Below are 144,179 nucleotides of genomic sequence, written 5' to 3'. Positions count from 1 at the left end.
AGAGACACATGGTCTCTGATGCGATGGAAGAAAGGGCGCTTTGTTTTCCCTATGTAATAGGCATTGCATTGGCAAACCCTTTGCATCGCACTCCCATGAACACAAAAGCCTCCGCGGCTAAATTTTCAGGTATTTCCAAGACATCTGTCCCCTCTTTATTCACTTCACAGTCCGGCACACCCGATGCGCAGGCGACTGCGGCCTCACCCCAATCTGAAGGGGGTCAGGCCGCGGTCGCCTCCGAGTCAGGTTTTCGCACAGCCCCCATCTTTTCCCAACCAGTTCACGACCCGAAAAAAATGTCGGATCCGAGTTCCAGCTTTCCAAAGCAATCCAAGACAACCTTGAAATAATCAATTTGTCATCTACTAAGCTTACCGAGATTCAAATCTCTGTTCTGAAACTAGGTCTTACTGTTTGTCCGACCCAACCGATCGATACTTTTGAGTTAATAAAAGATTTGAATCTCTTTGCCCGTAAGTTGTTGTTCAGGGTGATATTTGATGGTTCCCAACCATCAACAGAAATTTCACGACAGCCGGACTCCCACTCACAGGGGTTAAGTCTTAATGATGTAAAAGCCATGGAGGAGTTGATGGAGCTTTAAGAGGAGGGGCACATCGACGAGACTGACTTAGAAGAGGCGGAAGGTTTGTCAGGTGATAATTTTGACTCTCCTCGGTTGGCCCCTCCTCGCAGTTCATCCACTCCAAAAGAATATAAACCTAAGTCCACCAGATTCCCTGCCCTTCAGAGTAACCCCAACATTTGGGCCTTTATACAACAGGTAACTAAGGAAATTGTTGAAACAAAATTGGTGGGTTTAAAACACTCTAACCTAACTGCCCAACAAAGAGGCCTTTGCTTCTCTACAATCAAACACTAACATAATTATTAAACCCTCGGACAAGGGGGTAATCTGGTGGTGATGGACAATATTCAATACGAATTGATGGTTGCTAAACTATTACAAAACAAAGAGTGGTATCGTAAAGTTCCAGAAAGCCATGTTAAATATATCACTACTCAGTATGGCAAATTAATTACATCAGCTTATCAGCAGGGGCTTATTACAAAGAAAACTTGGGAATATTTGAATATTCAAAATCCAAAAACTCCCACTCTACACGCACTACCTAAGGTGCATAAACATCCATCTAATTCCCCTGGACGCCCCATAGTATCTGGGAAAGGCTGTTTGACTGAATATGCTAGTACCCTCATAGACGATTTTCTTCGTCCTTATGTAGAAATCTTGACATCATACTTACAAGATACCACCGACCTACTAAGAGCAATAGATGGCACCTCGGTTCCGGAGGGATCTTGGCTCATCGCCCTCGATGTTGAGGCCCTCTACAACTCGATCCCCCATGATTTGGGGGTTCGTGTTGTGGAGGGTTTCATTTCCGAGGGCGGCGGGGCCTCCCCTGATTATAACCAGTTTATCTTGAGACTTCTGCGTTTCGTCTTGACGAACAACATTTTTTTGTTCGGGCGCTCCCACTATCTCCAGGTGCAAGGTGTGGCAATGGGGACCAAATGTGCCCCCTCTTATGCCAACCTGTACCTGGGGGGGTGGGAGTGCCATATCTTTCACCAGGAGAACTTACAAAGATTTTTTGAATTAATCCCTACATGACGTAGGTATATTGATGATATTTTTTTCATCTGGACTGGAACTGAGGCGGATTTGGTGACTTTTGTTAACCTTTTGGGAGTCAACAGCTTTAATCTAAAATTCACCATGGAGAAGAACCTCTCTAGATGAACTTTTCTCGATATACAAATTTTTGTTAACTTTACTGGTGATATCCAATCCACTCTTTATCGTAAGCCTTCTGCAGCGAATACTTTGTTGCACGCCTCTAGCTCTCATCCTGCTCCTCTAATAGCTAGTATCCCCTATGGCCAGTATCTTCGTTTGAAAGGAAACTGTAGTAATGAAGCTGATTTCGAACTGGAAGCTAAAAAGCTCCGACTATGTCTACGTCAGAGGGGATAATAAATGTCTCAAACGATCGTACCTACAGGCTAAAAAACAAAATAGAACTATTTTGATTCATGGCCATAGACCACCTAAAACTTGTCCTGGTGTTAGACTAATAACAAGATTTAATGGTCAGCATTCTCAAATGCGAGCTATCCTTAAAAAATATTGGTATCTCCTGAACAGCGACCCAGGGATATCCAAACACCTCTCAGATTATCCCGAGGTCACCTACAGAAGATCCCGATCACTACGGGACACTCTCGTTCGCAGCCACTTTGTCCCTCAGTCAGTGGTAGGTAAAAAACATAAGGGATGTGAACCATGCCATAAATGTAGCTTCTGTAGGTATCTGTATGCCTCAGAATCTATTCTATTACCGAATGGGCGCTTGTTCAAACCAAGGTTCTCGGTCACTTGCCAATCCATCGGCATTGCCTATATTATAGTTTGCCAATGCAGTGACTATTACATAGGGAAAACAAAGCGCCCTTTCTTCCATCGCATCAGAGACCATGTGTCTCTGGTTGTGCGTGGAAAGAAAATGGAGACCCCCATCAGCCGCCATTTTGGCCTTCATCATAATTTTGATGATACGTTGATGCACTTTTTTGCATTAGAATTTGTACCCCCGGGAGACCGTGGAGGTGACTACAATCGTATCCTGTTGCAGCGCGAAGCATGCTGGATCTTTAACCTGGGGGCTACACGCTCTCCAGGCCTTAATGATACCTTTAGCTATAAACCATTTTTGTAGAAGGGTCCCCTCTCCTTTTTTTCTTTTTTTTCTTTTTTTTGTATATTAATGCTTTACCAAAAGTGTATATTTTTAGATTCGGGTGGTAAGGTTTTGTGGAATTTGTATCGCCATGTGGACTTCTGCGCTCAAAATTATTTCTCATTGAGTCAGTTGATTTTTACTGACTTTATGTTCAATTCTTGAAGATTTTATTTTGACATTTTTTCATCTTCTTACCTTCCTGTTATGTGTACGGCATATAACACAATTTACTTATTTATTTGATTGCCGCAGTTGACATACATATCCCCTTTATTCAATCTGCACTGGCGCCTGGGGGTAACGCTGGCAGCAGACCTCATTAATCAATCAGGGGCCCTGGTCCAGGTTGCCCTTTGTTTTGTGAGACTAGTCACCCTTTAGCACAGCTCTCACCATTAGCCTCTATTCCACCCTGAGCCACCTTGGACATTAAGGAGTTAGGGCGGCGTCCATTCTCATCCTTCTCTCCTTTTTGGTAGGGCAGGTGGCTTTTCTAAGATAGCCGCTGCGCGATGGTGATGCAAATTACGTCACCTGCGCATGTGCCGAGCTCTGGTTTGAGCTCTGCATTGGGCGGAGTCTCTTCTTTACATGCCCGCAGCTCGGCAGCGACGTCAGACGCTGCCGAGCTGGAGATGGCTTTTATAAGTTCAGCCTACATCATTGCCGTTTTGGCAATTGATGCAGAGGGTTCGTGCTCTGTCTGGCTGATATTCACTTGGATCGCGTTAGGCAGTCTCTATAACTGCTCAATGTAGCGGTTATTACAGGTAACCCCTCCTCGTTTATTTATTTACTTTACAGTATCTATTATCATTGCAAACAACACAATTAATACTAATTGGTCCTTTAGACCATTTTGGCATTCATATATGTCCCCCTTTTTGATTTATTTATTCATTTAGGTGGATAGCCATTAGTAACCTTTCCACATAGTCTGGCAACACCATTTTAATAATGGCATACCATACAAAATTTTGATTGATTCAACGCAGGTTACCCTAATTACCCTCAGGTATTTTCCTGGATTTGCTTCTTTTAGCACTGTTTTTCATAACTCAATATAGCTTACATTGTCCCATTTTAAAATTGTCCATCTCTGCAGATTGCTGGGATCTGTGGTCTGTGCGGCTCTCTTCATCTTCATTATTTGCAATAATGCTGGATTCGATTTTTGAACCACATAATCTAGGAGCCTTGATCCCCATGGTAAGATGCTACATCACTTACCTGCCCACCCTGATCACTATATTCCAATGATATATGTCCTATAATGTTATTGTTGTTAAGTCTTGTGTAAACCTTTATTTCTCATAATTACCATATTGTATAAGCATTTACTTATATTTATATAATTATATCTTTATCTAATATATTGGTAATCTACTTTCCTCTTTTTTCTTAGTTTTTAACAAAAGCTGCATTATCCTGAAGAAGCTCAAGGGAGCGAAACATGTTGAAATTAGCAGCATTTTGTTGTGTATAGGATTGGTAAAACTTTGTGGTCATATGATCTGTACCTCTTCTGTATACACTTAATGAATTTATGTTTTGATGTTTACATGTCAATTGTTTTAAGCCGTGCTTCGTGAATAATAAAATTACTGTCTATTTTTATATGGGTATTTTCTTTGTTTGCCTCTATTTGGGTACCGTTTAAAAGTCCCGGGGGTTGGTTACCCTCCAGCCCAGTTTCTTTTTCCCTTTCTTTCCATGTTTTGTATTTGATACCGGGATGTGGTACCCCTCTGTAATACGTTTTTTGATCACTTCATCTCTGTCCATTTCTTGCCATTGCCACCATCAGAATTGCCCCATCAAAACTGCCCCGTCATTTTGCCACCATCAAAACTGCCCCATCATATGGCCCCCAACAAAAGCCTGGCTGCCCTAAATTTAATGACATTTTCTGAAATTATCACTAAACTTAAACAGCTTTTTCCCAAAAACTGTAAAAGATATAAAACTGAACAGTATAAATAGTACAATAAATGTTGAAGGAGAGCACACATCAGCTGAAAGAGCTGAACGTTTTAAAAGTTGAATGGCTTTAATAGTTTAAAGTATGCAGAAGTTACACAGATCCAAAAAACTTATGGGATAATACAATTATCTAGAAAATGCATTTCCTGGAGAAAATGCATGGGAATGCTGAATAGCACCAAAACTGCCCATCATATTCCTCTATTATAAATTAGTACATGGTGTATCTGTGCTCTCCCCCACTGCCCATCACTGTGTATAAGAAGTGTTGGTAACCATGGAAACAAAACAGACAACAAAAGCCTGGATGCCCTAAATTTAATACATTTTTCTGAAATTATCACTAAACTTAAACAGCTTTTTCACAAAAACTGTAAAATATGTCAAGCTGAAAAGATATAGCCAGATAGCTGAATATTTTGTGAACATTTTAAAGTTTGTTTGACATCTGTAGGTGAAAGTATGAAGGAGCTGAAACTTTTGGCAGGGGAAGAAGATTTTACGGATTTTAAGCATGCTCTCATTGACTTCAATGTTAAAAAAAGTGTTAAAATGATAAATATTTTAAAAAGTATCAATAGTAGAAAAAAAGTTGTAGAAGTCTGATCATCATCTCAGAGCTGAACATTTTAAAAGTTGAATGGCCTTAATCGCTGAAAGTATGCAGAAGTTAAGCAGAGCCAAAAAACGTACGGAATAATATTAAGATTAAAAAGATGATGATTAACTAGAAAATGAATTTCCTGGAGAAAATGCATGGGAATGCTGAATAGCACCAAAACTGTGCCATCATATTGCCCCTATCAAACTGCCCCATCATATTACCACCATCAAAACTGCCCCATCATATTACCACCATCAAAACTGTCCCATCAAAATTGTCCCATCAAAATCAAAATCTGGCTGCTTGACCCTTTCGGTAAGGATGCCTTCTCTCCTATGTTTACAGTGGAGAGGCCCATCGAGTCCCACCCAGGCCGCCTAGGCCAGGGGAGCCTCCACGGCCGTTCTTGTTTAAAATGATGAACTACAAAGATCGTGATGCCGCCCTGACCCAAGCCAGAACTAAAGGAGACCTTATGAAAATTGATAATGCCCGCATATCATTTTATCCGGATTTCTCCGCAGAATTGCAGCGCAAGCGAGCCAAGTTTACAGAAGTTAAAAAGCGACTTCGAAAATATGACGTTGCATATGCCATGTTGTACCCGGCCAAGCTCAGAGTTGCAGCAAATGGGGAAACACAATTCTTTGACAACCCTGCTAATGTGTCTCACTGGCTGGATCGAGCAGAGCACACCCTTCAGAAAGCTGCGGCCTCCAGGGGTTGACTACACTCTACTTAATTTCCTTGTATTGATCTCTCCTGTGGCCCCTTCTTCCTATCCCTTCCATTTTTTGTGTGGGCTGTTCTGGCTGCTATGCACTTCCTGGTGGCAGGACAGAGGAAGTTTGATCACCTTTCCAGTTTTTCTTTTGTAAGGCGGAAAGTTATGTAACATTTGTGCTTTTTCTACACTCCACAGATGATCTATATCTGCGAGTCCCTTTGGATCACCTGAACTGAGACACTGGGGCCCCCCCTATACCAGTCCAGTGTGGACAAACAGTTGAGAAATGTGCTCCTGCATTTTTGTCAGGAAGCAATCCCTCTTTGTTTTCCCCCTCCTTTTTTCAGTTTTTCAGTATTTTTCTTGTTTTTTGCTGTTATGCTGGAACCTGTCTTTCGGGTTAATGAAAGATAGGGTTCCACTCTCTAGTCTACATCCTGCTGACAGCAGGCATAGTGTGATTTTTGCTCTCCTGCATGAAGCTGAACCCTATGTTGCTCTGTGGCCTATATGGCACTGCTCCAATATTCCCTTATACACTTAATGAATTTATGTTTTGATGTTTACATGTCAATTGTTTTAAGCCGTGCTTCATGAATAATAAAATTACTGTCTATTTTTATATGGGTATTTTCTTTGTTTGCCTCTATTTGGGTACAGTTTAAAAGTCCCGGGGGTTGGTTACCCTCTAGCCCCGTTTCTTTTTCCCTTTCTTTCCATGTTTTGTATTGATGGTGGCAATGTTGATGGGGGCAATATGACGGGGCAGTTTTGATGGTGGCAATATGATGGGGCAGTTTTGATGATGGCAATATGATGGAGCAATATTATGGGGCAGATTTGATGGGGCAATATGATGGGGTAGTTTTGATGGGGCAGTTTTGATGGGTGCAATAAGATGGGGCAGTTTTCATGGTGAATATGATGGGGTCAGTTTTGATGGGGCAAAATGATGGGGCAGTTTTCATGGTGGCAATATGATGGGGCAGTTTTGATGGAGAAAGTTTTCATGGTGGCAATATGATGGGGCAGTTTTGATGGGCGTTCCTATGGAATAAAGCCAGGGGGAGGGGGGGTCCTTTCCTTGTCTTTCTGCTGGGCGTCAGTAGCTTGAATCACTCAGGTAGATGCTCAGTGTGTTAGAGAAAAGATAAAGAGAGGCCTACCATGGTGCAGTATGTTGCAAAAAATGTTGGCGTTTATTTAAATAAAACAATAAAAAACTCACATTTTCTTTATACAAGTTGTACACTGTAAAAACGAGCGCCGAGCTCGTACCTATGCGTCTGTTCCGGTGTCTAGATTGCCTCTGGTATCCTACGCGTTAGGTCAAACCACACGTGACTTCGACAGTCCCCCTGGCTTTATTCTATAAGAACGCCTAGGAAAAGACCGATCTGAAGGGATCCATTCCTTTTAATCTTACTACATGCTGTTTACCTTACAGCAGTAAGGTAATCATTTATTTTAGCCACGGGTGTCAGTGACACGGAAGACCCATATCTTATCACTTAAAGGCACAGTATCACTGAATGTCAGGATAGCAGCACAAAGTGTTCTTGTGAAACACTTCCACATCTGCACTACTGTTGCACACTGGACCAAGAAACATACGTCCAATACTTGCACTAAGAGACTTGATACTCTCAGTTTACTTAAAGATTTCTATTTATTTATTTATATATTTTTTCTATTTTTTTCTGTGTATATATATATATATATATATATATATATATATATATATATATATATATTGCGTATTTTTCCTTGATGAAATAAGATACTGTATGAATTATTAACTTATTATATATTTTGCACTATTTTGAAATCACATACCACTTATTCACTTATATATTTTTATGTAATTTTGCACATGTTGGATATACATTTTATATTTATTTTTTAAGATTTTGCATATTAGGAATTTTAAGATGAACATCTATGTCCCTCTCTAACCTATTTATTTATTTATGATATTATTTTAGTATATGATATCTACACATTTGCACTTTATTTTGCTAAATCTATTGATGAATGCTTTCTAGTTATAATCACTAGCTGATAATTCCACATATAGGAGAATATATAATCTTGCACAAGGAGCGCAACACCACCCCTTACTTTTTGAATAGGATGGGGCGGTTTGGTGGGGGTCATTTTGATGGGGGCAGTTTTGATGGGGAAATTTCGGTGGGGGCAATTTTGATGGGGCAGTTTTGATGGTGGCAATATGATGGGGCAGTTTTGATGGTGGCAATATGATGGGGCAGTTTTGATGGTGGCAATATGATGGGGCAGTTTTGGTGCTATTCAGCATTCCCGTGCATTTTCTCCAGGAAATTCATTTTCTAGTTAATCATCATCTTTTTAATTTTATTATTATTCCATACGTATTTTGGCTCTGCTTAACTTCTGCATACTTTCAGCGATTAAAGCCATTCAACTTTTAAAATGTTCAGCTCTATGAGATGATGTTGAGACTTCTACAACTTTTTTTCTAATATTGATACTTTTTAAAATATTAAGCATTTTAACACTTTTTTTAACATTGAAGTCAATGAGAGCATGCTTAAAATCCATAAAATCTTCTTCTCCTGCCAAAAGTTTCAGCCCCTTCATACTTTCACACTTCATACTTTTCAAATTAACTTTAAAATGTTCACAATATATTCAGCTATCTGGCTATAGCTTTTCAGTTTGATATCTTTTACAGTTTTTGTGAAAAAGCGGTTTAAGTTTAGTGATAATTTCAGAATATGTCATTAAATTTAGGGCAGCCAGGCATTTGTTGTCTGTTTTGTTAACAAGTTTACCAACACTTCTCATACACAGTGATGGGCAGTGGGGGAGAGCACAGACACCCCATGTACTGATTTATAATAGAGGAATATGATGGGCAGTTTTGATGGGGTAGATTTGATGGTGGCAATATGATGGGGCAGTTTTGATGGGGCAATAGGATGGGGTAAGTTTGATGGGGCCGTTTGGTGGGGGCCGTTCTGATGGGGGCAGTTTTGATGGGGGAAATTTTGGTGGGGCAATTTTGATGGTGGCAATATAATGGGGCAGTTTTGATAGTGGCAATATGATGGGGCAGTTTTCTAGTTAATCATCATCATTATCTTTTTAGTTGGAATGCTTTAGCAGTCCCACTATTGTTATTCGTTTTTTTTTTTATTAATCATCATCATCATCTTTTTAATTTTATTATTCTGTATGTTTTTGGGCTCTGCGTAACTTCTGCATACTTTCAGCTATTAAAGCCATTCAACTTTTAAAATGTTCAGCTCTTTCAGCTGATGATGGGATTTCTTCAACCTTTTTCCTACTATTTATACTTTTAAAATATTAAGCTTTTTAACACCTTTTTTTAACATTGAAGTCAATGAGAGCATGCTTAAAATCCATAAAATCTTCTTCCTCTGCCAAAAGTTTCAGCTCCTTCATACTTTCACCTACAGACGCCAAACAAATATTCAGCTATCTGGTTATATCTTTTCAGTTTGATATCTTTTACAGTTTTTGTGAAAAAACTGTTTAAGTTTAGTAATCATTTCAGAAAATGTAATTAAATTTAGGGCAGCCAGGCTTTTGTTGTCTGTTTTGTTTCCATGGTTACCAATACTTCTTATACACAGTGATGGGCAGTGTGGGAGAGCACAAATACACCATGTACTGATTTAAAATAGAGGAATATGATGGGCAGTTTTAATGGGGGCAATATGATGCAAAAAAAGGAGACCCCTTAAATGGGACTTTAATAGACCACCAACACCACCCAGATTTGCAAGTAAAACTTATGTTTATTTATACAGTACAAAATGGTAAGAAAAGGAGAGAGAGAGAAAAAAAATGATATCTTAGATCTTAATGTCTATAATATTTGTACATTCATGGCCCCAGCATAGACCTTCACAGCGGCAAAGGCCTAGTACCCACCTTGTCACCAGCACTCCTCCATATATATATATATAAGGTAGGAACGCTTAGAGATGCCAAGATAGTTTGGCCACAATTTAAGGGTCTTTTGCTGACAATGAAGCTCACAGCACATTCCTCCAAAAATTGTTCCACAGTGTGGGGATGTTATGTATACATCCGCTTCCCTATAACACAGAAGAAACTATGTATGGAAAACAAAACTATCCTCCTATCCTTCCCCAAAGAAAAAATGAATAATAATATAGTGTAAAATGAAATTAAAAAAGCAAGAAAAGTATCAGGATATAGCCTGCATTTGATAAAAGATTTAGAAAATCTTGAATATACAAATGCACAGTTCCAGTGTGACCCGGGGTTCAAAGCAGCCCCACCAAAGAATATGTACCAAGAATGAAAGAAAGAGGGGGAGAAATAGAAACAAAGAGAGAACCATGGTGTAATGAAGTTGAAGTAATGTAAGTGAACAAACAAACATGCGCCGACACCACTCCCTACCAGCCGTTTAAGTGTAACAAACGGTAAAGGTAAAGCAGTAATATGTAGAGGATAACATGCTTATCGCAACTTACCCAAAGGCTGAGGGTGGGGTTTTTTTTTTTTTTTTTTAAATAAGTCGCCCCTTGACAAAATTTTTGTCGGCCCTCAATGAGGCTCCCCAAATCGCGGATGGGTAAAAGACCTGTTAAAAATACTACTTGTCATTAAACTGAGGGGGAGGGCCAGTAAGCGGAGACAAAATATCTTCAATAATATCAAGATCCAAGTACCTACATAAGAGGCGGGGGTGTGCGCTGCTGTATGGCCCATAAAAAATGGTGTGGCTAGCCTATGTCCGCTCAGTATGTTTAAATAGGAAGCTGGCGCGCATATAGCGGCGTCAATCATGACGCCTAACTAAATGCGGCCAAGCATCATACCATACAGAGAATGTTACCTTAACCGTGCATGTGCAAGAGCACGGCCATCTAGTGCACTCCGTGAACACTGCACGCCTGCGTGATATCGCAAACGTGCCTGCGTCGGGGTCAATGAATGACAAGGGCGGAAATGCCTCCAATCCCAGGGGCGCATGCGCCAAAAATATAACGAGACTCGATCAAAGTCAAACAACCGCCATTTCCCATAAGGGCAATATACAAAATCAATATGGAGCCTGTATTAATAATGCAAACTAAAGAAAGGGCAAAATAGACAAGAAACAAAACGGAGAAAGATTCCAAAAGAGATATAGGAGTGTGGAAGAATCTTTGGAGGAAAGGGAGAGAGTGGGGGAAAGGGTTTTATAATTGAAACCCCCTATATATTATAAATAAAATATATATTAGGGACATGAATGTCAAATGGGGACTTGGGAGAATTCACATGGGGACTTTCCCAAAAACCAGGTTCTTGGTATTGGATCGTGTACACCCTAATGCTAGGGGAGGGGATCTGGAAAAGACCCTCCTACAGCACAAGACAAGGTGGATAGTGGCCTTGTGTGCCACACGACCACCCGGTCTGAATGACTGTATCAGTTTTAGACCCTTCCTAGAAGGCTTTACATCTGGCTCCTGGGAGGAATCAGAGGGCTAATTATCATCTTAGGTACAGATGTGAACTAGTGGAATATATTGAATGATCTATATGGTCTTTGTTCGCATGGTGGCTTTGGGGATTTATTATTTATTTATTTATTTATTTTTACTTTATGTTTTTGACATTCATGTCCCTAATATATATTTATTTTATTTATAATATATAGGGGGGTTTCAATTATAAAACCCTTCCCCCCTCTCTCCCCTTCCTCCAAAGATGCTTCCACACTCCTATACCTCTTTTGGAATCTTTCTCCCTATTGTTTCTTGTCTATTTTGCCCTTTCTTTAGTTTGCATTATTAACACAGGCTCCATATTGATTTTGTGTATTGCCCTTATGGGAAATGGCAGTTGTTTGACTTTGATCGAGTTTCGTCATATTTTTGGAGCATGTGCCCCTGGGATTGGAGGCATTTCTGCCCTTTTCATTAATTGACCCCGACGCAAGTGCATTTGCAATATCGCGCAGGCGTGCAGTGTTCGCGGGGGCACTAGATGGCCGCACTCTTGCACATGCGTGGTTAAGGTAACATTCTCTGTATGGTATGACACTTGGCCGCATTTAGTTAGGCGTTGTGAGTATAGGGAAGCGGATGTATACATAACATCCCCTCACTGTGGAACAATTTCTGGAGGAATGTGCTGTGAGCTACATTGTCAGCAAAAGACCCTAAAATTGCGGCCCAACTATCTTGGCATCTCTAAGCGTTCCTACCTTATATATATATGGAGGAGTGCTGGTGACAAGGTGGGTACTAGGCCTTTGCCGCTGTGAAGGTCTATGCTGGGGGCATGAATGTACAAATATTATAGACATTAAGATCTAAGATATAATTTTTTTTTCTCTCTCTCTCCTTTTTGTCTTTTTATTGTAGAATTACCATGCTATCGCTACTTCCTGCTCTCCACCCCTGATGAAAGTTCTGTTTCAACAGAAACTGGAAACGCGTCGGGTTTGGGATACCAATGAGATTATTAGTGGTTCTTGTATAAGTGTTTTTTTGCGCATTTTTCTATGATTGTATATTTCATTGGAGACATTTTTTGTCTGGGTGTCTCCTTTTTTACCATTTTGTACTGTATAAATAAGCATAAGTTTTACTCACAAATCTGGGTGGTGTTGGTGGTCTATTAAAGTCCCATTCAGGGGGTCTCCTTTTTTTGAATCTAGATTTAGGGATGGGACTGCCACACCACATTTCTTGATACAGTGAAAGCCCCCTTTTTCTTTGTGGGGCAATATGATGGGGCAGTTTTGATGCTTTTCAGTCTTTCTCACGCATTTTCTCCAGGAAATGCATTTTCTAGTTATTAACCACTTCGCGCCCGCGCTATAGCCAAAAGACGGCTGCAGCGCGGATGCTAACTGCCGGGAGGCCGTCCCTGGACGTCCTCCTTTTAACTTAAGTTCTCTGCTGGCCATGTCCCCCGGACACAGTCAGTCACAGATCGCTGTAAACGGCCAATCACAGCAACCGTTTACATCGTGATCAACGTGCCCAATGAGAGATGATCTGTGGTGTCTCTCATCCCATCCCATATGAGACTCCAGGACTGGCGATTTTCACCACATACTGAACTCATCTAATTTAACCTGTGAGTTACTACTTGTTTTTATTAAATATATGATTTATATTGCACTCAGTCTGGTGCCCCTCTGTTCCCACAAAATATTCAGCTATCTGTCTATATCTTTTCAGTTTGATATCTTTTACAGTTTTTGTGAAAAAACTGTTTAAGTTTAGTAATCATTTCAGAAAATGTCAATACGTTTAGGGCAGCCAGGCTTTTGTTGTCTGTTTTGTTTCCATGGTTACCAACACTTCTTATACACAGTGATGGGCAGTGTGGGAGAGCACAGATACACCATGTACACCATGTACTGATTTATAATAATGGCCATCTAGTGCACTCTGCGAACACTGCACGCCTGCTTGATATCGCAAATGCGCCTGCGTCGGGGTGAATGAATGACAAGGGTGGAAATGCTTCCAATCCCAGGGGCGCATGCACCAAAAATATAACGAGACTCGATCAAAGTATATACAAAATCAATATGGAGCCTGTATTAATAATGCAAACTAAAGAAAGGGCAAAATAGACAAGAAACAAAACGGAGAAAGATTCCAAAAGAGATATAGGAGTGTGGAAGAATCTTTGGAGGAAAGGGAGAGAGTGGGGGAAAGGGTTTTATAATTGAAACCCCCTATATATTATAAATAAAATATATATTAGGGACATGAATGTCAAATGGGGACTTGGGGGAATTCACATGGGGACTTTTCCAAAAATCAGGTTCTTGGTATTGGATCGTGTACATCCTAATGCTAGGGGAGGGGATCTGGAAAAGACCCTCCTACAGCACAAGACAAGGTGGATAGTGGCCTTGTGTGCCACACGACCACCCGGTCTGAATGACTGTATCAGTTTTAGACCCTTCCTAGAAGGCTTTACATCTGGCTCCTGGGAGGAATCAGAGGGCTAATTATCATCTTAGGTACAGATGTGAATTAGTGGAATATATTGAATGATCTATATGGTCTTTGTTCGCATGGTGGCTTTGGGGATTAATTATTTATTTATTTATTTTTATTTTTATGTTTTTGACATTCATGTCCCTAATATATATCTATTTTATTTATAATATATAGGGGGGTTTCAATTATAAAACCCTTCCCCCCTCTCTCCCCTTCCTCCAAAGATGCTTCCACACTCCTATACCTCTTTTGGAATCTTTCTCCCTATTGTTTCTTGTCTATTTTGCCCTTTCTTTAGTTTGCATTATTAACACAGGCTTCATATTGATTTTGTGTATTGCCCTTATGGAAAATGGCAGTTGTTTGACTTTGATCGAGTCTCGTCATATTTTTGGCACATGTGCCCCTGGGATTGGAGGCATTTCTGCCCTTTTCATTCATTGACCCCGACGCAAGTGCATTTGCAATATCGCGCAGGCGTGCAGTGTTCGCGGGGGCACTAGATAGCCGCACTCTTGCACATGCGCGGTTAAGGTAACATTCTCTGTATGGCATGACACTTGGCCGCATTTAGTTAGGCGTCATGAGTGGCGGCGCTATATACGCGCCAGCTTCCTATTTAAACATACTGAGCGGGACATAGGCTAGCCACACCATTTTTTCTGGGCCATACAGCGGCGCACACCCCCGCCTCTTAGGTAGGTACTTTGATCTTGATATTATTGAAGATATTCTGTCTCCGCTTACTGGCCCTCCCCCTCGGTTTAATGACAAGTAGTATTTTTAACAGGTCTTTTACCCATTGGCGATTTGGGGAGCCTCATTGGGAGCTGACAATAATGTTGTCAAGGGCGACTTATTTTAAACAAATAAAAAAAAACACACCCTCAGCCTTTGGGTAAGTTGCGATAAGCATGTCCTCTATATATTACTGCTATACCTTTACCGCTTGTTACACTTAAATGGCTGGTAGGGAGTAGTGTCGGCGCATTTTTGTTTGTTCACTTACATTACTTCAACTTCATTACACCATGGTTCTCTCTTTGTTTCTATTTCTCCCCCTCTTTCTTTCATTCTTGGTACATATTCTTTAGTGGGGCTGTTTTGAACCCCGGGTCACACTGGAACTGTGCATTTGTATATTCAAGATTTTCTAAATCTTTTATCAAATGCAGGCTATATCCTGATACTTTTCTTGCTTTTTTAATTTCATTTTACACTATATTATTATTCATTTTTTCTTTGGGGAAGGATAGGAGGATAGTTTTGTTTTCCATACATAGTTTCTTCTGTGTTATAGGGAAGCAGATGTATACATAACATCCCCTCACTGTGGAACAATTTTTGGAGGAATGTGCTGTGAGCTACATTGTCAGCAAAAGACCCTTAAATTGCGGCCAAACTATCTTGGCATCTCTAAGCGTTCCTACCTTATATATATATATATATATATATATATATGGAGGAGTGCTGGTGACAAGGTGGGTACTAGGCCTTTGCCGCTGTGAAGGTCTATGCTGGGGGCATGAATGTACAAATATTATAGACATTAAGATATAATTTTTTTTTCTCTCTCTCTCCTTTTTGTCTTTTTATTGTAGAATTACCATGCTATCGCTACTTCCTGCATTCCACCCCTGATGAAAGTTCTGTAACAACAGAAACTGGAAACGCGTCGGGTTTGGGATACCGATGAGAGTATTAGTGGTTCTTGTATAAGTTTTTTTGCGCAATTTTCTATGATTGTATATTTCATTGGAGACATTTTTTGTCTGGGTGTCTCCTTTTTTTACCATTTTGTACTGTATAAATAAACATAAGTTTTACTCGCAAATCTGGGTGGTGTCGTGGTCTATTAAAGTCCCATTCAGGGGGGTCTCCTTTTTTTGAATCTAGATTTAGGGATGGGACTGCCACACCACATTTCTTGATACAGTGAAAGCCCCCTTTTTCTTTGTGGGGCAATATGATGGGGCAGTTTTGATGCTTTTCATTCTTTTTCACGCATTTTCTCCAGGAAATGCATTTTCTAGTTATTAACCGCTTCGCGTCTGCGCTATAGCCAAAAGACGGCTGCAGCGCGGATGCTAACTGCCGGGAGGCCGTCCCTGGATGTCCTCCCTTTAACTTACGTTCTGTGCTGGCCATGTCCCCCGGACACAGCCAGTCACAGATCGCTGTAAACGGCCAATCACAGTTTACATCGTGATCGGCATGCCCAATGAGAGATGATCTCATATGTAAACATATGAGATCATCTCTCATCGCCGGCTTTCCCTCCTCATACAGACAGCGTGTGAGGAGGGAGAGATGAACTGCCGCATCTCTACAGTGGTCAGTGTAAAAAAATAAATTAAAATAAAATAAAAATACAGTGCCCATCTGTCCCCACTGCCACCTGTCCCCACTGCCCACACTGCCATCTGCCCCCACTGCCACCTGGCTGTGCCACCTGTCCCCAGTGCCATCTGTCCCCAGTGCCATGTATAAGTGCCATCTGTCATCAGTGCCACCTGTCATCAGTGCCACATAGTGCCATCTGTCATTAGTGCCACATCAGTGCCACGTGTCAGTGCCACATCATGCCATCTGTCATCAGTGCCATATCAGTGTCACGTGTCATCAGTGCCACATATTAGTGCCATCAGGCATCAGTGCCATCTGTCGTCAGTGTCACGTGCCATCTGTTATCAGTGTCACGTGTCATCAATGCCAGGTATCAGTGCCATCTGTCATCAGTGTCCCGTGTCATCAGTGCCACATATTAGTTCCATCTGTCATTAGTGCCACGTATTAGTGCCATGTGTCATCAGTGCCACATAGTGTCATCTGTCATCAGTGCCACATGTCAGTGCCACATCGTGCCATCTGTCATCAGTGCCATATCAGTGTCACATGTCATCAGTGCCACATATTAGTGCCATCAGGCATCAGTGCCATCTGTCGTCAGTGTCACGTGCCATCTGTTATCAGTGTCACGTGTCATCAATGCCAGGTATTAGTGCCATCTGTCATCAGTGTCACGTGTCATCATTGCCACATATTAGTTCCATCTGTCATTAGTGCCACGTATTAGTGCCATGTGTCATCAGTGCCACATATTAGTTCCATCTGTCATTAGTGCCACATATTAGTGCCATCTGTCAGTGTGACGTGTCATCAGTGCCATGTATTAGTGGCATCTGTCATCAGTGCCATGTATCAGTGCCACATATCAGTGCCATCTGTCATCAGTGCCACGTCGGTGTCACGTGTCATTGTCCTGGTGCTCCAAGGCCTTCAAAAGTGTAATAGGTAGTCAGCAAGTTAGATGTGTAATTTATGCTCCTAGAACACATGATGGCACTCCCTGATTGTTGGGACTCTCTATGTGGCCAGGCTGTAAAAATGTCCCACACATGTGGTATCGTAATACTCAGGAGGAGTAGCAGAATTTATTTTGGGGCATTATTTGTGGTATACACTTGCCACATGAGAGAAATAACCTATTACAATGACAATTTTTGTAGAAAAAATATAAATAAAATAAAAAATCTTCATTTTGCAAAAAATTGTGGGAAAAAATTACAACATCAAAAAGCTCACCATTCCTCTTACTAAATACCTTGGAATGTCTACTTTCAAAAATTTGTACTTTCCTGGCTTGTTCGGGTCACAAGAAATGAGATAGGCCACCAGTACATCAGATGTGATCAATTTTGTATGATTCGCACCACAGCTTGTAGACTCTCTAACTTTCACAAAGACCAAATAATATCCACTAATTTGGGTTATTTTTACCAAAGATATGTAGCAGTATAAATTGTGGTCAAAATTTATGAAGACAAATTAATAATTTGCAAAATTTTATCACAGAAACAAAGAAAAATGTGTTTTTTTTCAAAATTTTCGTTATTTTTTCATTTATAGCGCAAAAAATAAAATACCCAGGGGTGATTTGTGGGAAAAAAAAGGACAAAAAAGCACATTTGGGTACAGTATTGCATGACTGAGTAATTGTCATTCAGAGTGTGAGAGCACTGAAAGCTGAAAATTGGTCTGGGCAGGAGGGGTGTTTAAGTGCCCAGTAGGCAAGTGGTTAATCATCCTTTTTACTATTTTTCCGTATGTTTTTTGGCTCTGCATAACTTCTGCATACTTTCAGCTATTAAAACCATTCAACTTTTAAAAATGTTCAGCTCTTTTAGCTGATGATGGGACTTCTTCAACTTTTTTTTTACTATTTATGCTTTTTAAAATATTAAGCTTTTTAACACTTTTTTAATATTGAAGTCAAGTTTAGGGCATCCAGGCTTTTGTTGTCTTTTTTTTTCCATGGTTACCAAAGCTTATACACAGTGATGGACAGTGGGGGAGGTGGCTGGAGCATCTCAGATTACAGAGCTTGGGGGAGAGCACAGACACACCATGTACTGATTTATAATAGAGGAATATGACGGGCAGTTTTGATGGGAGCAATATGATGAGGCAGTCTTAATGCTGAAAAAATGTATGACATTCATGAGTATTGCAGAGCATGGATGGATGGATGAGTATTGCAGAGTATGGATGAGTATTGCTGAGTATGGCAAAGTATGGCAGAGCATTGCAGGGTATTGCAGGGTATGGCAGGGTATAGTAGAGTATGGCAGGGTATTTCATGTATTTTTTTCATGTGAGTATTTCATGGATGAGTATGGCAGAGTATGGTAGAGTATGGGCAGAGTCAGAATGTGGCTGGAATGGGCACTGAGCAGCGCTTTGGGCACTACACATACAGCCCACAGCACTGCTGCAAATGATCTCTCCCCCCACACTGTACCAAGAGATGGGAGGGAGGAACCAGATACAATGCCGGTCTGTTGTGATCGCTCTGTCATTTTACAGATTGATCATATGGTAAATGGCCACTACCAGTGGCCATTTACCGTGATCTGTGATGCACAGGTTCTTCTGGACCCGACAGTCACGGATGTTTCTTTCTGCGTACTCCAGGGGGCACACGGGAACAAGATTCTATGAGTAAGTCCATGGACGCCCTCCCAGAATAAGCCAACCACGCCATAGCCGTCTTTCGGCTATGGCTCGGTCAACATGTGGTTAATCCTTCCAATGACACCAACAAGGGGTTACTACTTCTCCCACTGACACCAATGCTGGCTCACTATTCTCTCCACTGACAAAAATGATGGGTCAATATTACTCAAACTTACATTATGGGCCACTATTCCTCCCACTGACACCAATGATTCTATCCACTATAATGATCTATTATTCTATCCACTTACACCAACAATGGGGTACTATTCCTCCCACTGACACCAATGATGGGTTATTCCTCCCACTGACAGCAAGGTTGGCTTACTATTCTTTCCCCTCACACAAATAATAGTGACCAAATATTAGTCCCTATTATTTCCAGTGACACAAATGTTCGCTCAACATTCTTTCCACTGATACCAACAATAGGATATTGCACCTTCCTCTGACACCAATGATGGGTCACTTTTCCAATCTCCTGACTCCAATGATGGGTCACTATAACGTCCACTGATGAAGGGTGTATTCCTTCACTGACACCAATCATGGTTTACTATTCTTTCCACTGACACAAATAATAGGGACTTATCCTTCCACTGACACCAATAATGGGCTACTACTTCTCCCTCTGACAACAATACTGGCTCACTATTCTTTTCATTAACAATAGGATATCACTCCTCCCACTGACACCAATTATGGCTCACTATTCCTTCTGCTTACACCAATGATGGGTCACTATTCCATCCACTTACACCAATAATTGTGAATAGTCCTCAAACTTACATTATGGGTCACTACTCTTTCCAATGACACAAATGAAGGGTAACTATTCCTGCCACTGACACCAATGATAGGTTACTATTCTATCCACTGACACCAACAATGGGGTACTACTCCTGCCATTGACACAATGATGGGTCACTATTTCTTCCACTGACATCAATGATGGGTCACTATTTCATCTTCTGGCAACAATGATTGGACACTAGTCCTTCCAGTGACACCAATGATGGGTCACTATTCTTCCCACTGACATTCGCGCTACTATTTGTAGGTGAAAAATATGAATAAAAAACAGGGTAATAATATACCTCATATGTGAAATCAATATGTGATTATAGTAAAATACGTAAAACAAAAAATACAATGAATAAGTGCATGTGCAAATATCGCAATAAAGTGCTAAAAACTGCAGCTGGACCTGATAGTGTTACACAAAACTACCAAACAGAAAAAATAACAATAGAAAATGGTCCTGCGCAAATCCACTATAATCATACATAAAGTGCTACGTGCTAAACAAAATATAATATATATTGTTAAATATATAGAAAGCAGGCATAAAATAAAGTCCATATAATAGATATCAAAATGTTGTTGAATGGCGCCAGAAGTAGTATTTAAAACAGTTCTTTAGAAAAACAGCAGGTAAAAGGTACTTTTAAAACAAAGGAGACTAAGGGCTCCCAGAACTCTCACCTCCAATTGCAGAAAAGTAGGCACATCAAGCAAAACAAACAACCTCCATTCTTGTTAATAGCCTCCAGGGGGTCCTCAGTTATGGCAGACTAGGGAACAATATTCTCCACACTGGGCCACAAGGGGACCATGTATCCCTGTGCCGACTGTCTTGTAACTGCAGGTGGTGGTTTCCACAGGAGTATGTAGCTCAAAAAAATATTAACATGGAGAGAGGGAAACGGCTCTGATAGTGTAGCATTTAGTAAAAATATAAAGTTTAATCAATAAAAAAATATAAATCGGACTCTCACATCTTAAACAGTAAAACAGCACACAAAGTAAAATGGTGTCCTGTCGTTTTTTGCCAGTCCTACTTCACTTCCAATACGACGTCACGGCCACTCCCTACGCATTGCGTCAATCACGTGACTTCTTCAGGGGATTGTGATTGGCCACTATATAATTCCTTAAATACATCATAACAGGAAGTGCCATCTCGGCCATCTTAGTCATGGTTATTTAGGAGAACGAATACAAACCGGAAGTATAGGTTCCGGCATCTTAGTAATCTCGACGAAAAAACATTATAATAATAAACGACAGTTGATTCAAAGCTTATCGAATAAATAATTTTCGATATTAACAACTGTATTCGATAACGAAAAAGCACTATATCGCTATATCGCTATATAGACTAAAGTTAGTTCAAAGTATATCGAATAGCGTGATTTCGATATAGCGTGATTTTCGATGTCCACAGATAAATATATATATATACGGACCGCAACAGATTCGGATTATATCGAATAGAGTGATTTCGATGTTCACAAATGTATTAAGCAAAAACATTAAAACGAAACTACTGTTTTATAGAGGTGGTTTACATCTTAATTAAAAAAGATATTAGTACAAAAAATAGCGTGCCTTACCAATAAATTCTGAAAAATTATAAAAATGCCTAAAATTGCATAGAAAATTGTAAAAAAGGTTATACGAATTCTAAAAAATATATTCAAAGCTTCAAAGGATTCCCAATAATTACCGAAGACATAGCAACATCCACAAAAATTCAAAAGTCATTTTAATCTGATATTAAAAAAAAAAAACTTTTTTCAATCCTTAAAAGAGACGTAACAATATGAGAGAAAAAAAAAACGCATATTGCATATTGTATGCTAAAAAATAAAGTTGCATACCGGAAATGAAGTAGGACTTTAGCATACATAAATAAGGTACACAGATATCATATCTTATAAGACAATCGAGGAAAAGAGCATAAAAAGAGAAAATGTGTATATATCCAAAGGAAAAAATTATTATATATACAGAATTTATTAACAATTACTTAAAAAACAATTCAAGTCGAATTCGACATTAAGGCCCTCAGGGGTGAAAGTTCTCATAGTGTATATCCACCTAGATTCTTTTTGGCTAATAGTTCTAATTTTATGACTGCCTCTCCATGATGGATTATATCTCTCAATACCCCAAAATTGAGAAAGGTTCCTATTATGTACCATGTCAAAATGTCTGGAGACACTGTGTTTGGGAAAGCCATTAACAATATTTTGTATATGCTCTTTTATTCTCACTCTCAAAGCTCTCTTAGTTCTTCCTATATATTGTAGGTTACAACTACATTGCAGGCAGTATACAACTCCTTCGGTATGACACCCAATAAAATCGCGGATGGTGTATGTTTGTCCAGTGGTGGTAGCTACAAATTCTGATCTTTTACTCTGGAACTTTTTTGATTGTCGACCAGCAAAGCAATTCCTACACGGGAAGAAACCTTTCCCTGTAAAAAAAGTAAAACCCTTCTTAGGTGGTGGTTCTTGTGACCCAGTGTGGAGAATATTGTTCCCTAGTCTGCCATAACTGAGGACCCCCTGGAGGCTATTAACAAGAATGGAGGTTGTTTGGTTTGCTTGATGTGCCTACTTTTCTGCAATTGGAGGTGAGAGTTCTGGGAGCCCTTAGTCTCCTGTGTTTTAGAAGTACCTTTTACCTGCTGTTTTTCCAAAGAACTGTTTTAAATACTTCTGGCGCCATTCAACAACATTTTGATATCTATTATATGGACTTTAATTTATGCCTGCTTTCTATATATTTAACAATATATATTATATTTTTTTAGCACGTAGCACTTTATCTATGATTATAGTGGATTTGCGCAGGACCATTTTCTATTGTTATTGTTGGGTCACTATTCCTTCCACTGATAGCAATGATGTTTTTTTTTCCTACCACTGACACCAAGGTTGGCTTACTTTTTTTCCATTGACAGAAATAATAGGGATTCATCCTTCCACTGAAACCAACAAGAGGTTACTACTTCTCCCACTGACACCAATGCTGGCTCACTATTCTTTCCACTGATAACAATAGGATAATGCTCATCCCTCTGATGCAAATGATGGGTCAATATGCCTCAAACTCACATTCCTCCCACTGGCACCAATGATGGGTTCCTATTCCTTCCACTGACTCCATTGATGAATCACTATTTCATCCTCTGACACCAATGATGGGTCGCTATTCTTTCCTCTGACACCAATGTTGACTCACTATTCTTTCCACTGACACCAATAATAGACATAGGTGCCGTTAATAAATTTGTTTCATTCTGTTCCGTTATGGTTCGTACTAAAATTAATTCGTACTTCGTATTTCGTGTCCGAAATTCAATTTCAATTCGTACGAAATACGAATTGTCGTTAGGTTCGTTAACTTGTACGAACGTTCTTTACGATGAATTTAAAGGCAAAAATATACCTCAATATGACAGTCGATGCTGATGGAAGTTTGGTTTTTAACCAAAATACGAAATTCCATTGAAGAATTTCCTATCCAAAATACGACCATCCCTGTGCTCCCACCATCCCTGTGCTGTGCTGACTTCCTCCTGGGGATTCGTAAACAAAAGTTCGTATTTCGTACAAAATTCGGACGCATGGCAATTCGTATTTCGGATCCTCCCGAACGTATTTAGGGAAATTCGTACGAATTTGAGATTCGTACAACTAATCGCACATGTCTAACCAATAATGGGGTACTGTTCCTCCCACCGACTCCAATGATGGGTCACCATTCCTCCCACCGACACCAATGATTGGACACTATTCCTTCCACTGACACCAATGATGGGTCACTATTCATCCCACTGACACCAATACTGGCTCATTTTTCTTTCCACTGACACAAATAATAGGGACTAATCCTTCCACTGACACCAACAAGGGGTTACTATTTCTCCCACTGACACCAATGATGGCTGACTATTTCTTCTGCTTACACCAATGATGGATCACTATTCCTTCCACTGACACCAACAATGGTGTACTATTCCTCCAACTGACATTAATGATGGGTCAATAGTCCTCAAACTTACATTATGGGTACTGATGAGCTTCGAGTTTGAGTAAAACTCATGTTCCACTCGAACATTGCCTGTTCGCCTGTCCGGCGAACAGTGAACAATTTGGGGTGTGCGTGGCAAATTCGAAAAGCCGTGAAACACCCTGTACAAGTCTATAGGAGAAATCTAAAATGCTAATTTTAAATGCTAATATGCAAGTTACTGTCCTAAAAAGTGTTTGGGGACCTGGGTCCTGCCCCAGGGGACATGTATCAATGCAAATTTTTTTTTAAAAAACTGCAGTTTTTTCGGGAGCAGTTTTTTAATAATGCTTAAAGTGAAACAATAAAAGTGTAATATTCCTTTAACCACTAGAGATCCGCGCTATAGCTGAATGATGGCTACAGCACGGACCTGCTTTGCCGGGACTACGTCTATTGACGTCGTCCCGTGCGCGAGCGGCCTGCGCGCCCCCTGAGGGGCACACACGGTGCGCTCTGTGATCGGCGAGTCTATGAGACTGATCATGGATCCGAGCAAGGGGTCGATCCCAACCCCTTACCACGTGATCAGCTGTCAGCCAATGACAGCTGATCATGTGACAAAACAGAGCCGGTAATCGGCTATTTTTCCTCCTCGCGCTGACAGCATCAGTCCCGATCACGGCCAACTTATCAGTGCCCACCTGCCCCCTGCCAATACCAGCCAGTTATTAATAAAAGTACCACCCAGCAGTGCCTCCCATCAGTGCCCATAGTGCCATACATCAGTGCCATACATCAGTGCCCACAGTGCCATACATCAGTGCCCACAGTGCCACCTATCAGTACCCACAGTGCCACAGTGCCACCTATCAGTACCCACAGTGCCACCTATCAGTGCCCACAATCTGCCTCAACAGTGCTGCACCTCAGTGCCACATATCCGTGCCCATCAGTGTCATCTACCAGTGCTCATCAGTGCCCAGCAGTGCCACCTATCAGTGCCCATCAGTCCCATCTATCAGTGGTACCTATCAGTGCCCCTTAGTGCCACCCATCTGTGCCACCTATCAGTGCCATCTTATCTGTGCCCATCTTTGCCCATCAGTGCCGCCTTATCTGTGCCCATCAGTACTGCCTTATCTGTGCCTATCGGTGCCACCTTATCTGTGCATATTAGTGTCGCCTTAACTGTGCCTATCAGTGCCCACCAGTGCCGCCTCATCAGCGCATTTCAATGAAGGAGAAAAATGACCTGTTTGCAAAATTTTATAACAAACTATTAAACATGATTTTTTTTTTTTTTGCATCTTTTTTTGTTTGTTTAGCAAAAAATAAAACTCCCAGCTGTAATTAAATACCACCAAAAGAAAGCTCTATTTGTGGGAAAAAATGATAAAAATTTAATTTGGGTACAGTGTTGTATGGCCGCGCAATTGTCATTCAAAGTGCATCAGCGCTGAAAGCTGAAAATTGGTCTGGGCAGGAGGGGGGTTTAAGTGCCCAGTAAGCAAGTGGTTAAATTTCGTACCGGGGGGTGTCTATAGTATGCCTGTAAAGGGTGCATGTTTCCCGTGCTTAGAACTGCACAAAGTGTCATTTCTGCAGGAAAAAAGTCATTTAAAATCACTTGCGGCTATAATGAATTGTTGGCTCCCGTAATACCGAGAACACTCATTGAAAGTCATTGATAAAAAAAAGCGTGGGGTTCCCCCAAATTCAATTACCAGGCCCTTCGGGTCTGGTATGGATATTAAGGGGAACCCCCGTCAATTTAAAAAAAAAAAATTACGTGTGGTTCCCCCTAAATATCCATACCAGACCCTTTATCTGAGCACGCAACCTGGCAGGCCGCAGGAAAAGAGGGGGGAACGAGAGAGTGCCCTCCCTCCTGAACTGTACCAGGCCACATGCCCTCAACATTGGGAGGATGCTTTGGGGCCCTCCAAAGCACCATGTCCCCATGTTGATGAGGACAAGGACATCATCCCCACAACCCTGGCCGGTGGTTGTGGGGGTCTGCAGGTGGGGGGTTTATCAGAATCTGGAAGCCCCCTTTAACAAGGGCACCACCAGGTCCTGCCCCCCCTGTTTGAAATGGTAAGGGGTACAAAAGTACCCCTACCATTTCACAATGAAAGTGTAAAAGAATGTTAAAAAAGACAAACACACTTTTGAAAAAGTCCTTTATTAAAAAAAAAAATTATTCCAGTGGTGGTAATCCACTCTTGCTATCCAGCGACGGATGATCATCTCTCCGGGGTCCAGTGATGGCTGATCTCTCCCTCCAGTTCAGCGGAGCGCAGTCCATCCTTCCACTGGCGGAGACACTGTGGGATCTTATATGAAGAGGGCGGGGCCATCCGTCACCTGACCCCGCCCCCCTCTGATGCAGGTGGGGAAGCCTGCCTTCCCCAATGACGTATGGGTGACACCACTCCCCTCTGATGTAACGCAGGTTTCCGTTACATATAAGAAATGTCAGGCTGCCGGGATCCCGCAGTGTCTCCGCCAGTGGAAGGATGGACTGCGCTGGACTGGAGGGAAAGATCACCCGTCACTGGATCAGATCAGCCATCGCTGGACCCCGGAGAGATGATCATCCGTCGCTGGATAGTAAGAGTGGATTACCACCGCTGGAATATTTTTTTATTTTTAATAAAGGACTTTTTCAAAAGTGTGTTTGTCTTTTTTAACATTCTTTTACACTTTCTTTGTGAAATGGTAGGGGTACTTTTGTACCCCCTTACCATTTCAAACAGGGGGGCGGGACCTGGGGGTCCCCTTGTTAAAGGGGGCTTCCATATTCTGATAAGCCCCCCGCCCGCAGACCCCCACGACCACCGGCCAGGGTTGTGGGGATGAGGCCCTTGTCCTCATCAACATGGGGATATGGACCCCAAAGCATCCTCCCAATGTTGAGGGCATGTGGCCTGGTACGGTTCAAGAGGGAGGCTCTCTCTCGCCCCCCACCCCCTCCTTTCCTGCGGCCTGCCAGGTTGCGTGCTCGGATAAAGGGTCTGGTATGGATATTTAGGGGGAACCCCACGTAATTTTTTTTTATTTGAGGGTAGGGACCAATGTGAGTGTGCAATGTATGGAGATAGGGACCATTGTAGACACTCACTCAGGTTGAACTGGATGGACTGGTGTCTTTATTCAACCTTACTAACTATGAAACTATGAAACTAATGATGGGTCACTATTCATCCCACTGACACTAGTGCTGGCTCATTATTCTTTCAACTGACATCAATAGGATATTACTCCTCCCACTGACAACAATGTTGGGTCACTATTCCTTCCACTGATACCAATGATGGGTTTATTCCTCCCACTGACACCAAGTTTGGCTTACTTTTTTTCCATTGACAGAAATAATAGGGGTTAATCCTTCCACTGAAACCAACAAGGGGTTACTACTTCTCCCACTGACGGAAATGATGGGTGATTATTCTATCCACTTACACCAACAATGGGGTACTATTCTTCCCACTGACACCAATGATGGGGAAACTATTCCTTCCACTGACATCATTGATGGGTCACTATTTCATCCTCTGACACCAATTATGGGTCACTATTCTTTCCACTGACACCAATGTTGGCTCACTATTCTTTCCACTGACACCAATGTTGGCTCACTATTCTTTCCACTGACACCAATAATGGGGTACAATTCCTCCTACCGACTCCAATGATGGGTCACCATTCCTCCCACCAACACCAATGATTGGACACTATTCCTTCCACTGGCACCAATGATGTGTGTATTCCTACCACTGACACCAATGTTGGCTAACTTTTCTTTCCATTGACACAAATAATAGGGTTTAACAACAATAGGATATTACTCCTCCCACTGGCACAATTGATGGGTCAATATTCCTCAAACTTACATTAAGGGCCACTATTCCTTCCACTGACACCAATGATGGGTCATTATTCTATCCGCTTACACCAACAAAGGAGTACTATTATTCCCACTGACACCAATGATGGGAAACTATTGCTTCCACTGACATCATTGATGGGTCACTATTTCATCCTCTGACACCAATGATCGGTCACTATTCTTTCCACTGACACCAATTTTGGCTCACTATTCTTTCCACCAACACCAATAATGGGGTACTATTCCTCCCACCGACTCTAATGATGGGTCACCATTCCTCCCACCAACACCAATGATTGCACACTATTCCTTCCATTGACACCAATGATGGGTCACTATTCATCCCACTGACACCAATGCTGGCTCATTTTTCTTTCCACTGACATCAACAATAGGATATTACTCCTCCCAATGACACAAATGATGGATCACTATTCATCCCACTGACACTAATGTTGGCTCGTTATTTTTTCCATGGATACCATTGATGGGTGACCATTTCTCTCACTTACAAAAATGATGGGTCACTATCTATCTCACTGACACCAATGATGGGTCACTATTCCTGTCACGGACACCAATGATGGGGACTATTGCTTCCACTGACACCAATTTTGGCTCACTATTCTTTCCACTGACATAAATAATGACTATTCCTTCCACTGACACAAATAATAGGGACAATTCCTTCCACTGATACCAATGATGGGTCCCTTTCCTCCCACTGACCAAATGTTGGCTCACTATTCTTTCCACTGACCCCATTGATAGGTTGCCATTCCTTCCACTAACACCAATGATGAGTCACAATTCCATCCACTGATATTTAAGGTGAGGCATCTTCCTGTAAGACACGAACATTGGGGCACTATTCCTCCCACTTTCACTGCCACCAATGATGGGTCACTATTCTTTTCACTGACACCAATAATCGGGACTATACCTTCCAATGACACCCATGATGGGTCACTATTCCTCCCACTGACACCAGTGCTGGCTCACCATTCCTCCCACCGACACCAATATGTGGTCATTATTATTTCCAGTGGCTCACTATTTTTTCCACTGAATCCAATGATGGATCACTATTCCATCCTCTGACGCCAATTATGGGTAAATATTCCTTTCATCTACACCAATAATGATGGGTCACTAATCCTTACAGTGATTACCTATGATGGGTGACTATCGCTCCTACATACATAGTTAGTAAGGTTGAATAAAGACACCAGTCCATCCAGTTCAACCTGCGTGAGTGTCTACAATTGTCCCTATCCTTGTACATTGCACACTCACATTGGTCCCTACCCTCAAGGAGCCCACAATCCAAGGTCCACATTCATAAACTAGGGCCATTTTTTGACAGAAGCCAATTAACCTACCTGCAAATCTTTGGGGTGTGGGAGGAAACCAGAGGACCTGGAGGAAACCCACGCAGGCACAGGGAGAACATGCAAACTCCAGGCAGGTAGTGTGGTTGTTGGGATTCGAACCAGAGACCCCTTTTTACTGGATGATGATGACGACGACGACGACGATGATTCAATATTCCTCAGACTTACATTAAGGGCCAGTATTCTATCCGCTTACACCAACAATGGGGTACTATTCCTTTCACTGACACCAGCAATGATGGGTCACAATTTCACACACTTACATTAATGATGGGTCAATATTCCTTCCACTGAAACCAACGAAGGTTAACTATTCCCCCCAGTGGCACCAAAACTATGGGTCACTATTGTATCCACTTACACAAACAATGGGGTACTATTCCTCCCTCTGACACCAATGCTGGCTCATTATTCTTTCCACTGACATCAACATTAGGATATTACTCCTCCCACTGACATAAAGCTTGGCTTACTATTTTTTGCACTGAAACAAATAATATTGACTAATATCTGATCGCTATTATTTCCAGTGACACCAATGGTGGGTCACTATTACTTCCACTGACACCAATGATGGGTGTATTCCTCCCACTGACAATCCTTCAAATGGCACTAACACAGGGTTAGTACTTCTCCCACTGACACCAATACTGGCTCACCAATCTTTCCACTAACAACAGGAGGCCTCTTCCTTCCAATTTCTTCTCCCTAAGGCAATGTCTTCATCTTCTGGTTCTTCACGCTCCGCTAATGTCTTCTTCTGCTGCCGTTTCTCCTCTCTCCATTGTCTTCTTTCTCTGCTGGTTTTCTGGTCTCTGCTATCTTCTCCCTCTGTTCTTCCTTCGATGTTCTCTCAACGCTCTCTCCCACTGTAATTCTAGAGCTGCCGTGTGCCATTACTTATATAGCCATGGGGAGGGGCCACACAGTGATTTCACCTGGAGGCCCCACCCCCTTGTGACATCACATGGCGGTGTCACAAGGGGTGAGGCCTCCAGATGACATCACTGTGTGGCCCCGCCCTATGGCTATTTAAGCAATGGCACACGGCGGCCCTAGCATTACAGCGGGAGAGAGTGTTGAGAGAACATTGGAGGATGAATAGAGGGAGAAGGCATCAGAGAGAGGAGACCCGACAGAGGGAGAAGACAGCGGAGAGAGGAAAACCGGCAGTGGAAGAAGACAGCGGAGCAATGGAATAAGACATCAGTGGTGGGAGATGAACTAGAGGATGAAGACATCGCCGAAGGGAGAAGAAATCGGAAGGAGAAGAGACGCCAGAGCTGCTTCAATAAATTACATTGTCAAAAACTTGAGTACTGTTTTTTTTTTGCACCCTATTTTGGGGCAGGTTAGTTCCTTGAACAATTGTCAGTATTTGCCATTGGTTGGGGTGGTGCTTTGCATCGGCGGGACGTGCGATCTCCTTGTTTGTTTTGATTGTTTCTAGGATAGACCCTACATACGCGCAATGACACGCCTACATATCAGGTCCATTACTTCTGTGATCATTCTCTCCGAGGCCGTGTGGACGTACGTTGCAGTATTTGCAGCGTCGTCATTGGCCATCTGTTATCCCACAGTACCACCCCCACCGGCTTTCCTGATTGATCTCTAAATGAGAGTGGGAACAGACATGCGCACCTCCGCAGATAGGCGCCCATTCACTGTGGAGCTGGTGTCTTTTGGATGCCATCTTTGCACACCTCTCCCATTCAGCCCTTCTCCTCAATGAATGTCCGCAGCCCGGCGGGGATGTCAGACGCCGCGGGGCTGGGCGAGCTTGTTCTAATGCGGTTGTCAGTCTGCCAATTGCTCTGCTGTCTGCTAATTAGCCGGAGGGAATTCTGTGCTTCAGCAGACCTCATTGTGCCTCAGCAGATGCCGGTATGTCCCTTATATGGTGACTACTGTACACCAATGATTGGAACATATTTCAATATCTGTTCCTATTTATTTATATTTGCAAATTGTTGCAGGGATTCCTTTCTATCTGTCCCCTGATCAAAATCCGCTAAGAACAAAGGAACTTTGAATCTGAATATTGCACAACAGAGCATTGGCTGATTTGACTGTTCTATTAAATTCAGGTAGTGATATACATGTCTATATTTTATTATCTTATTTCATCTATATACATGTATATATCAAGACCTTTTATGTTTATTTAGGTCCTAGTTTTGGCAGCTCTCCTGTGACCTCCTAAATTGGACTGACTAGAATTCATTTTGGGACCTAACTCTGGTCTCAATTCAATGGATGAGTTCAATAGTATGGGATGCGAATTGCACAACAGAGATGGTGTTTAGGTGAGATCACATTTGGACCTATTTTTGATTTTATAATAAATGATTGTTCCAGCATTATATAGGTTTGATCTATACCTTGTTGTATATACAATTTGAGGCACCATAGATTATTTCCAGATGTATGTAATATTAGATATATCCATATCTGTATTCATTATCTTTGATTTATATGTATATTCATATCTATTTACAGTTTATTTATTAGATATACAGACTACTCCTGAAGAAGCTCGTTTCGGAGTGAAACATGTTGAGTGGTATATTCTATAAGCCTCTTAAGCTGTATTCAATTCGCTAATCAATGATGTGAATAACTGGTTTTAATGAAATGTTTTGTAATTATATCTCGTATGTATTGTGAAATAAAATATCTTTGTGCTTTTTATGATATTTCCCCTTGGCTACTATTTCTATCATAATATACCAGCACCTTTAAAGTCCATAAGGGCTAGATCCCTTGTCCCTGTTTTTGTTTTACTGTTTTTTAATGTTGACTCTTTTTTGGGGTGAATGGGTAGGGGTACAATGTACCCCAAACTCATTCATATAGAGTGGAGGCCGGGATCTGTGGGCCCCTTCTAAAAGGGGCTTCCAGATTTCAATAATTCCCCCACCCGGAGACCCTGAGAACCACCGGCCAGGGTTGTCGGGAAGAGGCCCTTGTCCCCATCAACATGGGAACAAGGTGCTTTGGGGTGGAGGGGTGCAGGCACATGTTGAGGGCAAGTGGCCTGGTATGGTCTGGGGGGGTGCTCGCCATTACCCCTCTCCTTTCATGACCTGCCGGGCTGCGTGCTCAGATAGGATCATCATGATCTGATTTCTGGTGTGACTTCTATTCAAATTAATGGGCTCTCATAGGGAACCATTGATTATGACATCTCAAAAAAAAGCTTAACGAAGCTTAACACAGCTGTATCCAGCATTAAGCTGCATTTAGCAGCTTTTACCAGTGCCAGACATGTTTACAGCTCGAAACGCCGGTCCTCAGAATGCGCTGGCCCAGGGTTTTTTTTTGCAGCTTGAAAACGCCTATGACACTTAGAGCTCCTAAAAGCCTGTATGTACATGAGGCCATACAATAACATTTAAGCTGCAAAAAAAGTCTAATGCTGCTAAAAGCAGCTGTAAAAATGCCCTCTAAAGCAGCTGTAAAAATGCGTGAAGGGGTGTAAATGTAAATATGTTGCTCCAATGGGAGATTTTATTCTCAGGAATTTAGAACATTTGAAAAGTGTTAAATGGTACATTTGGTTCAACTAGAGAAAAGTGCACCCATAAAGATAGGCACCACATCCCAAAAATAAAAATTGTAATAAGTAGGAAAATTGGTAGGGATTTTGACGGTGCTTACTATCAGAAATATAGACAATATATAGTACAAAATTGTATACATTTTATTAGAATTAAGGTATCGAGAAATTAAAAAATCAAAACTGTTGCACATATTGCAACAATGGGGATAAAAATGCTCCAATGCTCAGTAGAGTATTATTGATAATTTTATCTACCCATAATTAATTATAGTAATTTACTTACATAAAACTAAGTTCATGGAGCCCAAAGGGAGAATGACTAAAGATGTAATATCCAATGAGCAATGCAGAGTTGTAGTATTAAAGAAAAAAATATTGCAATCAAAATCAGAAAAAATAGGCGTAAGGAGAGTCAGATGAAATATATATAAGAAAAGACAAGCTGCATAATTGGGGGCATGACAGCAGAGAAAATGATAACTCTAAATATGCATAGCAATTAAAGTAAAATGTAGAGATTACACATAAGCACTTGGCGGGGTTGAACAGCTATGTCATTTCATATAAAGCAACTGCACAACAATAGTAGGAACCTATGTGGTCAGACAAACTTACCGAAAACTCTAGCTCATTAGGTTTTAGTCATGTCCTCTGGCTCGTGTCACGAAGACTGACTGTATAAGGCTGGCTTTTATTATGCCCTATCATCAAGCCAGCGTCTGATGTCACCGGCCTGATGTGGACAGGAGAGCGCTTATGCGCATGCTCCAAGGGCTCAAAAAGCCCTGAGCCTACAGTCCCCACAGTGCAACGGGGGAGGAGGGGGAGAACAGAGATGGAACGTCATCGCCACTGTAAACAAGCGCAGATGCGGCGTCATCGCCGCACAGACCAAAAGCCAATCCCCCAACGCCGTGCTCCAACGGGAAAGGAGGCCCAGGTGGAGAAACATAGCCAATCATAGGCTAAGAGGGAAACGATGCACGTAACCAGGCTGATTGGCTCAAGGAGAGAGCAGCGCTATAGCAGGCAACAACATGACAAATCATGCAGTGCCCTGGGTGTCCGTATGGCTAAATGGTACACAGGCATGGGAAGACAAATGGAAGAGGCAGTGAATGATAACAGGGAACATAGGAAAGGAGAAAAGAAGGAAAGTGCGCACATCAAAGCACAATGAGTAGGACCACAATACCACACGTGTGCAGGGGTGCAAATCAAAAATATACCTAAATAATTGGGGCGACACAGTGGTGTAGTGGTTAGCACTCTCACCTAGCAGTAAATAGGGTCGCTGGTTCAAATCCCAACCACGACACTACCTGCCTGGAGTTTGCATGTTCTCCCTGTGCCTGCGTGGGTTTCCTCCGGGTACTCTGGTTTCCTCCCACACTCCAAAGACATGCAGGTAGGTTAATTGGCTTCTGTCCAAAATTGGCCCTAGTATATGAATGGGGACCTTGGATTGTGGGCTCCTTGAGGGTAGGGACTGATGTGCGTGTGCAATGTACAGGGATAGGGACAATTGTAGACACTCACTCAGGTTGAACGGGATGGACTGGTGTCTTTATTCAACCTTACTAACTATGTAAAGCAAAAAACAGCAATAACAATCATGAAATCAGAAATATAATTATAAATGATAACATAATACAAAAATCGAATATATAATAATTATAATAATAAAGAGCAATATAAATAATGAATCTAGATTAGATAGGTACCCAAAACAAAAAGACAAGAAAGCAGGTGAAAAAAAAAAGAGTAAGAGCATGGTAAATTCATAAAAAAGGCTTGAAAGGAAGGCTTTCATTAAAGCCTGGAAAAACAGTAGCTTTCAAATCATAAATCCATCGGGCCTCAAGTTGAATGTTCTATCCACACTGCCCCCTCTTAGGTCCAAGGGGACATGTACCAAGGCCAAAAATGTAATTATGTTAGAATTAAAAGCATGATGAGAACCAACATGCCGGCTAATGGCAGTGTCCATTTTTTTCTTTTTTATGGGCTTTATGTGGTCTCTAATTCTCATAAAGAACTGTCTCTTAGTTTTTCCCACATAGAAACCACCGCACAGACACTGTGCTAAATAGATAACACCCGGTGTCTGGCAGGTGATTCTATGTCTAATGGAATGCCACTTGCCATTTGGTAATTTAAATTTAGATATGTGGTCAACATATTGACAAACGTCACAATGACCACATGGGAAGGTGCCAGTGTTGCTCTCTCTATTTATGGGATTAATGTTATCAAAGTGACTATGTACAAGTCTATCTTTGAGCGATGGAACTCTTTTGGATATCATTTCAGGAAATTCTTTGATGTATATTCTTGCAATCGGATCAGCCAAAAGGAGTGGTCAAAATCTATTTAAAAATGTTTTGAATTCCATATGTTGATTTGAATAGCGAATTATAACTCTTAGCCCTTGTACACACGATCGGACATTCCGATGGACAATGTCCGATAGGACCATGTTGTCGGACAATCTGACTGTGTGGGCTCATTCGGACTGTTTCCGTCGGAATATCCAACAGACCAAGTTTGAGAGCTGGGCTATAAAATTTTCCCACAACATGATCCGATCACGTCAATTCCGATTGTGTGTAGCCTAGTCCAACGGACAAGGTGCCACGCATGCTCACAATAAAATTCTGAGAAGGAAGCGCTCGCTCAGGGAAAAATACTGCTCGTAATCGATATAGCACATTCGTCACGCTGCAATGTTAAAAATTCTTTCATGCAGCGCATTCTCTTTTTCTTTACAATGCTACAAGAATGAAGTTGTTTTGCTGCTCATATTCACACACACACACTTCTCCCAAACTTATTTCTTTATTCTTTTTACTCATTTCAGCAATACAATATTTTAATTCGTCGCATCTCCCCAATCTTTTTTTTTTTGGTTGGTTTTTTTAACCAGCATCTCCTTTTTTGACAGTTTGCTCATCTTTGTATTTTTTTTTTGCTGTGTTTTGTATGTCAACTTACCACAACACCATTATTATCTTTTTAATTTATTGTTTTCTTTTTTAATCTACAGGAGGTTGTTTGGTGTTGGTGCCCCTTGTTATTCATTTGACTTTGTATTTTTGAAATGTACCTGCCTACTGTGTATAAACTGTCCTTTTTGAAGTAAAACACATACGCAAGTATTTCTTCAACCAAAAAAAAACCTTTATTTAGGTGTCAAACAAATAAACAGGAAGGCAACGCTGGAGAAAATGGTCAATTTGGCGAAGCCTTTGGCCCCCAGGGCAGACATGAACTAATTTGAAAATGCTAAATTGGTGGCCTGAGGAGTACATATCTCAGGGAGAACAGTCTGGTCCAGAAGTCCAAGAGATCAGAAAGAGCAGATGCCATCTATGTCCTCAGGCTGTGGTTCTACAAGAGGCTGCATCTTCTATCAGACCAGACTGAACCCAGGCCATCACTCTCTAGTCTTCCTTAGGCACTTCCCGCCAGGCTTCCTTCCAGGCTGTGGCTCGGCTCCTGTAGTTGTGGCAGGAGGAGGAGGGCGATGGTCGACCTCCCCGGCTGCCACTTGCCACAGCTTCCTCCCAGCTGAGGTCTTCCTGTGTGTGAAGATGGAACATAGTTTTAGTTTTTTGGTCATCAATCACACAGTTTTGTGCTCATGACTGTTGCAAATTGAATGTTAACAAATAGAACAGACTATCATTCTGAGCCCAGCATTTTTCATTCTTGTCCCAATCATTTTTGGTCACTACTGTCTATTGAGATGTAAACGACTTTGTTAACTCACAACTTACTGATCAATAATAACATCTAGTTAACATCATTAAATGTACGGCAAGAAATATGTTCAACAATGCTATACCTGGTTTAAGCTGGGCCCCTCCACATGTTGCTGCCTGGAAGGCCCAGCTTGGACGTTGGAAGCCTCAGCTGGGGGTGAAGGAAGCCTTGAAGGAAGACTGTAGAGTGGTGGCCTGGGTTCTCCTTGGTCTGCCAGAAAATGTAGCCTCTCGTAGTACAACATCCTGGGGATATAAATGGCATCTGGATCTCCTGATCTCAGGGAATCCTGGAACTTCTTGTGCTCCCTGAGAGAAGTACTCCTCAGGGCACCAATTTTGGCCATCACATAGGTCATGTTTGCCGTGGGGAGCATGATCTTCACCAAACCAAGCACTTTCTCCAGCGCTGCCTTCCTCTTTCTTATGTCCTTAGAAAGGGGTTTTTTCATCTGCCACAGGCATGGCAGCACCCTGAGCATATCAATGATTAGCTCAAGAAAACGGGGTTCCTTGAAGGGATCCACCTTGTCTGCAAGACACAACACAAGACAAAATCTAATAATGTCAGGCTAAACTCTCTCTAATCTTGTGCCAATATAGGCCTCAATCTAGAAGCAGTATAGGCTAGTGATGTACCAAGTTAAAATTGTACCTTCATTTGAACGATCGGTGCTTCAGTTCCTCCTTTCTCTACTCACAGATTGTACGTATGACATATGCGTGCTGCATTTTATCTACAGTGCGCATGCGTGAAACTCTGCCCGCCCCTGATGTTCTTTCTAGACTATTCCCCGCCCCTTCTCTTTCGGCGCAGTGGGGAGAGCACATGGCGGACACACAGCAGGTGCGCACTAATAATAGTTCCACTAACGAGGAGGAGGAGGGCGAGGAAAGCCTGGAGCCTGAAACATCCCGATCCTGGAGGAGAAGATTTAAGGCCTCAAATATGTCTTTTGGAGAGATGTTGGAGATGGTGGACATATTGAAGAGGAACGACTATGATGGGAAGTATGGACCGTACCCAAACCCAAATATAAGAAAGGCCAAGATCCTGATTAAAGTTGTGAAGAGTCTTCAGTAGAATTTTGGGGTAGGACGATCCAAGGATCAACTGAGAAAACGCTGGTTAGACCTGAAACTCAGGGAGCATGATCAGTACAGAAGGATCAAGCGAGTTCTTCAAAAAAGTAAGTAGTTGTCATGTGTTCATATTATTATTATTGCTTGTATACTGCTCCATGTGCTTTGATTTAATGTTGCACAGTTTAAAATGGTCACTTTTATGGTCATGTGTTCAATCATTCGTAATAAACATCGTTTGTTAGCCCACTCCAAAAACAATGTTTTGCCAACTTACACTTCACTACATTTGTTCACACTACAGGTAAGTATTCCAGCTTTAGAAAGTGTCAAAAATAATGTTCTCACCTTTGAACTCGGCCAAAAAACACAATTGTACGACACTTCCAAGCAATGTTTCATATTCCTATTTCTGCCCTCTGTGTGCTAAGTATTCCTTTTTTACATTCTCATAGGGGAGAGAAGACTCGGGACGTCTGAGGACACCAAGGAACCCACACCTCCCAAAGGGGAAATACCAACACCAGAAGCAGAGGAGGAGGAGGAAGAAGGAGAGATTGTTGAAGTTGGACAAATTGTCACCACAACAGGTGAGCGTCGGAGACCACAGCTTCCGGTAAGCTAATCAATGTATGTCTGCATATTTATAATACATGGTGTGTTTATTTTTATTTTTTTAGGTGATGTGGAAGAAGAATCACATTTTACCAGTGAAAGTGCCCAGATCCTCATTGGGGAGATAATGGGGTCCAATCGCGATTTAGAGAATATACAGAAAAACATCAATGATGTTCAACAGAAAATGAAGAACATCATTGGGGTGTTTCTGACTCTCCCCAAAACATCAAACTAGCTAGCATAGTTTTTTTATTTTTCCCAAAAACTTTTATATTTTTCAAAAAGCCAAATTTGGAAGATGCACACAGTGTGTCAACATGTCTCCCATCATGGGGGATCAATGTACTTGTTTTGTGGGTGCAACCCCTTCCTTGCTACTAAAGTGGCTGAGATAAAGGGGTTGCACCCCCAAAACATGTACATTGATACCCCATGATGGGAGATAGCACATGTTGACATTAGGCATGGGATCAGGAGGAAACTGGCCACTTTTTGATTCTCAATGTGTGTGCATCTTCCAAATTTGGCTTTTCCAGGGGTGGTGTCCCATGTGATGAAGGCAATATCAGCAGTTTGTACATACAAAGTTCAACTTTGAAAAGTGAAGACAATATCAGAAATGAGTAAGTTCTTGTGTTCTGTATGTTATGCTTTGATACATGCCTGTTTACACAAAAACGGCAAGTTATAAAAATGTTACCCAAAATAATGGTTTCTATACACCAAATATGTTGGTTTGTTGTAAAACCCTTTTCTAAATGCACATGTGAATGTGCTTTGAGTAAAAAATGAATTATCAACAATGTGTGGCTTCCTTTTTCAATGCGAAAAAGCAGTATTTGTAGTAAAGTTGTTGGTTTCTGTGGCAATGGGTGTTATTTACTAAAGGCAAATCCACTTTGCACTCCAAGGGCGGTTTCAGGTGCACTTTTGCAGTGACACCACCACCAACATCACGATACTATTAAACCCCTTGTAATTATAATAGTATGATCCCGAGTTGGGGGGTGGGACGATGCGGACATGTTTCCCATCAATTGCACGTCCACAATTGGGAAAGTCCCAACGGCTGGCAAAGTGGGAGGCCACAGTCTGCCATTCCTGTGGCGTTGAAGGAAACTGTGGAGTGAAACAAGAAAAAAAAATAGTAATTTTGCACATCAACATTGCAAGCAGATTAGACACAAACATTTTTGGACAATATCAGTATAACATTTTGGGAAATTTGTATTTAAAGCCTAAAGTACAAGGTCTCCTTATCAGATTCATCACCCCCCATCCCCCCCATCTGATGGGCCATTGCAAAAAATGAGGTGGGGGGGTGTTTTGGACAGCTAACCCTCTCCACTTCATTGAGAGCTGAATGCATAAATAATGTGTGATACTTTGGCCTGTCCCTCCTTACTTACACTATTGGCAGCCCACTGGACAGGTAAGAAGTGTCATAATACCAAAAAAATGGAACAAATGAAAACACATTTGGACATTCAGCTATTACCTATCAAGATAATAATAGGAGAAAAAATACTTAAAACTGTAGCATTTGAAAGTATTGAGGCAGGCCCTTGCACTACATGCTTTGGTGAATTCGTCCATAAATATGACCAGAAAAAAAAGTAGGTATAGTGTGTATTGGGTTTGGAAAAGTCAGCAGATGGAGGATTGCTATCAGCTGACCTAGCAGTTGGGGGGAGGGGGGTTCCTAATGAGTTTGGCCCAACCAAAAAAAAAAATCTGGCACTCTGCATGAATTTAAGCACACACATAACATTTGTACACATTTTAGGGGGTGTATAGGGGAAAACAATACTATGGAGCTGACAAAATACATTGCTAAGTGACTAGACTATAGGTTTATGGGCCCAGAAGAGCATGCTGGGGAAGTTAGTGAAGGCAAATATGCATGAAGGACAAAAAAAGAACTTGAAAAGCTTCCAGCATGCATGAGGACAAAGGGGCATAGCATATCAATTAGAGCATATTGCAATCATGGTAATTAGGGAATGAGGAAAGAAATCCAATACATTAGCAATCATTAAATACATAGAATGTTATGTTAAAGGAGAAAAATTACCTTCATATAGTCCTTCTGCAGGACCTGAATGATGGCAGAACAGGTCTCTGGAATAATGATCCCCAGAGCCTGGGGGGAGATGCCTATGGAGAACTTCAGGTCCTGAAGGCTTCTCCCTGTCGCCAAGTAGCGCAACGTGGCAATGAGCCACTGCTCCGAAGTGATGGCGTGCCGCATGCAAGTATCCTGCCTGCTGATATAAGGGGGCAGCAAAGCCAGCAGCCGGTGAAAAATGAGGTCCGTCATCCAGAGATAATTCCTGAAATCATCAGGATTATTCTCCCAGATCTCACAAAGCAAAGGCATGTGTGAGAACTGGTCACACTGGCGCAACCAATTCTTGGTCCACAAACTCCTCCTCGCCCTGTTCATGGACTGGGCTTGTGTCAAAGCTAAAAACCCAACACCAAGCCCCTGCACAGCACAAACTCTATGATGAGTACGTACACGAAACATGGCTTAAAACGGTCGAGAAAGAGCAATGCCTGAAAGAACGACCTGAAAACCAGAAACAAGCAGACAATAAGCAATGAAAATAGAGCATGCTATACCAAGATATAGTCCACAAGGAGCAACAAATATTTACTGACTACATGCACTGGTAAGCAGATACGCACCCACAAGCACAAACTGAAGAGCAGTAACGAACTGAAGCACAAATCTGAAAAGTGCAAATCGTCTCTCACCAAACTTCTACTAACACACGATAAAAACAAGATCAACAGAAGGAGCCCAAAGGGTGCCCGACGTGGTGCTGAACTTCCCTTTTCTAGTGCCGTTGTACGAGGCTTACGTCACCGCATTCTTGGCAACCGGAAATTCCAGACGGATTTGGTTGCCGGAATGTCCGACCGTGTGTACGGGGGGCTTACTGTTTCACAATTTATCGGAATGTCTTGTGGAAAAAATGAGAAAACTCCTGTCTCTAACTTTGACCAGATTGTAGGCCTTTTTAAGACACCTGTGGCTATAGCCTCTTGTTTTCAATCTCCAATACAGATCCTTTGCTGCTAATTGAAAATCTACATCCTTACTGCAATGACGTTGGATGAGGGCTATTAGCGTGAAGAATTGTGTTCCTGACAGAGGGCTTTCTGTATAGGGATGAATCAAATTTTTCATCTGTGTCAATGGAAATAGTCAAATCCAAGAAGTTCATATATGTTTGACTGTAGTGCATAGTAAATTTTTAATTTAAATCATTATCGGAAATCAAACCCAAAAATTGATTCAGTTCCAATTTGGTACCTGACCAGAAAATAAGGACATCATCAATATAGCGGAACCAAGAGACGATCTTATCCAACTCCGAGCAGTCCACTCGTGCGTGCTACGTCACTTCCGGTATCCTACGCGTTACGTCATGTGCCTCGTGACTTCAACTCGAGGCACGTGACGTAACGCGTAGGATACCTGAAGTGACGTAGCACGCACGAGTGGACTGCTCGGCGTTCTGTTTATGTGCAATTGTCTCCTTCATGTTTGTGAGTAGTTTGTATTTTTTAAATAAATTTGCTTATTTTATAAAAAAATACTACACTATGGATCTACGCGGGGGGCTTATCAGAATCTGGAAGCCCCCTTTAACAAGGGGACCCCCAGATCCCGGCCCCCCCCCTGTTTGAAATGGTAAGGGGGTACAAAAGTACCCCTACCATTTCACAAAGAAAGTGTAAAAAATAGTTAAATAAGACAAACACACTTTTGAAAAATATCTTTATTAAAAATAAAAAAAATAAAAAAAAAGATTCCAGCGGTGGTAATCCACTCTTGCTATCCAGCGACGGACGGTCATCTCTCCAGCGATGGCTCATCTCATCCAGCGCAGCAAATACATCCTTCTTCTGTCTCCGCGGAGGAGACACTGCAAGGATTCCGGCGGCCTGACGTTTCTTATATACGGAGGGCGGGGCCACCCGTCACCTGACCCCGCCCCCCTCTGACGCAAGGGGAAACCCGGGGTTCCCCGTGACGTATGGGTGACCCCGCACCCCTCTGATGTAACACAGGCAGGTTTCCGTTACATCAGAGGGGGCGGGGTCTCCCATACGTCACGGGGAACCCCGGGTTTCCCCTTGCGTCAGAGGGGGACGGGATATATATAAGATGTATATAAGAAACATCAGGCCGCCGGAATCGTTACAGTGTCTCCTCCGCTGAGACAGAAGAAGGATGTATTCGCTGCGCTGGATGAGATGAGCCATCGCTGGAGAGATGACCGTCCGTCGCTGGATAGCAAGAGTGTATTACCACCGCTGGAATCTTTTTATTTTATTTTTTATTTTTAATAAAGATATTTTTCAAAAGTGTGTTTGTCTTATTTAACTATTTTTTACACTTTCTTTGTGAAATGGTAGGTGTACTTTTGTACCCCCTTACCATTTCAAACAGGGGGGGGCGGGATCTGGGGGTCCCCTTGTTAAAGGGGGCTTCCAGATTCTGATAAGCCCCCCGCCCGCAGACCTCCACAACCACCGGCCACGGTTGTGGGGATGAAGCCCTTGTCCTCATCAACATGGGGACAAGGTGCTTTGAGGGGTCACAGACCCCCAAAGCATCCTCCCAATGTTGAGGGCATGTGGCCTGGTATGGTTCAGGAGGGAGGGGGGGCTGCTCTCTCGTCCCCCCCTCTTTTCCTGCGGCCTGCCAGGTTGCGTGCTCGGATAAAGGGTCTGGTATGGATTTTTAGGGGGACCCCCACTTCAATTTTTTTAAAAATTTGACACGGGGTTCCCCTTAATATCCATACCAGACCTGAAGGGTCTGGTTATGGATATTTAGGGGGAACCCCACATCAAATTTTTTCTTATATTTGAGGCAGGGTTCCCCTTAATATCCATACCAGACCTGAAGGGCCTGGTAATTAAATTTGGGGGACCCCAACGCTTTTTTTTTATTTTTTTTTTTATTTTTTTTATCAATGACTTTCAATGAGTGTTCTCTGTATTACGGAGCCGACAATTCATAATAACTGCGAGTGATTTTAAAGGACTTTTTTTCCTGCATAAATGACACTTTGTGCAGGGACAATTCTAAGCACCAGAAACATGCGCCCCTTCACAGGCATACTATAGACACCCCCCCCCCCCTACGAAATTTAAAGGAATATTACACTTTTATTGTTTCACTTTAATCATTATTAAAATCACTGCTCCTGAAAAAATGGCCGTTTTTAAAACTTTTTTTTGCATTGATACATGTTCCCTGGGGCAGGACCCGGGTCCCCAAACACTTTTTTAGGACAGTAACTTGCAAATTAGTCTTTAAAATTAGCACTTTAGATTTTGAATGTTGGAGTCCCATAGACTTTAACAGGGGTTCTAAAGTATGCTATAGACTAGCTCCGTCGAATCTTCTTTATACATTCGACAGACACCATAAGCCTTAAAGACAGATTCGACCGTAATTCATGTGGATTTTCGGACGAATGCAATTTTTGAACGAAAAACGAAATAAATAAAAATGAATTTCGGGAGTAACTAAATAAATTAAGTTTTCGGACGAAAACGAAATTCCGAAACGAAATATTTTACTCTGCACATGTCTAGTGTCTCCTCCCTTTCATCCATCCTAGGAGTTACCATTTATGCTGTTTGCCTTACAGCTGTAAGGTAATTGTGTAATCTACACATTAGTTGGTGAATATTTGGATCTTCTTTGTGGCACTGGGTTTGGCACGGATGAATCACATTCAGCAATTTATCAAGAACTGTTCATTGCTTGTCATTTTCTTGCACTGAATATGACACTGTTGTTTCCTTTATAATCATTGGGATTTACGCCACGATATATATTTCACATTATATTTATAGTAGCAATTTATTTATCCACGTTGTGCACTTTATATTTATTCTTCTCTGAATGCTTGCACTTTATAAATATATATTGTGCATTTTATATTTATCCTTTTTTTGCACGCTTGGCTTGCACTTTATAAATATATATTGTCCACATGTATTTATATGTTTACATATATTATTAGAGGTATTATGTAATTTTTGCACTAATTTTTTGATAAGAGGTTAGATGCGATTATTTAACCCCTATAAAATTCTTCTATACTTCTTGGGTAAATGCACAGCACCATGTATATTTACTATTTATGCACTTTATATGAGGTTTGTTTTGGCTCATACTGTGTGTGCAGCATTTGCTTTATTTAATCACTTTAGTTATTAGCGCAGGAGCCACAATTCACCGATCGATTAAAGCACTAGCGTTTTCAGATAAAATGGAACAGCCTGAAATTATCGGACGCCCTGGAAGATTGGTTAAAGATTTGTGGATTTTAGGCAACGAGTAAAAGGTAGGGATCTTTGGATCTTTTATATTCAAGAAGTTCCAAGTATTGAGATCAATAGTTCCCTGTTGACAAGCTTTAAGAATGATGCTACGATAAAGAATGTAATAATTATCAATTACTGTTTTGGAGATTGGACGGTACCATTCTTTTTTTAAAAGAATATTCTTGCACATAATCACGTATTGTTGTATTTCCATAATCACTGGATTCCCGCTTTTATCGGCAGGTTTGATTATTAAGTTGGTATAGGATTGAAGGGATTGAATGGCTTCCTTTCGTTGTAAAGTTAAATTTGCAGGCATTCTTGAAGAAAAGGCAGAGTTTTTAATAGCTTTTGATATCTGTTGAATAAATGCCGAAATATTAGGTCTCTGTATCTTTAAAATTTCTACAGTAAAATCACACTGTATTGTAAGATATCATAGAGGGGTGTGTGTATGACACAACTGCATTATAAATGTTTTGGTCCAATGGGAGATTTTGTTTTTGACTCATTTTGAAGTATTGCGAAAATGTCACTTTGTAGTCAATGGGTTGATATTTGGGGCTCTGTATCTTTACACTTCCACAGTAAATTCATACCGTATTATAAAATATCTTAGAGGGGCATGTGTATGACACATATGCATTGTAAACTGTATTGTATTGTACAATATCATAGAGGGGTGTGTGTATGACACAACTGCATTGTAAATGTTTTGGTCTAATGGGAGATTTTGTTTTTGACTCATTTTGAAGTGTTGCGAAAATGTCTGTTTGTAGCCAATGGGTTGATATTCGGGGCCCTGTATCTTTAAATTTCCACAGTAAAATACTACTGTATTATATGATATCATAGAGGGGCGTGTTTATGACACATATGCATTGTAAACATATTGTTCTAATGGGAAATTTTGTTTTTGACTCATTTTGAAGTATTACGAAAATGTCAGTTTGTAGCCAATGGGTTCATATTTGGGGCTCTGTATCTTTAATTTTCCAAAGTAAAATCATACTGTATTCTAACATATCATAGAGGGGGGTGTGTATGACACATCTGCATTTTAAATGTCTTAGTGCAATGGGAGATTTTGTTTTTGACCCACTTTGAAGTATTAAAAAAAGTCAGTTTGTAACCAACAGGTTCATAATTGGGACTCTGTATTTTTAAATTTCCATAGTAAAATCATACTATAATGTAAGATATCATAGAGGGGGGTGTGTATGACACATCTGCACTGTAAACGTATTGGTCCAATGGGAGATTTTGTTTTTGACCCATTTAGAAGTGAGAAAATGTCAGTTTGTAGCCAATGGGTTGATATTTGGGGCTATGTATCTTTAAATGTCCACAGTAAAATCCTACTGTATTATCAGATATCATAACAGGGGGTGTTTATGACATATATGCATTGTAAACATATTGGTCCAATGGAAGATTTTGTTATTGACTCATTTTGAAGTATTGTGAAAATGTAATTTTGTAGCCAATGGGTTGATATTTGGGGCCCTGTATCTTTAAATTTCCACAGTAAAATCCTACCGTATTAGAAGATATCATAGAGGGGGATGTTTATGACACATATGCATTGTAAACGTATTGGTCCAATGGGGGATTTTGTTTCTGACCCACTTTGAATTATTGGAAAAATGTCACTACTTAACCAATGCTTTCATATTTGGGGCTCTGTATGTTTAAAATTTCCACAGTAAAATCATACTGTATTGTACAATATCATAGAGGGGTGTGTGTATGACACAACTGCATTGTAAATGTTTTGGTCCAATGTGAGATTTTGTTTTTGACTAATTTTGAAGTATTGCGAAAATTTGAATTTTTAGCCAATGGGTTCATATTTGGGGCTCTGCATCTTTCAATTTCCACAGTAAATTCATACCGTATTATAAGATATCATATAGGGGCATGTGTATGACACATATGCATTGTAAACATATTGGCCCAATGGGAGATTTTGTTTTTTTTTTGTAAAATCTTTATTTTGAGATTTTTCATTTTGACAGTAAAACACACTTAAGTACATTTTAGACAGGTGTGTCAGGACCAAACAAAGAACAAATAAACTGTAGGAAACAATGACACCCATAAGAACTGACCCAGTGGCCAAGGATAGGTGGCTCAAACCAGACACAGAAGTTAGGCAAACGGTCGGTGATGGACGTCTGGAGTGTCATCCAGCACACACACTTCAAGTCCGGCCTCCATGGGCTAGGGCCCCGCTCCAAGGTGCCTCTGAGCGGAAAGGAGAGGACGGGCCGGTGCCCAGTCCCCCACCTCCCGCCATGCAAAAGGCTGGGGAGGCATGGGACCACCCCCAGCGGCCGTCCAGGAGAGGGGGGCACAATCACCTCCAGCAACCTCTCCCGAGCGTCCCCCGGGGGCAGGACAGGCCCACAGCATTCCCCCGCCCAGGAGGGACGTCCCAGTATGGACCCCTCCGGACAGAGGGACTCCCCCCGTCAGCCAAACAAAGTGGCCGCAGGGCCAGCCAGCCCACAGGAAGCCTAACGCATCACCACAGCTCAATACCACGTAGGTCAGTAAAAGGTAACATCTCATAGTGTGGAATACAGAGGAAGAAGGTAGAAGGGGACAGTAGGAAAGGTGAGAGAGAGACAAGAAGGGGTAGATAGGGGAGTGGGAAATAGGGTAAGGAAGGAGGTTGGAGCCTACTTGATATCCTTGCGGAGTGCAGCGGTCCATCACCAGGCGGGTCCCAACAGCAGAGTCGTCTCTCCGTCCATGGGGCAAGAAGGTGATAAACAGCCACTAGGTGGGAACATCACTGTGTAAGCGGGATCTCAAAGAGGGTTCCGCTAGCTCCAGCAGAGCCAAGTCCAGACTGGAGGTAGCGTATATAGTTTCGGACATATAGGCTGTCCATGATTGCCATATGCTGTCACACTTAGCCCGTGTACCCTTACAGGTTGCCACCCAATATTCTGCTTCTCTGATGTCATTCACCCTTTTGACCCAGTCCTCTACTGTGGGAGTCCTAGTTTGTTTCCAGTAAATCGGTATAAGACGTTTGGCCGCGTTCAACAGATGCGGCAGAGGGCTCTTTTTGTATCTACCAATCGGGATCGGAGGAATGTGCAAAAGATAGTTGGCCGGAGACAGTGGTACATCAAGATGCAAGACTGCCTTTATGTGGGATCGGATGTCCTCCCAAAATGGCTTGATTCGTGGGCAATCCCACCAAATATGAAGGAGGGTGCCCAATTGGCCACATTCCCTCCAGCACCGGTCCGATACCGAAGGGTAGATACGCGCCAAGTCCGCCGGCACTCTGTACCAGCGAGACCGAACCTTAAAATTAGTTTCTTGGGTTTTGGACTCCATAGAGCTAGCGTGCGTGAGTTTGTAGAGGTGGGACAGTTGGGCCGCGGAAAAGTCAAGTTGTAACTCCCTCTCCCAGACCCGTATATATGTCGGTCTAGCGACCTCGGCAACACAGCCCAGCAAGTGATATAATTCGGAGATCAGGTGGTGAGTGGGTTCGTCCGCCACAAAAAGACGCTCAAACGGTGTAAGAAGCGCTCCGTCCCTGATTAAGTGGCTATGGGCCTCAAAAAAGTGGTGCAATTGCCTGTACCGCCAAAAATTCAGAGCCGTCTGTGCATGCCCGGTCTGCAGGGATTCATAGCTGATCATTTGGCCACCGCTGAGAAACTGTCCACAGCTGGCATTCCCGTCAGCCGCCCAGGGGCCAAAAAAGGCCCTCTGCTCCCCCCCGGCGGGAACCATAGGAACCCCCCCAGCGGGGCAAGCGGAGAAACAGGGGGGGATAGGCCCAGCTTCTTGTTCAGTTTGTCCCAAATCAAAAGAGCCTGTACAGTGAGCGGGGAGACATCTACCGACAGCCCCCTAAATTCCGGGGACAACCAGGGCGCATAGGCCAAGTCTCTCCCAGCCAGCCATTTTTCCAGAGAAACCCACACCTTCGACTTAGTATGAAATTTCCAATTAAGAATCCTCTGCAGAACAATAGCCCTGTGGTACCTCTGGATATCCGGAACCCCCAGACCCCCTGCTAGCTTCGAGCGTTTCAGCCAGGCCATGGCTATTCTAGGTTTCTTTGTGTTCCACACAAAAGTCGACAGAATGCTATTCAATTGGGTAAAAAACAATTTAGGGAGGGAGATGGGCATCATTTGTAAAAAGAATAATACTCGGGGCAGGATATTCATTTTAATAATATTAATGCGGCCGAGCCACGTAAAAGCGGTTTTGGACCACTGCAACAAGTCCGCCTTGATCGCATGCAATAAGGGGGGGAAATTGGAGGCATATAAGGCATCAAAACGGTCGGTCAACTGGATGCCAAGGTATTTGATAGAAGACGTGGCCCAGGTAAAGGGGAATGCCAAGCGCAAGTGGTCCGCTTGAGGTGAAGCGAGGTGAATAGGTAAAATCTCAGATTTGGAAAGGTTGATCTTGAAATTGGATAACTCACCCAAAAGTCCTCAGCTCCTTCAACAGAACCGGCAACGAGATCAGGGGTTCAGAGAGATAAAAGAGCACATCGTCCGCATACGCCGACAGTTTGTGCTCCGTCATCCCAACCTTCAGGCCTCTAATGTCTGCATTCGCCCTCACCCTGCATAGCAGTGGTTCCAGTACCAAGGCAAAAAGGAGGGGAGACAGAGGACACCCCTGTCTCGTGCCGTTTCGAATCGGGAACCGGGAGGAAAGCACACCATTCACCTTCACCTGCGCACACGGAGTGGAGTACAAGGCCATAATCGAGGACAGCATACGCGTCCCCAACCCCTGAGCCACCAGTACCGCCCGCAAATACCCCCAGTCGACGCGGTCAAACGCCTTTTCGGCGTCCGTCGAAAGAACGATACAAGGTTTAGGATTAGGACTGTTACGTGCCCAATGAATAAGTTGGATTGCCCTGATGGAGTTATCTCTCGCCTCCCTGCTACGAATAAACCCTGCCTGGTCTGGGTGGATAATTTGGGGCATAAGACCCCCAAGTCTGTTTGCCAAGACTTTTGCTAGGATCTTAATATCGACGTTAAGGAGGGAAATCGGTCGATAGCTCTGGGGGACGGTAGGATCCTTGCCCTCTTTCGGCAACACCGTAATGTGTGCCAACAGCGCCTCGGTAGGAATGGGCTTCCCCTCCGCGATGGAATTAAAGTAGGTGCACATATGTGGCGACAAGAGGGGCAGAAAAATCTTATAGTAGGAACCAGAAAAACCATCCGGTCCCAGGCTCTTGCCCTTGGGTAGGGATTTCACCGTTAGCGCAATTTCCTCCGGCGAAATCGGCCGCTCCAAGTCGACGCATTGTTAGTCCGTAAGTGTAGGGACTCTCGCCGACGCTAAAAATTCTTGAATGGCAACAGACCTGGGAGGCTGAGCATGCGTGGGCGAGACCGGGGAAAGGTTATAAAGTTGAGCGTAAAATTTCTGAAACCCTGAGGCAATCTTGTTGGATTGGACCCAAACAGCACCCGAGGGGGAACGGAGCTTCTGTACATAAGCCTGAGCAGGCTTCTTGCGGAGGGCCCTGGCCAGCATACGGCCGCATTTGTTACCAAGTTCATAGTATCTATGAGAGAGATGTCTAGCCTGCCTATTCGTGTGTCGATCTAATAAACGTGAAAACAGGTCACGCAATTCAAAAAGCTTCTGCTTGGCCGCTGGGCTCCCCCCCTGTTTATGGGAGAGCTCTGCTGCCTGCAAGGCGGCCAGAACCCTGTTAAAATCCGCTTGACGTGCTTTCTTAATTTGGGAACCCAATGATATCAGTTCCCCTCTAATCACGGCCTTGTGCCCCTCCCAGAGTACATCCGCACCTATCCCATCCGAGGCGTTTTCCCTAAAATAGTGGGAGATGGTCTCCGATACCTTAGCAACCGCAGCAGAGTCATCCAGGAGATTTTCGTTCAGTCTCCATGTCCAGGCCCTATGGGGACTAGATGGTAACCGAATGGTCACGCCAACCGGTGCATGGTCCGAAAGGGTGATGCTGCCAATGGATGCCGTCTGCAGAAGCTCAAGTGTGGGACGGTCAACATAGACATGGTCTATGCGCGTGTATACGTCATGGACGGTCGAGTAATAGCTAAAGTCTCGTCCCGAGGGATATAAGATCCTCCAGGAATCAAGTAAAAGGTGTGCCTGCAGCGATTTGCGAAAGTGTTTGAAAAAAGCATGGGAGTGTGAGGGTCGGGTGCTCGAAGTGTCGAGCAGAATGTCTGGGCAGACATTAAAGTCCCCGCCTAAAATTAAATACCCGGCTTTAAAGTCTGTCAATAGGTCAAGGGTAGTGTCCAGGAAGGTAAGCTGATCAGAGTTGGGGGCGTATAGAGAGGCGAATGTGTACATGCACCCAGCTATGGTGCCCTTTAGGAAAACAAATCGGCCCTGAGGGTCAATTTTGCTGTCCACTAGCTGAAAGGGGCACGTCTTATGGAACGCTATGGTAGTCCCTCTGGACTTGGCCCTAGGAGATGTACTGTGAAACCATTGAGTAAACATATGGGTGGGCAACCTGGGTAGGGAAAGGCTGGTGAAATGCGTCTCCTGCAGGAAGACCACTTGGGCCCTCAACTTTTTAAGTTCCCACCACAATTTGTTCCTCTTCCCCGGAGAGCAGAGACCCCGTACATTGTAGGAAATTACCTGGAGTGTAGACATGGGAGAGTTGGAGGGTGGAGGACCGGGCAAGCGTCCCGACCCGCCTGGCGCAGGGACCGCAGCAACAGCAGGCTCCTAGGAAAGGGGGGGAGTGAAGAGGGAGGGAGAAGAAGAGGGGAGAGATAGAAAGAGAAAGAACACAAGAAATTAGCACAAAAATACCAACAACATAAAAACAAAACAGCTACATCAAAATTAAACAATGCAGCAGCTTGGGGGGAGATGGGACCCACCCCACTATCCGGGGGGGCTCCCAGCCCCCTCCTAAAGACCCAACAGGGAACTAAACCCATGGATGGGTGGCCTACGTGGGGAACGTAAACCAAAACAAGGGAGGAGAAAGAAGGCCCCCGCCCCGCCCACCACATCTGAAAGCAGAACAGCCTCCATTCGGGGGAAAATCCGATCCAAAAAAGCAACACCCCCGGTGCCCCGCAAAGGAAAGAAAGAAGGGCGCCGTGGCAGACCACCCGCCAACCCGGGGATGTAAACATTCTCCGCTCTGTAGGCCCAGTCTAAAAGGCGAACAGCATCTAAGGCTGGAGAGAAGTCACTAAAATGCTTGCGGCCACGGCAGCCACAGTCCTCAGCCTCGTAGGGCAAATCCAGGTCCCCGGAACACCCGGGGGGGGGGCATAGGGTCAATACGTCCCATTCACAATCCCCGTGGGGAGAGGTCCAGACACCAGCAATCATAGTAAAAAAAAAAAAAAAAGTCAGCAATCAGCCGCCTGTCACACAGCTCAGGCTCGGTATCAGTCTCGGGTAGTAGAAGGGACCGCTGAGGAGTCGCGGGTCGAACTACGTCTGTCTCTCCTTCGATTCTTGCGTGTGACTGTAGACCACCTTTGAGGAAGGGGGGGGACAAGCAAGTCGCTCGGGGGTCCTCTCCAATCCGGAAAGTCCACGGGCTCCAGCCCCAGAGAGGACAGGAAATGAGGAAGATCATCTTTCGTGCGCAGGGTCACCTGCTTGCCATCTTTAAGCACATGCAGAGAGAAGGGGAAGCCCCAGCGGTAGGTCAGTCCCGCAGCCTGGAGCACAGAAAGGAGCGGACGAAGGGCTCTCCGCTGCATGAGGGTGCGCTGCGAGAGATCCTGATAGAAAGTCAATCGAGCACCATCAAAATCATAAAAGGGCTTACCCCGCACTTTCTGCATAATCCGGTCCTTAATAGTATATTTGTGAAGTTTACAGATTATGTCCCTGGGATTGTCAGCGTCTTGAGACGGGGGGCGCAGTGCTCTGTGGGCTCTGTCTATTTCAATAGGAGCAGTGGCTGGGAGTTCCAATATATCCCTAAAGATATCAGTCAGGGTGGGGACAATATCCCTGGGTCCAGTAGCCTCCGGGAGCCCCCTAATCCTGATATTGGCCCTCCTGCTGCGGTTTTCAACATCATCCAATTGCCCCAGCAGTACCTCAAGCTGATGGTCCTGTGTTTGGCACCTAGATTGCAGCAGAGCAATAATGGGGAGAGTCTCCTCTAGCTTTTCCTCCAGGGCCTCCACTCTGTGACCCAGATGTGTAGTATCAGTTTTAAGCTGGGCAATGTCAGCGGTGAAAGCCTTCTCCACTCGGCTAGTAAACTTTTCCAAGTCCTCTCTGGTGGGGAGAGACATGCTATGGCGGCGTATTGCGTCATCTCCCATGAGGTCTGAGACCTCTGAGCGGCCATCCAGGGACCCGGGGGACGCAGGGGGGGCCGAATCGCTTACCGATCCTGGGGAGGGCACCGGAGAAGCCAGGGGAGACGGTCCGGTCGACTGGGAAGGCGCCGCTGCAGCAGGCTGTGAAGATTTCCCAGCTTTCTGAAGTTTCCCGGTCGGCGCCATATTGGATCCGTCGCGGACCTGTCCGTGGGGGCCCGGGAAGAACTTATCCAGCTGTCCCTGTCGCTTCTTATTACCCTGCGGCGGTCGGGAAGACTGCCGGAAGCGTTGGGACATTGAGTCCGGTGATGGGGATCGGATTTCCCCGCTGGAAGTAGCTGATTTGTGCGGCGATGGAGCGGAGCTGAGGTGAAGCACTTCCTCACTCCTCCATGGTCAGGACACGCCCCGGAGGTTTTGTTTTTGACTCATTTTAAAATATTGAGAAAAAGGCCATTTGTAGCCAATGGGTTGATATTTTGTTGGCCCTGTATCTTTAAATTTCCACAGTAAAACCATACTATATCGTATAATATCATAGATGAGGATGTGTATGACACAACTGCATTGTAAACGTATTGGTTCAATGGGATTTTTGGTTTCTGACACAATTTGAATTATTGCGAAAATGTCAGTTTGTAGCCAATAGCTTGATATTTGGGGCCCTGTATCTTTAAGTTTCCACAATAAAATCGTACCGTATTGTAAGATCTCGTAGAGGGAGGTGTGTATGACACATCTGCACTTTAAATGTGTTAGTCCAATGATTTTGTTTCTGACCCACTTTGAATTATTGGAAAAATGTCACTGTTTAACCAATGGGTTATTTGGGGCTCTGTATCTTTAAATTTCCACAGTAAAATCATACTGTATTGTAAGATATCATAAAGGGGTGTGTATGAAACATATGCATTGTAAACGTATTGGTCCAATGGGAGCTATTGTTTTGGACCCATTTAGAAATGAAAAAATGTCAGTTTGTAGCCAATGGGTTCATATTTGGGACTCTGTAGCTTTACATTTCCACAGTAAAATCATACCATATTATAAGAATTCATAGAGGGGGGTGTGTATGACACATCTGCATTGTAAACATATTGGTCCAACGGGAGATTTTGTTTTTGACCCACTTTGAAGTATTACAAAAAAACTCAGTTTGTAATCAATGGGTTAATATTTGGGACTCTGTATCTTTAAATTTCCACAGTAAAACCATACCATAATGTAAGATATCATGGGGGGGGGGGGGGTGTATGACACATCTGCATTTTAAAAGTTTTGGTCCAATGGGAGATTTTGTATTTGACTCATTTTGAAGTATTACAAAAAATGTCAGTTTGTAACCAATAGGTTCATATTTGGGACTTTGTATCTTTAAATTTCCATAGTAAAATAATACCATAATGAAAGATATTATAGAGGGGGGTGTATATGACACATCTGCATTTTAAATGTATTGGTCCAATGGGAGATTTTGTTTTTGACTCATTTTGAAGTATTGCGAAAATGTCAGTTTGTTGCCAATGGGTTCATATTTGGGGCTCTGTATCATAAAATTTCCACCATAAAATCATACCGTATTAGAAGATATCATAGAGGGGGGGGGGGGGTGTATGACACATCTGAATGTTAAACATATTGGTGCAATGGGAGATTTTGTTTTTGACCCACTTTGAAGTATTACAAAAAATTTCAGTTTGTAACCAATAGGTTCATATTTGGGACTTTGTATCTTTGTACAAGTATCGGTCCAATGGGAGATTTTGTTTTTGACTCACTTTGAACTATCACAAAAAAAAGTCAGTTTGCAACCAAAGGGGTCATATTTTGGACTCTGTATCACAGTAAAATCATACTATAATGTAAAATATCATAGATGGGGGTGTGTATGACATATTTGCATTGTAAACGTGTTGGTCCAATGGGAGATTTTGTTTTTGACCGATTTAGAAGTAAAAAAAATGGCATTTTGTAGCCAATGGGTTGATATTTGAGGCTCTGTATATTTAAATTTCCACATTAAAATCATACCGTATTGTAAGATATCATAGAGGGAGGTGTGTTTGACACAACTGCCTTGTAAACGTTTTGGTCCCATGGGAGATTTTGTTTTTAACTCATTTTGAAGTATTGCAAAAATGTCAATTTGTAGCCAATGTGTTGATATTTGAGGCCCTCTGTCTTTAAATTTCCACAGTAAAATCCTACCGTATTCTAAGATATCATAGATGGTGGTGTTTATGACACATATGCATTGTAAACGTATTAGTCCAATTTGAAATGTTGTTTCTGACCCACTTTGAATTATTGGATAAATGTCACTGTTTAACCAAAGAGTTCATATTTGGGGATCTGTATCTTTAACATTTCCACAATAAAATCATACCATATTGTAAGATATCATAGAGGGGTGTGTGTATGACACAACTGCATTGTAAAAGTTTTGGTCCAATGAGAGATTTTGTTTTTGACTCATTTTGAAGTATTGCGAAAATGTCAGTTTGTAGCCAATGGGTTGATATTTGGGGCCCTCTATCTTTAAATTTCCACAGTAAAATCATACCATATTGTTGTAAGATATCATAGAAGAGGGTGTGTATGACACATATGGACAGAAGTTCCAAGACCTCTGCCCCACACCTGTGGCAGTTCCAGATGCTCCGGGCGAGAAGGTATTGATCACTTCCCAGCAGCAGATACAGGGGGAGAAGGGAGAGGACGTGTTTGGTGTCCCTCCTCAACAATCGGCCAGTGTAGAGGAAGCGGTCTTTCCTCCCCAGCAAGGATTCCTGCACCTGGGAGACAGTATCACAGACATGTCATCCCAGCAGCCAGATGAGGGAATGGAAAGGGAAGCAGCCAGCTCACCTCCCCAATGGCAGCTACACCGTTTGGGAGTGGAGGAATACAGCCTCCTGCCCCAACAGTTAGCCGAAGCGGATGATGTGGAGTCCCCAGCATAAGTGCTGGCAACAGGGCAGAGTGCTATCAAACTCTGCCCAGCATCGGCAGCAACTGTGGAGTTCCAGCGAGCTGGGGCAGTCGGCTCATCTCTCCAGCCACAGATTACAGAATATATGGACTTAATGGACTGTTCATTAGAGGATTTTATAGATTATGCATCACCTGCTCAAGTACTTGCAGCAGGACAGAGTACTGCAGACCCCTGCTCTACACCCGTGGCAGTTTCGGAGGCCCAAGGTGAGAAGGTGATGGTCCCTCTCTCCCAGTGGATTTCAGAAATGCAGGGAGGAGAAGCAGACATTTTCCCGCCCCAACAAGGGTTCATGCACCTGGGAGACAATTCCAGTGAAAGGGAGTTCCAACAGCAGACGGCACCCCAGAATGATGAAACCAACCCAGCTGAAGCGCTGGCAACCGGGCAGAGTGCTACCGACCTCTGCCCAGCACTGATAACGGCTGCAGAGTTCCAGGGAGCCGGGGTGGTCAGCCTAACTCCCCAAAAGTCAGCTGGAGTGGATGATGTGGGGTCCTCAGCTGAAGTGCTAACAGGACAGAATGCTAATGGCCCCTACAGACAATTGCAGATTGAGCTGATATCGGTGGATGGAACTTCATTCTCCACTGGTATACCCCAGGGATGCTGGGCGGTCAGCCCAGATCCCCAACAGCTTGATGGAGTGAGCCCAGTCACCCTGTCTTCTCTCCAGTGACTGAAAGGACTCCAGGGAGAAGGGCCAGTCCGGACCTCTACCCAGCAGCGGATATGTTCTCTGAGAGAGGCAGAGGTTGGCTGGGTGAGGACTACTCTGTTTGGAACAATTTGTTTGGGGTACTGTGTGGATACCAGCATTAGAGGACTGCAACCACTGACTAACTTCGGAGTCAACCCGTCTGGGGCCTCCTCCTGTGTTAGTCTTCTGCTGAGAGGGGAGAAATTTGACAGACCTAGCTGGGGCAGAGGCTCTTGGAGGGGACTGAATGCCAGCCTCTTGATGACCGATTATGGGCACTGTCATTTGGGGAAATGGTGCTCTTTGTGAGCTGTATGCCTGGGGACCCCCGAGGTGGTTTTAATTTGATTCAGGTCCATGCCCCCCCCCCCCCAAGACACACAGACTCTGGATATGTATATGCCACGTTAGCAATAGACTGAACCACACTGTTGGGACATAAACTCTTAGATACTAATATCATCAACTCCAGCAACCTGTCTGTTGTCTTGTATAATGTAAATGAGTCTAGTCTGGCTTGACACATATTCTAAAGAGTATTTCACCTATTGTTGTTTTGTTGTTTGTGCTATATAACCCTGCAATTGAATGAAGGAATCCAGTGTTGATTAGATAATTAGCTCATGCTAATTAGGTTAGGTTTTAGTCATCCTGCTGTATATATTTGTGTGAGATCTCAAATAAAGGACTATTCCTGATGTACTCCAAGATGGTGTTGTCTAGTTCTTGGGGATTCCTATAGCCAGATCCATTGGACTTGTGTTCCAGGACTTAGGAAGCAGTATACTGACGGAAACACTCAAGCGCAGTGTGGGGGATAGGCTCCGTCACATAAATGTTTTGGTCCAATGGGAGTTTTCTTTTTGACTTATTTTGAAGTATTGCGAAAATGTCAGTTTATAGCCAATCGGTTCATATTTGGGGCTTTGTATCTTAAATTTCCACAGTAAAATCATAACATATTATAAGATATCATAGAGGGGCATGTGTATGACACATATACATTGTAAACATATTGGTCCAATGGGAGATTTTGTTTTTGACCCATTTAGAAGTGAAAAAATGTCAGTTTGTAGCCAATGGGTTGATATTTGGGGCTCTGTTTCTTTAAATTTCCACAGTAAAATTCTACAGTATTATAAGATATCATAGATGGGGGTGTTTATGACACATATGCATTGTAAACGTTTTGGTCCAATTTGAAATTTTGTTTCTGACTCACTTTGAAGTATTGGAAAAATGTCACTGTTTAACCAATGCGTTCATATTTGGGGCTCTGTATCTTTATAATTTCCACAGTAAAATCATACCATCTTGTAAGATGTCATAGAGGGGTGTGTGTATGACACAACTGCATTGTAAACGTTTTGGTCCAATGGGAGATTTTGTTTTTGACTCATTTTGAAGTATTGCGAAAATGTCAGTTTGTAGCCAATAGCTTGATATTTGGGGCCCTGTATCTTTAAGATTCCCTCAGTAAAATCATACTGTATTGTAAGATATCATAGAGGGGGGTGGGTATGATGCATCTGCATTGTAAACGTATTGGTCAAATAGGAGATTTTGTTTTGGACCCATTTAGAGGTGAAAAATTGTCAGTTTGTAGCCAATGGGTTAATATTTTGGGCTCTGTATCTTTTTTTTAAATCTTTTTATTGAGTATAACACATACAAACAGACAATTAGCAGTAAACCTGCCACAGCATTGGGACTAGACCCACGAAGGGGTTAGTGCCAGCTGGCAATTGGGCTGCTTCCATCATTAGTGACATACAGCTGTAGCAAGTCCACAAGAAAAGAACAAACAAACATCCTAGTGCAGTAAGGGCTCCTGCTCAATTGAAATATCGAAGGATCGAAACATTCAGTTGAGACCCAGTGGACACTTGTAGATATCAAATTAACCCATATCAGAGATTACATAAAAAAAAAAAACACCCAATGTTTCAATATCGCATCCACCCGTAGAGTGGTGTTATGTACATGCTCAATCAGTTTTCGGTTGCCGTGGAGGCCTCGGCCAGCCATTTGGCCCTCGCTCTATCGTACTTTTTGGGGCATCCTCTATTTTGATATGTTTCCTTATAGAGTGGTAGTACTTTATTAATATGTGTTTTCCAAAACAATATTGATTATACATCAAGACAATACATCAAGAGTCCTCTGCTATCCTGGGGGCTGGGGCTTTGTATCTTTAAAATGTGCACAGTAAAATCATACTGTATTGTAAGATATCATAGAGGGGGGTGTGTATGACACAACTGAATTGTAATCATTTTAGTCCAATGGAAGATTTTGTTTTTGACTCATTTTGAAGTATTGTTAAAATGTCAGTTTGTAGCCAATAGGTTGATATTTGGGGCCCTGTATCTTTAAATTTCAAAAGTAAAATCATACCATATTGAAAGATCTCATAGAGGTGGGTGTGTATGACACATCTACATTGTAAATGTATTGGTCAAATGGGAGATTTTGTTTTGGACCCATTTGGAAGTGAAAAAATGTCAATTTGTAACCAATGGGTTGATATTTGGAGCTCGGTACTCTTTAAATTTCCACAGTAAAATCACACCATATTGTAAGATATCATAGAGGGGGTGTGTATGATACAACTGCATTGTAAACATTTTAGTCCAATGGGAGATTTTGTTTTTGACTCATTTTGAAGTATTGCGAAAATGTCAGTTTCTGTCAGGAACCATGAAACAGACAGAGACAGAAGTACAATCTAATGAGGCCGCGTACACACGCGGGGACTGTTTGCTCAACTTTGTCCGCTGAACAGTGTTTCGGCGGACAGTCCGCTCGTGTGTGGGCTTCAGCGGACAGTTTCAGCGAACAGTCTGCTGAACAAAGTTTTTCGGAATTTCCGAAAAACTGTCCGCTGAAACTTTGTTTCAGCGGACAGTCCCCTCGTGTGTAGGCTTGTTCGTCAAACTAAGTTCCGCGCATGCTCAGAAAGGATTTACACACCGAAGGTTGTATTGCAGTGTATAGGACGTCGTATTTTTCGTCCCGTCGTGCGTGCCGTTCACGTCATCGCGCACGGTTTCAGCGGACTGTTCGTTCGTCGTGTGTGGGCAAGTCCGTCCATGCTAATTTTGAGCGGACTGTCCGCTGAAACTGTTTGACGAACAAAGTTGAGCGAACAGTCCCCGCGTGTGTACGCGGCCTCACACTTGTTTATTAATAAAAAATAAAAAAATAAAAAGATAAATAGGAAAAAGCGTAGTCAAGCAAACCAGAGTCCAGTAACCAGATCGGGTAGTCAGCCAGTCCAAAGTTCATAAACCAGATCGGGTAATCAGCCAGTCCAGACATCAGGGATCCACAGAGAGCAACTGCAAGCAGGATGGAAGCCAGTCTTATATAGAAATATCACAAGGAACCATCGCCTGCTGTTGTGACCAAACGTGAAGGCAAAGGAGAAATAAGCTGGAGACTTTATATAGGCAGGCCAGACGAGCATCATCGGGAACAGCTGGTAACTGAAGAGAGAGAAGAGAGCTGGCAATTAGCTGACAGCTGAGCGGCCAGCCCACAGGAGGAAGGGCTAAGCCAGCCCTGACAGTTTCTAGCCAATAGGTTGATATTTGGGGCCCTGTATCTTCAAATTTCCACAGTAAAATCATACCGTATTGTAAGATCTCACAGAGGTGGGTATGTATGACACATCTGCATTGTAAACGTATTGGTACAATGGGAAATTTTGTTTCTGACTCATTTTGAAGTATTGCGAAAATGTCAGTTTGTAGCCAATAGGCTGATATTTGGGGCCCTGAATCTTTAAATTTACAAACTAAAATCATACTGTATTGTAAGATTTCATAGAGGGGGGTGTGTATGACACATCTGCATTGTAAATGTGTTGGTCCAATGATAGATTTTGTTTTTAACTCACTTAGAAATATAAATATTGGAAAAATGTCACTGTTTAACCAATGGGTTGATATTTGGGGCTCTGAATCTTACAATTTCCACAGTAAAATCATACCATATTGCAAGATATCAGAGAGGGGTGTGTATAACACATCTGCATTGTAAACGGAAAAATGTCAGTTTGTAGCCAATGGGTTTATATTTGGGGCTCTTTAGCTTTAAAATGTCCACAGTAAAATCATACCGTATTATAAAATATCATAGAGGGAGGTGTGTATGACATATCTGCATTGTAAACTTATTGGTGCAATGGGAGATTTTGTTTTTGATCCACTTTTAAGTATTACAAAAAAAGTCAGTTTGTAACCAATGGGTTCATATTTGGGACTCTGTATCTTTGAATTTCCACAGTAAAATCATACTATAATTAGAGATGGACTTGCGGTTCGCCCGGTGGTCGGTTCACGGTGAATTTTGCATGTTCGTGATTCGCCAAACCGGTGGACTTCTGGTGCTGTTCACCCGGCGGACATATGCGTTTACATTGTGAAAGAACTTTGACCCATGATGACACATCCATCATGGGGTACAGGACAGCCAATAGAGACATTTCAGCACATGGACAATTGGACATTCCCCCTACCTTATAAATAGACCTGATCTGGCGGCTATTTTACATTCTGTCTTTTGTCAGTGTAGGGAAAGGTTGCTATGTGGAGCAGGGACAGACTGTAGTGACACAAATCGCTAGCTATTAGGTCCACAAAAGTCCTTTTAAGGACTGGTATAGGTGTACAGTATATAGGGTTCTGGTGCACTGCTGTGCTGGTTATTGCTGAGTGCACTGCTGACTGATTCTGCAGCTGTCTTTTGTCAGTGTAGGGACAGGACGCTGTGTGGAGCAGGGACAGTCAGTTTAATCACTAGCTATTACTATTAGGTCCAAAAAGGTCCTTTTAAGGACTGGTATAGGTGTACAATATATAGGGTTGTACACATATAATATACTTTCTTCCAAATATAGAAAGAATATTATACTTGACTGCTGCCCGATTCTGCAGCTGTCTTTTATCAGTGTAGGGACTGAGGGACAGTCTGCAAATCACTAGCTACTAGGTCCACAAAGGTCCTTTTAAGGACTGGTATAGGTGTACAATATATAGGGTTGTGGTGCACTGCTGCTGACTGCTGTGCTGCGGATTGCTGCCCAATTCTGCAGCTGTCTTTTATCAGTGTAGGGACTAAGGGACAGTCTGCAAATCACTAGCTACTAGGTCCACAAAGGTCCTTTTAAGGACTGGTATAGATGTACTATTTGGTGTGCAGTATATAGGTGTGTAATACATGTATAAAATACTTGCACATATAGAAAGCATAGTATAGTGCATTTCCACTGTGCAGCATTGTGGCTGCTGAGTGGTTCTGCAGCGATACTACAAAGAGTGACAAACGCAATAAAAAAAAGTATTATAACTGGTGTGATAGACCAGTGGCCCCCAAAAATTACAGATTGAAGCGGGGTGTTTATACCTTCTTCCACATACATACTGCACTTCTCGAGAGACTTTTGTCACAGGGTCATTTAAAAAAAATGACAGGCAGAGGACGCCCTTCCGCAGGGGTGGTAGGGTTAGGGCAGGAGCAACAGACTTGAGCCAAAGTGGAAAATTGCAGAAGGTGTGTGCGATTACTTCAAAGGACACACCAGACTTGGTTGAGCGGCTCACTCAGCCTTACTCTTCTGCACCCTCCTCATCCTCTCGATCTGCACCCGCTTCACTCTCTGCTGAGTCACAGAAATTATTTTCTGATCCATCACAAGACATTGCTGATGCGCAGCCACTCTTGGCATTGGATCAGGAAGAGGAGGTAGCAACAACCGCCACTCAGCAGTCTGACGACAGTACCCAGATCAGCCCAAGGAGGAGGTTGGTCCCCGCTGTTGCTGCCTACTCCGAGATCTCTAAATATAGCGGTGGGGAAGGTGACATTGATGATGAAGTGTCTAGTGATGTCACGTGGGTGCTCACAAGAGAGGAGGAGGAGGGGAGTTCATAGGGAGATATGGACCAGCAGATAGGGAGGAGAAGCAGGCGGAACTTAGATTGCACAGGAGGGACAAAGCAGACTGCTAATGTATCAGGAGTGAGGCATCAACCATGTACGGTCACATCTGGCACTCCCAGGACGCCGGCACATGGCTCCGCAGTGTGGGCTTTTTTTAACGTGTCCTCTGCTGACAATAGTGTTGCCATCTGCAATCTTTGCAGTCAACGCATAAGTCGATGTAAGCCCAACACTCACCTAGGGACAACCGCCTTAAGAAAGCACATGAGCTGTCATTACCGAGCCCAGTGGGAGCAAGGGAACCCATTGTGACGGATCTCGGATACCACTACTGGGCATCTCCGCCAGACCTGTGTCTCCTGTCCTCCAAACGCACCCGCAGCCTGCAGATTCGTCATAACCAGCCCTTAACCCCTCAATCACAAGACAAGCCACACAGGTGTTGAGGGTTAAACATCCAGAGCAAAAACTATTTATTAAGTGCCAAACATACACTTTTAACATAGCAAGGGACACTCCCCTTAGCCTGGTAATGGGGGGGGGGGGGTAGGGGACAAGGAAGAACCAATGGAAACTCAACACTTGTATATTCAAACAACTACAGTTGAAGCACATGAAGGGATTATGACAAGCAGGCAGCCCCTCCGTACACATCCCCTGCTGGGATGTGTCTCCAGACCAGACCCTTTGTCTACATGCCATGGCCCAACACAATTAACACAACAACAAGAGGGGGGGGGGGAGAGAAGGGATGCAGCATTACATTACATTATCTCATTATCTTAGGTAGCCAGGAATGACTCCACAAGCCCAGCCACAGATACCGCATTCACCCGGTTCCGATGACTGGCAAATCTGCACACAAATGTCTGGAGGTAGCATCTTCTCCAGGTGGTGGGAGACGGCAAGTAGCCCTCCAAATATCATGTTCTTTGCTGGGCCATAGTCTGTGGGTAGGAGGCGAGCCCACAGCCCTTTCCAAAACACACAGTGAGGCCGCGTACACACGGGCGGACTGTTCGCCCAACTTTGTCCGTCAAACAGTTTCGGCAAACAGTCCGCTCAAAATTAGCATGGACGGACATGGCCACACACGACGAACAAACAGTTTGCTGAAACCGTGCGCGATGACGTGAACGGCACGTACGACGGGACGAAAAATACGACGTCCTATACACTGCATTATAACTTTCGGCGTGTAAATCCTTTCTGAGCATGCGCGGAACTTAGTTTGACGAACAAGCCTACACACGAGCGGACTGTTCGCTGAAACAAGGTTTCAGCGGACAGTTTTTCGGAAATTCCGTAAAACCTTGTTCGTCAAACTGTCCGCTGAAACTGTCCGCTGAAAGCCCACACACGAGCGGACTGTCCGCCCAAACACTGTTCAGCGGACAAAGTTGGGCGAACAGTCCGCCCGTGTGTACGCGGCCTGACAGTTTGTTCTATCACATTTCTCCCCTTTTAAAAACAGACTAACCAGGTCTCTGACCCTCAACTGGTCTGGACCTGCTTTAGTCACAAATTCCAACCCCAGGCAAACAGGAAAAGGAAAAATATGACTCTGGCGCTGGGGAGCAAAACCGCACATACGGTCTGCCATGAACAAAAACAGCCGCTTCAGAGCAGGACCGGCTGTCTGCACTCCCATGGTCCGGGGCTTGGTTGCAGGTATTGGGGGGAGCTGAATAATCCTCTGCCCCGATGCCAGAGCTTCAGCTGGTGGGACATATACAAAGGTAGAGTTCAGCCGCTGGGGAAGGGTATTCTCCCCTCCCAGTCCTGTGACCAGCCGCTGGGGCGACTTCTGACAGGGGCTGTCTCCCAAACACTCCAAAAACATACTGAGGGCTGGGCAGGGGCCAGCGGCACTCTGCCCCGTAGCCAGTGCTTCTGCTGGGGGGATAAACACTGGGGTAGTGTCCAAGCGCTGGGGAGGTAGAATGGCCTTCTCCATTCCCAGTGGGGCTATCCGCTGCTGGGGAAACAGTGCCCGAAGATCATAGCTCTGACTCTCCGGATCCAATTCTGAGGGTGGGCAGAGGCCAGCGGCGCTCTGCTCCATCGCCAGCACTTCTGCTGGGGATATAAGCACTGGGGTAGGGTCCAAGTGCTTGGGAGGGAGAATTGCTCTCTCCACTCCCGGTGGGAAGATCTGCTGCTGGAGAAACAGCTCATTGAGGTCATCCCTCGGTCTCCCTGGATCTAACTCTGAGGGTAGGCAGAGGCCAGCGGGGCTCTGCTTCATAGCCAGTGCTTCTGCTGGGGCACCGGATGTGATACTCTGGACTTGCTGCTGATCACCATCTACCAGCCTTTCAGCACCCGTCTCAACTCCCCCTTCCGAGACTTTTATGCTATTAGCTTGTCTCGCTGCCTGGGGAACCTCAGATGCGTTCCGGCATTCTAGCACTCGTAGTGCCCTCTGTATCATTGCCGCTTCTTCCATTGCGGTTAGGACGGGAAAACGTAGGGACACCCCTGGCCCCGTTTTCTCCGCATCTTCGTGACTGTCTGCTATTTCTCCCGGACAGTCCAAGGCAATGGGAGCCATGCCAGACTGCTAATCACCATCAAACAGCCGCTTGTAGGCAATCTCGAGCTCCCATTCCTGCTCAACCAGGAACTCCAATTCCTCCAGGTCACATGCCTCTTTTGGGAGGTCCAGCACCTCATCTCGGAAGTCCAGGATGTCTTCCAGTAGCCACTCCTTGATGCTCCCAAAGTCTGGGTCTCCTTACATTTTTTGATGGAGTAGCCCCACGCCGATGTAGCCAATGCCTTCTGTCGGGCTGCCATCTGCCGTACCTGGCCACAGTTGAGCCGCGAACCACCGGAGGGCTCTATAGCTGCCATCCAGCCTCATCTCCTCCCAAACCAATCTTCCGAGCTCAGTCTTCCACTCATCTCGTGGTTGTTCCCTCAGGAACACCTCTCGTGCACGTTACTGCGTCTAGTACATCTCTGTGGAGGAGGGAAGGATCTTCCCCTGATGGTGCCGCTTGTGGTTTAGCGTCTCTTGCCAGAGTTGCCGGCGGATCACATCCTCCCAGCCGAGCATGGTGTGCTCTGTCGCTGGTCCCCGATGTTGCTTCCCCATGCCTTGCAGCCTCCTCCCTCAACACTTGTATATTCAAACAACTACAGTTGAAGCACATGAAGGGATTATGACAAGCAGGCAGCCCCTCCCTACACATCCCCTCCTGGGATGTGTCTCCAGACCAGACCTTTTGTCTACATGCCATGACCCAACACAATTAACACAACAACAAGAAGGGGGGGAGGAGAGAAGGGATGCGGCATTACATTACATTATCTCATTATCTTAGGTAGCCAGGAATGACTTCACAAGCCCAGCCACAGATACCGCATTCACCCGGTTCCGATGACTGGCAAATCTGCACACAAATGTCTGGAATTAGCATCTTCTCCAGGTGGTGGGAGACGGCAAGTAGCCCTCCAAATATCATGTTCTTTGCTGGGCCATAGCCCACAGCCCCTTCCAAAACACACAGTGACAGTTTGTTCTGTCACACCCACAAAGCCACACTCCAGGCTCTCACCGTCCAGCTTGGTCTTCTACTTCTCCTTCTCCTCTCTCCTCACAATTGCCCTCCACTCCACCTTCCATCATGCCATCCTCACGTTTTTCTGGAAAAAGGCAGGCTTCCGTGGGCCAAATGTTCGAGCGTAAAAAAATGATGACGCCGGATAACCCTCTTGCTAAGGGTTGACGGCTGCCTTGTCAGAACTGATAGCCCGCCAACTACTGCCATATAAACTGGTGGACTCAGAGGCCTTTCGAAAATTTGTGGCCATTGGAACACCACAATGGAAGGTCCCAGGAAGGAAGTATTTCTCACATAAGGGCATCCCAGAGCTATATGGTCATGTTCAGCAGCAAGTGAATGTATCTCTGGCACACAGTGTCGGTGCCAAGATACATCTGACCACAGACACGTGGTCTAGCAAACACAGGCACGGAAGGTATATCACTTTGACTGCCCACTGGGTGAACCTTCTGACGGCCGTCAAGCATGTAACCCGTGGCACCCGTGTAGATTTGGTTTTACCTCCACGGATTGCATGCAGGCCTGCCTCTTCTTCTCTTCCTCCTACTCCATCCTCCTCCCTCTCCTCCTCAGCTGACTCCTCCTTTTCCGCTGCTAGCGTCTCTTCTTCTGCACCGCCCAAGCTCCCCAGAACCTATTCGACATGCCAGGTGAGACGTTGCCATGCTGTGCTGCATCTGTTGTGCCTGGAAGCCAAGAGCCACACTGGCCCTGCACTCCTTTCAGCTTTGCGTTCACAGGCAGATCAGTGGCTAACACCGCTCAATTTGACAGTTGGTAAAGTGGTGTGTGACAACGGTGCCAATCTGCTTAGCGCATTGAAATAGGGCAAAATTACGCACGTGCCATGCATGGCACATGTCTTAAACTTGGCCGTGCAGCGATTCTTTGTCAAATACCCTGGGGTCCAGGACATCTTGCGGCAGGCAAGGAAAATCTCGGCCCATTTCAGAAGATCTTACAAGGCCATAGCTCGCCTTGCTGACATTCAGCGACGAAACAATCTGCCGGTCAGACGTCTTATTTGCGATTGCCCGACGCGATGGAACTCAACCTTCTATATGCTTAATAGGCTGCTCCAGCAGAAACGTGCAGTTAACGACTACCTGTATGAACTCTGCAGCAGAACAGGTTCTGGGGAGCTTGGTTTTTTTCATCGCGCCAGTGGCTGCTCATGCGCAATGCATGCATACTTCTGCGGCCATTTGATGAGATCACCAAACTGGTCAGTCGCAGCCATGGCGCCATCAGTGACATGGTACCTTATGCCTTCTTTATGGAGCGTGCATTGCGTCGTGTCATTGATCAAGCTGTGGGGGAGCAGGAAGATGAGGAAGTCGCAATGCTGGATGAATTCCCGTGGGGGGCTACTCTATCTGAGACAAGTCAACAACAGGAGTCTGAAGAGGAGTCAAGAGGAGGATGGTGCCGGGGCGGATGAGGAGGAGCAAGAAGAGCATGCTTTAAACCTTTCTGGGATCCCTGTTGTTGTGCGTGGATGGGGAGAGGAGAACGAGGAGGATGACATTATCCTGGATGATGAGCAGGAGCCAGGCCACCACACCGCTTCCAGTTTAGTGCAAATGGGGGCCTTCATGCTCCAGTGCTTTAACAGGGACCACCGTATAAAAAGCATAAGGGTCAAGGACCAGTACTGGGTGGCAACGTACTTAGACCCCCGGTACAAACACAAAATGCCAGAAATGTTACCACCATCACAGAGGGCTGTCAGAATGGAGTACTTACAGACCTTGCTTCGACAACTGCTGCATTCTGCTTTTCGTGCGCTGGCAGAGGAGGAATTCCCACTCCCAAAGAAAGAGTTGCGGGTACCAATCCAACAGCGCCTGCAAGAAGAGGGCGGTTTAAAGATGTGTTGGTGACTTCTGATATGAGGTCATTCTGTGGTGGAGATTTTGAAATATAATATTTATATCAAAGAGCTTAAAAGAAACCATTCTGAAGACCTTCTAATTAAATCTCCATGCCCCGATTTATATGTATGTATATATATGTGGATGTATATATGGGGATGTATGTGGGTGTGTTTATATGTGCATATGTATATATATATATATATATGTATATATATATATATATATATATATATATATATATATGTATATATATATATATATATATATATGTATATATATATATATATATATATATGTATATATATATATATATATATATATATGGGAAGGTACTTGATGTTTTCAGGTTTATGTGTAGGTGGGCAGAGGTTTTACTGTCTCCTATCTCATGGGAACCATTGAACGTCCCCAGGTGTTCAGTGTATTCCCTTTTGTGTTCCCAATCATCTGTGCAGACAGTGAGGCACCATCTCACCAGGGGACATTAACATGCTAATGTCGGAACTGTTTGGGCTTAAGGATCAAAGGAGGTGGTTCATTAATTGTTAGACGAAGTGGCCCCGGACGTTCAGGCCTGATCTGTGGACATTTCTGGGAGCTTGAGAATTAGCCAATCAGAGTGTGAGCCATCCTGAACCAATCAGCATTTAGACTTGAGAATCAGCCAATCAGAGGTTGATGCGAACTCAGAGCCAATGGATGCATTCCATCTTCTGATTGGCCGAGAGTGCATATAAAATAGGGCAAGAGTTAGCTGATGGTCCTCTTGAGTTCCAGACCATGGGGGGCGACAGGATGTCCATGTAACGTATACCTGTATCTATCTCTCTCTCTCTCTCTCTATTTATTATGTCTCTTTTTCTATTTCTAACTATTTCTTTGCTAGGACTTGTCTTGAGATATTGATAAATATATTGAAAGTGTATGTCTGTTGTAACCATATGGCCTAAATTATCTTTGCAGCCTAAGCAACACTGTACTTGTAACATCACTTGAGTTACAGTATATAAGTTCTAATTATTCTAAAGTTTATTTTCTGTATAAATAAATGTAATTGTTTATCTTTTCGCACTGTTATCGTTCATTTTTATTCTTATGTAGACAAAGGTTTAATCATTTATTTCTTGTATCGTTAATCATTTAAGTGAGATATAAAAATAGCCTTAACAATTCTTTCAGCTGACCAATCGACAGGTGTCATCTGGATCCAGCATCAGGGAACGGCTAGACCAACAGGTGTCCAACTACATTGGGTTAACGGCCGATGTGGACGCTCTGAGGAGTGATGAACCCCTGGACTACTGGGAGGGCAGGCTTGACTCTGGCCAGAGCTTGCCCAATTTGCAATGGAACTGTTGGCTTGCCCCTCGTCCAGTGTCCTGTTCAAAAGGACGTTCAGCGCAGCAGGGGCGATCGTGATCGATAAGCGCACTCACCTAGCTCACGACAGTGTTGACTACCTGACATTTATAAAAATGAATGAGGCATGGATCTCAGAGGAATTCAACACATGTGCCCAGTAGACCATGTATATGCATAACTCTATAAATTATTTATTTAATCGAGCACACAGACCTTTTTTCTACCTTTGGCTCACTTCCTTGTATAAAAAAGCACACCGTACTATATGCCCGTACCCTCCTGTTTGAAGAGGTTGAGCGGTGTCATATTTTTGGGTCCCACAGAGAGTTGCTGGTATCAGTGCTGCTGTCAGTGCTCTCTATCACGGTGCTGGTGTCAGTGCTCTCTATCTCGGTGCTGGTATCAGTTCTTTCTATCACGCTGCTGGTGTGGTCTCAGTGCTCTCTATCACGCTGCTGGTGTGGTCTCAGTGCTCTCTATCAGGCTGCTGGTGTGGTCTCAGTGCTCTCTATCTCGTGCTGGTGTGGTCTCAGTGCTCTCTATCTCGGTGCTGGTGTGGTGTGAGTGCTCTCTATCTCGGTGCTGGTGTGGTGTCAGTGCTCTCTATCTCGGTGCTGGTGTGGTGTCAGTGCTCTCTAACTCAGTGCTGGTGTCAGTGCTCTCTATCACGGTGCTGGTGTCAGTGCTCTCTATCACGGTGCTGGTGTGGTCTCAGTGCTCTCTATCAAGGTGCTGGTGTGGTGTCAGTGCTCTCTATCATGGTGCTGGTGTGGTCTCAGTGCTCTCTATCACGGTGCTGGCGTGGTGTCAGTGCTCTCTAACTCAGTGCTGGTGTCAGTGCTCTCTATCATGGTGCTGGTGTCAGTGCTCTCTATCACGGTGCTGGTGTGGTGTCAGTGCACCATCACGGTGCTGGTGTGGTGTCAGTGCTCTCTATCTCGGTGCTGGTGTCAGTGCTCTCTATCATGGAGCTGGTGATCATCTCCTGCACCCTCTTCATAGCCTGCCCTGACCTTTCCTCTCCTCCATGGCCTTCATGCGCTCCTGAATTGTCAAAATTTCACAGATAAAAAAAGAATGCCTGTCGTTGTCGATCCCAGATTCACTTAATACTTTTGTTATGTCAGTGTCCATGTGGTGGGACTATGTGTGCACAGCTAGTAAGTATTTTGTGGCTGAAAATATGACCTGTAGGTTTTTAAGGTTCGCCTGCCATTAAAGTCAATGGGGCCCGCCGCAAATTTTGCGGTTCGCGAACTTTTTGCTGCGTTCGCGAAACGTCCCGTCGGAAGTTCGTCCATCACTAACTATAATGTAAGATATCATAGAGGGGGGTGTGTATGACATATCTGCATTGTAAACGTATTGGTCCAATGGGAGATTTTGTTTTTGACCCATTTAGAAGTGGAAAAAATTGGAGTTTGTAGCTAATGGGTTGATATTTGGGGGCCTGTATCTTTAAATTTCAACAGTAAATCACACCTAATTGTAAAATTTCATAGAAGGTGGTGTGTATGACACAACTGCATTGTAAACGTTTGGTCCAATGGGAGATTTTGTGTCTGACTCATTTTGAAGTATTGCAAAAATGTCAGTTTGTAGCCAATAGCTTGATATTTTGGGCCCTGTATCTTTAAACTTCCACAATAAAATCCTACCGTATTATAAGATATCATAGAGGGGGGTGTTTATGACACATATGCATTGTATTGGTCCAATGGGAGATTTTGTTTCTGACCCACTTTGAAGTATTGGAAAAATGTCACTGTTTAACCAATGTGTTTCGATTTGGGGCTCTGTATCTTTAAAATTTCCACAGTAAAATCATACCGTATTGTAAGATATCATGGAGGGGTGTGTGTATGACACAACGGCATTGTAAAATGTGACAGACTTAGCTGGCACAGAGGCTCTTGGAGGGGACTGAATGGCAGCCTCTTTCCGACCGATTATGGGCCCTGTCATTTGGGGGAACAGTGCTCTTTATGAGCCTTATGCCTGGGGACCCCGTGGTGGTTTTACTTGGATTCAGGTCCATGTCCCACCCCCCCCCCCCCAAGACACACAGACTCTGGATATGTATATGCCATGTTAGCAACAGACTGAACCACACTGTTAGATGCTAATATCATCAACTCCAGCCACCTGTCTATTGTCTTGTATCACGTAGTCTGGCTTGACACATATTCTAAAGAGTATTTCACCTATTGTTATTTTTTTGTTTGTGCTAATTAATCCTGCAATTGAATGAAGGAGTCCAGTGTTGATTAGGTAATTAGCGCATGATAATTAGGTTAGGTTTTAGTCATCCTGCTGTATATATTTGTGTGAGATCTCAAATAAAGGACTATTCCTGATGTACTCCAAGACTGGTGTTGTCTAGTTCTTGGGGGTTCCTATAGCCATATACATTGGACTCGTGCTCCAGGACTTAGGAAGCGGTATACTGACGGAAACACTGAAGCAGAGTGTGGGGGATAGGTTCCATCACATTGGTGGCAAGCGGTGGGATGCTTCCTGCAGTCTGTGACATCCAAACCTCTACCTGGATCCAAGGTCCGGATAGCAGGAGAGGAGGAGAGGTACAGATACCGCCATGGAAGAGGAATTCAGAAGGAGGTTGCGAGAGATGCAGCTACAGCACAGAGGACCAGTGTCAGAGCAGGTCCTGCTGGGATGGTTTGATTCTATTTGCTGCAAACTCTGAAAGGAAACACTAGCCCGAGAGCAAAGAAAAGGAAAGGTACTGGTTGCAGAATGGATTGCGGGTGCTGTTTTTGGGAGAAAAACCGCACAAGGAGCAGACAGCTGAATTAAGCAGGCTGGTCTGGGTAGAGATGAAGCTGGATGAGAGTTACAGAGCCCTCTGGTGGCATGTATCCTAAGCGGATGACAGCCCAATGGAAGGTTTAAGCTATGGCGGCCTGGGGCTGTTGTATGTGAAGCTGACAGGGGACTCTAACTTTGGGAGTGATTTGGAGTGGCGGTTGGACGAAATCGTAGATTTCAGAGAAGGGCTACTGAATGTCTCGGAAGTGCACTGGAAGATATAGAGTTTCTGGCCGTTCAGGAATGGGAGCTGGAGATCGCCTACAGACGGCTGCTAGACTCTGCTCAGTGGCAGGACTGGGCTCCCTTTGCCTGGGACTATCAGAAAATACCTGTTGACAACTCTGAAATACTGGCTGAAGAGTCGGCAATGTGGCAGAGTAACAGTGTGCTTTGCCAACCTGCGCCCGCAGCAATGGACGTGGAGGTCTTATGGCAGATGCAGCAAGTGCTGACTGACCTTGATGAGCCTGTTTCTGCATGGGATGATCTTGGATGGAGGAATGTGCCTGTCCAGCAGCATGCCAGAGAATCGGCAGTGGAAAATCTGGAGATTGCCATCTCCAAAGCTGAAGTGCTGACAACAGGGCAGAGCTCTGCTAACCTCTGCTCAGCAATGATAGCATCTTCTGGGTTCCATGGACAGGAGATGGTGAAACTCTATGCCCAGACACCAGTTGCAGAGACAGGGAATTTCATAGACTTTTCTGCTGTGGAAGAAGAACCCGATGAGCCTCCAGCAGAAGAGCTGGTATTAGGGCCAAATTTCAATGTGCTCTGCCAAGCACCAACAGCAGTATCTGTGGAATTACAAGGAACTTCCCCAGCTGAAGCGCTGATCACCGGACAGAAGATCAAAGACCTCTGCCCCACACCTGTGGCAGTTTCCGAAGGTTCAGGGTGAGAAGGTGGTGATCACTTCCCAGCAGCAGATGCAGGGGGAGAAGGGAGGAGGTGTTTGTTGTCCCTCCTCAACAATCGGCCAGGGTGGAACAATTGGCCAGGGTGGAGGAAGCGGTCTTTCCTCCCCAGCAAAGATTCCTGCACCTGGGAGACAGTACCACAGACATGTCATCCCAGCAGCCAGATGAGGGAACGGAAAGGGAAGCAGCCAGCTCACCTCCCCAATGGCAGCTACACAGTTTGCGAGTGGAGGAATACAGCCTCCTGCCCCAACAGTTAGCCGAAGCTGATGATGTGGAGTCCCCAACAGAAGTGCTGGCAACAGGGCAGAGGGCTATCAAACACTGCCCAGCATCGGCAGCAACTGTGGAGTTCCAGGGAGCTGGGGCAGTCGGCTCATCTCTCCAGCCACAGATTACAGAATGTATGGACTTAATGGACTGTTTATTAGAGGATTTTATAGATTATGCATCACCTGCTCAAGTACTTGCAGCAGGACAGAGTACTGCAGACCCCTGCTCCACACCCGTGGCAGTTTCGGAGGCCCAAGGTGAGAAGGTGATGATCCCTCTCTCCCAGTGGATTTCAGAGATACAGGGAGGAGAAGCAGACATTTTCCCTCCCCAACAAGGGTTCATGCACCTGGAAGACAATATCAGTGAAAGGGAGTTCCAACAGCAGACGGCACTCCAGAATGATGACAGCAACCCAGCTGAAGCACTGGCAACCGGGCAGAGTGCTACCAACCTCTGCCCAGCACTGATAACGGCTGAAGAGTTCAAGGGAGCCGGGGTGGTCGGCCTCACTCCCCAAAAGTCAGCTGGAGTGGATTATATGGGGTCCTCAGCTGAAGTGCTAACAGGACAGAATGCTACTGGCCCCTACACACAATTTCAGCTTGAGCTGATATCGGTGGATGGAACTTCAATCTCCACTGGTATACCCCAGGGATGCTGGGCGGTCGGCCCAGATCCCCAAAAGCTTGATGGAGTGAGCCCAGTCACCCTGTCATCTCTCCAGTGGCTGAAAAGACTCCAGGGAGAAGGGCCAGTGAGAGGCAGAGGTTGGCTGGGTGAGGAATACTCTGTTTGGGGTACTGTGTGGATACCAGCATTAGAGGACTGCAACCACTGACTAACTTCGGAGTCAACCTGTCTGGGGTCTCCTCCTGTGTTAGTCTTCTGCTGAAAGGGGATAAATTTGACAGACCTAGCTGGGGCAGAGGCTCTTGGAGGGGACTGAATGCCAGCCTCTTGATGACCAATTATGGGCACTGTCATTTGGGAGAATGGTGCTCTTTGTGAGCTGTATGCCTGGGGACCCCTGAGGTGGTTTTACTTTGATTCAGGTCCATGTCCCCCCCAAGACACACAGACTCTGGATATGTATATGCCATGTTAGCAATAGACTGAACCACACTGTTGGGACACAAACTCTTAGATACTAATATCATCAACTCCAGTCACTGTTTAACCAATGTGTTATTTGGGGCTCTGTATCTTTAAATTTCCACAGTTGTCTTGTATAATGTAAATGAGTCTAGTCTGGCTTGACACAGGTTCTAAAGAGTATTTCACCTATTGTTGTTTTGTTGTTTGTGCTAATTAACCCTGCAATTGAATGAAGGAGTCCAGTGTTGATTAGATAATTAGCTCATGCTAATTAGGTTAGGTTTTAGTCATCCTGCTGTATATATTTGTGTGAGATCTCAAATAAAGGACTATTCCTGATGTACTCCAAGACTGGTGTTGTCTAGTTCTTGGGGGATCCTATAGCCAGATCCATTGGACTTGTGTTCCAGGACTTAGGAAGCAGTATACTGACGGAAACGCTCAAGCGCAGTGTGGGGGATAGGCTCCGTCACATAAATGTTTTGGTCCAATGGGAGTTTTCTTTTTGACTTATTTTGAAGTATTGCGAAAATGTCAGTTTGTAGCCAGTGGGTTCATATTTGGGGCTCTGTATCTTTAAATTTCCACATTAAAATCATAACGTATTGTAAGATATCATAGAGGAGGGTGTGTATGACACATATGCATTGTAAACTTATTGATTCAATGGGAGATTTTGTTCTGACTCATTTTGAAGTATTGCAAAAATGTCAGTTTGTAGCCAATAGCTTGATATTTGGGGCACTGTATCTTTAAGTTTCCACAGTAAAATCATATCATATTGTAAGATCTTATAGAAGTGGGTGTGTATGACAGATCTGCATTTTAAATGTGTTAGTCCTATGGGAGATTTTGTTTTTAACTTATTTAGAAGTATTGGAAACATGTCACTGTTTAACCAATGGGTTATTTGGGGCTCTGTATCTTTAAATTTCCACAGTAAAATCATACCATATTGTATGATATCATAGAGGGGGGTGTGTATGAAACATCTGAATTGTAAACCTATTGGTGCAATGGGAGATATTGTTTTGGATCCATTTAGAAATGAAAAAATGTCAGTTTAGAGTCAATGGGTTCATATTTGGGGCTCTGTAATTTTAAATTTCCACAGTAAAATCATTCTATAATGTATCATAGAGGGGGTGTGTATGACACATCTGCATTTTAAATGTATTGGTCCAATGGGAGATTTTGTTTTTGACTCATTTTTAACTATTGCTAAAATGTCAATTTGTTGCCAATGGGTTCATATTTGGGGCTCTATATCTTTAAATTTCCACAGTAAGATCCTACCGTATTATAAGATATCATAGAGTGGGCTGTGTTTGACACATCTTCAATTAAAACGTATTGGTCCAATGGGAGATTTTGTTTTTGACCCTCTTTGGAGTATTGGAGACAAAAATAGGGAAGGGGCGTATGGATCACTCCAACTATGGACTAGCCATACATCCCCCAGTGGAATTAAGGACTATCTTGATACCCAGATAAATGCAACAAATATGATTAAAATAGCTTTTATTTGAAAAGAGAATGTAAATTAAAAAAAACACAATTGTTGACAAACAACATAGTAACAGCACACAGTTGCACAATCAAATAGTACCCAGCCTTCTAATATAGGGAAGTTCAGGGTATACTGACTGATATCCAAGTTGATCGAATATTTCAACTAGTTTCGCGACTTAAAGTCGCTTCTTCAGGAAAATTCTTGGTACAAATCTATAATTAAATACATATTGTCAACATTATTGATATAATACAGTAAACATCTCAAAATCACATTTTATGGAGTATTTTTTATATATAAACAAACACCTTTGATACTACAGAGCATGTGGCTCACCACCGGGAATCCTGAGAAGCGGACCAAAAATAGAGCATGGGTGGCTCCCACCATCTGGGGTTTACCACCCCTGGGGCAAACACGGGAGGTTCAATAAACAGAGCCAACTATAGAGAAAAGATAATAATAATAATGTCACTATTCTCATTATACTATATTTCCATTGTTTAATTGTATCCTAATCAGGGGTAATATTAGTAAGCAATTGGCATACCCACGTTATCATAAGCATGTGTCAAATTGGAATCCACATCACGGATCTCTACATTTATCACAGACAGCTTTGTTAAAAGGGAGTTATTTAAAAAAAAAAAGGGATATGGTCCACGTTCCCTATTAATAATCCTTGGTGTCAGGAGCAGGAGGAGGCTCGGTTGGGTCTGGCTTCCAGTATAGTCCTAATAAGGCAAATATATATTGTATTGATTACATGGGGATCATAGTTGCCCCAAGGTGGGTAGTTTGCAGGGAGCCAATTACAAACAGAAGCCATATCTAGCGTTGAAGTTTTTTGTCCTGGAAGTAGTTACTGAGGATAAACGTGAAGGTGATTGGGATAGAGAAATCCTAAGACGTGAAACCTAATGGATAGAACGCCTAGACGCCCTAGTACCCCCTGGACTAAATGAAACTAAAGCCGCGTACACACGGGAGGACTGTCTGGCCTACTTAGTCTGCCGAAACACATTTCAGCGGACAGTCCACTCGTGTGTGGGCTTCAGCGGACTTTTTCAGCGTGCAGTCTGGCGGACTAAGTATTTCGGAATGTTGGAAATACTGTCCGCTGGACTCGCATTTCGGCGGACAATCCGCCCGTGTGTGTGCCAGTCCGCCGTACTTTTGAAATGAGCGGACTTTTCCCGCCCGGAGAAAAGTCCGCTCATTTCGAGCGGGTATCCAGGTAGGCGGGGCCCGCGACGGAGACGTCGCTGGCCCCGCCGCCTGGTATGGACTTAAAGGGGAACCCCAACGCCTAAAAAAAATCGGCGTGGGGGTCCCCCACAAGTCCACAACAGACCCTTGTCCGAGCACGCTACCCGGCCGGCCAGGAAAGGGGGGCGAGCGAGCGCCCCCCCCTCCTGAGCCGTACCAGGCCGCGTGCCCTCAACATAGGGGGGTGCCTTGGGGAAGGGGGGGGCGCGCAGCCCCCCCACCCCAAAGCACCTTGTCCCCATGTTGATGAGGACAAGGGCCTCTTCCCAACAACCCTGGCCATTGGTTGTCGGGGTCTGCGGGCGGGGGGCTTATCGGAATCCGGGAGCCCCCTTTAATAAGGGGGCCCCCGGATACCGGCCCCCCACCCTATGTGAATGAGTATGGGGTACAATGTACCCCTACCCATTCACCTGTGAAAAAAGTACAAAAAAAACACAACACAGGGTTAAAATATTTTATTGCACAGCTCCGGGGGTCTTCCGTCTTCGGGGGTCTTCTCGCCGGACTTCTCCGCTATCTTCTTGTAGCTCTTTTGCTAGCGGAGGAGTCCGGCTTTCTTCCTCGCCGCCGGCCTCTTAGGGCGGATAGTATGGCGGACTTAGTCCGCCGTATTAGTCCGCTCAAAAAGTGCCGTGTGTGGGCACGTCCGTTCATTCGAAAGTATGACGGACTGTCTGTCGGATTGTCTGACGGACTAAGTTGGCCAGACAGTCCGCCACGTGTGTACGCGGCTTTAGACTTACAAATATTTTCTCAAATGATGGAACTTCAATAACTTTTCTTTATCCTTTCCTTCCCCCCCCCCTTTTTTTTCACCTCCCCTTTTCCCCTTTTTTTCTCCCTTTCCCTCCCTGCTTCCCCCCCCCCCTTTTTCCTCTGGTCTTACTTCCCTTTCTGAGCCGTCTCCATCCTTCACGCTGCCAACGTAGGTTATTGTGCTCACTCTTTAGAGCCCCATTATTTATATGTGTTTTTCTGTGCTTCCTTTATTTTACCCTATATCTATAGAAAACATCTTCTTTAAGATACTATATAGATAATTGGTGAGACCAGATGCAAATACCTTTAATATGACAATTATTAATTTGTCTCTTTCTTTTTTACTCTTTATTTATATTCACTGCAGAGCAATGCAGCGGGCGGCTGGGGATCCCTCTGTGCGGACTATGGGCATAAGGAGGAATCTCCAAGGGGCGGGCATGCGCCTCTCCAGCAGAATCGGGCTCCTCCCCCATACGGCTTTGTGTGTTCACGTGGAAGTCTCCATGGCGACCGGGAGCCTGCGTGCGCTGTCACGTAGTGATGCATGTGCACCTGGAGCGGCCGACCCAGCGACGTCATCACTCAGTGCTTGACGCCGTCCGATGAGATCGCCGGGTTGAAGGTTAAAAGGGAGCTATAACTGTAATGGCTCCCTGACAGAGCAAGTTATCCATCCGGATTGATGGCGCAACAGACGGCGCCATAGACCCCAGTGACACAGACTTTACAGGTAACTACAATGCTAGATATGGCTTCTGTTTGTAATTGGCTCCCTGCGAACTACCCACCTTGGGGTAACTATGATCCCCATGTAATCAATACAATATATATTTGCCTTATTAGGACTATACTGGAAGCCAGACCCCAGAGCCTCCTCCTACTCCTGACACCAAGGATTATTAACAGGGAACGTGCACCATATCCTTTTTTTCTTTATTTTTATTTTTTTAAATAACTCCCTTTTAACAAAGCTGTCTGTGATCAACGTAGAGATCCGTGATGTGGAATCCAATTTGACACATACTTATGATAACGTGGGTATGTCAATTGCTTAACTATTAGGGATGGCCAAACGGTTCGCCCTGCGGTCGTTTCGCGGCGAATTTCGGCTGTTCGCGGTCCTCTCAATCGGCGGACTACTGCCGCCATTCGCACGGCGGACTTCCGTGTTTACTGTGCAAAAGAACTTTGACCTATGATGACACATCCATCATGGGGTACAGGACAGCCATTTGAGACATTACAGCACATGGACACTTGGACTTATAAATAGACCCGATCCGGCGGCCATTTTACATTCTTTCTTCTGTCACTATAGGGAGAGACTGCAGTGACCCAAATCGCTAGCTATTAGGTCCACAAAAGTTCTTTTAAGGACTGGTATCATGATATAGGTGTTAGGTGTAGTTCAGGATATAGGTTTGAGGCACTGCTGTGCTAGTGATTGTTGCAGCAGCCTGTCTTTTGTCAGTGTAGAGAGAGGGACAGGACGCTGTGTGCAGCAGCAACAGTCAGTTTAATCATTAGCTGTGTTACTATTAGGTCCACAAAAGTCCTTTTCAGGAATGCTATGGTAAAGTAGTACAGGATATAGTTTTGAGTGCTATTCAAGTTATTGTTCCAGCAGCCTGTGTTTTGTCAGTTTAAATAGGGACAGGCAGGAAGCTTTGTGTGGCAGTGAGGGACAGTCAGTTTAATCAGTAGCTGTTACTATTAGGTCCACAAAGGTTCTTTTCAGGACTGGTATGGTAATAGGCTTGTACACGTATAATATTCTTTCTTCCGAATATAGAAAGAATATTATACTTGACTGCTGCCCTTCTGCTGAAGTAGTCCTTTATGAGTATAGGGACTGAGGTACAGTCTGCTAATCATTCACAACCTACTAGTTCCACAAAGGTCCTTATAAGGACTGGTAAGGTATAGGGTACTACAGTACATAGGGTTGAGTGAGGTACAGTCTGCTATTCTGTAAGGACTGGTATAGGTCCACAATACATAGGGTTGAGGTGCACTACTGCTGACCGTTGCCCTATATTGCAGCAGTCCTTCATCAGTATAGGGACTAACGTACAGTCTGCTAATCAGTCACACACAACCTACTTGTTCCACAAAGGTCCTTATAAGGACTGGTAACCTGGTGTAGGGTACTACAGTACATAGGGTTGAGTGAGGTACAGTCTGCTATTCCTTAAGGACTGGTATAGGTCCACAATATATAGGGTTGAGGTGCACTACTGCTGACTGCTGCCCTATACGGCAGCAGTCCTTTATCCGTATAGGGACTGAGAGTTTTGTCACAGGGTCATTTAAAAATGACAGGCAGAGGAAGAGGAAGGCCCTTCCACAGGGGTGGTAGGGGTAGGGCAGGAGCAACAGGCTTGAACCAAAGTGGGAAGTTGCAGAAGGTGCGTTGAATTACTTTAAAGGATGCACCAGACTTGGTTGAGTGGCTCACTCAGCCTTACTCTTCTGCACCCCCCTCATCCTCTCGATCTGCACCCTCTTCTTCACTCTCTGCTATGTGCACCCCCAAAGATACTACCACCAACAACACCACCACCACATACCTTCCGCTTGAGTCACAGGAATTATTTTCCGATCCATATCAAGATATTTCTGATGCGCAGCCACTCTTGGCATTGGATCAGGAAGAGGAGGTAGCAAGAACCGCCACTCAGCAGTCTGACGGCAGTACCCAGATCAGCCCAAGGAGGAGGTTGGTCTCAGTGTTGCTGCCTACTCCGAGATCTCTACATATAGCGGTGGGGAAGGTGACGCTGATGATGACGTGTCTAGTGATGTCGCGTGGGTGCCCACAAGAGAGGAAGAGGAGGGGAGTTCAGAGGGAGATATGGACCAGCAGATAGGGAGGAGAAGCAGGCGGAACTTACATTGCACAGGAGGGACAAAGCAGACTGCTAATGTATCAGGAGCAAGTCATCGACCATGTACGGTCACATCTGGCGCTCCCAGGACGCCGGCACATAGCTCTGCAGTGTGGGCTTTTTTTTAACGTGTCCGCTGCTGACAATAGCGTTGCCATCTGCAATCTTTGCAGTCAACGCATTAGTCGCGGTAAGCCCAACACTCACCTAGGGACGACCTCCTTAAGAAGGCACATGAGTAGCCATTACCGAGCCCAGTGGGAACAACGGAACACACAAAGCCACACTCCAGGCTCTCACCGTCCAGCCTCGTCTTCTACTTCTCCTCTCTCCTCACAATTGTCCTCCACTCCACCTTCCATCATGCCAAGTTTTTCTGCAAAAAGGCAGGCTTCCGTGGGCCTAATGTTCGAGCGTAAAAAAATGATGACGCCGGATAACCCTCTTGCCCAACGGTTGACGGCTGGCTTGTCAGAACTGATAGCCCGCCAACTACTGCCATATAAACTGGTGGACTCGGAGGCCTTTCGAAAATTTGTGGCCATTGGAACACCACAATGGAAGGTCCCAGGAAGGAAGTATTTCTCAGAGAAGGGCATCCCAGAGCTATATGGCCATGTTCAGCGGCAAGTGAATGTATCTCTGGCACACAGTGTCGGTGCCAAGATACATCTGACCACAGACACGTGGTCTAGCAAACACGGTTAGGGAAGGTATATCACTTTTACTGCCCACTGGGTGAACCTTCTGACGGCTGTCAAGCATGTAACCCGTGGCAACCGTGTAGATTTGGTTTTACCGCCACGGATTGCATGCAGGCCTGACTCTTCTTCTCCTCCTCCTCCTACTCCATCCTCCTCCCTCTCCTCCTCAGCTGACTCCTCCTTTTTCGCTGCTAGCGTCTCTTCCGCTGCGCTGCCCAAGCTCCCCAGAACATATTCGACATGCCAGGTGAGACGTTGCCATGCCATGCTGCGTCTGTTGTGCCTGAAAGCCAAGAGCCACACTGACCCGGCACTCCTTTCAGCTTTGCGTTCACAGGCAGATCAGTGGCTAACACCGTTCAATTTGACAGTTGGTAAAGTGGTGTGTGACAATGGTGCCAATCTGCTTAGCGCATTGAAACGGGGCAAAATCACGCACGTGCCATGCATGGCACACGTCTTAAACTTGGTCGTGCAGCAATTCGTTGTCAAATACCCTGGGGTCCAGGACATCTTGCGGCAGGCAAGGAAAATCTCGGCCCATTTCAGATCTTACAGGGCCATGGCTCGCCTTGCTGACATTCAGCGGCAACACAATCTGCCGGTCAGATGTCTTATTTGCGATTGCCCGACGCGATGGAACTCAACCTTCTATATGCTTGATAGGCTGCTCCAGCAGAAACGTGCAGTTAACGTCTACCTGTATGAACTCTGCGGCAGAACAGGTTCTGGGGAGCTGGGTTTTTTTTCACCGCTTCAGTGGCTGCTCATGCGCAACGCATTCAGAATTCTGCGGCCATTTGAGGAAATCGCCAAACTGGTCAGTCGCAGCCATGGTGCCATCAGTGACATGGTACCTTATGCCTTCTTTATGGAGCGTGCATTGCGTCGTGTCATTGATCAAGCTGTGGAGGAGCAGGAGCTGGAAGATGAGGAAGTCGCAATGCTGGATGAATTCCCAGGGGGGGCTACTCTATCTGAGACAAGTCAACAACAGGAGTCTGAAGAGGAGTCAGAGGAGGATGGTGCCGGGGCGGATGAGGAGGAGCAAGAAGAGCATGCTTTAAACCTTTCTGGGATCCCTGTTGTTGTGCGTGGATGGGCAGAGGAGAATGAAGAGGACGACATTATCCTGGATGATGAGCAGGAGCCAGGCCACCACACTGCTTCCAGTTTAGTGCAAATGGGGGCCCCGTATAAAAAGCATAAGGGTCAAGGACCAGTACTGGGTGGCAACGTACTTAGACCCCCGGTACAAACACAAAATGGCGGAAATGTTACCGCCGTCACAGAGGGCTGTCAGAATGGAGCACTTCCAGGCCTTGCTTCGAGAAATGCTGCATTCTGCTTTTGCGTGCGCTGGCAGAGGAGCAATTCCCACTCCCAGAGAAGGAGTTGTGGGTACCAATCCAACAGCGCCTGCCAGAAGAGGCCGGTTTGAAGATGTGTTGGTGACTTCTGATATGAGGTCATTCTTTCAGCCGACCCATCGACAGGTGTCATCAGGATCCAGCATCAGGGAACGCCTAGACCGTCAGGTGTCCGACTACATCGGGTTAACGACCGATGTGGACGCTCTGAGGAGTGATGAACCCATGGACTACTGGGTGGGCAGGCTTGACCTCTGGCCAGAGCTTGCCCAATTTGCAATCGAACTGTTGGCTTGCCCCTCGTCCAGTGTCCTGTCCGAAAGGACGTTCAGCACAGCAGGGGGGATCGAGACCGATAAGCGTACTCGCCTAGCTCACGACAGTGTTAACTACCTCACATTTCTAAAAATGAATGAGGCATGGATCTCGGAGGAATTCAACACATGTGACCAGTAGACCATGTATATGTCTATAAACAATGTTTTTATTCGAGCACACAGACCTTCTTTCTTCATTTGGCTCACTTCCTTGTCCAAAAAAAAAAGCACACCGTACTATATGCCCGTACCCTCCTGTTTGAAGAGGTTGAGCAGTGTCATATTTCTACTGGGGCTGCTTATTATGAGGGGCTCCCACCATCCCTGTGCTGTGCTGACTTCCTCCTGGGGCTGCTTATTATGAGGGGCTCCCACCATCCCTGTGCTGTGCTGACTTCCTCCTCGGGCTGTACCTCAGCTGTTCATATTATGAGGGGATCCCACCATCCCTGTGCTATGCTCATTATGAGGGGCTCCCACCATCCCTGTGCTATGCTCATTATGAGGGGCTCCCACCATCCCTGTGCTGTGCTGACTTCCTCCTGGGGCTGTACCTCTGCTGTGCATAATCATGAGGGGCTCCCACCATCCCTGTGCTATGCTCATTATGAGGGGCTCCCACCATCCCTGTGCTATGCTGACTTCCTCCTGGGGAAGCTTACGGTACAGGTGTCAGTGCTGTATATCACGGTGCTGGTGTCAGTGCTTTATGTCAAGCTGCTGATGTCAGTGCTCTCTATCATGGTGCTGGTGTCAGATCACTCTATCACGTTGCAGGTGTCATTGCTGTATGTCACGCTGCTGATGTCAGTGCTGTATATCACGGTGCTGGTGTTAGTGCTGTATATCACGGTGCTGGTGTCAGTGCTTTATGTCACGCTGCTGATGTCAGTGCTCTCTATCACGGTGCTGGTGTCAGATGACTATCACGGTGCAGGTGTCATTGCTGTATGTTACGCTGCTGGTGATCATCTCCTGCACCCTCTTCTTTGCCTACCCTGACCTTCCCTCTCCTCCATTGCCTTCATGCTCTCCACAGTCCTGAATTGTCACAACAATTTCACATATAAAAAAAGAATGCTTGTAGTTGTTGATCCCAGATTCACCTCATACATGTGTTATGTCATTGGCCATGTGGTGGGACTATGTTTGCACAGCTAGTAATTATTTTGTGGCTGCAAATTTGACCTGTAGGTTTGCAAAGTTTGCCTCCCATTGAAGTCAATGGGGCCCGCCGCGAACGTTACGGTTTGCGAACTATCGGCCGCGTTCGCGGTCCACGTTCGCGAAACGTCCCGTCGGAAGTTCGTCCATCACTACTTATTAATATTACCCCTGATCAGGATACAATTAAACAATGGAAATATAGTATAATGAGAATAGTGACATTATTATTATCTTTTCTCTATAGTTGGCTCTGTTTATTGAACCTCCCGTGTCCGCCCCGGGGGTGGTAAACCCCAGATGGTGGGAGCCACCCGTGCTCTATTTTTGGTCCGCTTCTCGGGATTCCCGGTGGTGAGCCACATGCTCTGTAGTATCAGAGGTGTTTATATATAAAAAATACTCCATAAAATGTGATTTTGAGATGTTTACTGTATTATATCAATAATGTTGACAAAGTCTGATGGCATGCTATTATAAATCTTTTATTGACATCCTAAAACAACATTTTCTTGCAGCGTTTAACTCATTGTCATCTGATAAACCTCCCCCTCAAGACTTACTAAGGGCCCATATTACAGTAATCCCGAAACCTAACAAAGACGATACACAAGTGACAAACTATAGACCTATTTCATTGCTCAATGTTGATCTGAAGATCTACGCCAAGATATTGGCGAATCGTCTCCTCCCCCTCCTTCCCCAGGTTGTGTCTCTCGATCAGGTGGGATTCGTGTCGGGGAGGGAGGGGAGAGATAACACGATCAAAGCGATATCCATACATCACTGGCTGACCTCCTCGACACAACAAGGATTTTTTCTCTTGTTGGAGAAGGCGTTCGACAGAGTGGCCTGGGACTACATGGCAGAAGTTCTACGAAAAATAGGTCTTCCTGACCGATTGTTCTCTTTTATTATGGCATTATATACCTCCCCTACAGCCCAGGTCAGGATTAATGGCCAACTGTCGGACGCCTTCTCCGTATCCAATGGGACCCGTCAGGGATGCCCACTCTCACCCCTATTATTCATCCTTACTTTAGAACCCCTCCTCCGCAGATTACACTCCGATCCAGATATTAAGGGGATACAGATCAGATCCAAGACTCAGAAAATTGCTGCCTTCGCTGACGATATGTTGTTTTTCCTTACAGAACCTCTTATTTCCATTCCCAATCTCCTTACAGATCTGGATGCCTTTAGAACACTATCCAACCTACAAATCAATTTCTCCAAATCGGAAGCCCTGAATATATCCCTGAATAACGATACAATAGCTTTGTGCCAAAAAAACTTCCCCTTTCACTGGAATACCTCAGCTATCACCTATTTAGGCATCAAATTACCATCTAAACTGGGAAACTTATACTCCTTTAACTTCCTCCCCATTCTCCAGACTATCCAAAACGACCCCAAAGCCTGGTCTACCGGACTATTCTCTTGGTTCGGTAGGGCCTCCATTATTAAAATGAATGTCCTCCCCAGTTTGTTATACCTCTTTCAAACGATCCCAATCAAGCTCCCCTGGCCTTCTTTAAATCACTCCAGACTATCTGTACCAACTTTATTTGGAATGGACAACGTGCCAGAATAAGCTTTGCCAGACTGACTCTTCCGAAATCCAAAAGGAGGTATTAACTTACCCGACTTCAAAAAATATTACTGGGCGAGTCTCTTAACTAGAATTGTAGACTGGAATGTGCATTCGCATACTAAAGCTTGGATACAGATAGAAAACGCTTTCTCTTTATTTTCGATTAAATCCCTACCATGGCTGCTCCCTGAACATGTCCCTCAAAAATGTACACAACACCCCCTCATTGCAAGTACAATGCAAGCCTATCACTCGGCCTGTCATACCCATCACATTTCCTCCCATCATAGTCCGATGACTTCGATAAAACATAACCCGGAATTTCCAGCAGGACAATCAGACACGTTCCTATCTGGATTGTGGCAATCTCCTGACATTAGAGCCTTGCACTTTTTCTCCAATACCCAATTCCGATCTATATCTGAACTTCCCACACAACCCTTGGGACGCCCCTTCCCGCTGTGGGCGTATTTTCAAATCAGACACTTTCTGACGGATCGACTATCTAAATTTGATTTTGCTAGGCAGCTCACCCCATTTGAAAGTTTATGCAACCAATCTGAACCACAACGCCACGTCATTTCCAGTATATACGCAATGTTTTTCTCGACTCATAACCCGAAAGCCAACTTAGCCGTTCACAGCTGGGAAACAGACCTGTCTCTGACCTTAACGGATACTGATTGGACGAACATTTTTACACATATCCATAAAGGCTCTTCTAATGTTTCCGTTCAGGAAAATAATTTCAAAATTTTCTCCAAATGGTACCTCACACCTGTTAAACACCACAAACGTTACCCCACCACTTCCCCTTCTTGCTGGAGATGTTCCGACAGCGTAGGCTCATTCTTACATATTTGGTGGTCCTGTTCTCGGATTCAACCGTTCTGGAAAGAGGTACACCGCCTAATATGCCAAATCACCACGCTCCCCATCAACTTCTCCCCAGCTCCGATGCTTCTGCACCACTCTACACTTCCACTGAAAACATATCACCGCTCGCTAGCACAACATCTGTTAAACGCCGCTAAAATGTGTATTCCCTCCCTATGGAAATCTACTACACCTCCCTCGATCTCAGATTGGATTAAGAGAGTCTCCAACATAGCTGAAATGAAAAATTTGATTTCGCAAGCCAAAGACACCCCATCTAAATATTGGGCTACTTGGGCTTGCTGGCACCATTTCCGATCTTCGGATGAATGCGGTCAACTGGTAACCGGACTCCCCCGCCTCAAGACCTTGATACCCTTCCTTCTCACTTGATTAGGCCCTCAACTACTAATTAGTTCTATTTAGTTCCTATCCCCACCCTTTCCGATCCCCTCCGCTGTTGAGCTCTTCCTTCTTATATCAAAATGGAATCCTGCTATCTACCATGTGTCCCATTATAGTTATAGATATCCCTTTCATATGACCTCCTGGTAAGACCTCCAGAAGGATTGACTTCAAGAGGATACTTACTAGGCTTTTGAATTGTTTGTTTGCAGGATTTTATAAACATTTTTGAGTTTCCTTGACCTTGGCTACCCTATTTAGGATTTGCAACTTAGTTGTAAATTGGGTTAACATGATTGTTTTTGTTTTTGCTTGAGATACCCTCTATTCTTATTAGTGCATAAGTTACGCTTATGTGTTTACTTGTCGTTTGTAACCTCAACCGCTGTTACATTTCCAGTGTATCTTGTTTAAGGATATTCTGTATCTGTTTCCTTTTTTTGTATTTCGAAAACTTCAATAAAGACTTTGGAAAAAATAAAATAATGTTGACAATATGTATTTAATTATAGATTTGTACCAAGAATTTTCCTGAAGAAGCGACTTTAAGTCACGAAACTAGTTGAAATATTCGATCAACTTGGATATCAGTCAGTATACCCTGAACTTCCCTATATTAGAATGCTGGGTACTATTTGATTGTGCAACTGTGTGCTGTTACTATGTTGTTTGTCAACAATTGTGTTTTTTTTCATTTACATTCTCTTTTCAAATAAAAGCTATTTTAATCATATTTGTTGTATTTATCTGGGTATCAAGATAGTCCTTAATTTCACTGGGGGATGTATGGCTAGTTCATGGTTGGAGTGATCCGTGTATACGCCCCTTCCCTATTTTTGTCTCCTTTACAGGATTTATGAGGATGAGGATACAGATTATATAATTATTACTATTTCTTAATAAAATATTTAGGCACGACAATTATTCACTTTGGAGTATTACAAAAAAAGTCAGTTTGTAACTAAAGGGTTAATATTTGGAAATCTGTATCTTAAAATTTCCACAGTAAAATCGCGCTGTGTGTGACGCATATGCATTGTAAACATATTGGTCCAATGGGAGATTTTGTGTTTGACTCATTTTGAAGTATTGCAAAAATTTCAGTTTTTAGGCAATGGGTTGATATTTGGGGCCCTGTATCTTTAAATTTCCACAGTAAAATCATACAATATTGTAAGATATCATAGAGGAGGGGTGTATGACACAACTGCATTGTAAATGTATTGGTTCAATGGGAGATTTTGTTCCTGACTCATTTTGAAGTATTGCGAAAATGTCAGTTTGTAGCCAATAGCTTGATATTTGGGGCCCTGTATCTTTAAGTTTCCACAGCAAAATCACATTGCATTGTAAGATAGAGGGGGGTGTGTATGACACATCTGCATTGTAAACGTCTTGATCCAATGGGAGACTTTGTTTTTAACTCACTTAGAAATATTGGAAAAATGTCAAAGTTTAACCAATGGGTTGATATTTGGGGCTCTGTATCTTACAATACGGTATGATTTTACTGTGGATATTTTAAGATACAGAGCCCCAAATATCAACCCATTGGTTAAACTTTGACATTTTTCCAATATTTCTAAGTGAGTTAAAAACAAAGTCTCCTATTTGACCGATACATTTACAATGCACATGTGTCATACACACCCCCCTCTATGATATCTTACAATACGGTATGATTTTACTGTGGATATTTTAAGATATCATAGAGGGGGGGGTGTGTATGACACATGTGCATTGTAAATGTATCGGTCAAATGGGAGATTTTGTTTTGGACCCATTTAGAAGTGAAAAAAGGTCAGTTTGTAGCTAATGGGTTCATATTTGGGGCTCTGTATCTTTAAATTTCAACAGTAAATCATACCTAATTGTACAATTTCATAGAGAGGGGTGTGTATGACACAAGTGCATTGTAAAAGTTTTGGTCCAAATAGAGATTTCGTTTTTGACTCATTTTGAAGTATTGCAAAAATGTCAGTTTGTGGCCAATGGGTTCATATTTGGGGCTCTGTATCTTTAATTTTCCAAAGTAAAATCATACCGTATTATTAAATGTCATAGAGGGGGGTGTGTATGACACATCTGCATTGTAAATGTATTGGTGCAATGGGATATTTTGTTTTTGACCCTCTTTGAAGTATTACAAAAAAAGTCAGTTTATAACCAATGGGTTCATATTTGGGACTTTGAATTTCCACAGTAAAATCGTATTATAATGTAAGATATCATAGAGATGGGTGTTTATAACACATCTGAATTGTAAACGTATTGGTCCAATGGGAGATTTTTTTTTTGACCCATTTAGAAGTGAAAAAATAGGATTTTTTGTACTCACCGTAAACTCCTTTTCTCTGTAATTCACCGACCGACACAGCTCCTCTCTGTAACTATAGCCTGCCATTAGGAGAAACTAGGCAAAATTGTTACACAATACACAGAACTTTAATTCCACCCCAGGGGGGTGGGCACCGTGCTATCAACCCTTCCCACTGCTCCTAGCTATCAACCCTTCCCACAGCTCCTGCTCCTGTTCAGTACGTCAACAAGCAGTATAACGTAGAAAAAAGGAGGGGTGGGTGCTGTGTCGGTCGGTGAATTACAGAGAAAAGGATTTTACGGAGAGTACAAAAAATCCTATTTTCTCTTTTATATTCGCCGACCGACACAGCTCCTCTCTGTAACTACATGGGACGTCCCCAAGCAGTGCCAAACGAGGGGTGGGAAAAACAGTATAAAAACTTCATCCACCATGGCCAGTGGGAACTAGTGAAACTAAACCCACAAAAAAACAGCAGTGTGTGGAAAAACACCATTATATAACAGACCTCCAGACCACAACATCGCTGAAGTAATGCAATAGTGCATTAACCAAAAAAGTACTGCGTTTTTATTGAAAAACCAGGAAAAAATTCAATTGCAACTACACGGCCGCCTGCAAAACTTTGCGGCCAAAACAGGCATCAGCCGATGCACTGACGTCTACCTTGTAGAACTTGGTAAACGTATGGACAGACGACCAGGTGACCGCCTTACACACCTGAGCAACAAATGATTGGTGTCGGAAGGCCCAAGACGTTCCGATTGCTCTTGTAGTGTGGGACGTGACTGGAAAGGGAGGCACCTGCCCCTTCAAGGAGTAGGCTTGGACTACAATCTGTCTGATCTACCTGGAAATGGTGGCCGACGAGACCACCATGCCCTTCTTAGGACCAGCCACCGAAACAAACAGTGAGTGTGACTTCCGAAAGGAAGCTGTGGCAGACAAGTACACATTCAGTGCCCTAACCACATCCAGAGTGTGAAGGGCCACCTCCTTGGGGTGCTTCGGCTTAGGACACAATGATGGCAATACAATGTCCTCATTGATATGAAAGGCCGAAACCACTTTTTTTAGATAGGACGGTTGCGGACGCAACACCACCTTATCCCTGTGGATGACCAGATAAGGCGACTTGCAGGACAAGGCCACCAGTTCCAAAACCCTCCTGGCCGATGTGATGGCCACCAGAAAGATGACCTTCTGTGACAGGGTCAGCAGAGGAATCTCCCTGATATTCTCAAACGGCGGCTTCTGAAGTGCCGACAACACCAGGTTCAAATCCCATGGAGGTAACGGAGGATGCACCAGAGTGACTACATGTCGCACCCCCTGCACAAAGGTACTCCCTAATGAGTGAGATGCCAGGGGTCTTTGAAAAAAGACAGCCAGAGCTGAAATTTGCCCCTTGATGGTGCTCAATGCCAACCTCTGGTCTACCTTGCTGAAGAAACAGCAGGATCCTGGATATAGAGAAGGAGCGGATGCCACCCTTTCTCCTCACACATGGAGATGTAGGCCATCCAAGTACGATGGTATATCTTCCTGGAAGAAGATTTTCGTGCCCTCAGCATAGTTGGAATCACCGAGTCCGACAGACCCCTGTTCCTCAATACCTGGCTTTCAATAGCCAGGCTGTTAAAGCCAGCGAAGGTAAAGCAGGGTGAAGGATTGGACCTTGAGATAGGAGGTCTTCTCTCAATGGCAGTCGCCAGGGAGCATCTGCCACCAGGCGCACCAGGTCTGCGAATTACTGGAATCCCCTCGGCTTCCATTCTGCGAAGCAGACATGGCAACAGTTTCAGCGGAGGAAAGGTGTAGATCAGCTGGTACTGATCCCACAGAGCCACCAGCGCGTCTGATGCGTCTGCCTACAGATCTCTTGTCCTGGACACGAATCTCGGCACCATCCGATTGAGCCGGGAGGCCAATAGATCCAAATCTTGTGTCGCTCTGCCCACTAAAGTATGTGAGCGACCTCCCGAGCAGCGGCTGAACTTCTTGTTCCCCCTTGGTGATTTATGTATGCCACAGCCGTGGCGTTGTCTGACTGTATCCTGGTCGGACGCCCTCGAAGACACGCCGACTGTTGGAATTGAACATGAATTAATGTTATATATCTAAAGTTTCTACACATCTGTTTGTACAGTCAAGCTCAGCCATATTGACACTTGCAGTCCCACACATTTAAAAAGGTATAGAGGAATGTGGCACCAAACAGAATCTGCATAGCAAAATTAGTTATCTTCAGCCCACCTGGTGTGCACGAAGCTTCAAATAGATTGATGATGAAGACGGCCCAGGGCACATAGACTGCAATACTGTCCCCAGAAGCCAAGTATGGCAGGACAGTCAGTAATATAAGGAGGGCTGTCATGTGAACACTGATTGGTCCAAAGCAAATGGGACTGGCAGTAGGAAGCGGTTTGGATGGTGTGTGATTGTAAAAAAGGGATTGTTACAGGGAGCTCGGTCTCTCTCTCTGTTCACTGCACACAGCCTCTCATGAGGCTGTGGTTCTGCTAACCTTATGATTCGGCCATCTTGAGGCCTACTCTGGGTAATAGCTCCGGCCTAAACCTCACGGTGAAGGCCCTCTCCTGGTCTGAGCGTAGCCAATGCAGCAAAGCCTCACGGAGGACCGTGTGATAAGTATCTTTCATATTTTTGTACTATATGTTCTGATTGTATGCTTTGTGATATTGTAATGTCTTTTTAATACTTTATGTTAGCTTTCCTAATTTCTTGGGAAATAAATAAGATAGTGTTTTACTAGCAGCAGTGTGTGTGTTTTCATAAGTAACTTTATATCAGTGTGCCTAGTAGGGTTTTATAATCTAGATAACTATGGGAAGAGACAACAACGTCAACACTGGAGCCAGTACTTTGGTAAAGACTCGGGGGGCTTATGCCAGGCCAAAGGGAAGAGCCACAAACTGGTAATGGGCTTCCCCGACTGCCAAACGCAGAAACTTTTGATGCCGAAGGCATATGGATATGTGCAAGTAGGCATCCTGAATGTCCAAGGATGCCAGGAAGTCCCTTGATGGAGTGCAGAGACTACTGAGCGAACGGATTCCATTCTGAACTTCTGCACTTTTACAAAGTGATTAAGGGCCTTCAAGTCCAAGATTGGATGTACCCCTCCCTTCTTGGGAACCACAAACAGATTGGAGTAGAACCCCTGGAAATTTTCAGATTCTGGAACTGGTACGATCACCCCCGATTCAGCAAGTCCCTCACTACCCCTAACAGGACCTCCCGGCAAACCGGGGACACGGGTATGCTGGAGTGAAAGAATCTGTTTGGCGGCCAAGAGAGAAACTCTATCTTGTAGCCTGTAGAAATCAGGTCGCAGACCCATTGGTCGGATAACCAGGAGGTCCAACGGGCTGCAAACTCCCGAAGGCGACCCAAGATGTGGGCGGGGGCAGACTTTCATGCGGTAGCACCTTTGTTCACAGGCTTGTGGCTCCAGGGACGCTTCTGACCGTCCGTGGGCGTCCTGTCAGGCTGGGGTCGTTTTGCCAAACCCCCCGGGCGGACGAAAAAGCTGCTTGTGAGCAGAAAAGGAGGGCCCTTGCCTGCAGCGTGTCTCCTTAGCCTTCCCGGCCTGTGGAAGTAGTGTACTCTTACCACCCGTGGAATTTTTAATAATGTCATCCAACGAGGCTCCAAAGAGCCGGTCGCCAAGAAAGGGAAGATCTGTCAGGGCTTTCTTGGATGCCTGGTCAGCGGACCAGAATTTCAGCCAAATAAGGCACCTCAGCACCACAGCTGACACTGAGGCCCTGGATAACATAGGGAGAGTATCCAGGGCCGCGTCACAAAGTAGTTAAGGCCATGCACTAGTTGGTCTGCCAACTTTACGCAGACAGGGGAGGCATTCTGCTCTCCCAATTCGCGGTGCAAAAGTTTTGCCCACTCAGTCAGTGTCTGCGACACCAGTGCGGATGCCAGTACAGGTCGCATGGCTGACCCCACAACCATAAACAAGGAATGAGCCACTGCTTCGGCCTTCCTGTCCATGGGATCCTTGAACGCAGGAGTCCCCCTCAACCGGGATCGTGGTTACTTTATTTAACCTGGATACTGGGAGGTCCCGACCGGGAGCAGCCGACCACTTTTTGAGAAGGCTTTCCTCAAAGGGGTAGCGCACCACCAAGTTTTTGGGGACCGAAAAGGTCCGTTGCGGGCGACCACATTCCATGTAGATGAATTTGTCAAAATAAGTCAAATACGGGAACACCTTAGATGAACGTGCTGGCTTGTGGGATCAGAAAGGGACCGGTACATCAGCAGAGGAATCCACTGGCTCCTGAATCTTCAGGGTATCACGCACAGCTGTGATAAGTGCTCCAACAAGCGCCTTGTCGCACCCGGACGGGGAATCATCCTCACTGTCCAAATGGTCCTGGTCAGCCACATCTTATAGGTCAGAGCAGGGGTCTCCAGCCGCAGCAGGGCCCAAGTCTGCATCATAGCTTTCCCCAGAGGACAGGGGGCAGGGGCCTCTCACGTGCACCTTTCCTGCCACGTGCCGCCTCTATCTTAGCAACATAGGAGTCCAGGAACGCCGTCAGGTTGTCCATGCGCACCGCACTAACCGCAGGTGACCCGGTTGCTATAGCCTGGATTTCGGGGGAAGAAACACCAGTTTCTGAAGCCATGCTGACCCTATCCTGTCTGCCACCTGCAAGGGGACTTAGGACAGTGAAGGTCCCACCCTCCTGCTGCCGCCGCGTGGGGGGCGGTGGATGGGTGCTTAGCGCTAGACTCACCACCCTGGGGCATTCTGTGAATGCCAACAACAGTGCCTGTAGTCCCTAGGTGGTTCCCAGATGCAGAGAGGAGAAAAAAACTGTGTCAGCAGCAGCAGCTCTAACAGTGGTGCAACGGTCTGCAGAACAGCTTCAACGTTCCACACAGAGCCATCCAGTGTCCTTCACAGACAGGGAATATAGGAATTGACAAGAGAAAGCACATTGCAAGCTGTCACAAGAGGCCAGCGGTGAAGAAAGCATTTTGACTTTCACAAAATGGCTGCCAATGCAATACATAGAAATCTCAGGGAAAATGGCTGCTGAAGCTCCCCAGGGGAATCTATAGCTTTCCCAAATTCAAGATGGCCGCCAGAACCCCGCCATGAGGTGAAAAAAAGCAAAAAAATAAAAACAAACTGTCTGCTGACACACAGACATCCTCCACAAAAACTGTCTTTTTTTGGACCCCCAGACCTGGACCAGGACTGAACAGAAACCGCACAGAGCCCCACAGGTGAGAAACAGCGACCCACACACATACACACCGCCCGCAGCGCATGCAGACGCCCCCCTCAGAGGGGGGAAGGAGGGGTGATAGGGACTTAGGAGAGAAGATAAGGAGGTGAGGTGGCCCCCGAATCGACTCCCCCCCCCAAGGAATGCCCAGCTGCTCCCCCCACCGAAGCAGGGAGAGTGTGAGGGCTTACCTAGGTTGGAGTCCATGGCGCAGAGATGAAGGCTCACCCTTGCAAATAGACACAGCCCACAGTAAAAAACAGATAAGCTACCTGGGCTGTGAATCTGTGCATGGGGGCTTGATAGGAATTTGCAAAAGGATTGTCCAGGTAAAGCCGTAGTCTGGGATTCCAGAAGTCAGAATAAACGATATACAAGCCAGGGTCAGAAGTCGGGGTCAGTCTTGGAACACTGTAACTTTTACACAGGAACCTTTGGCAACCACAGAGACAATGAACTGACAAAGCAGTGCTTTATACCCATCTGATTGGATAAACTGCCTCAGCTGAACCAGGAGTGAAAGGTACTATTGCAACAAGATCCAGAGTATGGTCCTAGTATTTTATACAGAACTGTGCAAAGCTGGAAAGCAGGCTGAAAGGAACTGAGGTGTGGCTCGGAGGCAAGGCAACAGGAGAACCAAACATGAGCTCCTTGAGCCACTTGGGGTGTGAATGGTATGCATGGCATGGTAGGGACCGTGACAAGGAGCCGTACTTACCAGTCCTGAAGAGCTGGGGGACATTCCATGGTAGCCAACTCCTGCGCAGTTACAGGGAAGGTTACTGGCCCGGTATATTGTGATCCAGACATCAGTAGCCCGGTCATATGTATACCCCGGAGCATTGAAGCTCATCGACCACCTCTGGAGCATGAGGTATGTTGTGGCCTGCCCAGCCGTAGCTGCGGTCTGCTCACGCTCGATGGCCGGACTGGGGAGACTACAAGGATTTCATTAACCAGCCTGTCACCCAGCCAGCAGTTGATAGATCTGAGGATCTCTCATCATGCGCAAAAAGAAGCAAACCTGCAGTAAAAACATGGACAGAGAGGCCCACAGGGTTTCCTAGGTCATTCTCCTTGCTAGGCAAAATAAAAACTGAAGCTGCTAGGAGCAGTGGGAAGGGTTGATAGCACGGGGCCTGCCCCCCTGGGGTGGGATTAAAGTTCTGTGTATTGTGTAACAATTTTGCCTAGTTTCTCCTAATGGCAGGCTATACAACCCATGTAGTTACAGAGAGGAGCTGTTTCGGTCGGTGAATATAAGAGAAATGTGAGTTTGTAGCTAATAGGTTGATATTTGGGGACACTTCCACCCTCTTCATTTACCCTCTTCATTTAATTCTTATTGGGTCACTTTTCATCGTTAAAATATTTATTTTTCACACTATTGTTATTCACATATCAATCCCTCTGGCTTCCCACCAAGGTTTCCACATCTTGTCATATTTCTTTAAAGTCCCTTGTTTTATATATAACGCTTTTTCTTTAAGAATTACCGCATTCATGCTATTTATCCATTCTCTACCTGACGGAGGCGACACTGACAACCATCTTAGGGCAATCAATTTCCTTGCCTGAAATAGGCATCTCAGGACCGCCGTCTGGCTGCTTCCCGGGTTTCCAACTCCCTCAACTAATCCCAGGAGACAATACTTCGCCTCCATCCTCGTGGAGGTTCCAAACACCCGATCAATGGTTCCTGTCACCTCCGTCCAGTAGCGGATCAACTTCGGGCATCTCCAAAACATATGAATCATGTCTCCCTCCATGTCCCCGCACCGGGGGCAGCTTGCATCCGGCCGTCGGCAACATTGAAAAAGTTTACGAGGAGTATAATTGGTTCTATATAATAAGAACAGATGTGACATCCTCTGAGAGGGAGAGAGTGATACCAACGGAGCCAGTTCAAGAATTTGATTCCATTGTATTTCAGAGATATCTCCCACATCTTTTTCCCACCTCTTGTACATAGGGGTCTCTATCCCTCCCATTCTCCCCTTGTTTATATGTGGGTATATTTTTTTAATTAAACCTTTTCCTGTTTCTGCATTAATTATTTTTTGAAGAACTGGGATTGCGCTCCATTCTAAAGGTCCTCCCTCTAAACTGCTCCTCCAGTGCGTGCCTAACCTGCAAATACTTATAGAAGGATTTATTTGGTAGAGCAAAATAATCTCTCAGTTCCTGAAAGGTTTTCAGGGCACCATCTTGGTATAGCTGAGCGATAAATTTTATTCCACATCTCTCCCATTCTCTTACTGTCCCCATCTTCTGCAGTTCTCCCAATTTACTATTCTTCCATAAGGGGGTATACTCATTGAATTCTCTATTTTAATATGGCCTTCACTGTGTCCCACACTCTCGTCATTAAACTCAAAGTAGGGAGTCCTAATGGGAAGGATCCTGCCTCCAGAGCTTCCACTATTGAGTCATGTGGTGTATTTTGTAGGAGCATTTTTCTCCCTGCCTCTCCCCCTTCTAAATTACACCCCCCATATACTGGAGTTGTGACGCAAGGAAGTAGCTAAAGGGGTGTGGGAGTGCTACTCCTCCTTCCTGTTTTTGTAACTGCAGAGTACTCAATTGAATTCTTGCCGACCCACCCTTCCAAATCAGTTCCCTGAACACCATATGTATCTTTTGAAACCACATTTTATATAACCAAATTGGGGAGTTATGCAGTACATAGAGAAGCTGCGGCATCCATGTCATTTTGATTAAATTGCAGCGACCTGCCACAGATAATGGCAGGCGTTTCCACACTTTTGTCTTCCTCATAAATTTATTCAGTAACGGAATTATATTATCTGCAGTGTATTGTTGAGGGTCTCTGGATACGTTTATTCCTAGGTATTTAAATGTACTTGCTACTTGGATCTGGGTCACCTCCTCAGGCAAGGGGCTTCCCAGAGGATCTACTGGCAGAAGGCTAGATTTTTCCCAATTTATCTTAAGTCCGGAAATTTGGCCAAATTTTTTAATAATGTCCATAGCTTTCTGAAGGGAATCCTGTGTATCGCCAAGGAATAACACTAGGTCATCCGCGTATAATGCCACTTTTTCTTCCAAGTCTCCCCTTCTAAGCCCATGTACACACGGTCGGAGATTTTGGCAACCAAATCCGTCGGATTTTGTCCGTCGGATTTAGTCCGACGGATTGTGTCCAAAACTGTTGCATACACACGGTCGGGCCAAGTTGTCTGATTTAGCGGTTGCCAAGAACGCGGTGACGTAAGCCGTGTATGGCGGGACTAGAAAAAGGAAGTTCAGCACCACGTCCGGCACCCTTTGGGCTCCTTCTGCTGATCTCGTGTTTTAGTAGAAGTTTGGTGAAAGACGATTCACGCTTTTTAGATTAGTGATTCAGATTGCTACCGCTCTTCAGTTTGTGCTTGTCTTTGCGTATCTGATAATCAGTGCATACAGTCATTAAGTATTTGCTTCTCATTGTGGACTATATCTTGGTATAGTACGCTTTGAAAGGCATTTTTTATTGTCTGCTTGCTTCTGCTTTTCAGGTCGTCCTTTCAGGCCTTGCTGTTTATCGGTGCTTTCTGGTTTCCGTTCTGACCAGCCGACCGTTTTCCAAACATGTTTCGTCTACGTACTCATCGTACAGTTTGTGCTATGCAGGGGTTCTTACTTTGACTTTGACACAAGCCCAGTCCATGAACAGGGAGGGGAGGCGTTTGTGGACCAACAATTGGTTGCGCCAGCGTCACCAGTTCTCCCACATGCCTTTTCTCCATGAGATCCACGAGAATAATCCTGATCATTTCTGGATCATTCTCAGGATGACAGACCCCGTTTTTCACTGTCTGCTGGCTTTGCTTACCCCTTATATCACCAGGCAGGATACCTGCATGCGGCAAGCCATCACTCCGGAGCAGAGGCTCATCGCCGCGTTGCACTACTTGGCGACAGGGAGAAGCCTTCAGGACCTCAAGTTCTCTACAGGCATCTCCCTCCAGGCTCTGGGGATCATTATTCCAGAGACCTGTTCTGCCATCATTCAGCTCCTGCAGAAGGACTATATTATGCTAATTTTTAGCCTTAAACATCACATTCTATGTATTTCATGATTGCTAATGTCTTGCATTTCTTTCCTCATTCCCTAATTACCATCATTGCAATATGCTCTAATTCATATGCTCTGCCCCTTTGTCCTCATGCAGAGTTGCCTCACTAACTTCCCCACAATGCTCTTCTTGGCCCCTAAAACTATAGTCTAGTCACTTAACAATGTCTTTTGGCAGCTCCATAGTATTGCTTTACCCTAAACACCCCCTAAAATCTCTACAAATGTGATGTGTGTGCTTCAATTCATGCAAAGTGACCTTTTTTTGTTTTTTTGGAGTTGTGCCAAACTCATTAGGAACCCCCCTCTCCCCAACTGCTACCTCAGCTGATAGCAATCTTCTATCTGATGACTTGACCCAACCCAATACACACTCTAAATACCTTTTATCATGATCACATTTATGGACAAATTCACCAAAGCATGTAGTGTAAGGGCCTGCCTCAATACTTTCAAATGCTATTTTGATTTTTTAAACACATTCATTTTCTTGCTATGTAATAGCAGAATGTCAAAATGTCCTTCCATTTTGTTTTTATGACACTTCTTACCTGTCCGGTGGGCTGCCAATAGTGTAACTAAGGAGGGGCTTCACAAAGTATCACACATTATTTAGGCATTCAGCTCTCAATCAAGTGGAGAGCATTACCTGTCCTAAACATCCCCCCTCATTTTTTAGCAAGGGCCCATCAGATGGGGGGGGGGGGGATGGGGGGGTTATGACTCTCATAAGGGGACCTTATACTTTAGGCTTTAAATACTCATTTCAAAAAAATGTATACTAATTTTGCCAAAAAATGTGGGTGTCTAATTACAATGTTGATTTGTCAAATTACTTGTTTTTTTTCTTGTGTCACTACACAGTGTCCTTCAACGCCACAGGAATGGCAGACTGTGGCCTCCCACTTTGCCATTTTTATTATAGTTGCGCCTTTTTCACCAACAGTGCAAACCCAAGTTCAGAGCGAGATGAGGGGACAGTCTCTTCTTCAGATAATCTTATTATGTTGTGGGTCTGCTACACACACACCTTCTTTTTGTTAACTAATGTGTAGTGCATTACTGATCAAAATCATGCTCATTTTCAGCACCATGGCAGGAAAATGGCATGATTGTCCAAATTTACACATCACTGTGGGTGCTTTTTTACTAAAGGTACATCCACTATGCACTATAAGTGCACTGCAAAAGTACACCTGAAACTGCACTTGGAGTGCAAAGTGGAGTTGCCTTTATTAAATCGCACTCCTTTTCAGCACAAACTCAAATTTGACTACAAATACATTTTAAGCCCAATGAAAAAGGAAGCCACACATTGTTGAGAATTCAACTTTTTAATACAAGCACATTCATATGTGCGTTTATTAAAGGTTTTTACAACAAACCAAGATATTTTGGGTATCCAAAACCGAGTTTAATCATATTTTTTTTTACTTGTTTTTTTGTGTAAACAGGCATGTATCAAACCGTAAAATACAGAACACAGGAACTTACAAAGTTCAACTTGGAAAAGTGAAGACAATATCAGACATAAGTATGTACAAACTGGGCTGATATTGCCTTCATCACATGGGGTGTGACCCCTGAAAAATCCAAATTTGGAAGATGCACACAGTGTGTCAACATGTGCTATCTCCCATCATGGGGGGATCAATGTACATGCTTTGGGGCTGCAACCCCTTCATCTCAGACACTTTCCACAAAACATGTACATTGATCCCCCATGATGGGAGATAATGCATGTTTACACACTCTGTGCATCTTCCAAATTTTTAATTATGCAAAATACAACATTTTTATGTTAAAAAGCAAAAATAAAACCCTATCTAGTTTTTTATTTTTCACACTCTACCCAAAACATCAATGATGTTCTTCATTTTATTTTTAACATCATTGATGTTTTGTTGTACAATTTCCAAATCCCTATTGCACCCCATTATCTCCCCGATCAAGATCTGGGCACTTTCACTGGTAAAACGGGAATCTTCCTCCACATCACCTAGAAAACAAAGCAAACAAACACACTATGTAATCCAAATATGGTGATATACTCCAAATCAAAGCCTCTTATATAACCTCTCATATACTATTCAAAAGCATCTACTTAAGATGGCTGAGGAAAAAAAAAAAAAAAACACACCATAGAAAAGATGCTATTAAGTTGCCAGTAATTGCAGATATAAAGGTTGCTTACAGATTATTGGTAGCTCCTTCCTCCTTCTGCTCCTCCTGCTCCTGCTCCTCTGTTTCTTCTTTTGGAAGTTGCCCTTCTTTGGGAGGGGTGTGGTCCCTGGTATCCTCATGGTCCCTGGTGTCCTCATACTTGCCGAGTCTTCTCTCCCCTATGAGAATCAAAGCACACAGAGGGCAGAAATAGGAATCTGAAACATTGCTTGGAAGTGTTGAACAATTGTGTTTTTGGGCCGAGTTACAAGGTGAGAACATTATTGGGGACACTTTGTTAAGCTGGAATACTTCCCTGCAGAACGATGTTTCATACGAACGAACGAAACCATGACCTTGAAAGTGGCCATTTTAAAATGCACAACATGAAATCAAAGAAACATGAAATCAAAGCACATGGAGCATGTATGCAAGCAAGAATAATCATATGAACACACGATGGTGTGGTGGACTTTTTTTTTAAGAACATGCTTGATCCTTAGGTACTGCTCGTGCTCCCTCAGTTTCAGGTCTGACCAGCGTTTTCTCAGTTGATCCTTGGATCGGTGTACCCCAAAATTCTTTAGAAGACTCTTCACAACTTTATTCATGATCTTGGCCTTTCTGATATTTGGGTTTGGGTAAGGTCCATACTTCCCATCATAGTCGGTCCTGTTCAATATGTCAACCATCTCCAACATCTCTCCAAAAGACATATTTGAGGCCTTAAATCTTGTCTTCCTGGATCGGGACGTTTCAGGCTCCAGGCTTTCCTCACCCTCCTCCTCGTTAGTGGAACTATTAGTGCGCACCTGCGTTCTCTCCGCCATGTGCTCTCCCCACTGCGCGGGAAGTGAAGGGGCGGGGAATAGTCTGGAAAGAACATCAGGGGCGGGCGGAGTTTCACGCATGCGCACTGTATATAAAACGCAACACATGTGTATCGTCCGTACGATCTGGGAGGAGAGTGTGAGTCACGGACGCGGCGAACGTGGAAACGAAGGTAACATTTTTAACTTGGTTCTTCACTAGACTAGACTGCTTGTATCTAGGCCGATGTTGGGACAAGATTAGGAGGGATTTTAATTGTATTATTAGTATTTGAGGGTTTGTCTTGTGTTGTGTCTTGCAGACAAAATGGATCCATTCAACAATGCCTACTTTATGGGGCTATTCCTCGAACTCTACATGGAGATGCCCTGCCTGTGGCAGTTCCACAACAAGTTTTATAATGACAGATCAAAGAGGAACGCAGCACTGGAGAAACTGCTTGCTTTGTTGCAGATCAGGGTCCCCACGGCAGACATGACCTATCTGAATCGCAAAATTGTGGCCATGAAGCTTACATATTTCAGGGAGAGAAAGAAGCACCTGGAGTCCTTGAGAGCAGGAGATCCAGATGCTGTTTATTACCCCAGGATGGTGCACTTTGACAGGCTACATTTTCTGGTAGACCAAGGGGTACCCAGACCACCACTCAGGCCACCACTCTCCAGGCTTCCTCCAAGGCATCCTTCACCCCAGCTGAGGCTTCTGATGTCCAACCTGGGCCTTCCAGGCAGCACCATGTGGTGGGGCCCAGCTTGAGACAGGTATTGCATTGTTGAACATATTTCTTGTATTACATTTAATGATGTTAACTAGATGTTCTTATTGATCAGTAAGTTGAGTGGTTTACATCTCAATAGACAGTAGTGACCAAAAATGATTGGGACAGGAAAGAAAAATGCTGGTGTCAGAATGATAGTCTGTTCTATTTGGTAACATTCAATTAGCAAAAGCCAGGAGCACAAAATGTTGTGATTGATGATCAAAAAACAAAAAGGATGTCCCCTTTTCATACACAGGAAGACCTCAGTTGGGGGGAGGCTGTGGCAAGTGGCAGCCAGGAGGTCCACCAACACCCTCCTTCTCCTGCCCCAGCTACAGGAGCCCAGCCACAGCTACAGGAGCCCAGCCACAGCCTGGAAGGATGCCTGGTGGGAAGTCACAAAGGAAGACCAGAGAGCGATGGCCTGGGTTGAGTCTGGTGTGCCAGAAGATGCAGCCTCTTGAAGATCCCCATCCTGGGGACAGAAATGGCATCTGAATTTCCTGCTCTCTAGGACTTCGGGACCAGACTTCTCCCTGAGATATCTACTCCTCAGGCCACCAATTTTTTAATATCTAATTTAGTCATGTCTGCCCTGGGGGCCAAAGGCTGCACCAAAGTTAAGAAGTTTCTCCAGTGCTGCGTTCAGGCCCGGACTGGCCATAGGGCACACCGGGCATTTGCCCGGTGGGCCGCGGACCGCCGGGCCGCATGTCCCTGCGAAGCTGGTCCTGCAACAAGCTCCGCGGCCGGCTCCGTGGAGACGGCTGCATTTATTTCTGCAGGAGTCAAGGGCTGCAGGCTGGGCTACCTTTCTAGCAGTTGCAGGTCCTTTTACGACACTAGGCAGATGAGGTGTCCTCCAACTCCTCCCCTTTCGGTCACATGACCTCTTCTTCTTCATTTCCTGCTAAGGTGAAAGGCTGGCTGGACTGCTCCTTGTGCCAGCGCCGCTCACCACAGCCACCTCCGCAGCCATCCAGCCAGCCTTTCACCTTAGCAGGAAATGAAGAAGAGGTCAGGAGGGGAGGAGTTGGAGGACACCTCATCTGCCTAGTGTCGTAAAAAGGACCTGCAACTGCTAGAAAGGTAAGTGACACTATTGCCTGCCTCATATGTATATTTTTTTATACATCTTTGCTGATAATGTGTTTTGTTTTTTTCCATGCCTGCCAACGTGTTTTTTTTTTCACGCCTGCCAAAGGTTTTTTTTTTTTTTTTTTTATCATGCCTGCCAATGTGTTTTTTGTATCTTGGCTCATAGTATTTTTTATTTTTATTTTTTCATGCTTTAGGCTGGGTTCACACTGCAGCGATGCGGGAATGCCGCGAATCCGCGGCGGGTTCCTACATCGCATGCCTCCCGGCGGCAGTTCACACTGCCCTATACGAACTGCTGGGAGTGTCAGTGAAACGTTAATGACACCCCCAGATCAGTTCGCATATCGCAGTGCGATCTGCAAACTCGGACAGGAATCGGATCACATGGTGTGAACACCCATGCGATCCAATTCTGCTGCAGACCAAAAAAAGGGTCCTGCGCGAGTTTGGGGTGGGTGCGATGCGAATTCAGCCATACTATATGTATGGCTGAACTCGCATCGCACAGAGATCGGATGTGATTTGCACTGCAGTGCGGTGCGAATCACATCCGGGTCTCGTAGCCGCAGCAGTGCGAACCCAGCCTAAAACTGATCTTAATAAAAAATAAAAGTGGTCAGTCTCACTTAGAGATCCCTTTCACACTGGTCATCTCCTGTATTAGATCCGCAGTCTCTGGTCATCTCCTGTATTAGATCCGCAGTCTCTGGTCATCTCCTGTATTAGATCCGCAGTCTCTGGTCATCCCCTGTATTAGATCCGCAGTCTCTGGTCATCCCCTGTATTAGATCCGCAGTCTCTGGTCATCTCCTGTATTAGATCCGCAGTCTCTGGTCATCTCCTGTATTAGATCCGCAGTCTCTGGTCATCTCCTGTATTAGATCCGCAGTCTCTGGTCATCTCCTGTATTAGATCCGCAGTCTCTGGTCATCTCCTGTATTAGATCCGCAGTCTCTGGTCATCTCCTGTATTAGATCCGCAGTCTCTGGTCATCTCCTGTATTAGATCCGCAGTCTCTGGTCATCTCCTGTATTAGATCCGCAGTCTCTGGTCATCTCCTGTATTAGATCCGCAGTCTCTGGTCATCTCCTGTATTAGATCCGCAGTCTCTGGTCATCTCCTGTATTAGATCCGCAGTCTCTGGTCATCTCCTGTATTAGATCCGCAGTCTCTGGTCATCTCCTGTAATAGATCCGCAGTCTCTGGTCATCTCCTGTATTAGATCTGCAGTCTCTGGTCATCTCTTGTATATGATGACTGTGAAGGGGGAGGAGCCAAAGCAGACACCTGCTGCTGAGTCCTGGCAGAACACCGGATAACAGAAAACGTGAGTTCCGCGCCGTGCTCTACGCTCACCCCCTTATAACCTGGATATGAGGAGCGGTGGGGCCGCTGCATATAGAACAATCATTCTCTCCATCTTCCTCCTGCAGTATCAGAATGCCTGTGAGAGGTAGAGGAGAAGCAGGAGACTGCAGGAGGAAGATGAAGAGAATGATTGTTCTATATGCAGCCGCCCCCACCCCTCCTCCTTTCCTGCTTATTACTGCTGCCCCCCCCGTGCTCTCTACACCACCCATACTCCTTGCCTTCTCGTGCTCTCTGCCACCCCCCCCCCAGTGCAATCCACCTCAACCATGCCCGCTGCATCCCCCAGTGCGATCGACCTCCCCCATGCCCTCTGCCACACCCCCCCAGTGCAATCCACCTCACCCATGCCCTCTGCCACCCCCCCAGTGCGCTCCACAACCCCCATGCCCTCTGCCACCACCCCAGTGCGCTCCACCTCCCCCATGCTCTCTGCCACTCCCCCAGTGCAATCCACCTCACCCATGCCCTCTGCCACCCCTCGTGCAATCCACCTCACCCATGCTCTCTGCCACCCCCCCAGTGTGCTCCACCTCCCCATGCCCTCTGCCACCCACCCAGTGCAATCCACCTCCCCCATGCCCTCTGCCACCCCCCCAGTGCGCTCCACAACCCCCATGCCCTCTGCCACCACCCCAGTGCGCTCCACCTCCCCCATGCTCTCTGCCACCCCCCCTGTGCAATCCACCTCAACCATGCCCTCGGCCACCCCCCCAGTGCAATCCACCTCCCCCATGCCCTCTGCCAACCCCCCAGTGCGCTCCACCTCCCCATGCTCTCCACCGCCCCCTCCCTATGTTCTCCACCACCCTCCCTGTCGTCTCCACCTACCCAATGCTCTCTGCCACCCTCCCTGTGCTCGCCACAACCCCCCATGCTCTCCACCACCCTCCCTGTGCCCTCCATCTCCCCCTATGCTCTTTGCTGCCTCCCTGCACTCTCCACATCCCCCCATGCTCTCCACCACCCCCCCCTCTGCTCTCCACCACCCTTGCTGTGCTCTCCACCTCCCCCATCCTCTCCGCTGCCCCCTGTCCTCTCCACCTCCCCCCATGCTCTCCGCTGCCCCTTGTGCTCTTCTCTTCCTCCCTGTGCTCTTGCCCCACCCCATGTTCTCAAGATTCTTCCCTGTGCTCTCCATACCCCCATGCTCTTTCCTGGTCCCACCTCACCCCCCCCCCCACACCTTTGCTGGGTTCCCCCCTCCCCTCTCTCAGGGGATTTGTCAGAGTGGAGAGTGGGGAAGGGGCCGGTTACCATGTCATGGGCTGCTCAATCCAAAATGCCCGGGCCTATTTTTTGTCCCAGTCCGGGCCTGGCTACGTTCCTCCATTTTTTTTTTTTTTTGTTTGATGAAATACTTGTGTAATGTGTTTTCCTTCAAAAAGTACAGTTTATTTGTGAGCAGGCAGGTACATTTCCAAAATACAAAGTGAACTAAAGAACAAGGGGTACCAACACTAAACAACCTCCTGTAGATTAAAAAAGAAAATATAAAAAATACAATAATGTTGTTGTAAGTTTACACCCAAAAAAATAAATAAAAAAAATAAGGAGAAATTAGCAAAGTGTCTTTAAAGGAGATTTTTAGGGAATCCCCCCCCCCCCCCCAAAAAAAAACATCCAAAAAAAAAAATCAAACATTGTGTAGATGTGACGCAAACTAAAATTGTATTGCTGAAATGGTTAAAAAAGAAATGAAATCCGTTCGGGAGAAGTGTGTGTGACTATGAGCATCAAAAGAAGTTAGTTCTTGCAGCATTGTTAAAGATCAAGAGAATGCGCTTGATGAATGAATTTTTAACATTGCAGCGTGACGAATGTGCTATATCGCTTACGAGCAGTAGTTTTACCTGAACGAGCGCTTCCGTGTCGGAATTTGAATGTGAGCATGCGTGGCACTTGGTCCGATCAAAATGCTCTGCACATGATCGGATTAGGTCCGACCGGCCCAGTTGGTCGGGAAATATTTCCAACATGTTGGAAAATTGGGTCGGACGGAATCAGTCCGATGCATACCACACACAGTTGGATTATCTGACGACACGGTCCGATAAGACGCATTCCGACAGATTCTCCGACCGTATGTACAAGACATAAGACCCTTCACCTGAGCAGAAGACTGCAGGGAATGGCCAGAGGTTCAATTGCAATGGCAAAGAGGAGGGGGTGACAAGGGACACCCTTATCTTGTCCTCCTCCCCAGTCTAAATTTATCAGATTTTTCATTATTCACCTTTACTCTGGCTTCTGGTGCCCTATAAAGCATTTTTACCCATTTCATAAAACCCGGTCCAGATTTGGCCATCTCCATAACTCTCCAGAGATACTGCCACTCAAGACTATCAAAGGCCTTGGCAGCATCTAAAGACAAAATAGCCCTCTCTCCACTCTCATCCGTAGGGACCTGAAGTTTCAAGTATACCCTCCTTATAATTGTGCTAGTAGTTCTTCCGGATATAAAACCTGATTGATCAGGGTGGATGAGTTTCAGTATAACCTTGTTCACCCTAGCTGCCAAGACCTTTGCCAGTATTTTTATGTCAGTGTTTAATAAAGCGATAGGCCTATATGAGGCAGGATCAAGTGGGTCTTTACCTTCCTTGTGTATGGTGATTATGGTGAATTCTATCATCGATGAGGGGAGCTCTCCCCTCATTAATGACCAATTCAATACCCTCAAAAGCTCGGGAAGCAATACCTTCCCATACCTCCCATATCTCGGTCGGGAGTCCGTCTGGGCCTGGGGATTTCTGTTGCGCCATCTCAATAGTGACCCTTTGTATTTCCTCTATCGTTATAGGTCTATCTAACTCAGTTCTATCTGTTTCATCAAGACAGGGGAAATTCAGATCCCTGAAAAAGCTGTCCATTTCATCCCCCATTTCCTCCTGTTGTGATCTATACAAGTCCTCATAATATTCTTTAATCTTGCCCACTATTTCTGGAGTATATGAGGATACCCTTCCATCTCCTATAGTTATCGTGGGTATAATGGATGGGGGGGGGGGGGTGTTCACCCTGACTAATTGTGCCAGCATACGTCCCGCACTTTCCCCCTCTCCAAAAGGCAAATTGTTTCTGGAAGAGATGTTTATTCTCTATTTTTCTAAGAGTCATTAATCGATAATTTTGTTGTTCCTCTATCCATTTCCTAAGTCTATCCGGTGTTGGGTCATTGATATACTGTTCCTCTGCTGTAGTTACCCTCTCCCCTATTAGTCTCTCCCAGTCCTTAGTCTGTTTTTTAATTTTTGAGATTTGTTGGATCATTATACCTCTTAGGAAAGCCTTCAGAGTGTCCCACACTATTCCTTCTGAGGTGGTACCTCTATTCAAATCGAGAAACTCCCCCATTGATGCCAATATCTCGTGCAGATCCTCCATCAGTTCGATCCAAAATGGGTTTATCCTCCACTCCCCAGGATGGTTACGCTCGCCCAGCTCTAGTGATATTGTCACTGGGGAATGGTCCGACAGATCCCTTGGTCTGTAGTTCACATTCTTTATGATAGACATAATTTCGTCATTTCCCAGCACTAGGTCGATCCTGGAGAGTGTCGAATGTGTCCTGGAGAAGCACAAGTATTGTCGCGCCTCCGGGTTCCGTATTCTCCAGATGTCCCACAATCCTGTCTCCCCTAAAAAATCAGGGAGCCGGCTATCCGTTAGTGTCCCCGGGGGAACCTATCTAGTCTCCGGTCCATTACCATATTGAAGTCCCCCGTTACTATCACCGGCACTCTCGGCTTATCCACAACAAACTTAGCAAGCTCACAAAGGATTGAAACGTTAAAGGGTGGAGGAAGGTACACATTTGCCAATACACAGACTCTGTTCTCAATCTTACAAAATAAAAAAAATGAATCTCCCATATTCATCCACCTTAGCCTGCATACAAGAGAAAGCCACCCCTGATCTAACAAATATACTCACTCCCCTAGAATAGGAGGTGTGATGTGCTGTAGTTCCTCCATCTCAATTGGGGAATAGAGAATTTAGTAAGATGTGTCTCCTGCAAACAAAGGATAGCCACCTCGTATGTCTTTGCAATCAGGAGGACTGCTGCTTTTTTCTCTGTATCTCCCATTCCCCGGACATTCCATGAGCACAAAATTAATTTTCTAGCCTGGGTGCGCATAACCATCAAAGTAAAACATTTTTAGTGAATCTAACCAGTGCCTTTTCAAATGTATATGGTTTTCTCGTATCATTTTTGTGACTCCATAGTGTCTCTTCTCATACCTGTGATTTAAATCGAACAAACTTTCGTGCCAGACCCACCACTCATTCCATCCCATACATCCGTACCTCCCCTCATGCCTATAATTGTGTTCACACAGTCTTTTGTACCAAGCAACCCACTTGTTCTATCTCAGACACCCATGCACACCATTTACCTGCCCACTGGGCCTATTTTGGGGCTTCCTAATGTGACCTTTACATTCATCTATCGATTTAAGTGTTAACTTTAAACTTGTGTTCTCACACTCTTCCCTCCCTATCCCACCCCCCTCAGAAAACCATAAAACCCACATTTAATAAAATAAACAAACAAGACAAACGTAACAAAACAGACAACACAAATAGAGAGAACTCTTCGCTCCACCCCTTAGAAACATGGGGTGGTATGCTCGTTGTTCCCTCCCCCTTTCCACCACCAACACCCTCCTCTCTCCCTAAATTATTCAACAGTGTAGTGGTTTGTGTCTTAAACAAAATCATATTGCTAATAAAAGTCCACGGCAATATAGTCAGATTGGTCTACAGTCTCCCACTATAGGTTACTATCCAGTTCTCCACTCCCTCCGGGGTATCAAAAAACACAGTCCCCCCCCCCCCCCCCCGGGGTGTTTATACGAAGTCTTGCCGGGTATAGCAGTGCATAGTTCAATTTTAATCGTTGCAATTTGCGTTTGACTTCTCCAAACTTAGCCCTTCTTTTTTGCAGATCAGGTGAGAAATCTGATCAGATCCTATTGCTATTGTGAAGAATATTACCCATTTCTCTGGCTTTATTTAATATAGTTACTTTATCTTTATAGTAAAGCAGTTTTACCAATAAGGTTCTAGGAGGGGCTCCTGATTGGGGAGGTCTAGAGGGGGTCCTATGAACTCTTTCCAGCGCAAGAAAAGGGTGAGAAGGACTGTTCTCCAAATAAATCTTTAAACCATTTTTCCAAAAATGTAGTGGGATCTGTACCCTCACTACGTTCCGGGAGTCCCACTATCCTCAAGTTCTTCCTTCGCATCCTGTTCTCCATTTCATCGATCTTTATCTGGTAGTTAGCCATTTGTTCCCTTATAGTTCTCATCTCCCCTTTAAGAGGGTTCATGTCGTCCTCTAATAGGCTGACGCTCCCCTCGAGGGCGGTAGTCCTTTCGCATACTTTTTGCATGTCGTGCCTAACGAGGGACATGTCTTCCTGAATAGTTTGAAGCTGGGTAGACATTTCATTTATGGAAGTTTTACAAGAGTTAATTGCGTTTAGTACTTCCCTCAATGATGGTTCTGCTTCCCCCAAAGCCACCATTTTAGGTGGTGATAATGACCGCTTTTGAGCATCCTCCATCCTTTTCCCCAAAGGGTTTCCTGCAGGGGGATGCACTGCCTTCACAGGAATTACCTGTCCATGTCCCTGACCCTTTCTTGTGATGGGAGCAGGGGCCACGGTCTGTAGTTTGGACAACATGCTAAATTCTCGACTGTTGTTTTTAGGGGAACTCTGCTCAGAAAGTTGACCTTGTGCATGCACAAATTTACCCAGTTTAGCTGCTGCTGTCTCGCTTACTTTCGTGGTGCGCTGCGATGGCATAATAGCATATAGTCGGGTGGTTTAATTCCCGAAAAATATTTATCTCAATCCCCCTTTTTCTCCCTCCTCCGCTGTCCCCTAAAGCCTGCCACCTAAATAACATAATACGCTGGACCAGTAGACAAGAAAAAAAAAAATAATAAACATTTTTCCAAGGTGGAGAGGGGAGAAAAGTGATCCACCACCGTTCAAGAGGATTACTCTTCACAGTCCAGTTTCCAAAATCTACGCCGGGAGATAGTGGGGAAAGGATAGTGTTAGCTTATCATCCTTAAAGCTACCAACTGCATCCGCTTGTCTTCCACTTTGGATCAGATCCAATTTGCATGACTCATAAACAGGAGATAGTGGTAATGAAACGGAAAAAAAAACAGGCTTTTGCCTCTCATCCAGTGCTGCAGGGGTTAATCCTCCAAGCCTCTGCTCTCTGCATACATTTAAACTGCAGTTAGATCTGTCCCATCATCCAGCTCCTTATCACACACTGTTTCTTGGGGATATCACACTCAATAATAAAGGTTTGTTCCCTTAGTGTGTCAGCAGCTTACTGCTGTTAGCATATCAATGATAAACACAGTCCAGGCTGACAGTGTGCAAGAGAAAAAAAAAGATAAAAAAAGTCAGAGAAAGCAGCAGAGTGGGGGAAGAGAAAAAAAAAATAGATTTTTCACCTGCATCCAGCGCACACGGGATGATCCACAGAGACACAGATCACTGCTCTTGGCTCTTTATCTGGCATACACACTGCCTGCTGGAACTAGATTCCTCCTAGTACTCTGACCTGCAAGGGAGGAAGGGATCTCTCATCATCAGCACAGCTTGTCCAGGCTAGTGGGATTGTGTTAGAGAGAGGAGCATTTAGGAGATATTTTTAATACAGCCTGATGCCTCTCACACATCCCCTGCTGGCTTCCATATCCCCATCAGCCTCTCAGGTGTGTGGGGCAGAGGGAGGAAGAGCCGTCCTCTCACATCCACCTCCGGTCACGCCCCATCATCATGATGGGTTATTTTTTTTTATAATCTTTATTTAACAAAACATTTTTTTTACAATTTTTCTCATCCAACATTTATCAACCCAGTGTCTATTTCACAATACCACCAGATTACATTCTATTTTTTTTTTTTTTATCCAAAGAAAAGTTTATTTAGTTCAACATGAACAAACATAACCAGGCTTCAACATTTCACAGTTACATTGCATGGTTAGTACATTTGCATTACATAATCACTGCAAAACCGTCTTAGATGAGACAAACCCCACTCTTCTCTAACTTTTTATTTCTCGACCCCATGTTTCTAGATGGCCAATATTCCGTATGAGTTCACTCAACCAGCATTCCCTCCCAGTAGTCTGCCCATTACCAGATCCACCGGGACCAGCCCCGGTACATCCAGCCACGGGCCCCAAAGCTTCTCAAACCCCCGGGAGCAGCCCCTGTGTTGATACACCATTTTCTCCATTCTAATCATATTCCCAACTGCGGAAATCCACTCCTTAACCGTGGGTGGATCCTCCGATATCCAATGGAGCATTATCATCTTTCGTGCTAACTGTAAGATTCTAATAACAGCTATTCTGACACCCTCCTCCCATTCAAAGACTTCCAAAATATTTAACAGTCATTGTTTGGGGTCGGTGGGCATAAAGATCCGAAACACCCTATTTATGGTGTCCACCACGCCACCCCAATAGGAGTGAAGCTTCGGGCACCTCCACAGAAGGTGGATCAGGTCTCCGTGATCCCTCTTGCACCTGGTACACATTGGGGTAGGCCTAAGACCCATTTTATGCATTTTATGTGGGGTATAGTAAATCCTTAAAATAAGATACAACTGGGTTAACCTCTGTGACACATTCAGGGAACTCATGGGCACTGCCTGTAATATTTCCTCCCACTGTTCTCCATTTATGGGTCCTACATCCCTGTCCCACCCACTCTTCATTTTCAGGGGGTGTTTATTCAGGAGACTCTGCAGGAGCATATTGTAGCATTGAGAGATAAAGCCTTTAGTAGTGGCTGCCCTCAGTATTAAATTAAACACCGGCGTTGGCGAAGAAACTCACTCAGAGGCTCTACTCTGCGCCTTCACCGCGTGCCTCAATTGCATATAGTAAAACCTCATACTGGGCGGCAAGCCAAATCTGTCCCGCAGAGTCTCAAAAGACTGTAGGACCCCATTTTGGAAGATCTCCCGAATATATACCACTCTATATCTTTTCCACAGTGCCCCATGTTGTATCTGTGCTATCTCAAGGTATGTTCCATTGGACCATATTGGGCTAAACTCTGTGTACCCTGTCACTCCCTGCAGGTATCTACTTTTGTTCCAAATTTTCTGTATGAGATTGTAGGTCAGGTATTTCTTATTTGGTTTCCCAAAAGCTAGAGCCTCAAGTGCCGCAGGCACTGAGTCTCGTTTTACTGTGTGCAGCATCACAGCCTCTGAAGAACTACGGGCATGACCTGGCCTATCTGCTTCCCCCTCCATAGTCCCTATGAGGTGTTGGAGTTGCGCCGCCAAATAATATAACCATGGGTTCGGCAGGGCGAGCCCACCCTCGTCCTTAGGGCGCTGTAAGTGCTCGAGTTTAATCCTGGGGGGGGGGGGGATTTTTCCAGATTAGCAAGCGGAAAAGGGAGTTCACAATGGGGCTGGGGCATAAGTGTCATCTTAATCAAGTTCACCCTGCCCGCTACCAACAGGCAGAGTGAGTTCCATGTCCTAATCCGGTCTCTAAATTTCTGCAACAGTGGGGAGATGTTTAACACCCCATAATCCCACACCATGGGTGAGACCTGTACTCCCAGATACCTAAAGGATGTAACCAAGGGTATGGAGCTATCAGCGGGTGGCTCTCCATTTACCTCCAGAAGCATCAGGGAGGATTTTGTCCAGTTAATCCGGAGCCCAGAATACACTCCGAATTCCGATATGGTCAACATGGTCACTCGAAGGGAACCTGCAACGTCTCCTAGCAGAATCATGGTGTCATCCGCATAGAGCATCAATTTCTCATGCACGTCCCCATATAGGAAATCGGTAATACCCGGGTGGTCTCTAATTAAAATGGCCAAAGGCTCAATAGCTAGAGCGAAGAGCAGGGGAGACAGCGGGCATCCCTGCCTCGTGCCCCGGCCCAACGCGAAGGTATGGGATACTCTCCCTGCCTCCCTAATTGCTGCCTGTGGGTGACAGTAGAGCAGATGGACCCAGGAAACATATGTCTCCCCAAACCCAAACCTCCGAAGAACCCCCCATAAATATTCCCATTCGATTCTATCGAAAGCCTTCATAGCATCCAATGAGAGCAAGGCCCTTTGTCCCATGTTATCTGCCTGAGACTGAATATTCAGATAGAGTCTCCTGAGGTTTACTGCCGTGGATTTATTTGGCATAAACCCAGCTTGGTCCGGGTGTATTATCGTTGCAATGACCTTATTCAGTCCAAGTGCAAGGACTTTAGCCAGCAGCTTAATGTCACTCTGCAACAAGGAGATGGGCCTGTACGATCCCAGATTGAGGGAATCCTTCCCTGGTTTTAAAATAAGAACAATATTTGCCGTGGACATCGAGGGGGGCAAGATTCCTTGTTCCCTAGCTGCCACAAATACCTCTAGCAGCCTAGGAAGAAGGATTCCAGCGTATTGTTTGTATATTTCTATAGGAAGTCCATCCGATCCAGGGGCCTTACAGTTAGGGAACTCCGCTAATGCTGCCTGCAACTCCTCCACTGTAAGTGGGGCATCCAGTACCTGTCTGTGCTCCTTGGTAAGTTGCGGGAAGTTAATACACTGTAGGTATCCCATAAGTTCCTCCATGGTATACTCCCCGGTTGGTAGGTATAGTTTCTCATAAAAATTTTGTCAGGGGAGCTCACTATTCGTCCCTCTGGTGTTCTAATTGCCCCGATAACAGGGGACCTTTGCTGTGAGTTTGCTATTTTAGCTAACAGGCGACCCGTAATTTCCCCCTCCTCAAAGAATGTTACCTTTGAAAGGAACCTTTTCCTCTCTGCCGTAGAGGACAGCAGACGTTCATAAGCGGACTGAGCCGACTGCCATGCCTCCTTGGCAGCGTCATTAGGGTCCTGAACATATCGTTCCTCCAGGTCCTGCACCAGCCTCTCCAGAGCATCCCTTTGCCTCACGGACTGTCTTTTAACCTTTGTGATTTCTGCGACCATGTAAGCTTTAAAGACCTCCCATTGAGTCAAGGGGGAATCCGCAAACTCCCGTCCCTCCAAGAATTCCTGCATGCTCCGCTCCAGCTCAGTAGGAGATAGAAATAGTTTCAGCCAGAAGGCATTACATTTCCAGGGTGCCCTGGGCAACCCCGATAGCAGAGCCACAGTCAAGCTAATCACCAAGTGGGAGTGGTCAGATACACTGCGTGGTTTGTATATCATCTCCGAGATGGAGGGGAGCATGGCAGTGTTACCCACTGCTAAGTCAATCCTAGATAGTGTGCCATGCCTTTTGGAGAAACAGGAAAACTGTCTCTCCAAAGGGTTTCTGTGCCTCCACATGTCTATCCACCCCACCTCGTTAAACAACCTCAGCAATGGCGACTCCCTCATCGAGGCAGGCCCCCCCAAACTAGGGTGCCTGTCCATCGAGGGACACTGCCAGCAATTAAAATCCCCCACTATTAACACCGGGAGGTCCGGCCAACCCGCCAAATAGGTCAGCAGAGTCCGGAGCACCCCTACTGTAAACAGGGGAGGAATATATATGCATGCCAAAATACAGTGTAACGCCATTTGCATTCATATAAACAAGTAACTTCAGGGTGTATCTAATCAAATAAAAGACATTCAAGTTGGTAGTAAAGTGTGGCAGGGTCCAGGGAAAGGGGAAGCCGGACCAAGCCAGTAGCAACCAGGCCCAGGCCCGGCCCCAGCCCCCATTATTGGGGATGTGCCCCAGTTCAGGGGTCTCAAGTTTACCCATGTTTGCATAGCGACAGTTCAAAAGCCTATTGTCCTTCATGCGAAGCCTGTGTGCAGAAAAAGTTAAATGCAAAAAACAGCAGTCCAGGCTGTCAACGTGGCAGCCCAGACTAAACTAACTAGAAACTAAAACTGTTTGAGCTCTATTTTCCCACTTCTCACGTAGAAAGAACGCATTTTTCTTGCATCTTCACAAGATAGCTCAAGACTCACATGGTAATAGTATGTCTCCCAGCAGAGCCAGTCTCCCCGCTTAGAAAAAACACGTCTTCGGTGTCAAAAGGAACAATACGTCTTCTAGCCACCCATGGCAAAGATGGGTGGAATTGTAAGGGAAACATAGGGATAACCAAACCCCCCCCCCCCCAGATATGAGCACTCCATAGAAAGCTTGTCGGTACATCCAGCATGGTGATTTTTTGGCGTGGTTTCTGGCCGTGGGTGTCAACAAATCAATCCCCAACCTCCTCTTCACCTCAGTGATGTAGGGCCTGTTCGTTCCGATCCAGCCACAGTGCAGCAACTTGAGCCGAATCGAAAAAGTGGGTTTGGCAGTTAGCGGTAACCCTCAGCTTAGCCGGGTACAACATGGCATAGGGTAGCTGCAATGCCCTCAGTCTCCTTTTCACATCTGAGAACTTGGCCCGTCTCCTCTGCACCTCCGCAGAAAAGTCCGGGTAGAAAGATACCCGGACCCCATTCACCTATACATTGGCCTTCTCTCTTGCTTGTCTCAGTACCGCTTCCCTGTCTCTGTAATGCAAAAGTCTGGCAAGGATAGGCCTGGGAGGGGCACCAGGTCGTGGTGGGTGGCCCGGTGTGCTGTGGGCCCTCTCCACGGTGAAAAACGTAGAGAATGCTTATTTGCCAAATACCTCCTGTAGCCATCCCTCTATAAATGTGGTAGGGTCTCTCCCCTCAGTCTTCTCGGGAAGTTCTACAATACGCACATTGTTCCGTCTTAAACAATTTTTGATGTAATTTTCTCTGTTGTTAGTTTCCCTGGCTAGCTGATGGGCACCATGGGCCCCTCGAGCGACTGGGGGGAGTCTGTCTTCAACTTCACTCACCCTGCTTTCCACCGCAGTTGTACGTTCTCTAATTTTTTGAAGATCTTGTCTCAGCAGGGGACATCCTCTCTTAAAATCCCCAAACTGCTCTTTAAGGATATTCACTGAAGCAGTGCAGACATGTACTGCTCTAACTATCTCTGCCAGAGTTGGTTGCTCAGTATCGTCATGTGCAGCAGTGTCTGTGGGAGAGGGATGGTGCTGCTCAGCCATACAGCCCTGCTCACCCTGTCCCTCTGTCTCCCCCGCTGACTGCCGCAGTAAGTCATGTGCTGCTGGGCCTGGTAGTGTCACTTGTGGGTGCACAGATCCCCCCGGCTCCACCTGTTCCAGGAGTCCCCCCAGCTTTTGTGTATAAAAAGTAATGTCCCTCGGGTACTCCTTGTCTTTGGTGCCTTTTTGCTGGGATTCCCTCTGGATTTCTCTGCTCCACGCGGTGTGCGCTGTACCAAGGCCGTGCCGGCGCCATCTTGGATTTCGGAGCTCATGTAAACCTCTGTTTTTTTGCTTTTACCATGGGTGCAGAGTGCCGGTGGGTGGTCCGGAGGGTTGCCCTGCTTGGTAGCCAGCTGGATAGCCGTTTCTTGCCGGTAGATTACTGCTGGGAGAGGATCAATTGACTGTGCTGTGTAGGAGCTATGAGACACACGTCTTCTCACATGCCTGTCCTGGCCACGCCCCCTACCTTCTATTTTCACTCAAATATTATTTACATTTCAAAATCCATATGTAACCCACCTGATTGTCTTTCCCTATCACACACATTCATTCACTCAAAACAAACAAAAAACACTTCTCCTCTTTATCTCTCTCTCCCCTATCCTAACTTAAATTATCATCCTACCTTTTTGGTAGTACCGATGATGTTGCTTTTTATCTTTCCCATTTTTGCCAAGTTATCGTTATTTGTCTTTTTCGATCACAATTCTTTCCTCCAGGAAACGCATTTCCTCCATCTCTATTATCCATTCAACTATTGAGGGTGCTATCTAATTTTTTTTATTTTCTTGCTGTAACTGTTCTTGTTGCTGTTAGTATAACTTTCTTTCTTTTTTTAACCGTCTCCGGAATCATAGATAGTACAGAAACCATCTGGTTGTAGTTTACTCCCCATCATGTCTCGATATATTTTATATATTTTCTTCCAGAACTTCTGTATCACTGGGCAGAAATACCAAATATGTGACATTGTGCCTACCTCCCCTTGACACCTCCAACAAGTGTCTTTATTCTCTGGATTAATTCTATGCATATCCTTTGGACACCTATACCATCTCACCAATACTTTATAGTTTCTTTCTTGATGTTTGCTATAGATTGACATCTTATGTGTGCTTTGTCCCACTTGGCTCTGGGGATATCTATCCCTAATTCATTTTCCCATTTTTTTATGTAACTCAACTCTGCCTCTTTACTATTAGATATTTATATACATTAGATAGATTATGTATTGGCCTTTGTTCTTGCAAAAATAGTAGTTCCAGTGGAGTCGTGTTCTATCCAGTGTCCCCCTACTCTTGAGGGCAGTTATACATTTTTGAAGTTGTTTATATTGCATCCACATCTTTTCATGCTCCCTTCCCAGGGCTTCCAACCGAGGGTGTTTGCCACCTTCCATTATCTGTATAATCCTTATGCTTCTTTGCCATTTTAGGAAGGTCATAGCCTTTTTTGCTGGTAAAAAGTCAGGGTTGCCGAAGAGGGGTGTCATTGGCCCCATATGTGTGGATCCTATTCCCTTCTTCACCAAACGTCCCATACCTGAAGTGTTGACACCACCAGAGATGGCAGCTCCACTCTAGGGGGCCTAATTTCTTTTTTTATCCATGGCAGTGATTTCAGTTTAATGCCCACAATCTCCTCTTCCAATTTTACCCATTGCTTACCTTCCATGTTGTGGAACCAGTCCACAATCCTGGCCACCAACACTGCTCTAAGGTAAACCGATAGGTCTGGGAAGGCCATGCCCCCATCCCTTTTTAACCTAGTTAGAACTTCCCTTCTAATCCTGGCTGGTTTACCTGCCCATATAAAGCTACCAATGGCTTTTCATAAGGAATTAAAGATGTTTTTTGGGGGAAAAATCAGGACTGTCTTAAAGATGTACAGTATTTTCGGGATTATGTCCATTTTTTAATATTTATACAATCTATCCATGAAAAATACCCCCTATGATACTGTTGAAGCGTCTTTATTATTTTGTGCATGATTGAAAGATAGTTATATTCCTGGAGTTTCTCTAATTCTCTAGGTATATATATACCAGATACTTGATTGCACTGCATTGCCATTTAAAAGAAAAATTGCTTTTAAGTTGCTCAACAGTATTCAGGGAATGCAGGGAGATTGACCGGGATGGACGTGTGAGCCTGCTCTTCTTTTATCCGGGGATCGGCTGCAGCTGCTGCCAATGATCTGCTCCTAATGATCCCAATGATCTGATCCTGAATTTGCCCGCTCTCCTGTGTGGTTTTGCACGCTGTCTGACGGTAAACGGCTGGGAGTCCCGGACGGGCCAGGAGTACAAAGCAGAAGCTGCTGGGCTTGACGGGGAATATCATCAGAACCGAAGACGGCAGCCCGAGCACCTTGGTGGAAAGGAGTAGCGAGGCCGCATGCCCTGAACATGGGGAGGTTGTCCCCATGTTGATGAGGACAAGGGTCTCTTCCCGACAACCCTGGCCATTGGTTGTCGGGGTCTGCGGGCGGGGCGCTTATTGGAATCTGGGAGCCCCCTTTAATAAGGGGGCCCCCAGATCCCGGGCCCCCCACCCTATGTGAATGAGTAAGGGGTACATCTGACCCCTACCCATTCACCTGGGGAAAAAAGTGTCAATAAAAAAAAAACACAACACGGGTTTTTAAAGTAATTTATTAATCAGCTCCGGGGGTCTTCATCCGACTTCTCCGCTCTGTTCGGCCACTTCTCCCACTCTTCAGCGTCTTCTCCCAGGCTCCTCTGCTGCCGGGGCATGCTGGGACTGTGACGTCATAAAGGGGCGGGGTCACCATGTGATGTCCCCCGGTGACCACGCCCTATACCTATATAAGTCACTGCGCACGTCCCACAAGCCATTACAGTGGAAGAGAGCGGCGTGTCAACATCGGAAGAACAAAGAAGAGAGAAGAAGGAAGGAGGACGGAGGAGACCGGGCTCCTCCGCTAGTAAAAGAGCTGCAAGAGGACAGCAGAGGAGCCCGGGAGAAGACGCCGGAGAGCAGGAAATGACACCAAAGAGCGGGAGAAGAGGCCGGACACTGGGTGAAGAGGCCGAACAGAGCAGAGAAGTTGGAAGAAGACCCCCGATGTCAGAAGAAGATCCCCGGAGCTGATTAATAAATTACTTTAAAAACATGTGTTGTGTTTTTTTTATTGACACTTTTTTCCCCAGGTGAATGGGTAGGGGTATGATGTACCCCTTACTCATACACATAGGGTGGGGGGCCGGGATCTGAGGGCCCCCTTATTAACCACTTTCAGACCGGACCATTTTGCTGGCTTAAGACCAGACCACTTTTTGCGATTCGGCACTGCGTCGCTTTAACTGACAATTGCCCAGTCGTGCGACGTGGCTCCTAAACAGAATTGACGTCCTTTTTTTCCCACAAATAGAGATTTATTTTGGTGGTATTTGATCACCCCTGCGGTTTTTATTTTTTGCGCTATAAACAAAAATAGAGCGACAATTTTGAAAAAAATGCATTATTTTTTGTTATAATAAATATCCCCCAAAAATATATAAAAAACATGTTTTCCCTCAGTTTAGGCCGATACGTATTCTTCTACATATTTTTGGTAAAAAAAAAAAAGAAAATCTCAATAAGCGATTATTGATTGGTTTGCGCAAAAGTTATAGCATTTAGAAAATAGGGGATAGTTTTATGGCATTTTTATTAATATTTTTTTTTTTTTAGTAATGAGTAATCAGCGATTTTTATTGTGACTGCGACATTATGGCAGACACATCGCACATTTTTGATACATTTTTGGGACCATTGTCATTTATACAGCAATCACTGCTATACAAATGCAGTGATTCCTGTGTAAATGACACGGGCAGTGAAGGGGTTAACCAGGGGGTGGCAGTGTAGGGGTTAAGTGTTCCTAGGGGCGTGTTAATAACTGTGGGGGGCTGGGCTTCGTTTTAGTGAACACTGATCTCTTCTCCAATAACATGGAGCAGAGATCAGCGTGATTTGTTGCTAGGCAGAATGGGGAGATGCTGTTTACAACAGCATCTCCCAGTTCAGCCTCCCCGTGAGACGATCGCGGGTATCCCCGCGGGACCCGTGACTGGACTCACGGAGGTCCCGACCGGCCGGCGGCATGCACGCGATGGCAGGGCGGCATTTAAAAATAGTACCTGTACGCCAATATGCCTGCCTATGCCATTCTGCCGACATACATCGGCGTGCCCCCGCCAGTCGGGAACTGGTTAAAGGGGGTTCCCAGATTCTGATAAGCCCCCCACCTGCAGACCCCGACAACCAATGGCCAGGGTTGTCGGGAAGAGGCCCTTGTCCTCATCAACATGGGGACAAGGTGCTTTGGGGTGGGGGGGGGCTGCAGGGCGGCCCCCTTCCCCAAAGCACCAACCCCATCCCATGTTGAGGGCATGTGGCCTGGTACGGTTCAGGAGGGGGGTGCTTGCTCGTCCTCATCCCCTTTCCTGACCAGCCAGGTTGCGTGCTCGGATAAGGATCTGGTATGGATTTTGCGGTGACCCCACGCCATTTTTTCGCATTGGGGTTCCCCTTAAAATCCATACCAGACCTAAGGGCCTGGTATGCTCCCGGAGGGGGAACCCATGGTGGTTATTTATTTAAAATTCTGTGTGGAGTTCCCTCTCGAGAGCTGTTTATTCTGTGAGAGGTGACATTGTCGTCTCAATATAGATGGAGATCTGACTTGGAGGCGACTTCTACTGAAATCAATGGGTACCAGTCGCCTAGAAGTCAGATAGAATTAGTACATGTAGCGCGACTTGAGGCAACTAGGGGCGACCTCGAAGTTGGATCCTGAGTTGCCCCTGTGTGAACCGGCTCTTAAGTAGGCAGGTCAGACGAGCATGATCAGGAACAGCTGGTACATGTGGAGAGAGATGAGAGTTGGCAAATAGCCGACAGCTGAGCAGCCAGCCCAGAGAAGGAAGGGCTAAGCCAGCCCTGACAGAGATTTTGTTTTTAACCACTTAAGGACCGCCGCATGGCAATGTACGTCGGTGCAATGGCACCGACAGGCACAAGCACGTACATGTACGTGCTCGCCTTCCAGTGGGTGGGGGGTCCGATCGGACCCCCTCCCGCTGGATGCGGCAGTCCGTTTCGCTGCAGGAGCGATCCAGGATGAGGGGATGACCATTGGTTTCTGGCCATCCCCTCTCGATCGCTCCTGGCGAATGAGAAGCTTCCTCCCACTGTGTATAGTAAACACAGGCAGGGAGGAAGTGATGTCATTCTCCTCGGGGCGGTCATTTTAACCGGACTACGAGGAGAAGTGAAAGTAAGTGTGCACCAACACTACACTAACATGTAGGCACACACAGGCACACAAACCCCCCCGATCGCCCCCCATCCCCCCCCCAGTCACAGCGTCACTGATTGCAGTGCCAGGTTTTTATAGCGTTAGGTACCCCGATATACTACCCAATAATGGTTTTAACCCCCTGATTGCCCCTGGTTAACCCTTTCACCCGTGTCACTAAGCGATCATTTTTCTGATCGCTGCATTAGTGTCGCTAGGTAGCTAGTTATTTTTTTAGGTTCACCGCTAGGTTTTTTTAGCACTAGGTACCCCATATACTACCCAATAATGGTTTTAACCCCCTGATTGCCCCTGGTTAACCCTTTCACCCCCTTTTGCCAGTGTCACTAAGCGATCGTTTTTCTGATCACTGCATTAGTGTCGCTAGGTAGCTAGTTATTTTTTTAGGTTCACTGCCAGGTTTTTATAGCGCTAGGTACCCTGATATACTAACCAATAATGGTTTTAACCTCCTGATTGCCCCTGGTTAACCCTTTCACCCCCTTTTGCCAGTGTCACTAAGCGATCATTTTTCTGATCGCTGCATTAGTGTCGCTAGGTAGCTAGTTATTTTTTTAGGTTCACCGCCAGGTTTTTATAGCACTATGTACCCCGATATACTACCCAACAATGGTTTTAACCCCCTGATTGCCCCTAGTTAACCCTTTCACCCCCTTTTGCCAGTGTCACTAAGCGATCATTTTTCTGATCGCTGCATTAGTGTCGCTAGTGTCGCTAGGTAGCTAGTTATTTTTTTAGGTTCACCGCCAGGTTTTTATAGCACTAGGTACCCCGATATACTACCCAATAATGGTTTTAACCCCCTGATTGCCCCTAGTTAACCCTTTCACCCCCTTTTGCCAGTGTCACTAAGCGATAATTTTTCTGCTCGCTGCATTAGTGTCGCTAGTGTCGCTAGGTAGCTAGTTATTTTTTTAGGTTCACCGCCAGGTTTTTATAGCACTAGGTACCCCGATATACCACCCAATAATGGTTTTAACCCCCTGATTGCCCCTAGTTAACCCTTTCACCCCCTTTTGCCAGTGTCACTAAGCGATCATTTTTCTGATCGCTGCATTAGTGTCGCTAGGTAGCCAGTTATTTTTTTAGGTTCACCGCCAGGTACCCCCATATACTACCCAATAATGGTTTTAACCCCCTGATTGCTCCTAGTTAACCCTTTCACCAGCGATCCCCGTATAAGTGTCACTGGTGACGCTGGTTAGCCAGTTTGTTATTTAGGTTCCCCGTCAGGTTTTTATATAGTGCCAGGGACCCCCATATACTACCTAATAAAAATGTGAACCCCCTGATTGCCCCTAGTTAACCCTTTCACCAGTGATCACCGTATAAGTGTTACGGGTGACTCTGGTTAGTTTGCTTTTTATAGCATCAGGGCACCCGTCATTTATTACCCAATAAAGGTTTAACCCCCTGATCACCCGGCGGGTAATATCAATTAGGTTTTAGGGTCAGGGTCTGCATCGCCCCAGGCAGCGCTAGGTTAGTGCCAGTACCGCTAACACCCACACGCAAAGCATAAACCTCCCGTAGTGGTATAGAATCTGAACAGATCAATATCTGATCTGATCAGATCTATACTAGCGTCCCCAGCAGTTTAGGGTTCCAAAAAATGCATTGTTAGCAGGATCAGCCCATATACCTGGTAGCACATGTGTTTTGCCCCTCCGCCCAGCCCACCCAAGTGCAGTATCGATCGATCACTGTCACTTACAAAACACTAAACACATAACTGCAGCGATCGCAGAGTCAGGCCTGATCCCTGCGATCGCTAACAGTTTTTTTTGGTAACGTTTTATATTTAATCCGGAAGGCAGTGCTTGGTTTTCGGGGTCCCATACGTGGCTAGGCTCCCAAAAAGTCCCCCACATGTGGTATCCCTGTGCTCGGGAGAAGCAGCAGAATTTATTTTGGGGTGTAATTTGACTTATGCCCATAGCATGTGTGAGCAATATATAATTTAGTGACAACTTTGTGCAAAAAAAAAAAAAAAATGTAATATTCCTGCAACTTGTGGCAAAATATAAAATATTTCATGGACTCAACATGCCTCTCAGTAAATAGATTGAGGTGTCTACTTTCCAAAATGGGGTCATTTGGGGGGGTTTTGTTTTATTTTGGAATTTTATGGCCTTCGAAACTGTGTTAGGTAGTGAGGAGTGAAATCAAAAATTTGCACCCTTAGAAATCCTGAAGGCAGTGATTGGATTTCGGGGTGCCGTACACGGCTAGACTCCCAAAAATTCCCACATATGTGGTATCCCCGTACTCAGGAGAAGCAGCAGAATATATTTTGGGGCGCAATTCCACATATAACTATGGCATGTGTGAGCAATATATCATTTAGTGACAACTTTTTGTAAACTTTTTTTTTTGTGTCATTATTAAATCACTTGGGACAAAAAAAAAATATATTCAATGGGCTCAACATGCCCCTCAGCAATTTCCTTGGGGTGTCTACTTTCCAAAATGGGGTCATTTGGGGTGAGTTTGTACTGCCCTGCCATTTTAGCACCTCAAGAAATGAGATAGGCAGTCGTAAATTAAAAGCTGTGTAAATTCCAGAAAATGTATTCTAGTTTGTAGACGCTATAACTTTTGCGCAAACCAATAAATATACGCTTATTGACATTTTTTTTACTAAAGACATGTGGCTGAATAAATTTTGCCCTAAATGTATGACTAAAATTTAGTTTATTAGATTTTTCTTATAACAAAAAGTAGAAAATATCTTTTTTAATTAAAATTTTCGGTCTTTTTCCATTTATATCGCAAAAAATAAAAATCGCAGAGGCAATCAAATACCATCAAAAGAAAGCTCTATTTGTGGGAAGAAAAGGACGCAAATTTCGTTTGGGTACAACATTGCATGACCGCGCAATTACCAGTTAAAGCAGTGCAGTGTGAAATTGTAAAAAGACCTCTGGTCCTTAGGCTGAAAATTGGTCCGGGGCTGAAGTGGTTAACTCACTTAGAAATATTGGAAAAATGTCACTGTTTAACCAATGGGTTGATATTTGGGGCTCTGTATCTTAAAATATCAACAGTAAAATCATACCTTATTGTAAGATATCATAGAGGGGGGTGTGTATGACACATCGGCATTGTAAATGTATTATTCAAATTGGAGATTTTGTTTTGGACCCATTTAGAAGTGAAATAATGTCAGTGTGGAGCCAATGGGTTGATATTTGGGGCTCTGTATCTTTTTTTTTTTATTATTGAGTATACGACATACAAACAGACAATTAAAAGTAAACCTGCCACAGCATTGGGACTAGACCTACGCAGGGGTTAGTGCCAGCTGGCAATTAGGCTTCTTCTATCATTAGTGACATACAGCTGTAGCACGTCCACAAGTAAAGAACCAACAAACATCCTAGTGTAGTAGTGGCTCCTGCTCGATTGAAATATCTAAGGATCAAAACTTTCAGTCGAGACCCAGGGGATGCTTGTAGATATCAAATTAACCCATATCAGAGATTACATTTAAAAAAAAACACAATGTATCAATATCGCATCCACCCGTAGAGTAGTGTTATGTACATGCTCAACCAGTTTTTGGTTTCCGTGGAGGCCTTGGCCAGCCATTTGGCCCACACTCTATCTTACTGTTTGGGGCATCCTCTATTTTGATATGTACTTCATTGACATGTTTTTTTCCAAAACAATACTGACAGTGGGGCATGTTTTTTCCAGCAGAGAGTTATCATTTTCCTGGCATAGAACATCAGGAGTCCTCTCAGAGATCTCTCCACTATCCTGGGGGCTGGGGCTCTGTATCTTTAAAATGTCCACAGTAAAATCATACCGTATTGTAAGATATCATAGAGGGGGGGGTGTATAACACAACTTCATTGTAAACATTTTAGTCCAATGGGAGATTTTGTTTTTGACTCATTTTGAAGTATTGCGAAAATGTTTGTAGCCAATAGGTGGATAGTTGGGACCCTATATCTTTGAATTTAGAAAGTAAAATCATACCGTATTGTAAGATCTCAGAGGTGGGTGTGTACACATCTGCATTGTAAACGTATTGGTCAAATGGGAAATTTTGTTTTGGACCTATTTAGAAGTGATACAATGTCAGTTTTTAGCCAGTGGGTTGATATTTGGGGCTCTGTATCTTTAAGTTTCCACACTAAAATCATACCGTATTGTAAGATCTCATAGAGGAGGGTGTGTATGACACATCTGCATTTTAAATGTGTTAATTCAAAAAGAGATTTTGTTTTTAACTCATTTAGAATTATTGGAAAAATGTCACCGTTTAACCAATGGGTATCATAGAGGGAATGTTTATGACACATATGCATTGTAAACGTATTGGTTCAATGGGAGATTTTGTTTCTGACCCACTTTGAAGTATTGGAAAAAAAAGTCAGTTTGTAACAGAAGGGTTCATATTTGGACTCTGTATCTTTAAATTTCCAGAGTAAAATCATACTATAATGTAAAATATCATAGAGGGGGGTGACACATCTGCATTGTAAATGTGTTGGTCCAGTGGGAGATTTTGCTTTTAACCTCTTCCCGCCCGCCCTATAGCCGAATGACGGCCATAGAGCGGGCGCTTTCATCCGGGAGGCCGTCCCTGGATGTCCTGTTGTTTGCTTCCGCAATGCGCGCCGCCGCGGGCACGCATCGGGGAAGTTCTGTGTTTGCCGTGTCCCCCGGAGTCAGGCAAACACAGATCGCTGTAAACGGCAAATCACAGCGGCCGTTTACAGCGCGATCGGCGTGTCCAATGTGAGATGATCTCATATGTAAACATATGAGATCATCTCTCAGCGCCGCTCTCCCTCCTCACACAGACAGCGTGTGAGAGGGGAGAGATGAACGGCTGCAGCGGCCGTAAGTGTAAAAAAAAAAAAAAAAGTTAAAAAAAGTGCCATCCGCCCCAGTGCCATCCTCCCCCAGTGCCATCCGCCCCAGTGCCATCCACCCCAGTGCCATCCTGCCCCAGTGCCATCCACCCCAGTGCTACCTGCCCCCAGTGCCACCTGTTAGTGCTATCTGTCCCCAGTGCCACCTGTTAGTGCTATCTGTCCCCAGTGCCACCTGTTAGTGCTATCTGTCCCTAGTGTCATCAGTGCCATGTGTCATCAGTGCCACATAGTGCCATCTGTCATCAGTGCCACATATTAGTGCCATCTGTCATCAGTGCCACGTATCAGTGCCATTTGTCATCCGTGCCACCTGTCAGTGTCACGTGCCATCTGTTGTCAGTGTCAGGTGTCATCAATGCCACTTATCAGTGCCATCTGTCATCAGTGCCACGTATTAGTGCCATCTGTCATCGGCACATATTAGTGCCATGTATTAGTGCCATCTGTCATCAGTGTCACTTATTAGTGCCACGTGTCATCAGTGCCACGTATAACTGCCACGTATCATCAGTGCCACGTATAAGTGCCATCTGTCATCAGTGCCACGTATAAGTGCCACGTATCATCAGTGCCACCTGTCATCAGTGCCACATATTAGTGCCATCTGTCATCAGTGCCACGTGTCATCAGTGCCACATATAAGTGTCATCATTGCCATGTATCAGTGCCATCTGTCATCAGTGCCACGTGTCATTGTCCTGGTGCTCCATGGCCTTCAAAAGTGTAATAGGTAGTCAACAAGTTAGATGTGTAATTTATGCTCCTAGAACACGTGACGGCGCTCCCTGCATGTTGGGTCTCTCTATGTGGCCAGGCTGTGAAAAAGTCCCACACATGTGGTATTGTAATACTCAGGAGGAGTAGCAGAATTTTTTTGGGGGTGTCATTTGTGGTATACACATGCCATGTGAGAGAAATAACCTATTACAATGACAATTTTGTGGAAAAAAAAAATGAAAAATCTTAATTTTGCAAAGAATTGTGGGGAAAAAAAATGACAACATCAAAAAGCTCACTATGGCTCTTACTAAATACCCTGGAATGTCTACTTTCCAAAAAGGGGTAATTTGGGGGGTATTTGTACTTTCCTGACTTGTTCGGGTCACAAGAAGCGAGATAGGCCACCAGTACATCAGATGTGATCAATTTTGTGCGATTCGCACCACAGCTTGTAGACTCTCTAACTTTCACAAAGACCAAATAATATCCACTAATTTGGGTTATTTTTACCAAAGATATGTAGCAGTATAAATTTTGGCCAAAATTTATGAAGAAAAACTAATAATTTGCATAATTCTGTCACAGAAATATGCGTTTTTTTTTCAAAATTTTCGGTCTTTTTTCATTTATAGCGCAAAAAATAAAAACCCCAGAGGTGATCAAATACCACCAAAAGAAAGCTCTATTTGTGGGAAAAAAGGACAAAAAAATCATTTGGGTACAGTGTTGCATGACTGAGTAATTGTCATTCAAAGTGTCAGAAAACCAAAAGCTGAAAATTGGTCTGGGCAGGACACATCTGACACATCTGACACATCTGCATTTTAAATGTATTGGTCCAATGGGATATTTTGTTTTTGACCAATTTAGAAATGAAAAAAATGTCAGTTTCCAGCCAGTGGGTTGATATTTGTGGCTCTGCTTTACAATGTCCACCGTAAAATCATACCATATTGTAAGATATCATAGAGGGACACAACTGCATTGTAAAAGTTTTGATCCAATGGGATCCAATGGGAGATTTTCTTTTTGACTCAGTTTGTTTATATTTGGGGCCCTGTAACTTTAAATTTCCACAGTAAAATCATACCTGTCAGGGCTGGCTTAGCCCTTCCTTCTCTGCGCTGGCTGCTCAGCTGTCGGCTAATTGCCAGCTCACATCTCTCTCCACAGTTGCCAGCTGTTCCTGCTCGTTTGACCTACCTACTTAAAGCTGTCCAGCTCATTTCACCTCTGCCTTCGCCTTGGTTACATCACAAGAAACCATCTCCTGCGGTTCTGTTTAAAGACTGGCTTGCTGACATCCCTTCTGGCTCCTTATCCTGCTTGCTGTTGCTCCACTTGGATCCCTGACTTCTGGTCTGGCTGATTACCTGATCTGGTTATTGAACTCTGGACTGGCTGACTACTCGATCCGGTTACTGGACTCTGGTTATGCTTTTACTACGCTTACTCTATTTACCTTTTTATTAATAAACAAGTGTGATTCAATTGTACTTCTATCTCAGTCTGGTTCATGGTTTCTGACAATAGGTGAAGGCCATGAATTCAGAAGATACAGTCAATCCACTTGTTGGTAATATTTTTTCAGATTGGATGAGCAAGATCACCGCATGGATCAGTTTGCCATGGTGTTACAAACGCTCCTGAGTCGCACGGTTCACCTGGAATCCCCCACTGTGGCTGCTCTGGTACAACCTGAGTCGCAGGCCGTCTCTGCTGCTGTGTCAGTCTCTGTGCAGGTGCAGCAGCAGCTGAGATAGCAGCGCAAGATATACCTACTGAGTTGGAGAGCTTGATCTCGTTTGCCATCCTCATTGACTCCAGACAGAAAGGAGAAAGGCTTTCTTTTAAGGAGCGCTTACGGAAGCCTCCTGTACGTTTGCCTCTGAGCTTTGCAGTCCCACCCGTGCCTCCCTCACCTCCCATGCCTCCTGGTACAGAGTCAGTCAGTGAAGATGAACCCATGCACCTGGGCTTCATGCATCTCTGCGGATGAGAGAGCCTTTAGGAGGAGGGAGAGATTGTGCCTTTATTGTGGCCCAGCAGGTCACTTTTTGAAATCCTGTCCTACTCGTCTAGGGAATGCCCGAACCTTGGGTCCTGTCATGGACAGACCTTAGGTGGCATTGTTTCAACCCGTTATCCAGAAGAATAAGCCTCTGGTTTCAGTCATCCTTTCTTGGGCTGAGTCGTCCATCGAGATACAGGCTCTAATCGACTCTGGGGCTGCAGGCCTGTTCATTGATGCTGCCTTTGTATTGAAAGCACTTGATTCCACTGCAGCTGCGTGACACTCCATTTGCCATTGAGGTTCTTGATGGGAGACCTTTACAGCCTGCCCATGTTACTCATGAGACGGTTCAGTTGTCCATGGCCGTTGGGGCTCTTCACCATGAGATAATCCAATTCCAAGTTATTTCCTCACCCAGGTTTCTGCTGGTTATTGGTTATCCTTGGTTACAGAGGCACAACCCCTCTTTTGATTGTCTCCATGCTGAGGTTCTCTCCTGGTCACCACAATGCAGTGAGACATGCTTCCTGAAGGTATCCAAGGTCCTGTGCACCTCTTCACTCTCCTCCCTGCCGGAAGAGTACCACAATCTTAGCGATGTCTTTGACAAAGGGCAGCACAGTGGTGTAGTGGTTAGCACTCTCACCTAGCAGTAAGAAGGGTCGCTGGTTCAAATCCCAACCACGACACTACCTGCCTGGAGTTTGCATGTTCTCCCTGTGCCTGCGTGGGTTTCCTCCGGGTACTCCAGTTTCCTCCCACAATCCAAAGACATGCAGGTAGGTTAATTGGCTTCTGTCCAAAATTGGCCCTAGTATATGAATGGGGACCTAGGATTGTGGGCTCCTTGAGGGTAGGGACTGGTGTGAGTGTGCAATGTACAGGGATGGGGACAGTTGTAGACACTCACTCAGGTTGGACTGGTGTCTTTATTCAACCTTACTAACTATGAAACTATGAAACTATGAAAGGTCAAGCCGGTAGTTTCCCTCCACATTAGTCTTATGATTGTGCAATTGACCTTCAACCTAGTGCCATAGCTCCCCGTGGCCGGGTTTACCCTTTGTCGGTCTTGGAGGATAAGGCCATGGAGGAGTATGTTGCAGATGCACTTTCTTGAGATTTCATCTGCAAATCCTTGTCTCCTGCTGGTGCTGGTTTCTTCTTTGTGAAAAAGAGCGGTGAACTGAGACCTTGTATAAATTATAGGGGTCTCAATCGTGTCGCGATTAAGAATGCCTACCCGATTCCATTAATTACAGAGTTATTTGACCACCTCAAGGGAGCAACGGTTTTCAGGAAGCTTAACTTGAAAGGGGCATACAATCTCGTGCGCATTAAGGAGGGCGACGAGTGGAAAACTGCGTTTAATACCAGAACAGGCCATTATGAGTACCTGGTAATGCCTTTTGGCCTTTGTAAAGCCCCGGCAGTTTTCCAGGAATTTATTAACGATGTCCTCCGAGATTTGTTGCAGTTATGTCCCTGGAGAGCCACCACACAGATGTCTGTCATGTGCTTCAAGAACTAAGAGAGAACAATCTCTATTGTAAAATGTAGAAGTGCGAGTTCCATCATGAGCAGGGTACATTCCTGGGCTATTTCATTTCCACTGCTGGTTTTTCGATGGACACAGAGAAACTTTCGGCAGTCCTACAGTGGCCTCAACCCATGGGTTTACATCCTCTACAGCGTTTCCTGGGTTTTGCCAACTACTATCAGAAGTTTATTCGTAACTTCTCGTCTCTGGTCAAGCCCCTGACTGATATTACCAGAAAGGACGGTAACCCACAGAGTTGGTCTCCGGAGTCCATTAAGTCCTTTGAGACTCTCAAGGCTGCCTTTGTTTCTGCTCCTGTGTTGGCACATCCTGATCCTTTTATCCTAGAAGTTGATGCTTCTGAGACTGGAGTTGGCGCCCTTCTGTCTCAACATCCTAACTCTGAGAGCGCTATGCATCCTTGTGGCTACTTTTCCAAGAAATTGTCACCTGCTGAGTGCAATTATGAGATTGGTGACAGAAAGCTGTTGGTGATCATTTTAGCCCTGAAAGAATGGAGACATCTCCTTGAAGATACCACTGTGCCCGTTCTTATTCTTACTTACCATAAGAATCTTACATTCTTGTCTGAGGCTAAGCGCCTCTCTCCCAGAAGAGCGCGATGGGCTCTTTTCTTGTCGAGCTTTAATTAAATTGTCTCATTCTTACCTGGTACTAAGATTGTAAGGGCTGATGCCTTGTCACGACAGTTTTCCTCCACTTCCAAGTCGGAGTCGGTTCCGGTTCCTATGATTCCTCCTGATCGTATCTTGGCTACGGTTCGCACCAGTCTTACTTCTCCTTTGGGTGACAAAATTCTTGCTGCCCAGGTCCATGCTCCTCCTGAGAAACCTTGTGACCGCTGCTTTGTCCCAGAGAGTCTCCGTACTGCCGTGCTCCAGAGCAGCTGGCCATCCTGGGAAGAATAATCTCATTTGGGCCATTTGCCAACAATTCTGGTGGCCTAGTCTATGGGCTAATGTTACTGCCTTCATAGCTGCCTTTTCCGTGTGTGCTTAGAGTAAGACTCCCGACACCTTCCAGGGGGCCTCCTACAACCCATACCCAATGGAGAGAGGCCCTGGACCCACCTGTCAATGGATTTCATTGTGGAGTTGCCCAGCTCCCAAGGCAACATTGTCATCCTTATGGCGGTTGACCGGTTCTCTAAGATGTGTCATTGTATTCCACTTAAGAAGTTGCCTACTTCTAAGGAACTGGCTTCCATTTTTGCTCGGGAGATCTTTCGCTTACATGGGCTACCAAAGGTGATTATCTCGGACAGGGGCAGTCAGTTTGTCTCCTGGTTCTGGCGAGCCTGTTGTACACAGTTGGGAATCCAGCTTGCTTTCTCTTCTGCGTATCACCCACAGTCTAATGGGGCCGCAGAGCGAGCCAATTAGTCCTTGGAACAATTCCTACGTTGCTATATTTCTGACCACCATAATAACTGGTCAGACCTATTACCATGGGAAGAGTTTGCTCACAACAGTGCCTTGAATTCTCCCTTCCGATTGTCTCCATTTATGGCAAATTATAGTTTCAAACCTTCCATATTGCCTGACTCATTTGTTCCGCAGAGTATTCCTGCATTAGAGGAGCATCTCCGTGGTCTTCGCTCCACTTGGGTACAAGTCCAGGAGGCTTTGCGTCATGCTAATGATAGGTACAGACTCCATGCTGACCGCAGATGCCTGCCTTGTTGGGGACAGGGTCTGGCTGTCATCTCGCAACCTCCGACTTCGTGTTCCCTCACTGAAGTTTGCACCTCGGTTTATTGGGCCTTTCCGTATCCTTCACATGATTAACCCAGTGGCTTACACGTAGGACCTTTCTCCTTGTATGCGCATCTCAAATGTGTTTCATGTCTCCTTATTGAAACCGTTGGTCTGTAACCGATTTACCACCTCGGTGCCACGTCCTCACCCTATCCATTGTTGACTCCCGTAGCTTCCGTGGGAGCTTACAGTACCTGGTGCATTGGAAGGGGTACGGTCTGGAGGACCGCTCCTGGGTTTCATCCTCGGACGTACATTCCCATGTCCTCCTCCGCGAGTTCCATAGACATTTTCCCCTCAAGTCCAGTGGCCCACAGAGGGAGAGGGGTCATTGAGGAGGGGAGTACTGTCAGGGCTTGCTTAGCCCTTCCTTCTCTGGGCTGGCTGCTCAACTGTCAGCTAATTTCCACCTCTCATCTCTCTCCACAGTTATCAGCTGTTCCTGATCCTGCTCATATGACCTGCCCAGCTCACTTCATTTTCACCTTGGTCACATCACAAGAAACCCTCTCCTGCGGTTCTGTTTAAAGACTGGCTTGCTGACATCCCTTCTGGCTCCTTATCCTGATTGCTGTTGCTCCACTTGGATTCCTGAATACTGGCCTGGCTGATTACCCGATCTGGTTATTGAACTCTGGCCTGGCTGACTACTCGAACCGGTTACTGGACTCTGGCTATGCTTTGACTACACTTTTTACCTTTTTATTTTTTATTAATAAACAAGTGTGATTTAATTGTACTTCTGTCTCGGTCTGGTTCATGGTTTCTGACACCATATTGTAAGAGGAGGGTGTGTATGACACAACTGCATTGTAAACATATTGGTTCAATGGGAGATTTTGTTTCTGACTAATTTTGAAGTATTGCGAAAATGTCAGTTTGTAGCCAATAGCTTGATATTTGGGGTCCTGTATCTTTAAGTTTCCACAGTAAAATCATACTGTATTGTAAGATTTTCATAGAAGGGGGTGTGTATGACACATCTGCATTATAAATGTGTTAGTCTAATGGGAGATGTTGTTTTTAACTCATTTAGAATTATTGGAAAAATGTCACTGTTTAACCAATGGGTTATTTGTGGCTCTGTATCTTTAAATATCCACAGTAAAATCATACCATATTGTAAGATATCATAGAGGGGAGTGTGTATGAAACATCTACATTGTAAACGTATTGGTCCAATGGGAGATATTGTTTTGGACCCATTTAGAAATGAAAATGTCAGGTCACCTGAGACCAGGTGACAGATGCACTCCGTAGGAGTCGGAAGTGCACCGCTCGGTAGTGGACCTTAGGACTGACTGCTGCGGATTGTACCCAGGGAGATTCAGGACACAGGTCTACTGGATCACTAACACAGATCCCAGTAGGAGCTAGAGCATAGATTCACCAGGGCGCGGAGTCTAAGAGCCAGCAAGTGTTCGCCAGAGCCTCCAGTGGTGAGGATGGACTTCGCTGCAGTTGGGCTCCAGGTCGCGGCCCCTAGGGTCTCACAGCACACACTCACAGTAGACTACAGGAGAAGGAAGCAGCAGGCTGGAACAACAAGGATAGTAAGGGGATAAGGCAGAGGTCAGGACAACTAGCAGACAGGAACAACAGAGTACAGGCCAAAGGTTCAGGGTCACAGGCAGACAGGGATGGTCGGGGACATGCCAAAAGATCAAGGTTACAAGCAGACAGGAATCGTAGAGAACACGCCAAGGTTGGTAACAGAGACAAACGTAGCACACACGGCAAGCAGGAAACAGGAAGCCAAACACACAATAGATACACAATGGTTGATCAGCACCGCTGGGTTGCAGTGCACAGGTTAATAGAGGGTTCCCTGATAGGGCTTGGGGTGGAGCCACGCTTAGAGGAGAGGTTATAAAAACCACCAGGTGGAAGTGGCTGGCCTCTTAGTCTGAACACATGAGGAGAGGTAAGCAAACATGACAGAAAAAAAGTCAGTTTGTAACCAAAGGGTTCATATTTGGGACTCTGTATCTTTAAATTACCACAGTAAAATCATACTATAATGTAAAATTTCATAGAGGGAGTGTGTATGACACATCTGCATTGTAAACATATTGGTCCAATGGGAGATTTTGTTTTCGACCCATTTAGAAGTGAAAAAATGTCAGCTTGTAGCCAATGGGTTGATATTTGGGTCTCTTTTTATTGAGTATAAGACACACAAACAGACATTTAACTGTAAACCTGCCATAGCATTGGGACTAGACCTACCCAGGGGTTAGTGCCAGCCGGCAATTGGGCTTCTTCCATCATTAGTGACATACAGCTGTAGCACGTACACAAGAAAAGAACAAACATCCTAGTACAGTAGTGGCTCCTGCTCAATTGAAATATCAAAATTTCAGTCGAGACCAAGCGGACACTTGTAGATATGAAATGAACCCATATCAGAGATTACATAAAAAAAAACAATGTATCAATATCGCATCCACCTGTAGAGTGGTGTTATATACATGCTCAATCAGTCTTCGGTTGCCGTAGAGGCCTCAGCCAGCCTGTCAGGGTCGTTACCTGGATGGTCGCGGTGCTGCCCGTGTTGGTGTGCGCCGATGTCCTGCGGTGCGTGCTGGGGTGCGTGTTCCTGTGCGCGTGGTGTTGCGCGCTCCTGTGGGCGCTGGTGCGCATCGGTGTGTGCCCTTGCGCGCCCCTGCTGGCGCCGGCGCACGCCGGTGCACGCTGTTGTGGGCACTTCGGGTGCCGCTGGTGTGTCTGCTGGTGCCCGGGTGCGCACGCGTGCGGGTGCGCCTATGCGCGCACCCCGGGTGCACACGCACGTGCGTAGTGCTTGGCGTCAATCGGCCTATTTAGGCCTGCTGCTGAGACCATTCAGGTGCTGCCTGATCAACAGCTCCTCGGTTCCTGTCCCGTTGTCCGTATCCTGCATTCCTGTTTCCAGATCTCCTGACGACCCGGCTCTCCTTGGACACCTCTGACCTTTGCCTGCACCTGACCTCGGCCTGTTTGACCTCTCTCTTGCCTGCTCCTTCTGTACCTCTGCTGCCCGCCTGTTGCCAAACCCTGCCTGAACCCGGACCTGCCTGCTCTGCTCCTGCTCCGTACTCAGTTTGCCTGTGTCCTACCTACGCACCTGCTGCTGGAAGTTTCCTGCAAGTTCCTGCTCCTGGAGCCATACCACAGGCTCTCTTACCACTCCGCACACTCACAACCCCTGATAGAGCAGACAGGTGGCTAAGTCAGACACGTACGGGAGACCACCCTCTGCCCAAGCGGACTCACCAGTTCGGTAAGTGCCAGTCTTACAGTATCAGGCAGCCATGACTGAGTCCGGGCAGGGGGCCTCCCCCATGGATGAATTATGCCGAAATTTGGTCGGTCTGACCCCAGCCGTGAAGAATCTCCAGGAAGGCTACTCAAGGTTGGAGGAGCAAGTTCAAGCCTTGTCCTCCTCATCTAACCCTCAAGGAACCTCTCCCACCGGTCTTTCATCTGCACCCTCCGTAGTGATGCTTCCTCCAGAGCCAAGGGTACCTATGCCCGAGAGGTTTTCTGGCGATCGCACCAAGTATCGTGCGTTTCGCAACTCTTGCGAACTGTACTTCGCACTGCAGCCCCGGACATTCTCTCTAGAGGCAACCAAGGTGGGCTTTGTAATATCCCTGTTGTCCGGCGAGCCTCAGACCTGGGCCCACCGTCTGCTGGAGCAGAAATCTGGAACCCTGGATAGCCTTGATAATTTCTTCTTGGCCATGTCTCAGCTATATGAGGACCCCCAATTGACTGCGACTGCAGAAGCCGCACTGCACTCTCTTCAACAAGGTCGCAGAGCGGCCGAGGACTATGCAGTGGAATTCCGCCGTTGGAGCTCCGACACGGATTGGAATGACGCCGCCTTGCGCCACCAATTCCGGATGGGACTTTCTGACCCCCTTAAGGATGAGTTGGCACGGGTAGGAATACCACAAACCCTGGATGAGTTAGTCAACCTCTCCATTCAGATTGATCGTCGTTTAAGGGAGCGGCGGTCGGAGAGGTCCTCCAGCCACTTCCGTCCCACCTGGGTGCTCCCCAAGGTTCCCAGTTCTGCTGGTCAGTTCTCTTCTACCTCTTCTGCTCCCGCTCTGGAAGCTCCTGAACCGATGCAGCTCGGGTTACTTCGGCCCTCGTTGACCCCTGAAGAAAAGCAGCGCAGACGTGCCCACAACCTATGTCTCTACTGTGGGGAACCTGGGCACTATGTCAGGGCCTGCCCCAACAAGACACGTAAGTGTGTTTCCTCTTCCTTCATGTGTGCCTCTGTTCTACGAAAACCCAGTTCTCACCTTGCCCTTCTCCTCACTTTGCAGCTTCCAGGAGGGAATTTCCCAGTGTCAGCCATCATTGATTCCGGAGCATGCAGCTGCTTCATCGATCTGACTTTCGCTGCCAACCATCACATCTCGCTTCTACCTAAGGCTCAGGGGCTTGCTGTACATCTAGCTCCGGTCCTGTCACGCAAGAGACTGTCCCTTTGCTGGCTACTATGGGCACCTGTCACCAGGAGCACCTACATCTGGATGCCATCTCCTGCCCCTTGTTTCCCATTATCCTGGGGATACCCTGGTTGCAGGCCCACAATCCAAGCATAAACTGGGCCACAGGAGAAGTCAAGTTTCTTTCTGAGTACTGTCAACAACACTGCTTGGGCCAACCAACCAATAGATCCTCTCAACTTCTCTGTTTGGATGTCGATCCGGAATTGCATCAGTCCATTCCTGAACCCTATAAGGACTTTCTGGATGTATTCAGTAAGAAAGGAGCAGAGACTCTTCCCCCCCACAGGCCTTATGACTGCCCTATAGAACTGTTACCAGGTACTGAAGTCCCTTTTGGGAGAATTTTTCCATTAACGGAGTTAGGCACGCTGAAGGATTATATTGATGAAAGCCTGAAAAAGGGTTTATCCGTCCTTCTACTTCCCCTGCCGGTGCTGGCATTTTTTTCGCCGAAAAAAAGGACCATTCCCTACGCCCCTGCATTGACTATCGGGAATTGAACAAAATAACTGTTAAAAAACGTTATCCTTTACCCCTAGTACCCGAGTTATTCCAAAGGCTGGGGTCTGCAGTCATCTTTTCGAAATTGGATCTTCGCGGAGCTTACAATTTAATCCGTATCCGAGAAGGAGACGAATGGAAAGCAGCGTTCTGTACTCGTTTTGGGCACTTCGAGTACCTTGTCATGCCCTTCGGGTTGTGTAATGCACCCGCGACCTTTCAACATTTTGTCAACGACATTTTTCGTGACTACCTGGATCTATATGTAATTGCATACCTGGACGATATCTTAATCTTTTCCTCATCATTGGAAGACCATCGTAGACATGTCTGTAGCATTTTAGCTCGACTCAGGGTACACGGGCTCTACGCAAAACTCGAAAAGTGTGAGTTTGAACGCCAGTCCATCCAATTCCTGGGCCTGGTTATATCAGTGGGGGGCATCAAGATGGATCCCCAAAAAGTGTCTGCCATCCTGGACTGGCCTGCGCCTGTGGACAAGAAGGGTGTACAGCGCTTCATTGGCTTTTCCAACTTCTACCGGAAATTTATCAGGGGTTTCTCTGCAATTATTGCTCCCATCACCGAACTGACCAGGCAGGGTACCCGATTCTCTTGGACCCCTGAGGCTCAGCTGGCCTTTGGAAGACTCAAGATGCTATTTACTTCTGCCTCTATTCTGAAACATCCGGATCCAGCCTTACCCTTCGTTCTTGAGGTTGATGCTTCAGAAATCGCTGTGGGGGCGGTACTCTCCCAGTGGCAGGGTGCCAAGGCCCTTCTTTTTCCGGTGGCGTTCTTTTCTCGCAAACTGTCGTCATCAGAAAGGAACTATGATGTTGGGGACCGAGAACTTCTGGCCATTAAGGCGGCTCTGGAGGAATGGCGTTATCTATTGGAGGGTGCTGCACATCCCATCCTGGTCTACACTGACCATAAAAACCTGGAATATTTGAGAACTGCCAAAAGACTTAGACCACAGCAAACCAGATGGGCTCTTTTTTTTTTCCGGTTTCAATTCCACATCACCTATAGACCTGGTTCTAAGAACGTCAAGCCGGATGCCCTGTCACGTATGTTTTCTAACCCTGAAAAGACTCTGCCTCCTGATACAATTCTCCCTTCTGGGAACTTTCTGCTCCTCCAAGGGGACCTTATCTCCCGGATCAGACAGGCTTCTGTTGGAATGCCCCTGAGCCCTGAGGTCAGCTGTAGTGAGGGGTTGTTCTGGCACAAAGGCAAAATTGTGGTTCCTGAAGCCTTGAAGGTGAACGTGTTGGAACTCTGCCACGACCATAAGATGGCCGGACACTTTGGTACCTTGAAGACTGCCGAACTGGTTCAGCGCACCTTCTGGTGGCCTCAACTTCTCAAGGATTGCAAGGACTATGTGGACTCTTGTAGCACTTGTGCCCGAAGTAAAAACAGCCGGACACGGGCTTGGGGTCTACTGAAACCTTTGCCTGTCCCTGAGAGACCGTGGAAAATGATTTCGATGGACTTTATCGTGGAACTTCCCCTATCCGAGGGGTTCTCTACTATCTTTGTTGTTGTAGAAAGGCTGTCCAAAATGGCCCACTTCCTCCCGATAAAGGGCACCCCCTCGGCAATGGAGACGGCCAAGATCTTTATCAAAGAAATTGTAAGGCTGCATGGGGTCCCGGCAAGTATTGTTTCCGATCGAGGTGTCCAATTCACTTCAAGGTTTTGGAAAGCGCTCTGCGGGTCTCTTGAAATTGAATTTGCCTTTTCTTCCGCTTATCACCCCCAGACAAATGGACAAACGGAAAGAACCAATCAGTCCCTGGAGCAGTACATCCGCTGTTTTTCTTCTTTCTCGCAAGATGACTGGGTCTCGCTACTACCTATGGCGGAATGCTATAAACGGGCGTCTGACAAGAAGAGACGTGGAGAACTTGTTCTGGTGCCCGGCAGCCAAGTATGGTTATCCACAGCTAACCTAAACATGGCCTGTCCCTCCAGGAAGTTAGGCCCTAAATTCATGGGCCCCTTTACAGTAAAGAGGAGGATAAATGAAGTTGCCTATGAACTTAACCTACCTTAACCTACCTGACTCTTTTAGAGTGCACCCGGTCTTTCACGTGACCTTACTGAAACCCGTTACTCCAAATCCCTTTGCTGACCGCACTACTGGCCCACCCGAACCTGTTATAGTGGACAATGAAGAAGAGTTTGAGGTTGAAGAAATCCTTGATTGTAGGAAGAGGGGTAATGTAACCCAGTACCTCATCAAGTGGAAGGTGTATGGCCCTGAAGACAACTCCTGGGAGCCCGAGGGCAATCTACATGGTCAAGAACTTTTGCGGGCCTTCAAGAACCACCAGGTTTCCAGATCGGTTCAACTGGGCAGCCAGAGTCTGCCCTTAAGGAGGGGGGCACTGTCAGGGTCGTTACCTGGATGGTCGCGGTGCTGCCCGTGTTGGTGTGCGCCGATGTCCTGCGGTGCATGCTGGGGTGCGTGTTCCTGTGCGCGCGGTGTTGCACGCTCCTGTGGGCGCTGGTGCGTGTCCGTGTGTGCCCTTGCGTGCCCCTGCTGGCACCGGTGCGCGTTGGCGCGCGCCGGTGCGCGCTGTTGTGGACACTTCGGGTGCCGCTGGTGTGTCTGCTGGTGCCCGGGTGCGCGCGCCCGCGGGAGCGCCCGCGCGCGTCGGCGCGCGTACGTGCGCGGTGCTTGGCGACAATCGGCCTATTTAGGCCTGCTGCTGAGACCATTCAGGTGCTGCCTGATCAACAGCTCCTCGGTTCCTGTCCCATTGTCCGTATCCTGCGTTCCTGTTTCCAGATCTCCTGACGACCCGGCTCTCCTTGGACACCTCTGACCTCCTGCCTGCACCTGACCTTGGCCTGTTTGACCTCTCTCTTGCCTGCTCCTTCTGTACCTCTGCTGCCCGCCTGTTGCCAAACCCTGCCTGAACCCGGACCTGCCTGCTCTGCTCCTGCTCCGTACCCAGTTTGCCTGTGTCCTACCTACGCACCTGCTGCTGGAAGTTTCCTGCAAGTTCCTGCTCCTGGAGCCATACCACAGGCTCTCTTACCACTCCGCACTCTCAGCCACCTGTCTGCTCTATCAGGGGTTGTAAGTCGGACACGTACGGGAGACCACCCTCTGCCCAGTTCGGTAAGTGCCAGTCTGACACAGCCATTTGGCCCACACTCTATCGTACTTCTTGAGGCATCCTCTATTTTGATACGTTTCCTTATAGAGTGGTATTACTTTATTGACATGTGTTTTCCAAAACAATATTGACGGTGGGGCATGTTTTTTCCAGCAGAAAGTGATCATTTTCCTGGCATGGAACATCAGGAGTCCTATGAGAGTTTTCTCCGCTATCCTGGGAGCTAGGGCTCTGTATCTTTAAAATTCACACAGTAAAATCATACCGTATTGTAAGATATCATAGGGGGGGGGGGGGGGGTGTATGACACAACTGCATTGTAAACATTTTAGTCCAATGGGAGATTTTGTTTTTGACTCATTTTGAAGTATTGTGAAAATGTCAGTTTTTAAGGGTTCGTATTTGAGATTCTGTATCTTTAAATTTCCACAGTAAAATCATACTAGAATGTAAAATATCATAGAGGGGGTGTGTATGACACATTGGGGCTCTGAATCTTTTTTTTCTTTTTTTTTTTTTTATCTTTTTAGTGTGTGACAGACCTAGCCGGGACCAAGGCTTTTGGAGGGGACTGAATGTAAGCATCTTGCCTTGCGATTATGGGCATGGCATTTGGGGGAACAATGCTCTTTGTGAACTGTATGCCTGGGGACCACTGAGGTGGTGTTACTTGGATTCAGGTCCATGCCCCCCCCCCCCCAAGACACACAGACTCTGGATATGTATATGCCATATTAGCAATAGACTGAATCACAATGTTGGGACACAAACTGTTAGATGCTAATATCATCAACTCCAACCACCTGTCTGTTGTGTAAATGAGTCTAGTCTGGCTTGTAACAGTATTCCACACATTGTTGTTTGTGCTAATTAACCCTGTGTTGATGTTTATGGTAATGTGTACTGAATAGTCAGTCAGTGAGCTAGAAGACCTAAAGTCTTACCCTGAAAAGTCTTATCTCTCAGTCAACTAGTCAGGGTCAATGATTAGATAATTAGCTCATGCTAATTAGGTTACGTTTTAGTCATCCTGCAGTAATTGTTTGTGTGAGATCTCAAATAAAAGACTATTCCTGATGTACTCCAAGACTGGTGTTGTCTAGTTCTTGGGGGTTCCCATAGCCAGATCCATTGGACTCGTGCTCCAGGACTTAGGAAGCAGTATACTGACGGAAACACTCAAGTGGAGTGTGGGGGGTAGGTTCCATTACATTGGTGGCAAACGGTGGGATGCTTCCTGCAGTCTGTGACATCCAAACCTCTACCTGGATCCAAGGTCCGGATAGCAGGAAAGGAGGAGAGGTACAGATACCACCATGGAAGGGGAATTCAGAAGGAGGTTGCGAGAGATACAGCTACAGCACAGAGGACCAGTGTTAGAGCAGGTCCTGCTTGGATGGTTTGATTCTATTCGCTGCGAACTCTGGAAGGAAGCGCTAGCTGCTGAGCAGCGTCACCAGGAAAAAGTTCTCCCCTCCAACCAGGAAAGGTACTGGTCACAGTATGGATTGCGGGTTCTGTTTTTGGGAGAAAAAAACTTCACTGTGCTCTGCCCAGCACCCACTGCAGTATCTGTGGAGTTACAAGGAACTTCCCCAGCTCAAGCGCTGGTCACCGGACAGAGGGTCCAAGACCTCTGTCCCACACCTGTGGCAGTTTTGGAGGCTTAGGGTGAGAAGGTGGCGATCACTTCCCAGTAACAGATACAGGGGGAGAAGGGAGAGGCGGTGTGTGTTTGTCCCTCCTCAACAGTCGGCCAGGGTGGAGAAATCGGTCTTTCCTCCCCAGGCAAAGATCCATGCACCTGGGAGACAGTACCACAGACATGTCGTCCCAGCAACCAGATGAGGGAATGGAAAAGGAAGCAGCCGGTTCCCCTTCCAAATGGCAGCTACACAATTTGGGAGTGGAGGAAGCCAGCCTTCTGCCCCAACGGTTAACCGGAGCTGATGTTGTGGAGTCCCCAGCAGAAGTGCTGGCAACAGGGCAGAGTGCTACCAACCTCTGCCCAGCACCAGCAACAACTGTGGAGTTCCAGGGAGTCGGGGTAGTTGGCCCCTCTCTCCAGCGACTAGCCAAGGCAGTAAAGCCGTTACTCCCAGCCGAATCACTGGCAACAGGGCAGAGTGCCACTGGCCTCTGCCTAGCACCGACAATGTCTCTACAGCTTCAGGAAGCGGGGGCAATCGGTCACACTGTCCAGCAGCAGACGGCGCCCCAGAATGATCACACCAACCCAGCTAAAGTGCTGGCAACTGGACAGAGGGTCCAAGACCTCTGCTCCACACCTGTGGCCGTTCTGGAGGCCCAGGGTGAGGAGGTGGTGTTCACTCCTGAGCAGCAGATCAGGACGCAAGGAGAGAATGCAATCTGCACTTCACAACTGCAGCTTGAGCTGATATCAGTGGATGGGACTTCAGTCTCCACTTGTATACCCCAGGGATGCTGAGCGGTC

The sequence above is a fragment of the Lithobates pipiens genome, unplaced genomic scaffold, assembly GCF_037356315.1.
Source record: "Lithobates pipiens isolate NorthernLeopardFrog02 unplaced genomic scaffold, aLitPip1_a1.2 Scaffold_23, whole genome shotgun sequence".
Classification (NCBI taxonomy): domain Eukaryota; kingdom Metazoa; phylum Chordata; class Amphibia; order Anura; family Ranidae; genus Lithobates; species Lithobates pipiens.
The sequence above is the reverse complement of the archived record's forward strand: the minus strand, read 5'-3'. Positions refer to the sequence as shown.